Source organism: Ammospiza caudacuta, chromosome 11 (assembly GCF_027887145.1).
Source record: "Ammospiza caudacuta isolate bAmmCau1 chromosome 11, bAmmCau1.pri, whole genome shotgun sequence".
NCBI lineage: Eukaryota > Metazoa > Chordata > Aves > Passeriformes > Passerellidae > Ammospiza > Ammospiza caudacuta.
Genome location: NC_080603.1, coordinates 27,583,111 through 27,713,606, shown reverse-complemented (window position 1 = coordinate 27,713,606; position 130,496 = coordinate 27,583,111). Strand labels below are relative to the sequence as shown.

At 42.7% G+C, this 130,496-nt stretch overlaps 5 protein-coding genes across 10 annotated transcripts; 2 read left to right on the top strand and 3 right to left on the bottom strand.

Moving 5' to 3' along the window:
• The first annotated feature begins 20,714 nt into the window (after positions 1-20,714).
• Positions 20,715-27,153, top strand: TM4SF4 (transmembrane 4 L six family member 4). The gene is made up of 5 exons (XM_058812415.1): positions 20,715-21,062; positions 21,310-21,399; positions 23,828-23,961; positions 26,539-26,728; positions 26,954-27,153. Exons 1-5 carry the CDS (start codon positions 20,892-20,894, stop codon positions 26,969-26,971), a joined length of 603 nt encoding a protein of 200 aa, XP_058668398.1. The 5' UTR covers positions 20,715-20,891; the 3' UTR covers positions 26,972-27,153.
• A 2,582-nt stretch (positions 27,154-29,735) lies between these two features.
• Positions 29,736-73,434, bottom strand: WWTR1 (WW domain containing transcription regulator 1). Its single transcript, XM_058811965.1, has 6 exons — positions 73,046-73,434; positions 51,368-51,504; positions 39,815-40,002; positions 35,146-35,279; positions 34,493-34,605; positions 29,736-33,448 (listed from the first exon to the last, which is right to left on the bottom strand). Exons 1-6 carry the CDS (start codon positions 73,432-73,434, stop codon positions 33,264-33,266), a joined length of 1,146 nt encoding a protein of 381 aa, XP_058667948.1. The 3' UTR covers positions 29,736-33,263.
• Positions 73,435-74,648: 1,214 nt separating this feature from the next.
• COMMD2 (COMM domain containing 2) lies at positions 74,649-80,027 on the bottom strand. The gene is made up of 5 exons (XM_058812312.1): positions 79,905-80,027; positions 79,742-79,819; positions 78,792-78,874; positions 77,360-77,533; positions 74,649-76,865 (listed from the first exon to the last, which is right to left on the bottom strand). Exons 1-5 carry the CDS (start codon positions 79,969-79,971, stop codon positions 76,668-76,670), a joined length of 600 nt encoding a protein of 199 aa, XP_058668295.1. The 5' UTR covers positions 79,972-80,027; the 3' UTR covers positions 74,649-76,667.
• A 657-nt stretch (positions 80,028-80,684) lies between these two features.
• On the top strand, positions 80,685-100,481 carry RNF13 (ring finger protein 13). Of its 5 annotated transcripts, XM_058812597.1 has the most exons (11): positions 80,772-80,811; positions 81,276-81,322; positions 84,143-84,270; positions 86,345-86,425; positions 90,655-90,780; positions 92,693-92,780; positions 94,481-94,571; positions 95,072-95,177; positions 97,255-97,348; positions 97,703-97,783; positions 99,026-100,481. In XM_058812597.1, exons 3-11 carry the CDS (start codon positions 84,157-84,159, stop codon positions 99,388-99,390), a joined length of 1,146 nt encoding a protein of 381 aa, XP_058668580.1. In that variant the 5' UTR covers positions 80,772-80,811; positions 81,276-81,322; positions 84,143-84,156; the 3' UTR covers positions 99,391-100,481. The 5 variants fall into 5 exon arrangements, with proteins under 5 accessions (XP_058668579.1, XP_058668578.1, XP_058668582.1 ...); XM_058812596.1 differs by lacking the exon at positions 81,276-81,322 and having other exon boundaries at positions 80,685-80,780; XM_058812595.1 differs by lacking the exon at positions 81,276-81,322 and having other exon boundaries at positions 80,687-80,811.
• Positions 100,482-102,536: 2,055 nt separating this feature from the next.
• On the bottom strand, positions 102,537-107,811 carry PFN2 (profilin 2). Of its 2 annotated transcripts, none has more exons than XM_058811848.1 (3): positions 107,584-107,811; positions 106,412-106,604; positions 102,537-104,585 (listed from the first exon to the last, which is right to left on the bottom strand). In XM_058811848.1, exons 1-3 carry the CDS (start codon positions 107,713-107,715, stop codon positions 104,488-104,490), a joined length of 423 nt encoding a protein of 140 aa, XP_058667831.1. In that variant the 5' UTR covers positions 107,716-107,811; the 3' UTR covers positions 102,537-104,487. The 2 variants fall into 2 exon arrangements, with proteins under 2 accessions (XP_058667831.1, XP_058667832.1); XM_058811849.1 differs by having other exon boundaries at positions 102,537-104,271.
• Between the last annotated feature and the right edge of the window lie 22,685 nt (positions 107,812-130,496).

Sequence of the window (130,496 nt, the reverse complement as noted above, 5' to 3'; positions counted from 1 at the left end):
AGAGGAAACTGCTCCTCATGAAGCCCTTGGTACCTATGGTCTCCTGGCCACAGAGAGAAGAAAGTCTCCAGATTACTTTTATTAATTAGATCACAGCTCCTCAGATGAACTAATGAACTACTTATGAGCACAAGCAACTACCTACTGTTATGAGAGCAATTGCTGCTAACACAGCTGTAACACACATGCATGTGCTTGCTTGCTATCTCTGTCACCTCTTTGAGACAGAAATCTGATCTGAACCAGAGAAGTCAGCGTGGAGTGAGTGCTCACACCTCTATGTAACACCACACACTGACACATACAGAAAACGTTTCGTTTATTAGTAATAATGCTGACCTAAGAAGGAGTCAGCAACTATGCAACAAAAGTAGCTTTTCCATTTAGCCTACCAGTTTGGAGACTGAAAAGCTTACAATCAGGGCAGAGCTACCACTAAATGAGTGTACAGAAATCCCTCTCTTTAAAGAAGAACCCATAAACATTACTTAAGAACAGCTATTACTGACCCTGGACTTGCAATACCACAATCAAATTAACCACTTCAAACACTGTTTTCTGGTGACATACAAAAACCATGCTGTAGCCTGCATTCATTAATTCTTCCAACAATGTTATTATGATAAAAGTAGGACATGGGACAAACAAATCCTTTTTCTATTTCTGCAACAGCCTGTGGGTGAAACCTTGGCCTTGCAAAATGGCCACAAAAGTTTGTTTCACCTGGACTGTACTATTTACCCACAGGTTTGCATTTTAGATTTCTAGTCTATCCCTAAAAGTGTGATGTTCTTGCAAAAGTTAAACAAGCATGAGGCATTAGCATCACTGTACTATAAGCATCCTCTCTTCTACATTGTGTGTTTGTAATGACTGTATGGGTCAGAAAACTGACATCAGTTTGGCATGCAAAGTCTGCATAGCACAGTACAAGGAACAGACAGTCTTACAGATCGCAGTGTGTCACTGATGTCTCCCCTCTCCTGCAGCAACCACAAAAAACAGACATTGGAAACATGGAACAAAAATTACCAGTGTTATGTCTTTGGGTCTTGTGGTGCAAAAGTCAGTCATTAATTACCTTTGTGTTTTTCATAAAGTGATCCTGTTGGTAGTGAACTACTAATCCAGAAGAAAAAAACCAGACTACCTCTATCATACCAATTATTTTAGATCTGTAAGCTCAAAAAAAAATGAAAGAAAATGGAAAATTACAAAATTATTTGCCTGTTTTTTTTTCCTTAGCATATGCTTCATACAGTGATCATGCAGTCTTGCATCTGGAATTAGCCATTCGTAAGTTCATGTCAATTAAATGTTTTAATTATACTTGCTGAACAATCCCACAACTCTTGCTTTGGCTGGGAACAGTCTACATATTGATTCCACAGCAGCAGGATGGGAAATGAATGTTTAAATTTAACATGTCTTTCACATTAGCATGACTAACATTCCAGCATGTTGTCTTTACTTGCAATATCTTTCAGCATCAGTAGCAGTTGAATCAGACATCACAATCAGAAAAGCAAATCAGACATGATCACAAGACTCTTAAAAAATTAATTATTTCCTAAACTGCAATCCCATCCTTCCATCAATCTTTGCTATCATCATTCAAACTGGAATTCTGAAATCCATTTAACAAAATACACTCAGCACACAGAATCTTTGCTACAAGATGTTCCTTAAAATGGTGGTTAATGATAAAACCAACTATTTAACTCATGTTCCTCCAAGGGGTCTGAAAAATGTTATTCAAAAGTAGCACGCATTTTTAGTAGGATGGAATTTTTAGGAAAACTCCCAAAACATTATTTTAAAAATATTTTAAAAAAACAATTAAAAAGAACAAATTAAAAAACATTATTAAAAAACTAATTAGTCACAGAGGATTATTTTTCATCTAAGTAACATTTGAGGGACAAAAGCAGAAGAAAATAACATTTAATGCTGATTATGATTTAATTAATTCTTAGTATTTTTTTAAGGTAACATACTGGAACAACACAGCTGAGACTGTATGCTCTGTAAATCTACAAGACATGTCTACCAGGGGGTACTAGACACAGCACTCTACTGCATCTGCTCCATTCACAAGGGTTTTCAAATGCACAGATTATGGTGCCTTTCTAACGAACTGCAATTGGCTTGGAGGATGAGGAAATACTAATTTCCTGAATTAGGACTTTTCTATTCCTTTGTACTGTAATTACAGCTAAAAGTAGCTGTGTCATTTGCGTACAAAAGCATGGAATTTCGTGCTGCAGAAAGAGAGATGTGTTCATTGCGGAGCAGCACTGTGTCCTGCAGGCATCTCCTCCAGGAGTCAGATCCTGCCCGTGGCGCCTGTTGCCCGCGCTCCGAGGACAGACTGCCCCAGGGATTCCAGCAGCTCCCTCTGGTGCTCAGCAGGCTGTGACCGGACGGGTCCTGCTGGCTCCATTCAGGGCCTCGGCCTTCAGCGGCCTCCAGCTCTCCAGTCCCCCACAGCAGCACCTGAAATGCCGTCTTCAGGTGAGAGGCATCTGCCTTTGGTGGAACACAGCAATGCTCAGTAACAGCTCCTGGTGGCACAAGAGCCAGGCACAGGGCACTCCTACAGGAAGAGGAACTGAACTAAGGCACCATGCCCACCAAGTCACATCTTGAGGCTTTGGCAGGACAGGTGGGGTTTGGTTCAGGTGTTAGTTCCAAAAGAGAGTTCTTCCAAAATATATATATTATATATATATATAACTTAGAAATGTTAAGTTAAGAAAGAAAATAAACCAACTTTCTTCTTTTACAGAAAAGTAGTCCTGATCTCTGCTCTCCATAAGCACAAAGACAAAGGAAACAAAACAAACTGGAAGCTTCCTCTAAAGGTGAGGAGAAAAAAAATCCTCAAAAAATTAAAAACCACAGTCCTTCCCCAGTGCCTACACTGAATCAGATGGAACTTCCCTCCAAAAAGGCAGGCACTCTCAGGCAGAGGAAACTGCAACCATGTCAACATAGTACTTGCCTGTCAAGCAAAACATCCTGGGCTTTTATGTGTTATACTCCATTGACTCCCACGATTTTGATAAATTACACTCTGCTCTAAGATGAAGACATAGGGTTACTAAAGGAGCACTACTTAGAGACTTCAAAGGGCTCAAGGAAAATTAGGATGCGTCTGGTGAAATCATTACAATTACAAAGCCATTACAGCATCGTTCATATGCAGACTTTTAAAGTAGGTTGCTGATTAGTCCAGCCTATGATTAATGTGCAATGAATAAAAATATTATCCCAACAGAAATTAGTTTACAGTAAATTTTCATTTAAATTTATTATTATTATTTTTAATAATTAAACTCTTTATCTCAACCCATCGGTTTTCTCACTATTAACCCCCATCCCACCGAGGGCAGAGTCAGCAAGCAGCTCTGTGCTGGCTGGGTTAAACCATGACAAGTGTCTGAAAAGTACATGCCTAGTAATGTTAACAACAAGGTTCTATTAAATTTTACTGCTAGTAACTCAATCCTGATAACACTAGGATCATGAATGAATGAATGAATGAATGTTGCCAAGGCAGAATCTGGATTTTGTTTTTAATTATTTAAGATTATAAAACCGTAATCTTTAAAATAGAAGACATTTCTACTTTTCTGTCAAAATAAAATGAAGACCTAAAATTTACAAGCTCATCTTGCAACAATCTCATAGATCATCCTTAACGTTGTAAATTGTACTTAGAGGAAAAAGAAAAGTAATCATCATTGGTTAGAGGGTACACAGTTGTCAGGGCTATATAACTTTGCACTCTTAATAGAGTCATTTTACATTTTATCTTGATGATAAGGAGTCCCAGTACCTCAGAAGTCATGACAGACACTTCTGTCTTTCCTTGCCTTAAAGAAAAAAGGCTCAGGTACAGCTACAGCATTGCAAGACCAACTTCACCAACATTGCATTTGCGTAGTTCTGCATGGAACTTTGGCACAAGGTGGAACTCAGACTGTGAACTACAGACAAAAGGCCAACCTGCTGAGGCTAGTGAAGGTGTGCAACACCCATCAGACTCAGCCACCTCACATCCCACAGTCTCTCCTCTCCAGGAATTTCACATCTGCTCTGCAGAATGAGAAAACAGGCAGAAGAGGCTACAAGTCCATTCCTGTTCTTCTTTTGCATTAAGAAGGCGCTGTGTGAAACAAAAACAAGTTCCTTTAGTCAGGCAGAGCTTAACATCAATAGAAAATACATGTTTTTAAAAATTTGAGAATTAACTATCCTGTCATGTAAGAGTAGTATAGTTTGGACTCTCTGATCATCTTCTCAAACAGTCTTCACAGACACTAGAACATGCTTTATTGGTAAGTACTTTACCACTTGTGGTCCAAGTTCTTAGCTATCTGGAACCAGACCTGTTCCAAAGCCCATGCAGTTGTATTTGAATAGAGTGCAAGCCTCAAGGCATTAGTTTGAGGATCCACCACAGTAAAGTAATTCATCTCAATTCTAGTCGCAATACATTTTCAAAGCTAGATTTCCTACTGCCTGAAACACAGAAAATAAAACTTAGCAGACACAAAAGTTCTGTGTCAGTTAAAAATTAACTACTTTATACCTATAAGACAAAACTTAGCCCTGTATTGTGAACTGTCCTACTGGAACCAAAGGATATATTCAAACAGGCATACGACAAAATAGGATCCTAATCCATATTCACTTTCTTAAAGCAAAGGACTGTATTAGGCTAGATGTCTCACACTAGTACATCACTGGAGAACTTTAAGGAGAGCAATTCCATATTGGTAGTATAAGCCATAATGTGCCAGCCTCATGTTGTGCCAAGGGAGGTTTAGATGAGATGCTTGGAAAAATTTCTTAGCCTAAAGGTTTGACCAGCCCTAGGGTGGAGTCCCCATCCCCAGAGGGACTAAAAAGCTGTGTAGATGTGGCACTTGGGTGAAACAGTTAGGGTGGCCTTGGCAGTCCTGGAGGAATCATTGGACTCAACGGTCCCAGAGGGCTTTAATAAACTGATTCCATACTTCTGTGATAATCTGAAACAATCGAGACACACCAAGGTTTAGACAGACACTTGGAAATGATAGGTGTTATCATATGAAAGACAAAATACTACATGGAGCCAAGGTCGTCTAATAGTTTTATGGAGCCAAAGTCCACTAATAGCTATATAATGCCTATATCCATAGACATTTCAACTTTATAACTAATAATTGGTTAGGTTCAAATACAATCCTGACAATAAATTAAAGTAAACACATCTATCTAAAGTACACAAACCCAGACTAACACAGCCTGTTACTTACACACATGGTAATTTCTACCTCTGCATAAGTAATCACTGTGATCATGGATTTCCTTCGATTCCTTTTATAAAGCTGTCATTATGCAAAGCATTAAGATGATTTTTAGGTACAAGATCTTACTAAGCATGGATCCTATTGAATTTAACCTGACTACAAATCTCACCAGCCTCCAATATTTCATTTCTGCCCCTCAAACGCACTAATGAAACAAAACCCTTAAATAGAAAGATCACTGCTGACAGCCAGCTCGTTGGGAAGCAGAATGGCGTGGTGGGTGTTTGGGGAGCTTCACTCCAGGGTCCTTCCTCCAAGCTCTGCTCCACACACGCCTGTGCCACGCTGAGCTCTCACTGGGAACAGAAACTCTGCGCCTGGACAGTCCTGGGGGAAGCAGAGGAGCTTTGGGAGAGCTGCAGCTCTCTTTGTTTGCAGACAATCTCCCTCTTCTCCCCTTCACCCAAGGAAGAAAGGCTGGCTGGGCTCCTGCAGGCGCTGCGCGTGCTGCCCCATGTGACAGAGGCCAGCTGTGAACAGAGCAGCTGCCAGGAGGCACCAACACCTAAAGACACAGAGGCTTGGCAGCTCCAAGCTGTGCCGCAGCATTCATTTGCTTCTCTGATCGTGGTGACTGAGATCTAAGGTTTAAATCAACTCTTTTTCCTTTTTACTATTCTCTGACTGTCCAAGCAAAATTTTTTATGTTACTGTTAGGCAAGAGGAAAATATCATGCAGTCATTACACAGTAATTTTTTTAATTGAACACTTTCCAGCTTTTGCTTAAAATTAGATTAAAATATCAGTGCGTGTCTTTACTTTTTAGCTGATTTACAATCCACAGATTACTTGTTTCTAATAGGTATTTGCCGCTTTACTACTTTAACAATAGTTATTTTCTTTTTTCTAACTACTTTTAATTTTTTTTAAGTAGCACATGGACTAATGTTATAAAAATCCCAGGACTAATGTTATAAAAATGAACAACTTTTTTAGCTGAATTATTTAATGGTGACATGCTTCAAATACTTGTGAGGGAGGTCTGACAACCATTATATGCACAGACATGGTTAGAATCCCCAGAGACAGATTTCCTCCTCATACTACAGAGTATGCAAGGGAAGAGAAAATATCTCTAAAATAACCAGCTGAGAACACCCCTTAGCATCACATCTGGGCGGCTGTTTTCCCAGGTACCTTGTCTGTCAGCACAGACTGAGTGAAATGAAGCTGAGTTGCACAGCCTCAGCACCTGAGAGCAGCAGCAGCAAAGCTGCAATTGCAATAGATTTACCACACATTGCAACACAGCCCGTGCTACTGCACAGGAAAAAGCAGTAAAAAACACTGTGTATCCAGACATTATTCACATAGCTCAAGGTACTAATTTCATCATATTGCTCACAGCATCGTGCAGTTAGCAATGAGAAATTCTGAAAAGATATAGAGTTCTTTAAAAAAATCAGTTAAATCATTCTGGAAATTTTCTTTAAAGTTTATTTTGTAGCCTGAAAAACATAATATTTTCAACACAGAATTCAAAATGGTCTCATACTAATAACCTCTAATCCAATAAAATCACACTTCAATTAGAAGTAGAAAATTCATTGTACAGCTTACCTGATCTGGAGCCTTGCCTTTCACCTGTGTCAAGGAATACTTCTTTTGAACATTTTGAACATTTTTGAACAGTGCCTGAAAAATTTTATGGATTCATTCTTCTGTGTCTGAATCTTACTTTCAGAGTTGATCAGACTTGAAAAACAAATACATGCCTCTGAAATTTCTTACTGGATATAAAAGACATACCTTTAACATTAGAGCTCTCCAAAACGTTTACAGTCAAACCTATGATTCTTTCTTCATTTGGAGGCATTTCCCAAATGTTCACGCACTACAGGGAAGAAAAAAAGCTTTTTCTTCCTGCTTTAAACAAAACAAAACAAAACAAAAAGCATTATTAGAAATTCATATTAAAACCAGCAGAGTGAATGTATTTCTTCATAATACAAACTCCCAAAAGCAAGGTAGTCTTTTCCCACTTCTCTAAATCAATCTTAGAATAAGATACAAGCATTATGAATTAGCACAGTGTTCTGCAGTAGCGACCCAATTTGCCCAATCCAATGTAAGAAAGTCCTAAAACTGTCATTATTACTACATGAGGGGAAATCTTGTTCCTTCACACAGAATAGATTTCACTTGCAGATGAGTTACAGAAGGGTGGTTTTCATAACACGCTTGAAATTTGCTTACATGTAACAGTCAAAACAGTTTATAAGAAATATGTAAAGTTATGAAAAGCCCTTTTTTACCTTCAGCATATGATCTTGAAACAAAATAAAAAGCCTGGAGTGCCAGTCTGCCTGCTCACAAGAGGACATCAGTGGAAGCAAAGTGTCCTGTAAATCCTGCCAAATATATCCACACCTGAACTTTTACTTTGTGGGGAAAATGTTGCTCTAGTCCTGAGCTCCAGGACACAGCTCCCTGGGCTGCTGCTGCTCTGCTGTGCTGGGCGTCTCTCAAAGCCTTTCACTACTTGAGAAAGAAGGCAGCACAAGAAGGCAGCGCAGCCAGCCTGACCTGCCTACTGATAAGGTGTTTGACAAAAAGATGTGGTCTAGTAAGTCCCAAGGCTGAGGAAGGCCTGTGACTTTCCTCATGTTGAGGAGGAGTTTTAATGATCTGTTGTCAAGAATTGGGCATCCCAACTTTTCCTACATCTGTACTCTAAAAGCAGTGATGTTCACTCCACTTTTAAAATGTGCGTCTGCACACAATGATTTGCTCCAGCCTCCATAATATACCTCATTTCTTTACAGGATCAAGGCATGACTCACTCCTCCTGGCCAACAACAAACCCAAGCATCCAGCTAAATCCATCCCAATGGAAGGAATTCCCTCTCCCTGCCGCAAGGCTGACACAGTTATCCTCACACCTGCTGGAAATTAGTGTCAGTTCTGAGGTGCCTTTGCAGGTGTCACTACAAACCATGTCATGACAGATCAAGCACTTCTCTTCCAGCATACATCATCCTGACCTCAAGCTAACCCAAATTATCTTGCTAAGTCTACAAAAATCTTGTGAAGTTTTATGTTTGCTTTCAAAGATGCTGTGTACCTGGATGTTTGGGTTTTAGTTCTGCTCAGCACATGAACGTTCCTTCCTTGAAAATAGTTGATTCACTTGCCCAACAGGCAGCCCATTATGTTTGAGTCTGTCCTCTGTTGCTCAACCTGGACACAGATGTCATGGATGTAATTAAAAAGTTTTCTCAAGTAAAGGCTGCAAGCATGGGTGTGGATGTAGCCAGGTATTTCAAAATAGTCTCTGTGAGCCATGCTGTAGACTTCTGCTTCTTTCTAAAAATACTTCTTAATAGGCAATGTGTGTGCCACTGAAGGAATGACTAAGAACTTTTTCCTGTGGGCCCCAGATTAGATGGAATGCTCTCCCTTGGTGTTACAGGGTACTGCGTGTAAGAGGCAGGTGTGCAGAGTGTGCTGACCTGCCTGCTGAGAAAATGTAGCTCATAATTTCTAATAAAAGCCTTCCCTTTTCCTACACACTTTGCAACCCAACTATCATTATATAGTCTCACTATAAAACAGAAATGCACAAGTTTTCAGGAGTATTAGGGATATTAGGAAGAATAAGCAGGCAAAGCTGAAATATGTAATCAGAAATAAATATCTAATAAAAATTTAAAAATGCAACTCTGCTTTTCTAAGTATAGTACTTACGAGGCATACCTACACATTCAATCATACCTACACCTTTTGGGTAGAAGCATTCCAACTGAAAAATAACTTGGAAACAAACTCTCTGTGCATCAAATGCCCTAGAATATTATGTAGAACCAAACATATTGGTCATTATTTTTTGTAGGGTTTTTTCCTAATATTCTTATTATGTTGTAACATCTGCTATGCATTTAGCAGAAATGCCTGTTATCAGGGATAATTACTGGAACAGTCAAGAAAACAGAGATCACTTTTTAAAAAGCCTTTGCCTTAAAACTCCCATATTTGTTACTTTTAAAAGACTAACAGAAGTTCTGAAAACACCTGTTTCCACATCATTACAGATATGACCTAAATGCAGCACCACTAAGGAAGTGTCACTTCTACAGTCTACCAGACTATTCAGAAGACTTCCTGTTTTCAAGTGGAACAGGAGGAAAATACCCACTCAGCACACACCATCAGGTTCAGCGGCAGATTTCTCACCATTTAAATCTAAAGAGCACAGTGCATTCTTAGTGGCTGCCTCCAGAATAACATGGCTGAACAGGCATGGGAATTCCTCAGTGATTTCCCCACGCTCCACAAGGGAGAAGGCAGAGCAGACATATCTGCCATCTGTCGAGTCAAATCTTCAGACAGAAAATCACCACCTGAGCTTGTCCCAGAGAGCATCAGGCAAAAAGGGCAGAATGCTCCTGTGTGAGCAGCACAGCACAGGGACTGAGCAGAAACAGTGAAGGAGCACAGAGCCAAGTTTCTAACAGCACTAATTGCAGAGGAAGATCTCTGCATGAGAGCTACGTGTGTTTCCTGGAAAGACATACAGCTTGTACGTTCCTGCTGAATTGTTGTTCCTGCTGCAAATTGGTTGCAGTTTACGCACCAAATCCCAAGAGGATTTCAACTAGTGTATTGTGATTTTCAGCATCTTGAAATTCAGGTCGCTTACTCTGTTGCCTAAATAGAAGTCAGAAATAGAAAAGCCCATGTCCTTCAGTGATTTTCATTTAAAGACAGACAAAAACTAAGAAAAGCCAGGAGTTTTGACAAAATCAAAGTGCATTTCTGCTGTATCTGAGAGAAACTGGTTCTACCTGCAAGCATAAACATGGATCTGAAACAGCTATTCAGCCAGAGCTTCTTCTTCTCTTCAATGCTAGAGAAATGGCAATTTTATCCCATGCCAAAGAACATATAAAAGGCTATAAAAAGCTTAGCACTTTCAAAGCTGTTGTCAAATTCACAGGATGAGCTCTACATTGTAATTAGAGACTAATAAATCAGTAAAAACAGCAAAATACAAAGATGAAGCTAGGAATAAAGACCTCATTGTATTAAGATGACAATTCATGTAGCAAGTCAGGTAGTTTTAAGCTAGTATTGATATACATATTTCAAGAGTATACAATAGCTTTACTCAAAAAAGGCTAGGGTGTGACAAGAGGAGAAGCCCTTGCACAAGATCATACAGTAACTACCATCAGATGAGCCAAGGTGGATCTTGACAGGCCACTTAAGGGCAACCTGGAGTGGTACTATGACGCATAGTGGTGATGATCTAAAAGAACCTACTTTGCTACAACCAGGTTGTAAAGGTATACTAAGGTTTTGGAACATATTCACCAGTTAAAAAAAAATTTGGTCTCCACTCTAGAAAGGTAGTGTTATTTATTCCCAGCTCCTCTAAATGGTGTGAGAATTGGCTACCAAGAAGCTGACAAACAAATAGCAATATCCTGCACATTGAACTTGAAAACAAATGCTATTAAAACAGACGTTTAGTACCATACATGTAAGTTCATTCTGGAGTCCTAAAATCACTCCAGACTGCTAGAAGTCCAAGAGGGAAAATTGAAACAGACAGACACCTCAAAAAGAGTTTGATTAAACTATTTGCACTTAATCTAACCAGGGACTTCTCTTGTCAAAAACAGCTGCATGCAACCCAGCCCACCAGCGCAGCCCTCAACAGTAAACTGCCTGTATTCTTCTGAGATCCTGTTCACACTCATTCCCTGATATTGGCCCTAGCATTCCTGTGGTCTTAGACTGGATCAGAGAACTAACAAGCATGAAAACTAGCACAGTGGTGGAAATTAAAATTTTTCAAACCACTTGTGTTCAGCCAGATCAGCCCATCTGCAAAGGGCAGTGGCACCATGCCAGCACCATGCCTGCTCCTCTGGGTGCTGGTGGAAGCTCAGGTGGACACTGCTGACCCCCAGCCACCAGGAGGCCCAGCTCTGCCGCCCGCGCCAGGACAGGAGCCCTGCAGCCTGGAGCAGCCAAAGCGCTCCTCACTACCAAAAAGGTGCTTTCTGTGCTCTTGGTGAAGCACCAAACGCACAACAAGGGGAGCAAGGGAAGCAATTGGAGGGTCTTAACAAAGTGATAGAGAGGATGAGCCTGTATATTGTGGTGGTATCTTTTCAGATCCCTGTTTCTGTAGAACAGAGGCACCGGCTGCAATATTCCTGGCATCAGTGTCTCACTTGCAGAGGTGATGGTGCTGTGCCGGGGGACACGGGGGATGACCAGGACACAGCTGGGGAGGTAGAGCCATGGCCATGGGGAAGCGGCAGCAGAAGGCACCACATCTCAGGGGTGCAATTGATCTCTGGCCACGTGACAGGAGGAGATGGTACAAAAGATGGCTTAAGGGACAGACAGGAAAAGCAGAAAATGTGAACTCTAAGGTCTGCCACAGACCCGTGATCTCAGGCCAGCTTCAAATGCTCAGCATATTTTTCACTATGAAATACAGATAACTAACTAGAATGATCTCTTTTTAAAAAAAATCCAAATTATTCCTAATTTCTTGCTAATCACTGTAAGGCCAGAATTAGGCTCTTGGAATCTGAATGTTTGCACTGTTACGATCCATGGCAGCCCTTACATAAAGATAAACACAGCAGAAGCACTGCACTTTTGAGGTCATAGAGTACACTTCATCCCAGATCCCTGGTATAAATACAGGAGGTCCATTATCTGTCAAAACAATATGGGAGTGTTCTGAAAGGAACAGGGTACAGCCTGGTACCGTACCATTAAATATTAACACAAGTGATAACTAATCTATTCAAGGTGAGTCAACTCTGACCACAGTTTTAACCATTCACCAAAAAAAGGAAAGTTTAATAAATCAAGACTAAGCACATAAATTGTTGTAAAACATGCTACATTATAGTTTTGTGAGAAAACATATATGTGAAAAAGATCCAAATTTTATTTTGCTGCTTGAAAAAAAAATAAAAAGAAAAAAATTTGTAACCAAAAAAACCCTGAGTTTGCAGTTCTAAAAATTTCACAAAACCCAGTGATTTGCATTCAAACTGGATTACTTCTGACCCTTTAGAAAACAAAATAAACCATTAACCCCTACATGATAAATCTCAAAAATAAACAGCATTCTGGTAAATGTCTCTCTGGGTTTTCCAATTACATGGTAGCCAACACCAAATTTGATGCAGAAGCATCAAACTGAAACAGAAGCAAGAGGTTATTTTCCAGAATAGACTAATAGTTACCTGGCTCTATCACACTCCTAAACACATTAAAAATTCAAGAGAGAAAGCAAGAGAGAGAGAGGGGGAGAGAGAGAGAAAGAGAGAGACAGAGAGCGACCATTGCATTATGCTTCCTGCAGCTGAGATCCTGTATGAGCTTTTAGCCTGGATGAACCCGCATTATCAACAGGCTCGCTCTCAATTACCTGCTTATTTTTTGCTGACATTTGATTCTCATCAAACTGTAACATTGCATTTCCTACACAACAATCCGTTCGTGATATGGAAATTTATTGTAGTTGCCCACTTACAACTGCACAGAAAGGCCTATCTTCCTCTCTGTTCAGCCTTACTGACACAAAGTTGTCCACGAAGCAGAAAGAGTTGCCATGGAAATAAAACCAATTTAACAAAAGCTGCTGAAAGACCCTCATTTATTAAGCTATTATGGTAAAACAATTTTTCCTCTCAATAAGTGTAGCTGGTATTATCTCAGTGACGCAACAAGAAAAACTTGTTGTTCTCTTCTGTAGATTCCCTGCTTTAAGGAAAAAGGTTTCAGTAGACAGTCTTGCACCACTCATGGTAGAGTTTAAACTGAAGTGGTGGAAGGGAATTAATTATTTGTGTCAACTTTGAAAACCCAAGTGAAGGTCACCAAATATAACTTGTTCCTGACAATAAAGGTTTTTTACTTGTTTTGAAACAAAAAGATCTGATTTAAAATACCACTTGTTTCTAGTTTGTTTTCACTTCTGAAATCAAGACTGTCAAATTCTTTTGGAAACACACATCATGCCTGTCTTCACTATGTTGACAAAATGAAATGGTCCATGTAAGTCTCAGAAAAGAAAAGAAACTTTAAACTATAGACTATAATAAAAAACACATCTGTGAAGTAGTTAAGACATTCCAACTCTGCGTACGATATTCTACACCTAAAAACCATATGGGCTTTCAATGAGAGAGTAACAGCTAATTTGGTTTCAAGCTGGGACAAACTTGGTCTGCAAAGAAAAATAAAATAGGAAGGTGTAATCAAATGAAGGGAGAGCTAGAATGTCCTTTTGTTTAGTAACAACACAACAACAGAACCCGAAAAAGACACTACACAGTGGCAATGACAAGAATTATGCTGTAAGAAGGGACAGGGCATGCCCAGAGGCAAGATTTCCATTGCTAAGGTTCATTTGAAGCTTAATGTGGATACTGTGACCAGCAGTATAACTCTACTCCTAGCCTAGCAAATTTAATAGCAACTAATCCATAATCACCAGGCACAAGCAGCGCCTAGTACAAAACATTTGCCTTAGACCATCTGGATGTCTATTTACAGAGCAACCACTTTGTTGCTGTGCCTGCTGTAGATTTCATGATTGCAAAGGGATGAAGTGGAACATGCACCCCTCTCCCGTGAATTCTCCAGACACAGGGACAGGGCAAGCTTCTCAAAGCTGCAACAGCACAGAAAGAACTGAAGGGGCAAAGATGCTGGGAGAAGGTGTAGAGGTTGTCCCATCTTCCCTCTGAAACTCTAATTAAGAAATCCAAGTTTAAAAAAAAGCACTAATGGTCTGATAACAGGACTAGCATGGCACGTCTTTGCTCTGTGGGCTTTTCTTTGGAGAGTTGTCTTTGGGGCTGTCAGTAGACAGCGTGTCAGTAGACAGCATACAATTCACAAAACCCCCAAGTTTTCACACATTTTCAACCAGTTCATAAAAAGAACACAAACTTCCACAACATTTGTTGGAAATTAGACTTAACGTTGCATGGTCTGTCTCAGTTTTTAAATGCATTTGTTAACTGAGAAATCAGTGAATTACTACAACGGTGCAAAAGCAAATGCTCCACCTCAGATCTCCACTACTGCAGTGACTACTGCAGGCAAGGCCACAAGCATGTAGTCTCACATTGCCCTCCATGAGCCTGTGGAGCCTATTGCTGATAACCAGGAACTCCAAGGTCAAGCCACCAGCAACTTGAGCATATTGGGTAAAATAATAGCATTTAAATTGTGCATGAAGAAGGATTTGGGTAAGACAATTCCTCATTTCTTCTACAGCAAGGTTTCCCACAGAAGTTTGAGGGAGCGATGGATACATTCGAGGTATACAACTAGGTTCTTAATGTATTAAGTAAAAACTAAATGTTTTATTGATTTTGGAAAAGTGGAGTAAAAGTCACAGCTGTGAGTTCTAGGCATTCCACACATAAAAACCTAACAAGCTGCTTCCTCTAGAATTTCTTGATTCTTGCTATCAGAGCAGAGCAGCATAGGAGAACATACTATTCAGTCTTGAAAATCTTTCTGTAATAGAATTACAGCATGAGGATAATAAAGAAAACAACTGAAGAGGAAATAAGTTGTAAACCTGGACTATGACCCCACTCTTAACAAATGTCCGGGTGAAATCAGCACAGGAGGTGGACTAGCCAGCTGGAGGCATGTTTGTAGTTATGAGTAAGATAAATATGAGGCATTACACATCCCAGTCTCTCATCAGATGGATTAAAAAGAATGGTGTATATAGCATTCTTACTGTCAATCATAAGCGGTACAGAATTGCATCTAAGTACATGAGACATACAGTTTGGAATGACCTATAGCAATCCTTAGATTTGAATACACTCAAAACTATAACAGTCTTTCAGATTTGACCCAAAATGGAAACAGTTCTACTTCCACAGAACAGATAGTCTTCCTTCCTTTCGTTCTTCATTCTGCCTCCCTACACAAGCCTTAAGGCAGACATATCCCTTACAGAATTCTGGAGAAGCAAGAGAGCAAAGAGCCAATTAGCCACAATCATGCCATTTTCATGGAGTACGTGAACAATTCAGCTGAACAACACAAGTGGAGAATATGAAACAAAGCAGCAAGGATGAAACTTGACAGAGAGACTGGCTTTGACAGATGTGGAGCTCACATCTCCTCATCACCACAGGAACCAGCATATGGGAAAGCTGTTTATCATCACAAAGAAGCTGTAGAAAGAAAGAGCTGGTTCTCTTCTACTCCCATCTCCTCCAAGACTAGAAAGAAAGATGAGAGGTAAGTATTCTGTTCCAGGGTGAAAGCAAAGCAACTCCATGAAAGTTTGCGGCATTATTCCTGTTTTGCATTTGGGGCCACATAAGGTTCCTAGCTGAGTTAATGAATTCACGAAAGGATGTTCATCTCAATTACACTGGTATCTAGCAAGGGGTAAGAATGCGCAGGCTTTATCTCTGGCACCTACCTTCCCTTAAGGCTATGTGTACATTTGATGTTTGCAGCCCAGTAAAGACAGGAGCAATCTCCACCTGCACCAGCACTGGTGGTTTGCAAACAAGGAAGGCAGCACCCACAGCCTCAGCAGCCACAGCAGCACTCCTGGCATCCTGTCGGGTATTTATTTGCACCAGAAAGGCTGGTAAAACCCTGGGCTGTCTGTAAGGCCCCTTGAAAGGACAGTGGGAGGACTAAGCCAGCTGAATGGCTTTTGTCACACACTATAAGAATCTGAGTGCTTATAAAAGCAAAGAAGGAAATTCCAGGTCCAGGCATGTGATGTGAAAACTTAAAGATATTAGTTGTTGCAAAAGACAAAGAGATAGAATAATTTCAAAATATAGACATAAAAAGCCTATCAAAACCAAAAATACAAGAATTAAAATCTGCCCTCCCTGAATATGATGGGAACTATGTGTTTTGAGTTGTAGCCAAGATTTCACTCAAGCAACAGTAATTTCCATTTCTCATATTTTCAAAGATTTAGAGTCCTTGTACAAATATTTCTTACAACTGAAATTTTCTTGTGAAATATCAGGTACCCTGACTGCTAGAAAATGAAACTAGAAGCAGACCAAAGCAGGAAAAGCACTGGGTTTTTGTGAGGATAATACACATGGAGACACACTGTATATTGCTGCACTCTTCAGAAACACACTGAATCAGGATGAACACTGGGCTCTGAAGACATATAAGTGACTGACTAATAGTCACTTTGATACAGAAAACCAAGCCTAGTGATAGCAACCTGCGACACTTCCCTGCAAAGCAGGGAAAGAATAAATGCATCTGGTAAAAATAGGAGGCAGATTCATCCGTTTCTAAAATTTGAAGCAACTGGTATAATTTCCCAGGTGTCTACTGCTTGTTTGCTTGCTTTTGTAAAGTCAAGAGGAAGAAGAAAAACTAAATTACAGCAAGAGGATAATGGTACCTGATGGACAGTTGTGCACTTCAGCAGGCATACTGACAAGAAGAAAATATAACTGCAAATGCTGTATAACCGCTGTAAATAATAATTTGTGTGACTTGGCAAAAACTTGTAACAAGACAATAAAGAGCACACAGCCCCACAGAGAAATAAATAACAGGTAACCCTAAAGGAAACAATTCCTTTGTTTTCTCATTTTTAGAAATACCTTAGGTGGAATTTTTGTCCTCATTGTTAAAAGTACTTCAGTGGTGCTTAGATGGTCCACCACAATTCTGAAGCTCCTTTGTTTTCTCTTACAGACATTGTGGATTACAAAAAGGTCAATTTCATTAATACATAACAACACACTTTTCATATAAATGAACAAAAATAAATATCACAAGATTCAAGAAATGCAACAGTAGAAAAAGAGAGGTATTACATACATATAGTTATGTAATTTTTACTTACTTTAAAGTAATATAAATTAGAGAAGTATCAGAGATTGCTTAGAGCCCACATGCCCATTTGCTACTGGCTGACAGTTACTTTTGGATTCATGTTCAGAGTATGCCTCCAGGAGAAAGAAGGAATGGAATTTTATTAAAACCCTTACAGAACATGCCCCATGTCAAAAAGGGTATTTGTGGGAAAGTTGGTGAATGAGCAGTGGGGACATGTAAAACAGAACATGACAATGGAACAGTGAAGTACAAAGCTGAGTCACAGTACAGTTGAATACAGTAGTTCCAATGCGCCTTCCAGCCCACTTCTCCTAGACACTCGTCATCAGCATACTTGGCTTGTCTGTATTCACGGTGATGCAATGTCCATGTGTCACTGAGGACACCACCCAGTCCAAGCTGCGTTTTCCATAAGCTCTGAGCTTTGACAAAGGTCAAAAAGATATGAGGGAAATACTGTGTATATCAACAGACTGTCCTCAGAGCTTGGGAGAGTCCCGCAGCTGGGGCTGGGACAGGAAAAGCTGTCGAGAGGAAACCCGTGAGACTGAGCCTTTCCTTAGGCATCTTCCCCTCTCTGCTCTCAGGTGCCTCACACAACGCCAGCCCCCAGGTCTGACAGAGGAGCCTGGGCACAGGAGAGGGAATTAATTTCTCCCATGCCAAAGCTGTGTATATGGGTGCAATGGTGGCTTTTACTTTTGTACATAGCCCCGTTTTCAGCTTCTCCCTGACATGCATTGCATATCCATGCATTTCACAGGGAAGGAGTGCCTGACTCTCCAGCAAGAGGAGCAGGTTCTGCTTCCTCATTACATCCCACTGGATGTACCCCTTTACTACACAGCTGTCAGAGCTGGAGGGCTTTTTAGAGGTCTCCAAAGAACAGCTTGTGCTAACGTGATCCTTCACTGCAATGAAGATTTGGATCACAAGAAGGGACACATTTTTCAGTTCATTCTCCTTTGCACTCTCTTGAAAGAAAGAAATTTGGTGCACAGTTTAGCAGTCTCTCTCCAGCCCTCAATGGAGCTGCACAACACCAAGCATGCATTGTGTTACATGTGTTAAGAGCAATTTGATGCAGGAACATCCTTCAGTATTTCTTGCTTGACATCTATGTGTCATCATATATATTTTGTAAATTATTAAATATGTATATGTGTAAATGCATACACACAAGTTTACTAGCAACAGCAGAGGCTTGAGCAGACTTGTTTTCTACTAGGCTAGTGTAAATCCCATCCTACCTATGAATTTGTACCATCCCACTCCCTCCTGACTCAATTTAAGGGAGGGTCAGTACTTGTCACAAGGTTATCAAGCTCCAGGTACCAAAAATACATTTAGAATATGGAAGCAGCCACACAAATCACAAGAGCAAGGACTTATAACCTCAGGTCATAACTGTCTAATGAGTTCAGTAATTGACACAAAAAACTGACCAAGACAAACCTATCTACAATTCCAAATTACTAGATACATCAAAATACAAAATTTGAAAGGTATCAGCACTGCTTACATCCTCCTGAAACTACCAAAACTGCGTGGCCTGATATTCCTATAATTTTCCACAGGAAAATTTGTCATTTCTCTTTTCTACACAGCATGGACTTTGTATGACTCAGGAGATGAAGAGTGAAGGAAACACCTTCCTCGAGTACACCAGAAAGGAGTGCCTTCCATTATGATACTACAGTTTCTATATACATGCTGCTCAAGAGGACAGGATGACACAACATTCAAAACTGGTTCCACCCCAGTTACCAGAGTCTCCCGGATGAAGCATTTATTCCAGGACTAGAATTGTGCCTAATGTTTGACAATGGTTCACTCCTCCCAAATAGATGGCCAGAGGTGGAAAACATGGGTGGGAATGGAAGAAGAGCCTCTTTCAGAGCACCTGAGTGTGCAAGCTAGCCAGTTTTTCCCTGGGGAAAATGCTTCACTCAATCTGAGTGCTGTTTTCCAGATCAGGTTGGATGCCACTTCACTGCTAAAAATAATGTGCAGCTTAACTCCTCACATAAAAGCTGGCAATAGTTTAAAAACTCCATGCATAAATGAGTGTTGAACAGAGGGGTCTGGCTAGACTTCAGTGGCACCAGCAATGTTAGTGAGTGGAGGAAGGAAAAGTGCAGGAGTGCTGTGAACACCTGGCAACAACCTGATGGAAGCATCTGCCTTTGAACCACTTGCTGTGAAATAGGATGGCAGGGTGCTGGACGCAATAAAACTTAAAACTTTTTACCGCAAAGCCACGATTCACTGGCTGCAAAAAAAAAAAAGCCACATTGTAGTCAGATAGAGAAGGGGAGAAAGCCAACTAAGACTTATATTCCAGCTACAGGAAACATTTTCCCAGTACCTGTTACCAAGCCACTGTAAGTGGGAGACATGGGGATCTTCCAGTCCACCAGGAACAACCACTGTCACTGTCCAGGCTGTTCTGCTAGATCTGCACTTCATACCAAGAACCTGTTCACTTAATTCCTGTTGCATTATGTGCCAACTTGAGAAGCCACTCAAAAATTTGTCTTAATAAATACCTGAATAAAACATTTTACAAAGTAAACTAGCGTCATTTCCTCAGAAATCATGAGGCTGCTCAGCACTGCAGACACTCCAGTTCCCAGGACTGGTCCTCACAAAAAAATTATCCTCTGATCTTCCTAATATAATAACAAATACATATGATTGGCAGTAGTGACAATCATTTCTTGCCATTCTTTATTGAATAAGCTTAAGTGCTATTAAATATTCTCCTATGAAAGTAAAAAAATGTGTGAGTTATCATAAAACATGGCATATGCCATAATTTCAAAATAAAATCTATGTAAAATACTGTCAGGTTTTTGTTCATCTTCATCATATAACTTGATATTTGGTGAAGAGAGCTATTAAATATTAGAGCATTTCTAATTCAGTCTTTCCTGCAGTCTTCCATCATGCAGAGTATGAAATTACAGAATAAATATAAAATCAATCTTTTAATCCCCAAAATAGAGAAGAAATGCATGCCCTGAGGCATAGTCAAACTACCTAACTTCAATAAATAAGTGCTTTTCATCTTGCTGCAACCCAAGAGCTTTCTTGGGTCTCTGGATGTCTATCTTTACTGGTCTAAAATGGCTAATTTTTGCATTAGTTAGTTCTCTACTGTTTCAATTACAGAACTGTCTCACAACATGTAAAAACTTGGACTATGAATATGTTATTCATATCAGCTGACTCATTACACATTTTTTGTCAGTCCTTGCAAAGTAAGTGTTTTCTAGTATGAAGAAAGATCATATGTTGTAAAAATGATGATCCAGAGCTGAGACACATATCAACCTATGACCTGAGCCCAGATTATGAAATGTGTCAGCCACCTTAGTAAAATATTAACCGATTTTGTGGGTTGTCATAGTAAAATGAGAGGCTGCCCTGAACATAACTTCATTTAAGGACATTCAGAAAATTGACATCACAGCTGCAAGGACATATAAAGGACCAGCACAGTGCATTTTCAACTGACTGCAGGAACACTGACAGGAGCATTGTACAGGCTCAATTCCTCTAACAGCACAACAGAAACTGGATTTTGCAAAGTACACCCAGAAGCTTCTTTTTATAAATCAGTTCTGAGAACATCTGAGAGACTTTATCTTCAATTGTGTTTACAATTCCTTTAAAGAAGCATGTGCACAGGAGGCTGTGCCAAGTGCCTGGGAAGTACTCTCATCCCCCTGGCTGTGCTCTGCACCCTTGCTAACATTTTGTTGTTTTTCCCCGGAGGAAAAGTTGAAGAGAGTGCACACATTACAGATGAAGTTTGGTACTTTGGAGGGATCTTGGGATCGGGTGTATTGGTAAGTGTCTAAATTCAGATATTTATATTTTCCCCCATCCACAGCCATGACTTGCATTGTTGAATTTTCTCAGGACTGCAAATTCCTCTTGGATAAACAAATAAGTTATAAGCCATCCAAAGTTTTGGCAATAAGTAACTTAAACTAATGATAAGGAAAAAAAAACCAAACCCATAGAATTACTATATTTAAAAGAAGATGTAATTTGAATTCATCCCAGTTCAAACTATATTTCTATTATTCATAGATGATCTTCCCTGCCTTGGTATTTTTGGGCCTTCAGAATAATGATTGCTGTGGATGCTGTGGTAATCGGAGCTGTGGAAAGAGGTTTGCGGTAAGTGAAAGGAAACATGGCAAAAAAAGTAAAAGCTGAATTGTTACTGATATACGTATTTTCCTCTCACAGCCATTGCGAGTCTAGATAGAGGCTATCTTGAGCGTGGGACAAAAAGCCCTGCCATTTGTTTGAGTGCTGGGAAGTAGAAACAGCAGGCTGTAAAAATTGTATTATGCCTCTGATGTTTTACCTCCTGTACTAGAACAGTATAGCCTCATTGTTTTTTGCTATCAGGATAGCAAAAGGATATCAAGATACTTATAGTTACTATCACAATTAAAATTTATTGCTGAAAGATCTACATTTTGTTTTGCAGAGTACAACAGTCCTCTCCTTAACCATTTTTTGTTGGCAACTTTTAAAATCACTCTGGCAGTTAGGCACTACATTCCCAACTCACTGCAGGCCGACAAAATGAGATGTGTTTCATTAGATTCACAGGAAGATTTTCAGGAAGGAATAGACCTCAGGACATCACCTAATCCAACCTCCTACTTTAAGCAGTGTGGGTGAGGCTCCACTTTGAATTTATAGCTAACTGATTTTCACACTAGAAAAGCTTCCAAAGAATACTTTCAGACACTAACAAATACCTCAAGCATTTTAGTTTAAAAATTAAATTAGAAAAAAAATTATTTCTAGTAGGAAAAGATGTCTTTTTGAAATAAATTCTCTTGATCCAGTAGATCAGTATAGTTTTTAAATAAAGGAACAGATTTTCCACTGAGAATTAAAAAGAAAGAGAGAAAAACAAATAGGAAAAGATTCATGCCTATGAGGTTGACTGAAGAACTTTCCCTAAATTCTCTCTTTGATGCTGTCTTCACGCAATACCAACAAAACAGGTTGAACCTTGAGAAGGAGGAAATGGAGCCATCTGTTTGTCTTTACAACACTGCATGATCCATTTTCTGCAAGCAGTGAAGAGAAGCTGGTTGAGTTTTGCAGAGCACATACCGCTCCACAGGCAGCCAAGAACTGCGGTGCTGCTACTGCTCAGCCGGGAGTGACCAGGGCCACAGGAGGTGACCAGGGCCGGCCACACGCAGTGACCAGGGCCACAGGAGGTGACCAGGGCCGGCCACACGCAGTGACCAGGGCCACAGGAGGTGACCAGGGCCGGCCACACGCAGTGACCAGGGCCACAGGCAGTGACCAGGGCCGGCCACAGGCAGTGACCAGGGCCACAGGCAGTGACCAGGGCCGGCCACAGGCGGTGACCAGGGCCGGCCACAGGCGGTGACCAGAGGCCACACGCAGTGACCAGAGGCCACACGCAGTGACCAGGGCCTCCCTCCTGCCGTGACCAGGGCCACAGGCGGTGACCAGGGCTGGCACTCGCAGTGACCAGGGCCGGCCACAGGCAGTGACCAGGGCCAGCACTGGCTGCGTGGGGGCCAACCTGCAGGTGTGTGGTGCTGCTTGCAAAGCAGCCTGCCTTCCCTGCTGACAGCGTGCTGGAGTGCAGCTGACTGGCAGTATTGATAGTGTCCAGAGTGCCAGGTACACTCTACTCCAAGAGTCCTATGGACCTTATCAGCATCAGCGTGTCTGAGAACCAAATTTGGTATTTTAGCTGAAATCCATTATTATGATGTCTACTACAAAATCATAATTTTTAAGTTAGCCCTGACAGATATATCAACATAAAAATGCACGCTAGGACTCAAGACAAGACTCTTGCAATGAGGTCTGAACAAAAAATCACATTGTACTTGATTATATTAGAGGTAATCTCCAACCCAAATGATTCTGTGACATGAAAGTATTGGGTTTTTTTCTTCACCTGTATCACTTTATTCCTACAAAATACATAACCTTAACCTACAAATTGTTATGGCTACAAGTATTTCAGAATTCAAGCAGGGCATTAGTTCTTGCATGATTTACTTACATATTAGTATATATGGAAAATTCTAACAGAAACCAGAAAAATAAAGACATACTTTCCCATCCACTCCAATCGTAATACTAGAGCTTACACCTGTGAGGAGGTAAAGTATACTAATATGAAACCTAAAGGGAGACTTGGGAAGGAAAACTGTAATTATTTAGTCCAAATATAACCAAGATACCAAAGCCGACTTGTAAAGGATACTGAAGATTTTTTTAATGCCTTGAGTGGTCCAAGACTTTAGTCTTGCTTGCAGTGTCCTGAGATGAAGGTCTGGCCACAGAGGAGCAGGAGGCCCCAGAGGGGAGCAGTGCCATCTGCTGCCAGGCCCTGCCTTCTCCTCCTCAGGCACACAGGGCCAATGCTGCTAAAGCTTTAAAATACCAATACACATTTTCTATGCAATGAAAACTAATAGGCTTCAGCTGTTCAGGTGTTGACTATTTGACTATTAACAGCTGAATTTAGGGAACATTTCAGGGAACAGCTGAATTTAGGGAACCAAAATAACATTATTTTTCTCTTCATCAGATGTTTTCTTCTATAATATTTGCTGCCGTTGGAGTTGTGGGAGCTGGATACTGCTTTATTTTGTCAGCAGTAGCCCTAAACAAAGGCCCTAAATGTCAAAGTCAAGGAGGCTGGACCTACCCTTTTGAGGCTGGGTAAGACAAGGCAATCAGAAAAAAAGATATACATGTTTTAAGTTTGTGAGATGATTCAAATTCCAAATCCATTGTATAAAAATGAGAATGTTATTGCTTGTCTAAATTATACAAGCTCTTACAAGTGTTTGCAGCACACAGCAAGACTTCATAAGGTTCAAGAGCATGGATTTAAAGAAAAGCAAGTACAATGAAAACTACTGAGTTTCAAAGGGGCCTATAAAGAGAAAGGTTATTCTTGGGATGATAAGCAACATATGGGGATAAATTCCACTTTGATGAATAGCAATGACACATTGAGACATCTCTCAGAGTCTTGAAGGAATTGGCTGGTGTAATTGCTCCATATTTGAAAAGTCCCGGCAGCCAGGAGGAGCCCCAGGTGTCTGGAAAAGAGGAAACAATACACCCGTTCTTTTAAAAGGGTAGAAAGGAGGAGCCTGGGAACCATCAACCTGCCAGTCTGCCCTCTGTGCCTGGGAAGATCATGGATCAGCTCCTCGTAGCAGGTCTGATGATGCACATGGAGGACAGGGAAGTGATTTGTGTCAAGCAGAATGTCTTCACCAAAGGCAAGCCCTGCCTGACCAACCCAGGGGCCTTCTATGGTGGAGTGACTCCATCAATGGATAATGGAAGAACAGCAGAAGTCATTTATCTGGACACAATCCCCCACAATATCCTGCTCCCCAAATTGGAGAGAGATGGATTTGATGGGTGAACTGCTAGATGGAGAAGAAAGTGTTTGGATGGTTGCATCCGGAGGGTGGTGGTCAGTGGCTCAGGATCCTTGGACATTAGTGACAGGAGGTGTCCCTAAGGGACTGGTGTTATTTCATATTTTCACTAATGACACAGATGAAAGGGGCTACCAATGATGATCAGAGGGATGGAACACCTCTTCTATGAAGAAAGGCTGTGAGAATTGGGGTTTTTCAGCCTGGAGAAGAGAAGCTTCAGGGTGATTGTGGCTTTCCAGTACCTGATGGGAGCCTACAAGAAAGATGGAGAGGGACTTTTTATAAGAGCACGTAATGACAGGACAAGATAATGGCTTTAAACTAAGAGCAGGTTTAGATCAATTATTAGGAAAAAATTCTTCCCTATGAGGGTGGTGAGGCACTGGCACAGGCTGCCCAGAGAAGTTGTGGATGGCCCATCCCTGGCAGTGTTTGAGGCCAGGGCGGGCAGGGTGTGGAACAACCTGGGACGGTGGAACGGGTCCCTGACCTTGGCAGGGGGATCAGAATGAGATGATCTTTCAGACCCCTTCCAACCAAAACCATTCTGTGAGTCTATGATTATATTGAAATTTAATGGCATTCAAATAATTACATAATATAATATAATATAATATAATATAATATAATATAATATAATATAATATAATATATGTATAATTTTATTTTGGCTATGGCATTTCGAAGCTGCTTGCTCCTCATGCTGTGCAACTCAAAGATGTTCACTTTCATGTATATTTATCACTTAAACCCAGCTATCCCACTGCTGAGACTGAAGTCAAGACAAGTTCAACAAACAACAGGGCACAATGTGCTACTGAGGAGAGCAGGTGTGATCAGAACAGAATGGCAAGGGCTGCAGTAAACTCTCCATTACCTCAGAGCCTTTAATGTAGTCTGCCTCAGTCAAGAGTGACCTGGCAGCATTTCTTACATAATATACCAAAAAAAAAAAAAAATTACCTGAAAAAAAAAAAAAAGAAAGAGAAAAAAAAGAAAAAAGAAAAGAAAAAAAAAAAAAAAGAAAACAAGAAGTGTACAGGTAGAGGATTATTTGTTCATAGGCCACTGAGGGCCAGAAACCAACTCCCTTGGTCTCATTCTGAGTCTTTGGAAATATGCTCTGTTTCAAACATTGTTTTGATTGCAGTCCAGAAATCACTTGACAAAAACACAAGTCAGCACTAAGAATATGCAGATGAAATATAGCCAGTGGTTAAGCAGTTTACAGTTAAATCAAAATGTGAAGGTAAAAATTATGGAAGTTATTACCTTTACTTTAGATGAGGCATCTAGAACAGCAAAAGCTGTTATTTTCAGCTCAGTGGACAAGAGGTGACATGCCTGATTTCATGATTTGTTTTGATAATTCAGTTGTTTTGATTACAATGTACTCCCTTGTTCTCAACTCTACTTTGAGATACTGGATTACCTACCCTGATCACAGTCTCCCACCCACCCCCATACACAAAAAAATGCTGTAATCAAGTAAAAGCAGCAAAAATGCCCCTGACAAAACACTGTAACAGACAAAACCCATTTGGCACATGCTTGGCTAAGATCTTTTCTTTCCAAAACACTAAAAATGGTTCAATTGTATCAAACACATACTTGTCTCCAATTGCTCCCTTCTGATGTCTTGTTTTTTCCAAATCACTTGCTTCAGCTTACCTAGAAACTAAGCTGAAGTCAATTTCTAGACAAGTAGGACCAGTGTGGCAATGGAAATTCACCGAAGTGAGCAGAACCATGTCGCAGCAGTGACAGCCTCTCCGTGGTGAGAAACCCCTTTATGAGTTAATATGGTCTTCTTCCTAACTGTTTTGTTCTCATGTAGGGATTACCTTGGTGACCACGGATTGTGGATAAAGTGTACATCACCTGATAACATTGTCCCGTGGCACCTGACCCTCTTCTCCTTGCTGCTGGTGATGAGCGGGATCCAGGCAGTGCTCTGTGGCATTCAGGTGCTGAATGGCATCTTTGGAACCATCTGTGGGGACTGCAAATGCTGCGGATGTTGTGGGGTGAGCAACTGATGGCTCTCCTTTGTTATTCTGTGTACCGATGACTTACACACACACCTCTGGCTGACAGTCAGAAAAACTAAACTGCCCTTCCTCCAGCTCCGCGATCATGTTTTCTAACATACTGCCAAAACCATGCATTGCTGCCATTAGGAAATAATAAAAGCCTTTGAGAGTCACACCAATAGCAGCCAGGAAATTACCTCCATGTTTTTATTCTTCCAGGGAGAAGGAACTGTCTAATGAACAGGAATGTTGCAGACAACTCTCCTCATCCCGAGAGAATCCCTTCGGCAGCTACTCCACAAAGCAGCCCTCAGATGCACTGGCTCTGGCTGAGAATGAAGGGCTCCTCCTCCCACCAGTGTTATGAAGCCCTGACTCCCTTTCCAGCCTTCCTGAAATCTCTCATCATGGAATAAAATAAGTGAAATACAACTCTCACATTCATTTTATTTTTGTAAAAGAGCTTCCATTTAAAAAGAGGGTATTCTCAGGCAAAATACAAATTTGTGTTACTATTTCTATTCAGGTCAGTTAAGTAGCTTGTTAATCCCCAAAGTTTCCAATCGACACATGAGCACAAATGCTGTTTATTAATCTTTTTGTACAAGTTCAATTTAGCTGTATTTGGCACAATACTATGAAAGAGAGAGGAAAGACAATGACAGCTAGCTCAAAGGCAAAAATAACTTTTAGAAAGAACTTTTAAAACTTTAAAAGAAAAAGCTACTTCCAGAAGGAATCAAGGAGAAGATAGGAGGGATTTGAGACATTTGAGGGATTCAAATAAACTAATAAGCTTCTTTTAAAAATTCTGAAACAAATTTTCACATACCAGCTTGCCAGGTTGGATGTCTCAATGCTTCTCAATATTGGCCAAATCTGTTTTGAAAATTTTCCTTCTGAAATAATGATCCTGTGGTCTGTGCTTTCAGAAAATGCATGTCATGAACCGTGTATTTACACTAGGAGATATCTGAAGAATCTAGAAGTACTTGAAAGCACTGGAAGCTGTTGAGCAATATGCAGAAATGTTAAAAAGTTTGATATAGGTACTGAGAATTATGTTGTACAAGATGATAAATTACAAAAATTACAAAAAAAAACCTCTTCAGAAACAGCTCTCTATCCCACCTGTTCTACTGCATTGCCCAGGAACTTGAGAGTACCCTTTATTTCAACACAAACACACACTGTGCAACTATCTCACATCTATTCTTTCATCTGTGGTGAGCAGCTGTCCTGCACCTCATCTCACATTTGCCCTGTTCGATTTTTATGAAGCCTTTGGGAACAAGGAATGTTTCTCATCAGTGTTCAACAAGGGGATGGGTAGCTGCACTGAGTACAGCTTTGATATATCAATAAGCAGAGTACATAAATTTTTGTGGGAGATGGGGTAAGAAATAACAGGCAGCAGGCTATGATACCTAAAACCATAATCAATGAGCTACAGCTTCTAAGAGGCACCCAGCTACGTGATGGCTTTCTAATATGAGCTAATATAGAACTGATACACAAGGCACACACACTTCAACTTGTGATCCAGACTGCATTCACACCTTGGCCTTCAGGTGTACTGAAAAAGGGTAAATGAGCCAGAACCAGCAGCCCAGCTGAACCCACACTTTGGAGTACCACAATCATATTCCAAAATCTATTCAGTTAAACTAACACCTGAGGCTCTCCCTTAGCACTTAATTTCAAGCAAATCACACATCTGCAGTATCAATTCTGCAGTAACTGGAGATTGTTCTGTTTTTACTCAGCAAAGCATCCAGTAAAATGAAGGAGAGGGATTAATTCTAGAACCTCATAAAAGAGAATTATGTAAAAAGCCAGTGTTAATTATTGAAAAGAAGGCACAGATAAAGAGAGTGCAGCACTAGGAAGGGACAGAAAGATAGAGGTAAGAAAGAAGGCACAAACAAGGATAACTGAAAGGAACCCTGACCAACTTAAAGACCACACTGTGTTACAGTGTGTAGAATTATGAACATACACTGATACAGAAGTAAAAATAATAGTAGTCAAAAGAAAGAATATTAGTATGCTTTGTAAAAATCTCAGAAATATCCATGCTGGCTGAAGCTTCATTATTCACCCATCAAAACTGTCTGCTGGGTGAACAGGCTGCTGAGATCATGGCAACTTCAACACTGCATGGCACTGTTTTAGCTGAGAGCTGTCATAAAAGGATACACATTGGTTATCTAACAACTTGGATTACAACATGTGGAGCATGAGCATGTGATTTTGCGCCCATGCATTTCAGTAGGACAAAATTAAGGTTAAGCCCCTGCACAGCTGAACTATATACAGTTAGTCTTTTTTGACTGTCTTCAATAAACAGACTGCAAAAAATGATACATTAACCACAGGACAGGGTCATCTTTCAGGGAATGATGCATTAACTGGAGACTCTTTGCAAAAAGTTCATCTCTAAAGCAGGGAAGTAACATACACAATGTTGAAAAAATAGTTGCTCAGCCCAGAACAAGGGATGTTTTCTCACATCATTCCAGTCTTGAATGTTCATCACCTGTCTCCCGTTCAACTTTAACTCCCTCTTCGTGGATTGTACATCACTCATAGTATAACCAGTTGCAAGGCAAACAACGTAAAACCCTGGAGACATTCCAGCTGTCAGAGGTTGGGAAGGCTGGCTTCTTTCATTATCCTGACATGGGTGGGGTCTTTGCCCCCATATTTTAATTAAAATGTATATTGAATATATATATTGAATATGTATATACATATATGAATAATTGACTATACAATATAAAATTGAATATTTTAATTCAAAATGCATGCCTTTTTCACAGAATAGTATGTCCACACCTTTATTCTAAGAGGTGTTCTACAGTTCCCTGGAAGCCTATACTAAAACCCTCAAACCCACCCCTCCCCTAAAGAAATTATTTTAAAAAAACAATATGCATCCAAAATCTTTTAAGTTCATTTGTATTTTTTCATGTAAAAGATCAAAGGAATAATTAAAAAAAAAAAAAACAAAACAGAATCAAACACAGGATACAACAGTTTGATCTGATTGCCTCTAGTACAATCTATTGCAAGGTACTAAAAATTAAAAATAAATGCTCACACAAGTCATATAAAAATGAAAAAAGTAAATAAAATAGTTAAAGAACTAGCATATACATGGATGTATGTATTAGGAAACAAGTTTATTTGGATAACCACCTACATTTTTCTGTAATTAAAACAGAGATTTAAATCCTTCCTTTCCCCCAAACAGTATTTGTTGACAAAAAGTCAAACCCAATCCCTCACCAAGTTACATTCTAACAGTATTACCAGAATACAAACTGTAATTAACCATGTCCCATTACTTCTGTATCACCAAGACTTACATATGACCCCTCAGGGATGGTCACAGCAAAATTGTCTCCCTGGCACATTGGTTGTATTTATACTACAAGCAGACAGTGTACAATTTAGTACAGTAAATGCTCAAAACCTGAAATACTACAGTGAAATATTGTCAACAATAAATTTACTTTCATATTACATATGCTTTGAATACTGAAAAATTCTGCCATAAGCCTGTTTAAAGCCTGAAACTTTTTTAAAGATAACTTTGAAGAATAGATTTTATCGTCATTGCACTTCACTGGATACATTATCTCCGTAACAAAAATTAACAGCTGACAGTGTAAAGAATCACTTTTAATTTAACCAAGATTTGTTTCATGACTGAGTAAAGATCTAACCTAAGATTCTGGCAGCTCTTTCAGCCTGAAGTGCTGCTCCACTCAGTACCTTCCTGTTCCAGATCTACAGCTGGTTTACTATGGAAGTAACACAGAAACAGAGTTTATGATTGCTTTATCCTTTTAAGGGATTGCACCAAGACACTCAACCACCAGAAATACAAATAAAAAAGGAATCAAGCTTGCAGCTTCACAGTTATGATAAACACCCGATGTGATTTCACTAGAAAGCTGCATTCGTTTTCCCCACAGACAGAACAGCCTTTGGCTGACAGCAATGCATGTGGCTGGGCAGGAATCAGCACCAGCTACCCCACAGAGCCGCTAGCCAACCTGCTCAGAATATCTTCTCTTATGACAAGCTTACATGTTAAATGGTGCAGATTTGCCAGCAAAGGAACAAACTGCATTCTCTGAAGGTGACCTGCGCACAGGCTCTGCCACCTGGAGCACACCAGCGCGCAGGTCCAAGCTGCTGTGGGTCATTCCAGCACCTGCGGCTGTCGGCTCCTTATGCCAAAAGAGCAGTGCTGGTGACACGGCCTTCAAAGTTGGCCAGAAAATCTCCAATTCTTCACAAACATCAGTCATGGTACTAAATAACAAAGCCTTAGGACCATCTGTTTTTCATTTAGGCTGACAACCTGAAGAAATCCTTAAAAGAGAGAGATTAAAACTAATTACAGTAATATTGGTCAGCCCTGCCCGGTCCCTGTTTATTGAAAAGAAGTTTATGGTATCTCAACAGTTAGCAGAACTATCAAGAATAAAAAAAGAAAAACCCAACTAATAACCCCCAAAAGAATAAAAGAAACACAATGCCCATTCAGCGATTAATTTCTGTGCAGACACAACTCTGCTGTTACACTTCTTTTTCTGTTAAAAAAAAACCAAAATGAGAACATTTTAAAAAAGCTACCTTTTACTATGTCATAAAACCTCACAACTGTAGGTCTTTGCCTAATATCATTTTTTCAAAATTTTAGTGTGTGTTTTTTATTTTCCTTCCTGTGACCCCATGTAAACTTAGAAGCTTATCACAGACATGGTCATTTACTTTATTGAGTGCTTCTCTTACGTTTTTCACTGAACACCGGAGATTTATTTGCTATGCACCCCTGTCTGCAGCCATCCTTCCCAGCAGGGATCTACATTTACTAACTCATCATCCATCTTCCAAATCTACTCTGTATTCCCACCACTTCATCGCTGACCTTTTCACCTACCTTCACCCAACCAGATGGAAAAAAGGTCTTTAAGGGTCAATATTCTGATGCATCAGTAATATCTTGCTAAGTGTTATCAGACCTTGTAAAACACACATTTACACTTAGTGCTACATCCCTTCTTCTCTTTACATAGCCTGGATTAAGGTTAGAGAAAAGTTATAATGCCTTTCATAAAATTACCTATTCTTCAGTACAAAATGCTTATATCCATTAATTATAAATAAGATAATTTCAAAACATTTAAGAATATTCAGGGCTTCATTTGCATTTCAGCAGAACTGCAGACTTAATGCACTTGATGTCTTCTCAGTCCCAAACCTCTGATAAAGAAGTTTTGTAGGATATATAGCAGGCAAAACCACACAGCACATGCCTCGTGTCCTGCGCACCAGTTATGGTAAATGAAAGACATAAAAACTAAGCAGCTTGGCCAGGTGAGTCCCAGTGCTGCTTTAGCAGTGCCCTGATAAAGTCCCTGGTTCTTTTTCATGTATAGAACTACATGTATTTTTACATTGTCAGTTATAAATATCACTGAAAACAGTATGAGGAAGGTTTTTCTCCCCCTATGTATGACATTAACAAGTTGTGCCACATTTTCCAGAACTGATTTTAAAAGAATAGTTTTGCACTTAAGATACTTGCCACAGATTTTATACATATAAAAAATTGCTTGTTCATGTGTTAAGTTACAAAACTGTAGTGCTTAATATAATAAACTAAAAAACTAATAATTTTTTTAAAAATGCTTGTTTATAATACATTTCTTTGTTTTTAAAAGGCAACAGTCATAAACCCATAACAGTCAGTACCAGCCTGGTTTATTTTGTAACAATATTGTAGTGTAAAAATGTTGCTAAATAATTCTGGTATATTGAGACTAGACGCAATTATTTTCTGAAAACTATACAGTAATTTACTGAAAAAAAGAAACTGCTATAGTAGTGTTTGTGCCTTCACAAATATAAAATGGGAATTATTATGCTTGATTGGATCATATTTGAACTGTATTCTATACAGTACAGTTAGTCACTAAGAACTAAAAAAGCTTTTTAAGGCTTAAGTAATTTGATTTTAAAAAAGCTTCTGATAGTATTGTCATAAACATAATAATAAAACTGCTCTCATGTCCTGATCCTTTGCACTTTTTTTTGAACCAGGCAAGCTAGGAGTTAGCTTTTCTGACTCACAAAGGCTCTGTGATGTCAGTCAGTACCCAGGAGAGCAGTCAGGGATGTGTACAAACATCAGCCACTTTCTGTCCTAAAAGTGAAGTGTTTCCACCTGGTTTGAAAACATAAAAAAGTACACAGATGTGTAAAGTGGTATGGGGCTTTTTTAAAGAAATATATATCCATGTATGTATTTTTTATATATATATAAATGTATTTCATACTTAGATTAGTATCAATCAAATTCAGGCAGATATTAAACTGACCATAAAGACGATGTAACAAAAGTCAATACGGCAGTATGTTGTATCTCTTGAGGATATTCAGATATTCTATGCCTACGCCAAGAGGAAAAAGAAATTTGAATTGCACTGTAGGCCCAACAAGCATTGCCTGATTACAGCCAGGTGAGGAAGGGCTCGTTTTTGTTAAGCACTGACTCCACGTCGTTGAGAATCGGGATCAAGTCTTCTGACTCTAGAGTCCCAAGATCAACGTTCGTCCCCGGAAGGCAGTCGAGGAAATCGGGGAAACGTGTTTGCTGCGCATTTATGTTCATTGCTGTCTGTGCTAGAGTTTCTCCTAGGAACAGTAAAGAAGAACTTTTGAAGTACCAAAGTCTTATTGTGAGTAATTTAAAACAACAGAACTACATAAAAATGCATTCCCCCTTTCCCACAAGCACTCGGGAGCACTCCTACTCCACACAAATGGTTATCTCAAAACTGCATTTAGGTATAGGGTACATATCCCCCTACGAACACATTTCACACCCTTGCTTTGATCTCAGAAGCACAAAAAGCCCTTTCCAGCAGTGCTCAAAGCATCCAGCTCTGCTCTGCCACTTGGGAAGCACGACAGCTTCAAGTCTGAAGCAGCAAAGGGCCCTCATGCACACCTCCATCCTGTTCCCTGCACCAGGGGCAATGCTGTCCGCAGGAAATAACTGCAAAAAGTGCTTTACAGCAATTTAGATCTGTAATATTATACTTTTTTCCCCCATAAATTAATAAGAACAAGCATGAAAACCTTTAACATTTAAATCTTTCATTCTCTGCATAATACTGTACTTCTAATGACTTCAAAAGGAAGTTTAGGTGAGGAAGTGCTGAGAATTTCACTCTCTGAAAAAACCCTTGATTTCCTAGTAAATTATTTCATTATTTTAAACACCATGGACACTAACATAAAATAAATACGTATCAAAATGTAAGCTAGCTAAATACATTCTGTTTGAAGGCAAATGCAACTTTGCCAATGTAAGCAACTTACAAGCAAGACTGATTTCCCAGAGTTAGAAAATGTATTGATTTGTACATGTAACCCATAACAAGCTTTTTTGTCCCCCTACCACGGACAATAGTATGAAAACAGAAATTAAGGCTTGCATTTCCCAGGTTTTATTTATTCTGTTTAATATCAGTCTGAGGTAAAAGAGCAGAATCTGGATCTAAGTTAAAGCTGAGAACCTTATGGGCACTAAGCATCTTCAAGGCATTTTCTCCCACAATGTCAGTCTGTTCTCTTGATTAGGAAAGCTGCAGATTATCGTTCAGTCATGCAATCATAAAACATTACTAGCCATAATAGATGGATTGTACTTTAAGCTAAATCTGAGTATTCTACCTGTATCCATCTCATCTACGTTGCTGAGGAAATCTTCAGGTGTTGTTGGTATACTGTAGCATCCTAATCCCAAGCCACTGTCTGTACTCTGTTCCCTGGAGTGGTATGGCCCACTGCAAATTGAAATATGAAAAACACTCAGTAAAGATCCTCTGACAGACACAGTTCCTGAGCACAGTGTCAGAAGAGAACACAGAAATAGATCTGAGTCATTAAGCTTCATCCTGTAACTGTTGGCCACTGATCAGACAACATAATATTTGCATCACATCAGCCCAAATAACAAAGTAATTTAAGTGAGGTCACTCTTAAATTTTGAAATACACACATGCATATATAACTCTCTAGCTGAAATCAGTTCTGACAGCCTAAAAAGTTGCATGTATTTACACGTAGGTAACACACCTATTCTACCTAGTCTTCTACATACACTAACAATAGAATTAAAACCACCTGTTACAATTTATTGCTTTTTAAAAAGATTCCTTCTTGAAGCATAAACTGAAAGATTTTGGGCCAGCCACTCAGCCATCCCCTCTGTTTACAGTAAGTAAAAAAAAAGAAGATGATATAGGGATTATTTTAGAGAGACACCTGTAACAGCCTAGAGAAGGCAACAGAAGCAATTGCCTAATGAAGAAGAATGAACTTGCCTGTTCAAGAAAGGATCTGATCCATTATTTGTGATAGCCCTCATGTCCTGTGTCATGGCAGGGGTGTTCACAGCTGTCTGAACTGGGACCATGTTTTCTGGGTCCATAGGAAGTTGTCTGCAAAGAGCAGCCTCCTGAAAAGATAAATAAATACCAGGGAGGGGTTATTCCAAAACTCAGAAACACTGTAGTCTTGTAACAACATATAACGAACACATAACATATACGCTGAAGGAAAGTAATTCTGACTGATGCCACTATGAGCATTTGTTTACTCTGATATGAAGAAAACCATGACCGTGTCTTAAAGCACCACAGAATTTAGCTGTCAGTTCTACCATGTCTGGAAGCCAGGCCTGTAATTCATTCAGCTACCACAAAGTACTTAACATGTTACAAGAAAACCATTGGAACCAAGACTGCGATTCAATAACATTTAGAATGAACACTCTGCCTAATAATAAGCATTTGCTTAATGACCTGTCTCATGTCTATTATCTGCAGGATGACAAACAAGCAATCAGAGCCAAAGGAAACTTATTTTGCAACTCTTCCTGAAAGATAAATTCTTCCAGCATTATCTCTGTGAAACACATATGACATCTAGGGGTACAGAGTTCTATACAGAGGTTGTCTGACCCCAACTGGATGTTCCAAACAAAAATCCTAAGACCTTAAAATAATAAGGCTATATCTATTTTTACCATAATTAACTCCACTTACTTTTTTTTTAATGAAACAAGCAAAGTAAAATATTTAATTTAAATCCTAGTAGAAAACTTCTCTGACTCAATCATTCGTTCTCCCCAGCACAGAAAGGATTAACAGGTCTTCAAGGCTAGAATATGATGTTTTACTATGTTTTCAATTATTTGTTTCATTGAGGAGGAATGGTCTGGTCTCTTTGTGAATAAAGTAGCACATATTGGTGCCCATAAAAGAAATATTTCCTTTATAACAAAATTATCAATATATTCATTGATAAATTACAATTTACTTTAGATGGTGTCAGTATTTAGCAAGTGTTAAGAACAAACATTCTTAAGATTCTTAATAGCTTATGTATACTAGGTTTTTGATTAAATTTGTCAAGTGACAATTTTAATGGTGACATTTCTACTTAGAATTTAATCAGCTGGAGTCTGTGAAAATGTACAAACCTCTTAGAAGGAGAAGGTCATTTTTTTAGCTGTCTACAGGCAGATATTTTCAGAACTTTTTAAAAAATATAAGAATGACATTTACAGCCACACAAGATTTAGACAGGCCATCCAAAACAAAACATCTGTCAGCTGAAAAGCCTGCAGCACCACAAAGAAAAACTCCCACTATCAGTTACATAATCTAACTTCCTGTCTCCTCTTTGTTGCAAAAAACACCATATTTATTATAGAGCTACTTGACTGACTCTCCCTTGGGGAACGGCTCACCTCCCGTGTCTTTATTTCAACATATTGCCTGTTGCTTGTAATATGAACTCCATGTGTACTTTTAAAATGTGGAGGAACAGACTCTCGCACACCGGAGTCAGATTTGGCTGGGGAAGCAGACAGAGCACTGGCTCCACCATACATGACATATGTCCTTCAGCTGTAGGTCATTTGTTCAGAAGTCACATTGCAAGTTTATTACTACTACAGATGTCAGATTCCTTTGCTCCTCTGACATTATTACAGCAATGGAAATGGAGAAATTGATCAACCACACAATACCCAAAGCTTTATGATACCCTACTATGTCCTGTTCTCTATTCTAAGCATGACTACAAGGTTTTAAAGAAGAATATTTGTTTATCTTCTACCCTAGGATGAAAGTCTGGCAAAAAATGGCAGAGCTGTCTCGCAGCCCTGTGAGCAGCAGTATCAGTCTCAGCCACAGCAGCGAGCTCCCAGTCTCTGAGTGTAGGAGGCGCCTCCTCCTTGGCCAGCAGAGAATCGTTCATCTCTGGCATTCAGCTCACAAAGGAACAAGTGCCTTTAGTGAGCTGCTTGGCACTGTGACGCACATAAACCCAAAGAACACTTTCAAAATAACTAAAAAACCCCACAGAATTCTAATATCAAAAAGTCATGTCAAATGCTTCACGAGTGGTTATCTTCAAAACCTTTTAAAGCTTCACAGCATTACAGTGCGCTGAATGATTCACTGCCTCAGAAAACGTAAACCCTTTTTCAGCTGTATGCCTGACAAGCACAGAAATTTCTTGTCAAATTTCCTAGAACTCTTCTTGGCAGAACTGACCTGAGTTCCACCCTTAGTTGCCAAACTCTCATTTCCAGCTGGGGGAGATGAGTGAGAGCATTTTTACAGCGGGTTTACATTGCTGGTAGATGCAATTCCTCAGGGTGGAAAGCAAGAGATGTAGACATTGCCTGTGCCACCAGAAAATCACACCCTCGGCCAGTCTGTGCAGTGGGAGGAGCACAGCACAGGAGCACAGGGGCATTTTTCTCTTCAGGTCGTAGCAGGCCAGTAAAGGTCTATTCTGCGAGGACAAAACAGTGATAAATGTTCCTCTACATGTTGCTCCACTGCTTCTTCAGCCTCTTCTAAGCCTCTGTAACATTCTGTGGACAATTTCTGCAACAGGAGCCCTGGACCAGAAAGAAGCCTCTGAGAAGTATTGCCTTTTTGGGACTATTTGTACCCTCCAAATGTATGCACAAATACAGTGCATAATGGCCCTGGTGCACACAGAGAAATGCTGGGGCACCTTCTCTGCAGGACCTTTCAGAGATTTCTGACTGACATTACCTCTACCAACTTCCATTTCCAAGAAGCCCTTTAGTAGCAAGCAGATTCTCTCTTTTCCTTTGGAAAGCTGGCAAAACCACATTAGTGTGAAAGAACATTAACTCCTTATAGAATGATAAAACTGAGTAAGGAAACCTTTAAGTAGATGCTATCATACTGGTTTTCTGAAATGCTGCCCTTCTGGAATGCACTCAATCTAGAGTTCTAGAGTTTTAGCAACTCCAGGAAGAGGAGGACAAAGAAGGAAAGAAATTCCCTAAGCCCAGAGCTTCCAGAGCTACGACCCCTTCCAGGCTGGGCACGCTGCTCCACCCCAGCAGCTGCTGCAGGAATGGCTGCGGGGAGCAGCAGCTGCTGCTGGGCTGAAAGGTTTGTGACCCTCCAAAGAATCCTGTCCCTCGCTCAAATGCTCTGCAGCTCCTCACAGCTGCTGGCAGCAGCACACACCCTTACTCAGCATTTTCCCTTAGGCTACACTAGAAAAGCAAAAACAGCAAGGGAGGGTCAGGACAGGAGTAACTGTACTTGGACACTGATGATCCAAGAGGATAATTGCACCCTCAGCTGCCAGGATTCAGGATTCTGGAAGGAAGTTCACCACACTCTGTTAGGAAGAAGAGATTTTGCATCTTGCTTTCCTCTCTAAGAGTTACACCAGTTGTAAAACTTCAGTAATGCGAAGTGACGGTGTGCTGCTTCATGCAATGTGGAGCTTCAACAAACACTACAAGGGCAGGGTGGTACTGGGCTCAGTAAGTGGAAGTCTTGACTGAGTATGGCACAGCTGCAGAGTGCTGTGAATGTATTGGTTTCAAAGTCAGCAAAGCAGCAAAACCCTCCCTTGTGTTAATGGCACAACTGTTTTGAAGCCTAATTTGCTCACCTTGAAAAAATAATAGAGCCAAAGGGAGTCAAAATAACTAAACATGTTGTTAGCATGATGACAATCATGACTAAGCTCGTACCAAATACCCTCACTCTCTTCTCACATCCATCTCTGTCATGAGCTCTTCATGGGAAAGGAGAAGCCACACAAAAGACTTGAGAGCACTGCCCATGTCAGAGACTGCCATCTTAATCTTGTGAAAGTTGCTGCTTTGAAAGGTACTTAGAACTGGTAACTGCAGCATTTGCAAGGCCACAAATATCGATATGTTTCTTGATAAAGTATACTTCTTTCATGCTGTTTCTGAGAGAAACGGACTATCAATTTTTTCCATTAAGGAATCTGATTATTATGCCATACAAACACAACACCACTAGTGGACTTGACTGTAACAGGTGAAACACAATTCTTAAAACTTTGTTTTCTTAAGGCAGTATAAAGGAAATTACATATCTATTTTGTACAGAATGAGTCATTTTATAGAGCTGAAACTTAAGATATAGAACAATAAGCAAAACATCCACAAATAACCAACTCTGAAAAGTCTTTAGATCAGAGGTGTTCAGGTAAGATGTGAATGCGATTTTATTTGAACTAAAAGGCAAAGGGTGCAAATTAAGAGAGTACGGACTGGAGTCAAGAACAATTCCGTATGTTCTTCCTTTATCTTCAATGAAGTATGAGCATGGTCTCCTGAGCAAACCAAGTTAAACTGCACATGAATCAGTGTTGCCCTAGTTGCTTATGGACAGACACAGAACAGAATTTGGCCCTTACATGACTATTAAGAAAGACTGGTAAGAAAGATGGCAGGTCAGTAACTTCTGATGGATGGCCATCCTGTGTTCCGTTCAGTGCTAGTTTTGAGAAAAAAAATGAAATTATCTGTTTATATTAGTTTTTTGGTTACCCTTCTGTAAAACCATAGTTAGTCTTGGCATACAGTAACAGAGCTAGTAAGTGTACTTGTTAAGAATGATGCATTGAACTAAAAGCTCTTGAACAAAGTAAGACTATCTTTGGCGTTACCTGTCGCAGTAACTCCTCCTGGCGCATCCGAATCCGCTCCCTCTCCATCTGGATTCTCTGGAGCCGCAGTTTCTGCTGCTGCTGCTGCTGCTGCTGCGTGGCCAGCGCGCCGGGCAGGGTGAGCAGGGCCGGGGGGCGGCCGGGGGGCGGCAGGGCTGCGCCGGGGGGCAGCGGCGGCGCGCTCAGCACTGCAACGACAGGAGCCCGTGGGGCCGGCCGCAAGCACCGACAGAGCCCGTGGCACCGACGGAGCCCGTGGCACCGACAGAGCCTGTGGAACCGGTGGGAGCCCATGGCACTGATGGGAGCCCGTGGCACCGACAGAGCCCGTGGGGCCGGCTGCAAGCACCGACAGAGCCCATGGCACCGACGGAGCCCGTGGCACCGATGGGAGCCCGTGGGGCCTGCTGCAAGCACTGACAGAGCCCGTGGCACCGACAGAGCCCGTGGCACCGATGGGAGCCCATGGCACCGACAGAGCCCGTGGCACCGACAGAGCCCATGGCACCGACAGAGCCCGTGGCACCGATGGGAGCCCATGGCACCCACAGGAGCCCGTGGCACCGACAGAGCCCGTGGCACCGACAGAGCCCATGGCACCGATGGGAGCCCATGGCACCGACGGGAGTCCGTGGCACCCACAGGAGCCCGTGGAACTGACGGGAGCCCGTGGGGCCGGCTGCAAGCACCGACAGAGCCCGTGGCACCGACAGAGCCCGTGGCACCGACGGGAGCCCGTGGCACCGACAGAGCCCTTGGCACCGACAGAGCCCATGGCACCGATAGAGCCCGTGGCACCGACAGAGCCCATGGCACTGATGGGAGCCCGTGGCACTGACAGAGCCCGTGGCACCGACGGGAGCCCGTGGCACCGACGGGAGCCCGTGGCACCCACAGGAGCCCGTGGCACCGACGGGAGCCCGTGGCACCGACGGGAGCCCGTGGCACCCACAGGAGCCCGTGGCACCCACAGAGCCCGTGGCACCCACTGGAGCCCGTGGCACTGACAGAGCCCGTGGCGCCGACGGGAGCCCATGGCACCCACAGGAGCCCGTGGCACCGACAGAGCCCGTGGCACCGGCTGCAAGCGCTGACCCGCTGCACAGGGCCAGGACACACTGCTCTCTCACAGGAATGCATCCTTAGAATTGCTGCGCTTCAAATGACTGAGACAACTACTCCATCTGGCAAGATCTGCACTAGCAATTGCTTAATAAATGATTTTATATGTTCTGAGTGTATCAAACAGGAATACTTACAATATAATAATACTTATCCTGGTATGTTCAAATATTTACCTAATGAACTAGTAAATAACATTTTTTCAAATTGAAAATTCCTAGAAATGTGTGCCTATAATAGGCAGTAAGCTAGTAAAAATATTTCAATTTAACATTGTCTTTATTGACAGATTTAAATCAATTGTTACTGGAAGTAATTTCCAATTAACAACTGAAACCTTTTCTGCTAGAATATGACCCATCAGTCCCCCACCTTTGGTAGGATATTCTAAAGGTTGACAGGGGAAGAACATCATAGATGGCAGGGTTAGAAACAGGACCTTTAGTAAGCAAACCTGAGTTATACCCAGGTAAACCCCTTCACTTGCTGACAGAAGGCTGTTGCTGAACAAGTTAATACTGCTTAGATTGTTAATATTTCTTAAATCAGCATCATCTTTTCTGATCAAATTCAGAAACTATAAATCAGAGCAGAATTCTCTGTGAGACAGACATTTTTATTCACAGAACTGCTACGGAAGAAACTAAGTCTGTGTAGCTCTCTGTGTGTCACTCTGGTGCCAACATGTCACAAAGCTAATAGAATGCCCTGTCCCCTCAGACAGCAGGTATCCCTCCTAGCTTACCAAGAAAATTTCTTCCTGTTTATGGTGCTAAGAATAGCACCATAATCCAGCATTGAAATCCTCCAGACAAGTCAAGAGTGAAACACAGTGAATTTTCAACATTTTAACTCTATGGTTTGCTCAGGACCCAGGTTAGATTTATTACTGATGCAGATCAGAACTAGCTGCATGGACCAGGTGAGAATTAGTCCTGGGCTATCACAGGACCAGATGGATCTAAGGGCAGCTTTACTACCTGTAGGTGGTGCAAAGCCCACACTAAGAAATCCTTCTGGACATTGTGGAAAGCATGCAGGCAGATCTAAACCATCTTTGCAACCCGCTTCCAGAAGCAGGTGTTCTGGAGAGTACTGCACACTCCAGTGTGTCATCCCACGGGAGGTTTAGATTGGAGATTAGGAAAAATTTCTTTGCCAAAAGGTTTGTCCAGCTCCAGCACAGGCCGATCAGGACAGTGATCCATCCCTTGAGGAATTTAAAAGCTGTGTGGTTGTAGCACTCGAGGGCTTGGGTCAGTGGTGGCCTTGGTAGTGCTGGGTTAATGTCAGACTCAATTACCTCTGAGGGCTTTCCCAACCCAAATGATTAGTTGATTCCAATTCTATCAGATCTGGGCTAGATCTTAATGCAATTTCATATGCAACACTATAGGTAATGTCAGGTAGAGTCTGTCCTGCAACCCTACCTACCTGGGCAAGCCCCAGTACCCCCACAGAACACCGGCCTCCTCTAAAGAAGCGTGGCAAAGTGTGATGACAGTTATTACAGGACTAAGACTTCTTACTGCTTTACCAATTTTCACGGTGTCAGTTTTTCAAACAACAAGAAAAAAAACTGACTAAACTAAATTGCTTTTCTTAACGGTAGAGTTGCAATGATATGCATAGGAAAATGGAAAAATATTTTATGTGGAACACTTTTAAGCATATTTGATAGGTTTCATACTGTCTAGACTTCAAACTAATAGTGCATCTTTAAATACACTGGTAGAATAAAAAGAATCACAACAATGGGCAAATTACCCTTGTGGTATATACTTGAGCTTGGTTTGTGAAAAATATTTTACCTAAGTGCTTCTCCTAGGACTGCTCAACTGACCAGAACTGAACCCAGGCAGCAAAAGTGGGTTGGTATACAGCTGGTAACTTCTTGTCACTAACGGTCTGAACAAGGCCAGTGAAAGGAAAGTCTTGGGTCAGCCCTAGTGAGCAACTTAACAAACAAAGACATTCTGCAAATCTCCATTCCGTGTGATATAATCATATGGCACATCTGTTGTGATATTTATGAGGTTTTAGTAATTCCTGCTTTAATTTGTATTTCAGCTCTGAATTTGTATTTGGATGGTCTGAGGATCATAATGAAGTTTGGATTAAAAGAGAAAAACCTGCAGTTCCCATTCCAGCGGCCGACACAGCCCCGCCGTGACCCCACAGACACAGCAGGGACCCCACAGCCCCTCAGCCAGAGCTCTGCGGAGCCATCGGCTGCTTGGAGAGGGCAAAAAGTCACCAAATAAAAAACAACTGCTCTTCAGTGAGCTTCAATTCACTGAGCAGGGTCTGGCACTCCAATGTAACATCTCTAAAGTTCTGCAAAGAAAAATATATTCAAAAGCTCCAATTTACCACTCTGTGGTAAAGGAGACTGGGTCTAAAATGAGAGGAGAAAAGTATCACCACTACAGCAGACAGACTCAGGGTGGCCTTAAATTCAGTTCTCTTGGGGAAGACCTAATTATTTTGCAAAATTAAGTAAGTCTTTCAATAAACAGCCATTATGCAATTATCCAGCCCAAATGAAAGCAAGTAAAAACATGGAGCTAAGTTCCAAACCTGAACTATGCAACCACAGTTCCATTGCAGTTCATGAAATTGCAATTATTTTGTTTACATCAAGTTAGACCTATGTGATTTTCTTTTTCCAGTTAGAAGAAAAATAAAAGAATTCTTTTATTGCTTTTGTTTGCCTTTAAATTAATAGTGATATCCTAGTGAATTAGGTTTTCTGACATTGTAGGAGACCTTTCTGTGGATGACTTTACTGGATATATACTAGGCAAGGATTATTTTGTGGGAAGAGACATGCAAGTTGCAGAAGCCAAAACATGCAAGTGTCAATCATTTTTGACATATGCATTGAACTGATTGCACCTACTTTTATTATTAACATAATGACATTTTTATTATTTGTCAGAAGTGCAACTGTGGGTCTTTCTGCTCTGTTTATAGGCAGCCCAGACCCAAATTCAGATGAACTAGCCAAAGCCAGGTCTCATGCAACACAGTCTGATGAAAAACAAATGTCTACAAAGGTTAAAAAAAACCCCAAAAACTGAAAAACCAGCCATACTACAGTTCTGAGTTAGTTGTGACACTGTAAAGAAAAAAAGATTGGGCTCCCCTCCTTTTCTCACTCCACTTCAGCCAACAAAGAACTGCTTGTTTCATTTATTTCCCAGAAAGAAGCATTAGCCTTCTAACAAGGTCAGCAAAAAATGCTGCTTTTCAGTTCTGGTGCATTTTGTTCCAAAAATCTGTAAAGTATTAAAGCAAAAAGTTGCACTATCCCAGTGCACAGAAACTCCTTTATTCAGACTTCTGAGCTGAAAATAGCTATATAGAAATTTCTCATAGTTTTCAACTGTTAAGGCCTGTGACATCCATATTTAACTAATCTTTCCCATCTTCAATGATTTAAGATTTAAAAAAATCAATACAAACAACGTGCAGGTGCAACATCAAAGCTATGTTTTAGAAGGAAGTTATTTAAAAGATTGGAGATTTACTCTGCAAGCACTTTTAACAATGAATCACTAACAAAAAGTGATGATGGGAGCTGCTTGAGTGGACAGACAGCTTTAAGGCTAATGATTAATTACTGATGACTGTTAGATTTAAAATATTTAATAAATTATTTTTACTTTTGCTTCATGCAGTCTTCAGCTTTTACATTTCATTTCCTTTGAAACTATGTAAATGACCCTCCACTCTTGCACTGGTACTTGTTTGGATTACTGCCCTTGAGGGGAAATGCTTACACCAACAGGAACTTCTTTGTGTCAAAATTAAAAATTACTAGAATTTGAAAAAATGCCAATGTCTCTCTTGAACACATCAACCTTTAGCATTTCAGATTTACTAGATGGTCAGTTGCTGGTTTAAAAGTTTGATTTAATTTACCTGATACTGAAGTTACTTCCTATTAGACTCTGGACCTCTTAGCCACTGTCCTTAAACATAAATAAACTACTCCATTTGAGATCTGAGAAATCACTTGTTAGAGATTTTAATTGCAAACTACCAAAATCCCCTCATTCTTTTGAGAGCTGCATCACAAACCACTCATTCCCACAGATGAATGTGCAAGTCCTCTGTAATACTTTCAGGTCTCAGAAAGTAATCATCACAAGCAGGTGCCAAGATTATTCGCACTGACCACAAATGAATTGTTTGCTTCTTTCAGGATATCCAGTAATTAAAAATTATCTGGAACAGGAAGCCTTTCCACCACGCAGGTGGTATGAGGGTATGGACTACAGAGAGGGAAAAACATATTCCTCTCAGTGTCACACATTTCTAGCCAAGGCAAACCAAGACTTGAAAAATCCTGGACATTAGTGAACACACTTCATGGACATTAGGGAACACTAAAATACATATAATTTGGTTTTGAACACTTTGGGAGTTTCTGTGTTCTTATCTCCAGAGACTTCTTTGACATAGTTACCAAAACTGCCTTTTATCATCCCTAAACAATAGTAGCTACACCTCTTTTATCATGGCAGGATATGGAAACTTTGGTTCATGTGTTTATTGTTCCTAGACAGGATTTTGGCATTGTTTTATTGATTGGATTTCCTGGCTGGTTAAAAAAATTGAAAGCAGAGGCAAAGTGCTGTAACTCCCAGTTGTCCAGACCCATTTGAAATATCATTACCAATACAGCTGAAAGATAAATTTCTTAGATTCATGGATGATTTTCTATTAAACAACAAGCATCAGAGGCTCCTCACAATAAAAAATTCTAATCTGTAATACCCAATGTCCTATATCTTAGAGAACCAGTGAATTAATAGTGAAAGCCATCCTGCTTGTATCACTTGGGTCACACCTGCTTGTGGGTCTTGAAAGAGTACATTCTGAGGGTAAGGCTCTCTTCCTCAGAAAGGAAAACCAAAAATTAAATAGTTCTTCACCTGGAGTTTGATACAAGAAGTAAACGTGGTTGAATTCTCAGGATCAATGCATACAATGACCCTAAACAAATTAACATCAGGTTTTCCACTGTCTTCTGCCTGAACTGGTTGATTTATAAAGTTAAGATAAATATTACCAGCTTCTACCAGAGATGAGTCACGTTATTTTTCTTATAGTCAGTATTTACACATAATCTGCTCAGGTGAAAATGGAGATGTCAAGAATAAACTAAAGTACATGTGGCACCCTTCTCCCTCTGCCAGAAATTCTTCTCCATTCTTGAGTGTGTGCGTGCGTGGGTGTGGATGTGGATGTGGGACATGTTCTGACACTGCTCCACTCAGTGCTGATGACAGAATTTTCTTCATGGTGCCAGTCTCCTTCCTGAGGAACACGTGAGAACTGCACCAGGACCTTCTCCTCTGTCACAAAGGATTTCTACACCTGTGTGCACAAAGTCCCAAGCTTCTGCTCTGGTCCCAGCATTGACCCTGCTTTCAGCAGAGGCTGGGTTGGAGCCCTTGCAAGGCCCTTTCCCAGCTAAGCTATCCCACGAGGGACACAACCATAACTTGTGCAAGGCCTCAGCCGTGTGTGGAAACTCAGCCAGGAGAGAAGGCCTTACCTCAGAACAGGCATCTCCACCTTGGTGAGCTCACAACATTAACACTGATCACCCAGCAACCGTCCCTGCATACAGTACACCTGAATGAGTCCACTAATGAGGTTCTTATCAAATCTCCTTGAGGATGTGACTAGCAGACAGCTGATAAACCAGTAGCACAGAGACAAAGTAATACAATTTACTCCAGATATAGAGTACAGGAACACTGAAAATGTCAGGAACTGTAACACTATTTATGATTTTTTTCCCTGTAAATGTGCATATTAATGAATTCATTCTGGCAGAACCTAAGAGAATATATATTTATAAGTTGCTGTGTCAGTGTACAGAATTAAAAGTGATCCAGGTACATTTTCTGAAGGCAGCCTTATCTGGGCCAACAGACACTATACATCAACCATCACTGCAGAACAGCCTCAGTCAGCGGGGACCTTGAAAGACCATCTGGTACAAACTCACCTGGAAAACAAGACGTTGCAAGGGAGAAAACAGAGAGGCTAACAGAAGATGGCTCAGCTCTAAGCAGAAGATCCACACGAACACAGCTTGCTCCTGAGCTCCAGACTTGTCACTCCCTCCCTGACAGCCAGGCCATAAGTAACTACAGCATTTAAAACCCTTTCTGCCCATCAATCCCATCTCTGTGCACAGTCCAATGAATCACACAGGTTCTCTTTTGTACCAGAAGGAGTAAAACCAGGCACACCTGTCTGCAATTGCTGCTGCAGGAGTGTCCACTGTGAGGAAAGGCGAAAGGGACAGTGGTGGCCGTAGGGAGCATCAGGGACACCCCACCCGGCTGGACTTTGGCAGCTTGAGTTAGACCAAACACCACTTTTAACCACGGTTAGATAAACTGAAATCCCCCCTCTCCACACCCAAACAAACTCAGAGGCCTTTCACAAAGTGGCAGTGCCCAAATCTCTCAAACCAGCAAACTCTGGGCACCCCTTAACACACATTTCTGTCGCTCACACGGGACATAGAGTAACTGTGCCTGGCAGCCTGCAACTGCTATTTGCTCCAAGGCCCAAATCCCACACCCAGCTGTGCCACAGGGTGGGCAAGAAGTCTTCTGAGGTTTTTTGCAGATAGGATATTCTTTTTGTATGAGCTTTTTAAGGAACTCACATATAAATGCAAGCTAACTCATGCAGAAAATGTAAATACTATTAGAGGGGTTCATTATTTTATGGAAAAATAAGTTGCAAATTGTTAAATTTGGAAAATATTTAAATAAAGACCAGATTGTGTTTACCCACTGAATGAAGAGTACAATCACAAAAGAAATCTGTTTAAAACACTTTGAAAGGAGAAGGATGGAAATAACAATGGTTTTGAGTGTTGCCTAATGTAGAATAGAGAAAGACTACAAAACAAGTAGCATTTAATTAAAAAAATCTTGCAAAAGAAGCTCCTGTAAGGACCTATTTTTTCCTCTAAACGTGGCTACATGTGGTGGAAAGTCACCCTCCACCATCTGCGGAGAGCAGGGAGTGCCATGAAGGCAGCAGGGGTGGGGGGCTCAGGCTGAGGCAGCCTGAGGGTGACCCAGCCTGGGGGAAGGCAGCTGCCCTCGCCTTGCCCTCATCGCTCTCCTTGCTCAGGGAGCTCAGCCTGACAGCCAAAACAAGGATTTAGAGTAACCCCCACTTCCACAAACGGCCCCTGATTCTACTGCATTAACTGATTGGCAAGACATAGGTAATACCTCCTCAACCAGCTGGAAAAGACTGTTTTAGAAGGGACAGAAAATTAGGATCTCTGCAGAATCAGCATCACGGTAAATGAAGTTTCTGAAGATGCAAGAAATACACTTTTTCTGCTTGTCTTTAGTCTGACACTGATCACTTGCCCTTTGCTTCCAACAACAAAACATACACTGAAAACATTCCTATTAATGCTGTCCTTTCCTTACACCTACAAATATACATATACAAATCATCTTAGCACAACAATAATGGTAAAATGAATAAGTCTAAATATATGCTAACCCGCAAGAACATGTTTTCAATCTGTGTGACAAATATTCCTTTTCATTCATGAAATGTCACTGAATTTAGCCATGGTGTTTAAATGAGCACAGAAACCTGCCTAGCATATATTACTTTCCTGTAAATTCAACAAGATGCATCAAAGGAAAAAACACCCGATGCCTTTGTTCTATAATATTTAAAAGGCAGTGCTTTAAATGTTAGTGTGAAAACTAATGCTAATGAAGTGTACGCTTACAGCTCATAAATAAGCAACATAAAACCATAGTAAGAGAAAAGCTAGAAAAATACAGCAGATTTTTTGTAGTATGACTACTAACCTCAACCAACTTTCACTATATGCTTTTGTATGCCTCCAACACAGGCATACTATGATTTGGTATCACTTAGTCCCACTCTGTGCTTTGATAAAATGTTTGTAAGTGCCTTTGTACAATTCCCAGCAAATATTGCTGAAAGAAGTTTATAAACCAAAGCAACAAGCTTTACAAAACAAAACATATTTTCCTCCTCTTTATAAGAAGTACAAGGAAAACACATGTGTTAGCAATTGGAAGTGCAGACCAGTGTGCGGACATGAAATACTTAAATATTTTTCTTTTAAGTGGCACATCTTCAAAAGAAAAACTTTTAGTTCCTACAATACAAAAAAAAAAAAAAGCAAAGAAAAGCACTAAGGCAAAAGACAGAGGCACAGACTTCATTTGTGCAGCACACAGGCCCTGCCTTTTGGCCATGGCCATTTAAAAATAGAGGCATTCTGCTGCAGCACTGGAAACAACAGTCACAGGGATTTTAAACTGCCATGTCAAGTATTCAGGGGCTGCAGTGCTCTCTGCAGATTACTGCAATCTTTCTGTGTAATTCCTCTGTGTGTATTCACATGCATATACAGAGTTTCTAGATTAAATCTTGCAAGATATATTTCTTAATAAAATAGTGTCACATTTAGTGTGCCTTTGAAAACCATCAAAATGAGAAAAAGCTCACCAAGACATATTGATGGAACGTTTTCTGGACTAAATAAATATGTACACTGAACAGATTTTTACATACTATTTCTAGTGGGAAATTCAATCACACATCTGAACCACTACGCCAAGAACTGCATATAAACCTACACAAAAAGTAAAACCTCATATTTTACATATATAAATATAAATAAATAAATAAATAAATAAATAAATAAATAAATAAATATATATATATATATATATATATATATGTATATATATATATGAAGGGTACTGAATGAAATACAGACTGTATTTAATGGGACAGATTTTGAAGTCTGTGGAAATACCCTTATTGGGCACATGAAATATCTTCAGGAACAGACTTTTCATTAGGTATGGACTTTTATTTCTAATCCTTTGAATCTCAAGAAAGAACCTCCTCTAAAATTCAGTATACATGTGTTTTAGTCCAGGATTTGGCTTTCATTCACTTCCACTAATAAACTGAGGGGAAAAATGTTCTGTACACTGTCCTGATTTAGGGTACTGCTGTTTTTTAACTAGGGGCAATGCAACAGATGTTAACATAAGTGGAGGAGCTGGTATGAACAAAACCCCTGCTGTCCTGTTCTCACCTTTCAGCCATTCCAGCACTGCTATAAACAGCCTGACCCACGCGCAGCTGTGGTCTGAAGCCACAGCAGAGCAACTGTTGGCTTCACCATGTGCTGCCACGCTCCGCAGATACCCTAGCCCTTCAGATGTTTTTGAAATTTCCTCTGCAGATATCCACCCTCACATTAGGGTTTGCTACTGCCCACTGAATCTTGTAATGCAACCAACTCTTACTGCATATATGCAAGCAAAGCAGTTGATGAGACAAAGGCAGAAAAAAGAACTGAAGCTAATTACCTCAGAGGTCCTAGGTGTTTCTTATAAATTTAAGACCAAAGTAAATATTGCACTACTTCTATTGGTGATCATTAGCAGACAAATGTTCAGCGTTTTCTTGTCATGTGAAGACACAGCACTCATGAACCACGCTGCAAGTGGACAATCAAGAAATCATGAGATCAACTTACCAAAAATTAACCAGAACAAGAAACTGCCATGTGTTTTAAAGTGTCCCTTTTTGACATCTTGAGCCTGTAAGCTCATCTTCTTGAGCAGTAGAAAAGTTAAACTCCAGAATTGAAATATTAGGGATTATTTGTAATTCTCAATCATACGTGCAAATGTTTTCTTCCATTTACAAATTTTCTTTAAAATTTTTGAGTTTTAATGCCTTTATTTTCACTAAGTCTTAAATCTGGCAATATCAGATTTATGTAAGTTGACAATTAAATTTACACTTGAAGTGCTAAACAGAAACAGCAAGGGAACCACACCAGTTATAAGAATTTTGTGGGTAATTCATACTGCAAAGACTTTTTAGTAGTTTGCAAGTTGCTTACAGCGCAGAACCCCGCTATGCAAAGGCCCCAACATCATAAACAAACTGACAAGCAAACCAGCTACACCTTCTGACCTGAAGAAACGTAGGACTGACTGCGCACAAGGTCTCCAACAGCCTGGACATGATAGGGAGGGCTTGTGGGGGTTTTATACCACCTCAGAACAGAAAAGCACAGACAGAATTTATTTTTCTACGTCTAACACTATGCCAAAAAGCCACGGAGGCTCTAAAATAGATCACAAGATGTTAGAACTTCTCCTCAAACAGTACAAATTCACTTGCTGCCAACTCTACAGAGGGGAAAATTAAGTAAATGAAGGGGAGAACATACTGTTAGGTCAGACAGCAGAATCAGAACTACCTTCTTGAAGCAAAAATTACTTTGACAAACGAATCAGAAGGTGTGTCTCATATCTCTTTTGTGTTTTCACCAGAGAGATGCCATCCAGTACTCACTGAGATTTGGCTGGGACATTGCCATGCTCCTCTGTGGCGCCGGCGTGGACGTGGCTGCAGGATGGTGGCTGACGTGATTCACTGGCTGGTTCATCGGCTTTCGAGGATCTTGCCATGTTGTAATTTTTTCTATATGACTGAGAAAGAAAAGATACAAGCTTAACATAAAATATCTGGTATGCTATTTACACAGTTAAGCATAAGGTCATGAAAATCCTATTTGGTTTTCTTATTCCACATCTGCCCTTGTCATCTCACCCTCACCCACTTGAAATTATCTATCATCTGCTTGCTCACTTTTTCTTCTGATCTTCTGCCCCTCCTGTTCTAATTTCTTTTTGCTCTACCGCTGAATAATTACTTTTATTTGAACAACTGAAAAATTCTATTGTCGTACTGAAAATCTGTAGTACACACTCATCTTCAGATTATTTAATTGTCTGAAAGTTGTTTACTCTTGTCCTACCAGTGTTTTTCTAAATACACAATGTATGGCCATTCTTCACTCAGCAATGGTCATTTTCCTGAATATTGAAGAGACAAGTATTTGTCTTGCCAAATCCGACTGCTTTCTTGCTTTCCACATTATGAAAACTATGTCTCCAAGAGTACCAGCAAATATTCCCACTACCAAACCAGGCAGATTACAGTTTTATGACTCATGTGTAATCACCAATTTCTCTGTAAAGGCACTAAGAGTTTTTATTGCAGTGTAGTTAACAACATACCTACCATTTCAGTATGCAAACACTCATAGACATGCATTCTCCCGAAAACAGTGGAGTCATGCACAAATCCACATAAATTTTACAGTGAAGTAACAATAACAATGATCCCTGCAAAATATGTTTGGCCACAGAATTCAGTGGTAAAAGAACTATGGTTTAGTTGCAACTGAAAGTTTACACTGAAATGCATCTGTTTTGTAAGAAATTTAACAGGACAAGCATTTTCAGGATGAGCATGCAATTCTACTTGAAACAAGAAAAGAAAAAGGAAGTGTGTTGAAGCAATCAATAGCCTACTGTCCATCAGGGGATTGCCTGGCTTCAAGCCCAACCAGCTAACCAGGTTCTGTCTGCACTGGAGTGAGCTCTCCTCTATTAGCTCTTTTGTCACAAAGAGGTAAGTCTTTAAGAAGAACATGTCAAGAGGCATAAAAATTTAAACACTCTGTGTCTGGAAAACCGTTTTGATTCAACTTTCATAAAAGATCACCCTAAAATTTTTGCTGAGCTCCATCTTACACTTATCGTTGCTTTTGCAGAGCCCAGTGGCACGGCCACCACTGCTGTCACCACTCCACACCCAGCTCATCACCAGACCAATTCCACAACCAAGTTTCAGTCTATATTGAGATGCACATCTTGGGTATTACCAAAAATAGTGTGAATTACAGGAAGTTAAAAAGGAAAAGAACCTTGACCATTTTTTAAAGAACAGAAAAATGTGACATCTTCATGCAGTCTGTAGCCATTTTCTTCTCCTAATATTTTGCATTTAATGTACAATTCTCAAATGGAAGATCACACTTTTACATGACTGTTACTCAGCTTCAAACTGCTGAGTCAGTTCCTTTCTTCACAGCTTCTAGAGTATTTGTTATTATTCACAATGAAACCACTCACCATTGCTTCTCTCTAGGATTAAAACATTTAATACATTAAAATTTATTCTCCCGTCACTGTAAATTTTTATTACATTTTAGCTTTTATTCTCTTTACTCTTATATTTCAAGTATAAGAATTCTTGCAGCCAGTGCATGAAGTCACAGAGCCTCAAACTTTAACAATATCTTGCCTCATCTATAATATTGAAATGGAACTATGTAGATAATTAAAGAACTTCTACGACTTACCTCTATAACTTTTACAAGATTCTTATTTGAGGCATATTCCAACACATGACGAGGCAGCCCCAAAATCCATACTAAAGTTCTCACTTTCAAGTTTTTCATAAGCAATTTTTGCATCTCTTATTATTATAAATCCTAATATCAGAGCTGGCCATTTCTCAACAAGGTCTTCATTCATAAACAAGCAGAACAGAAAAGCAGAGATGTCCATTTTAGCTTCTGTTTCTGCATCACGAGTGAGACTGATGAGACTGTATGCAAACAAGAATTTTACATGTTCCAATAAAATCAGGGAAAGTTAAATATTTACAAACTCAATGATAAAAAAACCTCAAATGAGACACACAAGAATCTGACAAACAGGACAGAGAACATGCTGCCATAACAGCTTCTCCAGCCTGCTCAGATCATGGCATTCCCACCCATAAAGTCCTGCAGGGCTCCAATACAACAAAATTGTATCCCAACAGTCGACCCTCATTAAAGAAAAATTAAACCAAAGCTCAGATGTAAACAGCTGAGTATTTTACTCAGACTTCAGGATTCTGTTCCACCTGTTGCACCTTGGTCCTTTGTTAAATGCCGCCTGTTGGCTTGTCAGTCTCCTGCTTTGAAATGTCAGCGTTCCTCTGCATTTGTGCTGCTGCTTTGTCCTGCATTTGGTGACTGCAAGGCTCTAATCCCTGGCTCCCGCTGCAGCCTTGCCAAGACGTCTCAGTGAGTTTGAATCAGCGAGCAGCAGCACTGGGGACACCAATTCTCTTTCTGCTTCTGTGCACTCCAACAACCAATGCATCTCAGTGGGCTCTATTTTCAGACCTTTCTTGCGTAATTTTTTTGTTTTGTTTTGTTTTTTCTGGTATTAGGAAATTCAGAGCAGCTTATCTAAAAAGCTTGTAGGGGAGCTGAGAAAGACAAACCGATTATTCTGTAAGGGCACTATCATCGGAAGTAACGCAAACAAGGAGCTCGACCAACAGTGCGGAGCTTTTCGGGCACTTTACCAGGGCTCGAACGCGGGGACTGAGCGTGGGCTGTGCGAGCGAGCCACATCAGAGCGAAGCTCTGCTGAGTGGGAAGCAGCGACTCACCCAGCACGGCCCCGGCTCTGACTCGGAGCCCTGCAGGGACACGCCGCTCGCCCTGCCTTGCAGCGCCTCCACCACGCACAGCAAACGCTGGGAAATCTGTTTGCACCTCCTGCAGCGCAGCCACGGCACTGCCCAACCTTCTCTGTGTCCCTCTGCTCCCTGTCAACAAAAACAGCACACAAAGAAAGTGTACTGGAAGGCAGAGGGATGTGGAAGATACGCCTTTATACAGATGGGAAGTTTTTTAAATTTAAGAAAACTACCTCAGGGACACAACATTTGAGTCTATTGTCTGAGCTTGCTCAGGGTACTGCAGTGCAATTTCTGGTAAAACTACAACCAGAGCCAAGCCCCACACTATTCCAGTAATCACCACTATGCAGGATGCGGCAGCCAAAAGGGAACTGTGTACAAACTCACAGAATATTGGGCATCTGTAAAAGTCTAGTACCATCTACTTCTTAAAAAACTTACCTCTAGTATTCTTTTTTATGTGATCTTTTATTTCTTATAGTCACGGGTAAGGAAAATGCAAGATGTGAATGGGAATGATTTTTAGCTTTAGAAACAATTACCGTATGTGCACACATCCAATTCTCCCAGAAACTGATGGAATTTGTGAGTATACATGCCACTGCACTGTGAGACCAGCCTAAATGCTTACCAGCAGTAGTTACACTTATTGGGACATTTAGAGACCTCCAAAGCCGCTGCTCACCAGGGAACAGCTCCTCCCTAGGGATGGCAGAGCAGGGTGCCACTGTCGCACCCTCACGGGCCCTGCCTTTGGCTGGTGAGTTTGGCCAAGAGTAGGACCAGCAATCTCGGAAGGGGATCAAGAGGATCAAGAAAATGCTATAATTAGGTGGTACTTCACAGCAGCTCATGGCAGCTGTTGGGACTGGTGGGAGGACTGGCTGGGGACGCCAGAGCAACTGTGGCCAGAGCAAACACAGCCTGTCCCCCTCAGCACTGCCCCTGCCTGTCCCACCAAGGTCACCGTGTGCCAGCGCCTGCCAGCTCCGCAGACCTGGCCGTGCGCTTCTGTTACTGCCATCCTTCTCGTCCAAAAGCGGGAGGCATTTACTGTTCGCTAGAAATCAGTAGGTGAGAAACATTTCAGATTACCTCTTATAAAAACACCTGCACATATGCTATGTGTTTTCCTGGATATTGAAAGACAATTTGTGAACGAATGCCCTTGCTGGGAAAGGCAGGACGTGGTCCAACAACTGCATGAGAATGCAGTGTTCTGTCCTTAGATGCCTCCCTCTGCAACGCTGCTTTTCCCCTTCTCTCACCACAGACTGGAAAATTTCAAGAGCGAAGCTCTGCTCTCATTACAACATGAAAAGACTTCATGGAAAGTACAGCACCATGACCTAATGTTACTCATGCACCTGTACATTCGATAACTTTAACTCTTTAGGCAGACTGCAGCCATGCCTGTGATGTAGGAGCTACCTGCAAACACGGAAGAGACAGTCACTTCTCCTACAAGCGCCTGAAAATCCTACAATTTCAGTAGGTCAGCCTGATTTTTATACAGGCTTCTAACTCGTTTACAGCTCTTTTAAATTCAAACTTAAGTGGAAATGGGACCGAGTTAAATTATGATCTGAATCACATCCTGCTAAAGACAATGAGCTTCACGCTGGCATGAGCCCACACAGAAAACGTTTGGAGAAAATTCTTGGTTGGCATCAACAGTTTGCATGCCAGACTGTGCAGACAAAGCATCAATGTCATTAGGTTGGCACTTGTCTCAGACTTTTTTTCAGATTATATTCACATTACCCAAAAAATGTGACGTGGAAAGTTTAGCACAATGAACACAGCTAACTCAGTGCTAGCTTCTCTTCACTCCCTTGCAGTCATGCACTGTAAAACCACAGTTACTTATCTAATCACATGCTTTTTCTGGAGAGCACCTGTCTTACTCACTAAGTGCATTTCACTATTCAAAGGCTCTGTTTCTGATGCACTATGAAGTATTTTCTTAAACTAACATGCAGCTTCATCCCAAACCTACTGCCAAATTTTCAAACTCTGCTCTACTGACAAGTGTAATAAACTATCTCTAAAAGATAATGAGAAAATCCTCACAGTGAAACTTCATTAGGTTTTGCAAGGCTATCCCCATTCTACAGATCAGGGGTACAAGACATTTAACAGCATTCAGCACTTTCAGGGAGTACTTTGAAACATCTAGCCCCTGAATCTACAAAATACGTATTGCTTTTATGTTCAAAATCCTGCTGGTTGTTTCAGATACATCAACAGACTGATCTGCCTGAGCCTGCAGCCCCATGTGAAGAAAATGGAGAAAAATATTTGAAAAGAGGAGGACAGGGCCAGGCCACTGCTCCCAACAGTACCCTTTGGCCAGGACAGCATCAGCTGTGAAATGGCTGGGACAGTGTCAGCCAATTTCACAGTCAGCTCTGCTCCTGTGATTTTTGACAGAGAAGGAAAAAATGGGAGAGGTTAACAAAAACCTACAGCAGTATTTTCATTTTACACCAAAATCAGACATCAAAAGTCACACGCTGTACTAAGGTTTTAGTGCACCCAGTGTGTCCACAGCTGCTGCAAAGCACTCAAGATGCCCCCACAGACACCTCAAAACAACCAAGGCTCAGCCCAAACAGCTGCCTCAGCAATTTAATTATATGCCAACATTACTCACTGTTAATGAGGAATGGACAAAATTTTGCCTTATTCAAAGCCAAAATGTTAATAATATTTTGCAAAAATCACGTACCCAGTATATACATGTGAAACTGAAATAGCTATTAGGTGGAAGAGCTTAGAGATGCATGCTCCTGATTCCATTTCTGCTGTTCCACAGTTGGGAAGAATGAGAATATATCATTCCTTACATCACTAAAAGCACACAAATATAAAATCCAGTATTTCTCAATCACTTTCCTTTAGAGTGCAGAAATTAATAACATTCAATAGTTTGGCCACTTGTTACTGTGGGAGTTCAAGTGATGCTCTGCAGAACTCCAGCTCACAAGTTTGAGCTAATCCAATTCATGGCACTTGCTTTTTAGACACCAGTAATGTTTCATGAAAATTACATGAAGCTTTAACAAGGAGCTCCAATGTAATTATTAAACTGATTGAACCATGGACTTTGTTCTCCTGTTGTGTATTCATCCTCATCTCTGATCTTGAAGCAGGAACATTACATCTGTATTTGAATATTTATTACACTATGCTAAGTAACTCCTTCAGTGAAGAGAGTTGCTCTTTTCCTAAATTAGTTTCAGCATAATTTGCTGTGAAGAGAACTTCGAGAATGTCCCCTGTAACTGACTGATTCCATTGTTGGTGTACATGGAGGCCTTAAAAAACATTAAACTAGTTATACAAATGGAAACAAAACACCCTTTGAGTTCTATTGACAACTTAACATTTAGAATTTGGATGAAATCCCAATTCTTGAGAGAATGAAAAAAAAGGTATTGAATGAAGCTATTATATAGAACATTCTTAGGGTTTTTTAAAGTATACAGTATATAATAGCATTAATGCATTTGTTTACGTGATGAGTGCCTGTAGCAACTCATATTTAAAGAGACATATTATGATTTTATTAAAACCTTGTTTATTTTATTTAGGGGAATATGTAGCAATTTGAAGACAAAGCGTTCTTTTGTGAGCGATACATGACATTTTCAGATGCGTGCAGTTTTCGAAATTGTTGAACAGGTTATAAAATGCAAGGTTCTATCTGTCCTCTACTTGAGCTACAGGGCTATCACCAGGTCTTGCTGCGAATGTCTCACTTTACCAGTATTAAATCCACGTCAAAAGGGACCATATTTATGAACAATCAGGGTTTGCATACATAAAACATAAATTGGTGCTGTCTTGTAACAAGAATGGGAGAAGTGGCCCAACCTAATAAACACTCCTTGACTACCAAGGTGGCATTTCTAGACAAACTGTTATTATTTTAACATATTCTGCATTCTAGTAGAAATGAATGCAAAAACAAGAACTCCCCCTTCAACTACGCAGTGCCCTTAAAAGGACAGATTGAAAATCTTCCCCAGGCAAGAAAAGATATAGGATAGCAAAACAACCCAGAGCAAAACAGGACACAAAATACCTTTGAAGTTATAGAAAAAATACCTAACATTATATTCTACTGCACTGGCCAGAGGCAGAGAAATGCATGACTCCACAGAATTTAGTCTCAGAATTCTCCTCTGTAATCAAAATTTTTATTTCAGGTTTTGGTTTCTGAGTCTGTCAGAAAATCAATGTTAATGTTTCTGTTAATTGTGCATTTTGGCATGTTCATTAACATAAAAAAATTAAATTCACTAAAAAATAAAAAAAAATTAAAAGAGTTTTTTTTCTAGTACTGGTGCCTTTTTAATCAGAGAATTTAGGGGGTTGAATTAATTTTCATAATACCAATAAGACTCTATTTTGCTATTTAACTAACAACTATGCACTGGTTTTCCTTTGTAATTTGAATAATTACTTGCTAAGAGCTTCAGATCATTGCAATATATTCAAGTGCACGTCTGTAAAAGGTTTTTGTTGCAGAAATAAAACTATTTTCTACTCTGTAAGTTGGCCCATCTGCAATCCTGCCTACCTTCGGATTTTGAAATCATACAGAAAACAGCATTTCTTCAAAAGAAAACAAAATGCTGTTACCGCAGTCTCTAGCGTTACTTCCCACAAATGCACAGCAGTTGTTCCAACTTCTTCCTATGACAAGCTCCTGAACTGCTTGGTCAGGATTTCCAAACAATAACACAGACTGGTTTGAGGAATACCTTTGCCAAACAGACAATCCTCCATCACTAGAAACTGAACACTGGCTCAAAATACACACATTTGTGCAAAGCAGTTCCTGGTACTGCAGCTCTCGGTCAGAGATCATTCTCACAACCTCAGCCTTCAGGTCAGTACATTTATTAAGCTCCAAAAAGGCCAAAATAATTTCTGTTCACTGAACTTCACAGACAGCAATACTTATATTTTAATATGAATGCCAATAGCTACAGCACAACAGACATGCAGAGCCAAACTAGATACTATTTTTTTTTTTTTTCCTTCCATGACCCAAATCCCTTACTCTTCAGACCAAGATTTGTATCTTGTAAATAAGACCTTGGTCTGCCAAAGAGCAAATGCAAAACATAACCAACTAAACATAACCAACTAAACATATTGATTAGGCAACAAATTTAATTCAATATATCACTGACATAACTATTTAGATGAATAAAATTATTTTGAGTCTATATTTATCTGCCTCAATAGTGGTTATGAGGTAGATAGAATTATTTAAAATACCAAGCCGCTCAAATCTCTCAGTATTACAGAAAATAATTTCTAATTGAAATATCATCAGGAACAACTTTGTGACTGGTACCTGTAAACACTGAGGTTTTATTCACTTGCTCATGATTCACAACACTTCTATTTCCATCCAACCACAAATTGTGGTCTTGGTCCCTGCTATCCTTTTAAGTGCTATATGATGCAGATTAATCACAGAATCGTAAGAACCATTGTTTCAAACCCATGTGTTTAAAGTTAAATAAACACTACAGATTTCTTTTCCACATGCAGTATGTACACAGGACACGAACACATGGTTACTTGATGGAGTTGTTGTGCCCCAGCCTTTCTGCAAGGTCTGAAAAAGCTTCCCCTCAGGTCTCTGTGCCAGTGGCCCTGGTGACATCCTGACACCTGTCTATTGAACAGCCTGCACAGCTGCCTCCAGCCCAACCCTACACATCCAAAACCTTCAGATCTCATTCCTGGAGCAGAAAAAAGGCTCCAGACACCACGGGCACAGAAAGCAGCTATCAGGATGCCTCTGGCATTTCCTCTGCAAAATAAATTCAATAGGAAAAAATCTGCTTCACTTAACTGAATGCTGAGACAACCATGACCTTGAATGCATCAGGACTTAATCTTACTTCCTCCATTTGGGCCATTTAATCACTACTGAGAATACAGCAAGGAAAACAGAGGATTCAGGAGATACATAATTCTTAAACAGACAAAAGGTAGAAAAGAATGTTGCCCTCTTTGTAAGTCCTCAGAAGGTGAGGAAAAGGAAAGCAATCAACCAAACTCAGCTGGTGGAGCTAAGGGATGTGGAGCATGGCTCTTTCCCTACAAGATTAAGAAATCCATTAGGACTTCTGATACTCAAACACACCCCTCCACTTTCAGGCCTGAAGAAATGTCTGATGGATTCTATGCAAATAATGATAAAACCATGTCTTTTATCAACATCAGCATCTTCTCTACTGTTCCCTACTGCCCATTTAGAGGGTTCCCTCACAACATGGAAAAAATTCTATGGCTTCAATCTCCTACATGGCATATGCACATAAGAAAAATCCCATTGCTTCTTTCAGTGGAGTCACAAGAAACAAATTAAAACTGGTCAAAATTCTATAAACATCTGTTGGTTTATCTGTTTTTATTACCCTCTTAATTTTGAAGATCAGCTTAGAATATTAAAAAAAAAGGTCTAAAAGAAATGGTTCTTTTCACAGTCAGCATAGCTATCCACTTCTCTCTGTTCACACAGCTCGGAGTGATGTGCTGCAAGGGCCTCAGTGCCTCACTCTGAGAGACAAAAATGGGATCAGGTTATGAATAACTTTTTCAGAAGCTTCTTACAAAACTCTGACTCCAAACATATTGGTTCCAGCTGTTCAGAATTTTAGTATACAAAAGTCAGGAGATGTCCTACTTGGATTATTTTTTTAATTATGATTCATGGTGGAGGTGATTAGCTAGCAGATGAATTTTTCTTGGACGCTATTTCTACCTTCCATATGAGCTGATTAGTTCCCATGGAAGAAAAGGCAGGACAAATAACCACACTAATCGCCAGAGTTCAGAAAGTTGACCTTTTACTCAAATCTCAAAACTAATGTGTATCCAGGAAATCCTGCCAGACAGTCACTGCTTGCAAATGGTTGGGAAACGTGATCATTTGCCATGGAAAACAGACGAAAAGCAGGAGCTGGTTAAAAGACCAAGTCTTTTCTCAAACAAAACATTTCCAAAATAAAGAAACGATGTCTCAAAACTGACAGTTGACCTGAGCTTAGGAAGGGTGACAGTTCTGCACTGGTGTTCTCTGTACATGAGAATTTAAAAATGAGACCAGAATTTCAAATACGAGTTAGCTGAACATAAGAAATTTATGTAATTTCTGACACTGCAGTAATATTCCAATCAAACAGAGTCTATTTGAAAATAAATATTTTTAAGATTGAAAGGTTGACAAGCAAGGCTTCCCTTAAGCTCAGAAAAATGTGTAAAAATATCAGATGTTTAGCAATGTAGGTGCATCTTACTAATGGGGTGCAAGGAACACGTGCCTGAGGATTACTGGTATGAGAAGATGGGCACAGGTCACAGGAATGCGCTGTGCTGTACTCAAAGGGAATAATGCTGTGAAATGGAGGCAGCACAAATCCCACGTATTATTAGCAAGTCAAATGCAGTCCCTAAATCTATTTATTTAGGAATGCAAGAGAATGACTGATCAGGCAATGTTTAGCCTAGACATTTAACTGGGCTAACAAATACAATTTTGACTGGGGAGTAGTGTGGAGTGTGTGTGTGTATATGGAGTGGTTGGAGAAAAGTGTTAGCTACCCTCAGAAAAGGTGTGATTTTTTTTTTTAATACTAAAATGTTGTATCATAGCTGACACTGACTGAAAAATTGAATTTAAAAGGCAGTGTCCTGTAAAATTTCCCAATACACCTTTTAAAATCTGGTACCCAACATCTGGTTTTTAAAATCTAGTAGGAATGAAATATTTCAGACCAGCTTCTTACCTGAAAAAGTCTCCCCGTATTTCAACTGGACTTCTTATTAAATAAATGCAGAATTATTTAATAGAAACATATAATATCCTGAGCTGGAAAGGACCCATGAGGATTATCCAAAGGGGAAACTTAAAAGTTAAACCAGCTATCTGAGAGCCATCCAAACACTTTTTGACCAGCAATGGGCTCGGGGGCACTTCCTGGGGAGTTTGTTCCAGGGTCTGACGGTCCCCAGGGCAGAGCTTCAGGCTGGTGCCCAGTCTGAGCTTCCCCAACGCAGCTCCCACCAACCCTCGTGTCCTATCCCCAGTGCAGGGATTAAGCAGCAGGAGGTGTGTCGTTTATCAGCCCTGCATTTAAATTGGTAGTAGCCCTTTTCCTGGCACAGTTAACCCAGACATCTGAGGTTTGGCCTCATACAGAAAAACTATGTGAACTGAAGAACAATTATGCATGCCTCATCTATGTTTAAAGAGATCATCCTCTTGCTTTAGATTACTTTAAAGAATAAGCATGAAGTGAAAGTACACTTAAATATTTTCAAGATTTATTTAGGCCTAGCAGAGATGATCTGGCAGGTCAAGACTCTTGCATATGCCATCTAGAATTACACTATCAAAGGAATAGTTATTCCAATGTCTCAAAGAAATAATTCAATTGTAAACTGCAAACTCTCAGGAGCTAACATTAAATAATTTTTTTAAAAGCTGTGGTTTATGTAAAATGTCACATATAAATTAAATCTTAAAAACTGACATAGCTATGTCTCAAAGACCCTATGATGAAACACCTTTGCAACTTTTCTTTTTGATAAAAAAAACGGAATGACTAGAAAACATTTCCATTCTGCCAGTACCTGAGACGCAAGCCACAACAGGGACCTGCCCAACAGAGCCAGGAAAAATTCAGGTCTGTATCAGATGGAATTCTTGCAGTGATATGTTCTTTCCATATGCCCCCAAGAGGAATTTTAGTTCAGAATTTTCTTCTCTGCTGTTCCTAGTACAGTCATCAAGAAAAAAAACACCACTTCAAATAAGAGGGAAGCATTGCTGATGGCTTTGCACTGTGCAGGTGCTTTATAAATAGAGTCAAGATAATCTTTCCACACAGTATTTTACTTATCTGCAGACGCCAAAACTGAACTTCACATATTTTCAACAGAGCTGTTTCATTATAGCTCTGATGAAGTTCATCTCCTATTTGTCAGTGCACAAAATGTGAGAATAACAGAAGTCTTTTAGCTTGACTTTTCCTTAGGATGCATGCCTCTATCATGGGGGACACGAAGGACAAATCTTCAAATTTTCACAATGCTTGTGCTAAGGGAATAATTTTTCAATAATTTCTAATTTTTGTATTTACAGCAACAGTAAAGACTACAGCTCCCAGAGAGAAAAGAACAGTAGCAAAGGTCCAGGGATGGAGGACCAGATTATTCACAGCAAGGTCCAGCCTAGGACCAGGGATACAGCACAGCATCAACACCTCACCTCTGAGTTAATGCTTGGGAACCACGGTCCCACTGCAGACATTGCTGTGGTGTGGATTTGTAATGCTCCACTTCCCTTTCAACATGCAGTCATTTTGCTTTTTACAGGCGCAAAATGTCTGTGGATATTTCCAGCACCCAGGAAGGTCATAATAACAAATCTGCATGCAAATCTGAGAATAATCTGCCTCTAGGATCAATCATTTCTACAGTAAAAAAAAAAACAAAACAAAACGAAAAAACAACCAACCAAAAAAAAAAAAAAAAAAAAAAGAGCCACGCTTAGTAACCTGATTATGAATATGCAGGGCTTTTCAGTCTATTACAATTAATTGGAACATTTTATCCATTAATCATGTCATTCTATTTAAGAAATATCTCAACCTCATACATGACACAAAGAACTCCCAACTTCAATCTCCCCATCTGGTCTTTTCTCTTGCTTTGAAAAGTAGTTGTGCTGAAAATCTGTCAGACCCAGTGCAGCAATACTGAACAAGGGCACAGAGAACATCACTCACAAAAGTGCAGAGGCTGCTGCGCTGAAACTGCTTTCATCAGAAGTTTTCATAGGAGTGAGTGTTTTTTGGGTTTTGGGGTTTTTTTAACAAGATCATCTTAAATTGTTCTTCACATGAGTTCCGGATAGTAGGAGAAAAAACAGTGAAACTCTAATATCCCTCAGAATCTAACAAAGACTTACTTCCAGTTTGCTTTATACCTTTAGAAATTACATTTTAGGTAACAGCATGCATTTCTTTTCCAGTCTGTCTACTTCACAGCTTCCTGTTTTTTCTAGAAAAATGAATCAGGCATTTGTTTCTCTAAGATAAAAAAAGACCACTGAAAATATTGTTCTAGTAGAAGCCTCCTGACAGAAAAAGGAAATGTTCATGACACAATATCCTCAGTAGAAGGCATGCTTTCAGTAAAGTAAACCAGGCAGTACCACAAAATGACTCAAATAAATGCAAACATATGTCTGTATCTGCAGGAAAAGCAGCACAAAATGGAAACTGACAGTGCTTCTGTGTCTTAACTGCATCCCAGTTTGTTTTATCTGCAAACTTATGCTCTTTCACCCTTTATTGTCCTACTCTCAGTTACAAGAAAGATCTGTCATGATTGCTAAAAAAATACTGTGCAAAAACCTCGACATTTAGTGAATGTTTTGAGCAGCATTTGACCATAAATATACAGCGTAAACACCAGGATCATTCCAACACCTAAGTTTTAGCAATTATTTGAAAAGAGAATCAGCACAGGAGCTGCTTCCTGGAATGCCCAGCACCTGAAACCACTTCTGCTGCACCAGAGTGCTCCCTCATTTCCACCTGCAATACAAAACAGGGACCTGCAGGGCAGCACAGCCCCTCGCCAGATGTTGGGCAACGGAACATCGTGCCAAATTTCCCAAGTAATTCACAAGATATATATAACTAAACGGAGTATATGGAATCAAAGTTAGATCTTCCCTTTGTCTTCAAAGAAAGACTAACACAGAAAGAAAATAAACATAATAATGTGAATTATCCAGTCACTGCGGATGACCGTTTAAAATAAGATTTCTTCATATATTTGGTTAACACCAAGAGCTATTTTTTCATTTATGACTTATGGACTAAAATTGCTAAGGTTTTTATAAAGTTACAAATCTCAAACCAGGAGCTCTCCTAGCTTTGAAAAAGTATGTTTTGTAACATATATACCTTTACTGACTAGTGTCACTGCTAAATCTTTAACAAAACCTTAATTTCTTCTACATATCAATAATTTTCAGGAAGTTATAAACAGTCTCACTAGAAATCTCATTTACTCTAGTTATTAAATTTTACATTATCTGCTCCTTTGCAGTAGCATAATTTCATTGATTTTCCATTTCCACAAAGTCTTCCACTAACAGACAAAAAACAAAATGCAAACTATAGAACACAGAATAAAGAAGTAGAGCCCCGCACCACTTCTAATAAAAATTAAATTTTATCTAATATTATAACATACTATTGGTAATGTGAGGGCTGAGAGAGACGGTGATGGCAGCATCTGTGAAAACAACATTCCATGACTGAAAAAGTCTTTATCAAAGGAATGGCTGTCAAAGCATTATGCCTTATGTATATTATACATTATACCAGGTACATCCTCTGCAGAGTGAAGGGATGGCAAGAGTCCCTGGCATCACCCCTCCTGCTGGCAAGGCTGCCAGGTCAGTTAGAGCTGCAGTTTGCAGAGACAAACACCTATTCAAAATGAAAATGCGATCCACAATTTCCTCATAAACTTCACTCACATCAAACTTTCAGTTTTGATATGCCAATACAATTCAACCTGCTTTATATCTTTAGAAATTACATTTTAAGTAACAGTAGGCATTTCTTTTTATCATCTTTTCTTCATCATGCATTTTGCTTGATTTGCAAAAAATATTTTACCCAATCTCTGAAGCAAAAGCACTTATATTTCTGTTTAAACATATACAATAGAATGAGTAAAACATGAAATGGGAAATGCAGTATCAAAACCAAACGTGAAATCAAAAAAAAAACCTTCTGCGAAGAATTCCCCCACCAAATTCTGTCTGTCAGCTCCAAAAGGCAAACCTTCCTAACCTTTTCTACATTCCCCACAGAGCTGCACGATGATGCCCACACAGCACAGGTTTACTGCAGCACTCATTTACTGATGCAAAGCCTGCTTTGTTTGAGCCAGAGACACCCAACGCAGGATGGGCATCCCCAGGATGGAACTGCCTGTGTGCTCTGAGACAAACCACATGGAGCACATGCCAAAATAAAAAACGCTGCTTTTCTTCAAACAGTCTGACTAAGCAGACAATCCAAAGCCTTTCTCATATGGCACTCACTTCTATTCGTGGAGCATTTGAAAATACAGGATTTTAAGAAACTTCTAAAACAACTTTGCCATGTCCACCTTAAGATTACAAAAGGCTGCTTAGGCAAACAAACAAACGCCCAACAATTCAGTTTTGTTCTTTATTTTTCTTTCATTATTTTCTAAAAAAGGTGACTTACAGCCCATATTGGTTAGATGATTTTATCAGGTGAAGAGACCTTTGGAAATATGGTCTGAAAATCTAACAAACTCCAGCTGGGTAAGGTGCCTTCCTTGTACATACCTCTATGTGCTCTATCTCCAAAAGCCTTTGGGGAGTTGCTGCAGTTAGTACAAAATACAGCTAGCTTTTGCCAGTGGCAGAAGTGTATTCAAAGAGCAATCTGTATTCTTTTCAGGGATTTCGAACTCCTGTTGCTGGCAGCAATCAATCAGGAATCACCAGCAACTGCCTGTGATATTTTGGTGATAAAGTCTGCGCTGATCCATGGGAACACAAAAGGGTGTAAAAGCTTGCATGGTAAGAAACAACATCCATGAAGCAATATTTTATTACTGTACACTGCCTGCTTCAATACACAGAAGTTTTTCACGGCCAAGAACAGATGCTGAAACGAAGCCCAGAAAAGAAGGCCCAGAGAAACTTCGTGATTTCCGAAGAGCCGCGGTCGGCAGCACAACAGGAACCGCGTTTCCTCCAACCCAGGTCAGCTCCCAACGATTCCCGCTTCCTGCTGCGCTCAGGGGCCTCGCAGAGACAGTGAAAACTAGGAAAATACATCAGTCAAGAAGTTTTAAAAACTTCTTTAAAAGCCCCCACAAAATTTAAGGCTCACAGTTCAAGCGCTATCTTCAATAATTGCTTGACGAAGGACTATTACTGCATTTTGTAACGCTTACACCTTTTCTCACCAATCCACCACTGGAAAACAGGAATATAGAACATTTAATAAAAAACCCAGCACACAGACAAGGAAAATTGATCACAGGTAGGAAAAAATGATTACTTGAGGCACAAGAAAAAACTCAAAAGTACCATGGAAGCGTCCTGCTAGTCTCTAACCTGGAAGACTGTCAGAATAATGCATCCAAAAATTATCAGGGACAGAGCAACACCTAATAAAAAGGAACATTTTGATCATGCAAACAGAGAGGGGTCAGCAGACATGAGAGAAACAAGTCCCTGCAGGAAAAGCTGTGTCTGAACCTGCAGCTCTGCTGCTGCTGTGCTTGTGCTGTGACTGCTGATGCACATGCTGTGAACCTCGAGGACATGCCAGCAGCCAACTCCTCTTTCACATCTCCCTTTATACTGCATTATTTTCTGGTGACACTCTAAGCAATTATTTCAGTTTTAACACAATATATTCTGCTCAATTCTCTTAGCAAGTCTGTGTCTGTCTGCAGTGCAGCTTCCAACACATTTGCCTTTAAAACAGTCATAGGTAGGGAAAACTGCAGGTCAGTGCAGTGTTCCCAAGTTTTCCATTCTTGAAGAGTTCTCAAAGTCTGGACTTTGAGTTAAAGAAAATAAAAAGATCCACAAACAAACAAGCAAAGAAACAAATAACCCCCAAATATCTCCACCCTACATCATGCTGACTTCTCTCTCCCTAAATGAAGAGGGAAAATGCCACAAGTCTTTATGTTGAAATTCAGCCTACATGACATTTCCTTTGGATTTAATTGCTTTGATGCAATTTGTATCTGCCAATCAAGCAAGGCCCCGGAGCACCAAACACTGTGACAAAGAAGCTCTTGTCCTGTAATAGGCCCTGACATCAAAAAGACAGAATGCTCAACTTCAGCCAAAGCATCCCAAAGGAAACAAGCCAACACTATTGACTCTTCCAACACTATCTGAAGGAGTGAACAGCAAAAATCTTGAAAGTCAGACTTGACAGATTCTATATTGTCAAGCCTGTTTAAAATTGAACACATCCATAACCTTCAGAAGCAGACATTTCTCCACACTGTCATTTACTAATTATGGAGTAAAGATGGTCAGGCAGACCAGCTTTTAGATATTGACTATAGCAGCTCACAAACATGATAAAAATAAACCTACTATTCATTTTCTTTCTTTGCGCAACCCAAACCATTTGTAAAGACAAAACGCTTTCAGGTGGGATCAGAGAAAAGGTCTAGTTTTCATGGTAGCATTCGTAATTAACACCTGCATCAATTCTATAGATATCTTTCTAAGAATATGCTAATTGTTACTACTTCCTAATCATTAATGCATAAAGCGATTGTATTTCCAGCTCATCTAATAAGATTACTGTATGACAGTTATTATCCATTAATGCAAAAGTACTCAAGGACTTTGGGTTTAACACTATGCCTAAGGACTAACTTAAGACAAAATTCATTAAACCAATAATTCCATGCACACATTATTAATTCTTTATCTTAAAATTGTACATAAGTCCAATATATCAAATTCTACATGAACACAGTAGTTTGTACAGGACAGCTACCACTGATTCCTTAAATAATTTAGAAATGCATACAGCAAAATTCAAATTCTGCTTCTGGACAGCCCTTTACAAGAATTTTCTTAAATATTTCCTCAAAGGAAATTCTTGTAAATACTTCTAGGGTCAGTGCATTCTTGCTTAAAGATTTCTTCACTGATGTTTCACTGATACTTTAGGATACAAAATGTAGCTTGTATCCTAACTCAGAAAACTCAACAGGAGGGGGAACTGGATCACATCAAATGCATCCCTGAAGCAATTTTATTCCATATCTGCTTCAGTCCTCAGATTTTATTAAACTCCACATTAACCACCAAATCCTTTAAAGCAGCACTGATGACATGATTTTTAGATTCTGAAAAAACCAGTCTGTTCATCATGGAAAGACACCATCTTGGACCAGAAAATGAATAAATACCAGCCTTTGTCAGAAACTCTGTAGCTGGTTCTACTGCCAGATTCAGAGAGGAGCAGCTCATGGATCCCTGGTAGCTTTTAACTGGAACTCCAACATCATCAACATTAAATCAGCACTTGAGGAGCAATCAAACAGACCCCTACTGCTGTCAATTACAGGCTGAAAATTCAGTTTTGATGTGTGCATTCCAATCTCAGAACTTCTTAAGTATCTCTAAAATGAGTTATAAATGTGAGCTATGGTTGAATTTCTGACAATTAAACTTCAGTGGTGCATCACAGCTTCTTGCCTGTTAAGAACTCTTTAATGCACTCAATTTTGGATAAAAGCCATTGGCAGTAATACATCCTGGTACTGTCTAGCAGATTACAATTTATTTTTAATAAAGGAATAAAGGCAAGGGGAAGAGTTCAGGCTCCAAGCCCCACTGGAAACAGGGAACAAAAAACAAATCACTTAAGGTGTGGACTAAATGCTCCAAAAGCGCCATGAATGTGTGAAATGTCTCTCTCTGCTGCCAAGGCCAAAGCCAGCAGGGATGCACGGCCTCTTTCTCTATGACGAATGCTGTACAGGAACAAGCACAATGTAAATTACCAAAGTAAAATAACAACAGACTCTACAGAATTAACAGAAATGCTTTTCAAGGAAAGACCATATTAGAAAATCACTTCAGCAGTTCAGCTATCTTAGTACTATTTGTTTTGTCATTCTCAGGAAAAAAGTTTTTCATCGTACTTGTATCACTTTTTATAGTATTTATGTTACTCTTCTGCTGTCCTGCTGAACACACTTAGTGATATAAAACTGATTCTGTGTTAAATCAAGTTCTATTCCAACAGAAACCAGTAAGAAAAAATCTGAACATTTTGAGTAAATGAAATATTGTAAGTAATTAGCTTCCTTATCCCTGAGCAGAACTTTCTGACAAATATGCCCTGATATGGCAAATGTTTACTGTGACATAAATAACAGTGATAAAGATAACAGTGGCAAAAGTTTCACAAATCTGTTTATGAGAGTCTGACCAAGAAGATCTCTACACACATTGAGAAAATATGAAACCCTCAGTCTTCATTTGAAATATGAGGCTGCGCCACCTAAACTAAGTTGGTATAAAGTAATACTTGAAACATTCTTTTTACAGAATATGTATACATGGCCCAGCATGTAGTTCAACATGCAACTGACATTCCCTGCTCACGACCTAACAGCAGGCAGTAGGCCAGTCTCTACAGAAATGCTTTTTATCACAAATAAATCACACTTACATTTTTTTCCACACAGGCTCACACAGAAAAATGCTTCAGATAACATTGCTGCAAGTGTGCGTTCATTAGCCTGTTTTCCAGCCCCCACTTATGTGGTTTGGTATTTAATTACAGGGTGGAGTGGTCCCCAGGCTACTTATGTTTCTTCCAGTCACAGCCAGAAAATTTCTGCAGGAACTGACATGCAGGACTGCAACTGCTTCAAGTTGTAGCTGGCTCCCCATCAACAAGGTTAGCTCACTGTTCATTGAAACTCACACTAGTACTTCTGTCAAATAATTATTTAAAATATGTTTTAATACAACAAATTGCATTCTAAACTTCAACAGATAATAAAAGCTTTAATAGGACCTATTATGTCCATTTACTTTTAATTGGTTTCTCAATATTTATTTTGCTAATGCCAAGAAACAAATCTTTATCATTATGCTGGAAAGAAATGGCTTTTTTTTCCCTTGAGTATAGGGAAATGTAACTTTGTATGCCTAGTTTAATCAAATATGACTTTTAGCACATCACCTATTATTTTATTGCACACAGCTTTAAATGCTGCTTCCCATAATCAATCTTAAATTGTCTTTTCTCCTGAAGAATATTACACCATTTGTAAAATACTATCATTCACATGAGAGCATTTTATTGCTAAATATTACTCCCCAAAGCATTGGGGCATAACAAAATACATTAAAGGTACAAAGAAATGCATTATTCCAATTAATTTTTATATAAACGAGAGAAGTTCTATTGGACAGATAAAACTGGGGAAATAAAACAAATATTAACTTAGGTAAGAAATTACATGCACAATGCATATTATATTTTATATTTAAAAGGATGTTATTAATCAGAGTATTACTGTTGACAGGATTAGGAAAAAAAAATAAAACCACTTGGAGTCTTTTACCTATGCTTTCAATTTACTAAAGGCCTTTTATTTTTGGCCTAAGCAACAAGAATCCATTGACTTGGAAAACTTTGTCTCTAGGTCAGAAATGCATGACAGGAAGGTGAAACCACATGAGCTCATTTTGATATTAGTCAAAAGACACAGAGCATACAAAGATTATATTATGCAATTTTTAGCCAGAGGTATCTGAAAACACTCCCTAGCCAAACCCTAGCAAGAATTTATATTGAATAATTATTTATGAATGGTCTGTTACACTGTTCCTGTCAGTCAGCTACTTCTCTGTAGCTTGTTCTATTGACAAAAATACATGCAAAGTGCAGAGACATGAGGTCTTCTCATTTAGGTGATAAACCAGATTAATAACAAACTTCTAAGTTTGGACCCTGGGACATATGCACACAGTATCATAAACAACATACAGTGACATACAGAAAAGTATTTACATGCTTTGCTGTTAGCTCCGAGTGTGACAAAGGGCAAAAATTCTAAACTCTGCAGAGTTATTCAGAGACTGGGCTCTTGAGTAATCCGTTAGAGATTCCAAACCCACAAGGCAAAGAAATCATTATACAATCAAGTAATTTTTTTTTCACTTTTTTTAAACAGTTTTGTCTCTTCTTCCCCTTACACACTGTTTCTATGACATTTATGAGGGCTGAATACCCACACATGGGTGAACATATGTGAACTCAAGATTTTACTCTTCTGAACAAGAAGGCTGTTGTGAGCAAGTAAATGACGTCCTGGAGCCCCGGCAGTTTAACTCCCTCAATATCCTCAGGTAGATGCTTCATCAGTAAATGTTTTATTTCATTAGAAAACATTTTATCTTATTTACCAAGTTAATGCAGTATGACTTAGTTTGCAATGAATCTGTGGCTGACTTACAGAATCTACCAAAATAAGGCACTGCTGCCTTACCACTTACTACAGCTATGACATATTTTCAGGCCAATTAAACGGCTTTGAATCAAGCGTCAATTGTCACAGATAAAACGCTCTGGCGAAAATGACTGGCCAGAGGAGATATCGGCAGCTGTGTTACCACACTTCCCAAAGCGTGCCGCTGAACAAGGCGGCTCCTGCGCGTCCCCGCGGACGGGGATGCTTCAGACACAGCGGCCGGGGCCGGGCCGGGCAACTCCCACCCATGCACAGCCCCTTCCACCTCCGGCAGGCCACGGGCATGCAGAGCTCTGCTCCCACGTCCCAGAAACTCCCTGAAATAACTGGCATTCAACTTTTTCTCAAAAAAATTAAGTTTCAGAATCTCGGACGCGTGGCCAAGCAGGAAAGAAATTCGTTATCAACAAATACGGCAGGACATCTCCCTGCCTCTCTCCTCCCGCCGGGAAGGGATTTGCCCCCGGAACGCCGCACACAGCCCGGAGCCGGGGCCACCCCGCCGCCCTCCGGCGCAGCCCGCGCCCCGCGACGCCCCGGCCGCTTCCCCGCCGCACTCACTTGAGGAAGTAGCGCTGCCCGGTCTGCGTGAGCGCCATCTCCCAGCCCGGCGGCAGCGGCCGCTCGTCCGTGACATCGCAGGAGCGCTGCCGGAGGTGCCCGTGCTGCGGCGCCGCGCCCGCGCCGGGCAGCGAGGCGGGCGACGAGTGCGAGCGGACGTGCACGGGCGCCAGGCGCGGCGCGGGCCCGCCCGAGTCCGTGCTCGACTGCCGCGAGTGCGAGCCCGAGTCGGGCTCCCTGAAGAAGGACTCGGGCAGGATCTTCTTCCGCCAGGAGCTGGGCCTGGGGTTCATCACCGCGTTGAAAAGCGCCTCCAGCTCCGTGTCCAGGTCCTGCGTGACGTGGATGACCTGCTGGCCCGGCGGCGGGGCCGCGGCCGCGGGGTTCATCGTGCGCCCCTCTGCGCCGGCGGCGGGCGCGGCCGTCCCGGGACGGGCGGTGGCCGGGGCCGGCCCCGCTGCCGGGCCGCCGCCGAGGACGTGCCCTGTGGAGCGGGCGGGCTCGGCGGGCGGACGGAGCCTCTGCGCCCCCGCCAGCCGCGCCGGTGTCCCGGGCGGGCCGGGGCCGTGCCGGGCCGGGGCCGTGCCGGGACGGGGCAGTGCCGGCGGCTCCAGCCCGGCCCCCGCGCCGCCCCGCCCGCAGTTATGCAACCGCCGCGGAAACTTTGGGCACGGGCCGGCCCCGGAGGCCATCGCGGCCCGCCCCGCCCGCGCCCCCTCCCGCGTCGCGCTCGCCGTGCCGCTCGCCGCCGGGGCGTCCATCGGCTGCGCTCGGCCCTGGGCTGCGCTCGGCGCCGCCGCGACCCCGCCGGAGCGGCCGCTCCCGTCCGGCCCCAGCTCGCGGTGCCCGGGCAGCCTCCGGAGCGCTCTGTCTCTGCCCAGCTAAGGAGCTTTGCTCCAAAACCATTGTTCAGAAAGTTAATGGGCGATACTAATTTCTGAAAGCAAAATGATGCTTAAATTAGTTCACGTACAAGTTGAATTGCGCGATTTAGTGATGCTATAGCTATGGGGAGGAATTAAGCATTTGTAGTGACATACACAGCAACCATTTCGCTGTGATTTGGATAAGGTTTGGTCTTTTGCTGGCGAGTAGGAGTCCTGTGCAGAGCTGTATGTTACGTCCTTCCAGCTCACTGTCCACAGGGGTAGTTTCAAATGCAGGCATGATGCTTTGTGGGTCTGCTGACTGCCCGTTCAGTCATTTGTCTTTGATTTACCCTATACTAGACATGAGAGCTGTCATCAAAGTGCATACCTGAGGTTTTCTATTATTAATAAATACAATTGTTGTTTTAATCTTGTTTCATTCTTTGGAGCGTTTGGAATAACTTTTGCATAGCAATGTGACCGAAAATTGTTTAAATTCAGAAGCTGTGTATATAAAGAATAATATTGTTCACGTTCCAACACTTAAGTGTTGGTTTCTACAGAGGGAAGCATCCAGTGTTTTTATGACTACACACATAGAGATACCACACATTGGCTAAATGAACACAACTGTATTTTAGCAATGCATTTGTTATTTTATTTCTGTGTATTGGACAGACTCCAGGCTATGCTGATTGATAAGAATACACCCCCCTCAGTAATCAGAATCTACACTAGAAAAGTCTTAAGTAATGTTTTTCTGAACTTTATTCCTTATTTCTTTAAAATAAGCATAACTTCTCTAAAGTTGCATTTGGCTTCTCTAGTGGAAAATGTGGGCCTGACTGAACCATCCTTGTCCCTCAAATGAATGTTACATATAATGTTGGTTATGTAGATTCTCAGAGTTGGAGTTTAAACCTGTACACAAACCACAGCTAGGTCTGTGAAACAAATCCTGTGCATTTCCTGATGGCTTTGCTTCAACAAATATTCCTTGTCAGTTACATTTCGTCACATTTCCTGTTCATATTTCCATTGGCTTAGCAGATCTTCTTGAGATTTGTTTTATTGTTCTTTGTTTCTGTGGGGGTCTGGTGGTTTTGTTGTTTTGAGGGGTTTTGGGGTTTTTTTTTTTTTATTTTTCCTGACATCTGCTGTGCTTCTGGTCAGGAAACCCAGTACTCCTGAGACTTATGTTTCACTTCCCAAAGAATTTTTGTACCGTTCTTCTACAACTTCGTATTGGTTCCTTGCTGCAACAAGCTCAAAGACCAGTGCTAATCACAGTACCTGCTCCAGGTATATGCAGACATCACATATCATTTTTTCTTTCCTGCAATATTCTTATTTAAATCCTTTGCATATGAGATTCTGGGTATGTGTGCATGTGGTTATTGCACAGATAATGATCTGAACACGAGTGATTTTTCATACAGCCTTTAAAAGGGCTGTTTTTGCTTCCAGGGCTCTGTTTCTTTGAGTAAAGACAAACCACACACCTGTTCCATTCCTTCCCAGGTGACATGTCCATTCAAGGGAAGGCTTTGACAGCCTCATGCATGGGGCCATCTCATCTATGTTAATTAGACCACTTTCATAAGCATGGCCTCTCATGGGTGAGTACATACACATCTGTCCCAAACGTAAGCCACATTTATTACAGTCAGAACTGTCTCTTCAACAAGATGTGTTTCAGCTGCGCTTTTTACTGAATAATACAATTATCTGCTATTGTACCACTTGGTATAGGCTAAAGGATTTTTCTCCAATAATTTGAAAGTGATTAAAACTATAAGAATAACTTTTCATAGAATTGTTGTAATTAGTCTTTGTTTAGAAATACAAACTACCTTCTTTGGACAAAAAAATATGACCACCAGCTTTCAGGGCAAGTGACTCAATATGCTCAAGTCTGTGGAAGACAAGGACACTTCCATCACAATGGGGTTGGAGTAAGTGATAAAGGAACTAAATCATAAGTATGATGTAGAAAGCTCCTTATCATTATTTCTTTGTTCTCATTGCAAGACTTTACATTGTAAAAAAATAAGTCAATAACATTATTTTATCTCAATTTCACATGATGTTCAAATGTTTTTGAATAGTACAGAGATTTTGCGTTCATCTGAAGGATTTATTTTACTCAGAATCCCCAAGGAAAACCCTCCCCCTTCTCAGTTAGCACATGCTTCAGGATATGACCCATGTGTAGACTGCCAGCACTTACTGTGATGCCAATCAGCTCTAGAGCAGCTGGATTTTTTAAAATGTTTACAAGAGAAAAAGGCAAATGTGTTTAGATTCATCAGGCAATAGTGAGATGACACAAAAAGTTTCAAAGATCTCTATTTAAACCTTCTGCTTTGCTGCCCTGAGTTCCAGACTATGGCTGGAGTGAGGAGAGATAGAATGAGGGAAACCACTCACCTATGTATTGGCTAATCTTGTGTTTCACCTGAAAACAGAGATCAATTACATAAAAAATACCAGTCAAAAATCCCAAGCAGTAATATTTGATCACATTTAATTACCATGTACTATATATGAAGATGATTGTGTGAAAAAGGTCACCACATATAGACGTGCGAAGCTGGTGGCCAAGGATATTTGACCGGTATATACTGGCTCAAGGTCCTGGCACAGGAAAACAGTTCATCTGATCCAGATGTTTATTTTTCCTCAAAATGTATTTGTGAGCAGTGTTTTGAGTTGTTTTACAAACTGCTTAGCAAGACAGCAGAGAACCAAGGTTATTTCATGTTGCGCACTATTCTTCTGCAGTGGTTCATCTTCATCTCCCCCAACGCCTGCTCCAGCTGCTGGATAAGGTGAAGAAGGGTAGCAGGTTCAGTTTGCAACACCTGGGCAGTTTGATCTTCATTTTGATTAAGATGTAGCTTCATAGTCACAGCAGGCTTGATCTGTTGTCTCAAACTTCTGCTTGCAAGCTGCAGGAGGGGTTCAGTGGAACAGGAACACAAAAATGACCAATGGTTATCAAAGTTTGTTCTTAACAGTTCTCAAGAGCTTTGTAGAACCTGTTCACACTAATGTTCAGAAACCCTTTGCATCCACATTAAAGATACACACAAGCTACTATTGTGTTTTATAATTAATACTAACCCGCTTTAATCTATGCTTTCATAATATTTCTGAAAATAAGGTAATAATCTAGACCAAATATGTTTAGTATATGTTAATATTTTAAAAACATCTATAGAACCATGAATTCAATTTTCATCAGGCAACAAGTGCTTTGCATAATTACATATCCTGTTCATTTCACAGCTGTCCGTCTGTGGGACACTAACAAAGTCATGCCACTTTTAAATACATGAAGTACTGCTGCCTCAATTGTTTTTAGATTGTTTAGTAGGTTTTAATTATGGAAAAAAAAAATGTGAAGGAAAGGATGGAATACTAAAAACATCAGAGCAGTCACCTGTACATCCAGTCTCCACTCCAGACTGTGGTAGCTGGGAAGCCTTGGTGCCAGCTCTCCAAGAATGCTCCTGATCTCTTTCCTGTTGTCGAGGTACAGCTGGAGCAAGGATTTGTTCAATTCATCTGAGAATCCCAAAACATTAATGGAATCTTGGAAGTCAACCTCAGAAATCTGGAAATAGCAATTTAGGCCAAATAATCACCATTATTTCCTGAGAACCAAATAAAACTGTAACTAAACATCACTTATGCTATGGTGCAGTTATTTATTTATTTTCCTGCAGGTATGTCCAAGTACAATTCTACACCCTGGACAAAACAAATATCCAGGTTTTAAAGGATCTGCAAATGTTGATGTATTACTGCAGATTTGTATGAGATTCAGAAGCAGTTTTTTTTAAGAACATTCAACCCCATCACATGTAAGCCTTCATATCAAAGACCAAAACAGCGTGAGGGAGCACCTCAGTTGTGTCACAAGGCACGACATGCTGTGTGAATCCATTTGTGAGGGTGTTGCTGTGCCACTGATAACCAGAGTACAAATACCCAGCAGTGATCTGCACATGAGCAGCACACAGCACAGTGCTCAGGCTCCTGGCCCAAGGGCCCGAGAAGCTTCACAGGCCTTTGTGCTTACTGCAGCAGCCTGGCCCAGCACTGGGGAAGCTGTTAGTGAGTCCACAGAAAACACCACTGTACCTCTGCAATGCACCACCCCGCAATAACAGTCTGTAACCAGCCACATCCTACCACAGCACACTGTAACCTGCCACTCAAGACCCCTTGTTTCAAGGAAAGGCTCTGCACCATTTCCATTCCCTCCTCACCTACTCTTGGGAGCAACACTTGCCTGAGTTTCATCAGGCATTCCTTGTCTCTGCACTCCTTCTCCATGTAGTCATTGCTCAAATACTCTACTATATCAATAGTTACTAGTCTTTCTGATGGAAACAGTAATTGTCCAACTACTAATCATTTAGTAGTTAATTTGCTTATAGCCACTCAAACTTTTGGTGCCAAGAGCTGAAAAAGCTCTCAAACCCACCACACTGGATAAAGACAAGGAATGCTGAACAGGGGGCTAGTCTAGCCCACATCTTGTGCAGTAGCTGAACAACAAACTCTTCATTTGAGTTTTATTATTTAGAGTTTATCCTGAAGTAAGCTTCTCTATATGCAATAAATTACACTACTAAAACGTTGTTAAATTTTAGCGTCAGACACTGAATACAAATTCTAGAGTCATACATGTAGACACAATGTTTCAATAAGACAACAGCATGAGACACCTTTTTCTGAAATTAAAATAATACACGTCATTAAATTTTGAGCTATCTTTTCCCCATTCACCAGTATCTTTAGAGGCCGAAGTGTCCAGAAGACATCTCTAGAGTATCCCCAAATTCCTCATGAAAAAGTATACTTGCCATAAGCTTGGAACTCTCAGTAAGAAGATACGCTAGTCCTTCAACCCCGTGCTGAATGATGTCAACGCTAATGTTCAGCTTTCCTTTAAAGAAAGCACAAAGTGCTTTAACTTGCTAACTATCACAGCAGCGAGACTCAAAGCTGCAAAGTTATCAAATGCTTAATGTGCAAAATATGCTTAGAAAAAGAAGAGGGTGTCACGCCCTTCAAATAATAATGTACAGCATATTAGCACAAAAAACTAAGAAAAACACAAACCAATTTCTTACGGCATGGTACAGAGAACGGTTTGTGTCGGAAAAGGGGTGTCCGCAGCCCTCCCCATCCCGGGCACGAAGCACCGACCCCCGCGGCGCTGGAGCTCCATGCCGCCAGCCCTTTCCCTCGGCCCCTCTCCGCCGTGCCCCGGGGGCTTGGCAGTCCTTCGTGGCCGGCGCAGAGCCCACCGCCTTCCCGCCCTCCTGCCGCGAAATCACCACGGCCCGGCCGGTCCCCCCGCTCCCCGGCCGGTGACCCCGCTCCTCACGGCCCGGCCCACTTCCCCCGCTCCCCACGGCCCGGCCCGCTCCCCACGGCCCGGCCCGCTCCCCCGCTCCCCACGGCCCGGCCCGCTCCCCACGGCCCGGCCCGCTCCCCCGCTCCCCACGGCCCGGCCCGCTCCCCCGCTCCCCACGGCCCGGCCCGCTCCCCACGGCCCGGCCCGCTCCCCCGCTCCCCACGGCCCGGCCCGCTCCCCCGCTCCCCACGGCCCGGCCTGCTTCCCCCTCTCCCCCCGGCCGCGCTCCCAGTCCCAGTCCCAGTCCCCCCGGTCCCCGCGCTGCCCGGCCGGTCCCTCCGCTCCCCGGCCCGGTCCGCCGCCCCCGGGCCTGCTTTCGCGGCTCCCCCGCTGCCCCCTCCCCGGCCGGTCACCCCGCTCCCCGGCCCGGTCTCCCCGCGGCCCGGCTCTCACTGGCGGCGGACTCGCAGGCCCGCGGTGCCGCTCCCCGCCGCAGCTGCTCCAGCGCCAGGCGCCCCAGCTCGCCGACGGCTGTAAGGACAGAGAGAGAACAGACTCCGCTGCAGCCCCGGCCCGGCTCGGTTCCGCCCGCCCGCGGACCCGCCGCGGCCCCGACCTGCGCCGCCGGCCCGCGCCAAACAGCCCAGGTGAGCCCGGTGCTCCGCCGACAGCACCAGCAGCATCGCCGCGGCTCCGCCACAACCGGGAAGGGGCGGCGCCCCGCAGGCGCCTGCGCGGGGCCGGGGCCGCGGGGACAGCCTGGGACAGCCTGGGGCAACCGGGACACCCTGGGACCCGCTGGGACAGCCATGCCCCAGATGTGCCCCAGCCCATGCCCCACCCGTACACCAGATGTGCCCCAGCCGTGTCCCAGCCCGTGCCCTAGATGTGCCCTAGATGTGCCCCAGCCCGTGCCCCAGATGTGCCCCAGCCCGTGCCCCAGCCATGACCTAGATGTGCCCCAGCCCGTGCCGCAGCCGTACCCCAGATGTGCCCCAGCCGTGCCCTAGATGTGCCCCAGCCGTACCCCAGCCCGTGCCCCAGATATGCCCTAGATGTGCCCCAGCCCGTGCCCCAGATGTGCCCCAGCCCGTGCCCCAGCCATGACCTAGATGTGCCCCAGCCCGTGCCCCAGATATGCCCTAGATGTGCCCCAGCCCGTGCCCCAGATATGCCCTAGATGTGCCCCAGATATGCCCTAGATGTGCCCCAGCCCGTGCCCCAGATATGCGAGGCGCTCCCGGAGGCGCCGCTTTGGCCCCGGAGGCGCTGCGCGCCCCCTGGCGGCGGGGCGGGAGCCACCGCGTAGCCACGCCCCCGGCGGGGCCGGGCCCGCCCCGCCGCCACTGAGTGACAGCCCCCGTGGCCAATGGGCTCTCCCGGGCCACCGCCCGCGACGGAGCGGCGGCAGGCGGGACTTCCGGCGCGGGCGCCGATCGCACGGAACGCGCCATGGCGTCGGCCTAGGCCGCCCGGGGACCGCGGGCCGCAGGTGAGCGCGGGGCGGGTCCCCCGGGCCGCAGGTGAGCATTGGGGCGCGGCCGCTAGGCTCCCTGGGCGCTCCGACCGTGCGGCGGCCGAGCACTTTCGGGCCTGCTGCTCCATTGCGCAGTGCTTATTCGCCTCCACCTTTGGAGTGGCGGGGCGGGGCCCGGTTCCGTGGGCGGCTTAGGCCCTGCCGGGGCTGAGCCCGGCTGGAGCGGCCGCGGTCCCGGGACTGCGGGAACTGCCGGGAACTGCGGGAGGGAGATGAGCGACGCGGAGCGGAGGCCTCTGGAGCGCTCCCCGAGCGTCGCGCCTGGCCCGGTGGAAGCTCGACCCCTGGTCGCGCGTTCCGTCCCTTCCGGGTGTGTGGTATTGAGGCGGGCTGGGGCTGCTGGTTGGGCTTGTGGGATGATGAGTAGCGTCGAGTCTGACTAGCTGAAAGCCAAGTTCTTAGTAAAAACGTTAAAATTAATTGAGAGGAGTTCTTCCTGCATCTTAACAGGTGTGAATGCTGATCTTGCTTCCCGTGCGTCAGTGTCCAGTTTTGTGGTAGGTCTGAGATGGACATTTGTGTCAGTAATGATACGATGGCATCAAAATGCAAGAATTCAGATATGGGGAGATTAGAGAACGTGAATGAGAATTACTGTTATTAGTTGTCTAGTTTTTGTTAATCCTCTGCTTATGAAATTTTGGAAGGTTCAGCCCAGTCTACCAAAATATTTGGAATTTGTCACGAAGTTTCTGTATGTTTATATGTTTGTTTTTGTGATTACTGTAAGATTTACAATCACATTTGGCTTTAAAAGAATGGAATTTAAGTTTGTTTCATACAAATGTACAAGTTTTTTTTTTTCAGAAGTGGGAGGGAAAAGCTGTTTTATTGAGAGAGTTAAAATGTAAACATAACCATGTGAATATAGAATTGCTTTGTGTTATGCTCTGAAACAGATTTTGAGTTGATTGAGATACAAATATCTAAAAATTTCATATTTAGGTGTAGTTTGTGAAGCCTGACCTGTGAACATTTGCCAAAAGCTATGAAAATTCCTGTCTGTGTCTCTGAGTTGTGCAATACATTTGTGACCTTTATCTTATATGTGCTTGGTGTGTTTACTGCAGGGGCGTTTTGCTGCTCATAGCTGTGCTGGTCCAGCACACCCCATGTTTTCCCCTCCTCATTTCAGACCCATGACAGAGGGATGCAGCACCTCAGGCACAGTTCAGTTTGTGTGTTCTAGCATGGAGAGTGCAAAGAAATACTCAAAGTTATTTAAGGACAACTTTGTCTATACACACTGGTAAATCAAGTGTGAAGCGTGGAAGGTTACTGCAGAGTCAGGTTGAACTTGTTTTGTTTAGTTTACAGTAGAGCCCTTTTCCACACACCTGCCTTTCTGTGTGCTCTGAGCTGCCTCCCTCAGCTGAGAGGGGCATGCTTTCCAACGAGCCACGGAATTTCAGGAATTGTAAGGCTTTTTGGCTTGCGTCTGAGACGTCAGATCCTGAGCACAGAAGAATTTGTGTGCGTGTAAATTGATGGGGAAGAGTGCACTGTATATGCATTTTGTGTGTCTTGTGTTTTCTAAGCTTGCTTAATACTCTAGTGGTTTTCTCTGTGCTGGACTTACTGTGTTGGTTAAAGTGCTCTGGTAGCTTCAAGTGTATTGTTGTTTCTGTCATAGTAAAAATGGCTGTGTATTTGAAACAATGGTTCTTTTATCCTCCCAGTTTCACTGATGTTCTCTTTTTTAGGGCAGGCTGATGAGAGAATGCGATAAATCTTAATTTAGTAATAAAAGTTCATTAGTTGTGTAACTCACTACTATTTCTTTCCTGTGAATGTAACTTCATTTCTGTGAACCAGTTGAAAATTTCACAAAGCATTATATGTCTGATGGCCAAGTTGGAATCATGTTGTTAATTAACAACATTAAGAGTTGTTAATGTCATATCAGTTTTGGAGAACAGAGTGACAAAACTTTCAATACTACAGTTGAAAGTATCAGTATCAGTTGTTTCCTCCAAATACTACTAATAAGTTCTAATTAACTTCATGTTAGCTTAAATCAAGTTTATCTCTCTGGTATTTGCTTTAATTAATGTTGAGAGCCCCACATTATGGGAGAATGCTTTTTGATTGAAAAACCCATGAAGGGTAGGTCCGAAGGACAGGAATTCTTAGGTTTTTCTTGATTCTGAAAAAGAAAGTAGTAGTAGTAGTAGTAGTAGTAGTAGTGTTGGCTGTGATTTCTCAGTTAAGTCAATAGTTTTCAGAAGAAATAGCTACAGTCAAATTAAAACAAATTCACATGAAAGCAATTGTACAAGAAGCCACAGCTTGGAGGTTTTTGACAAAAAATTGTTTCAACTAACATTTTGTATGACTAAATAGGGTTTTTTGAGAAGTACTTTATTAATTACTCCAGTAAAAGAAGTTAGTGGAGATCCAGATGTTCAGATAATTACATTAAGTGCATACTGTGCACTTTTGCAACTTGTCTGTTAATTAATTTAATTCTTATAGCTATGTTGGACCCAGAAATGGACCCATTATTTTGTGTTACAGCTATTTTATGTAATTTTCAGTAATTTCTTATTTTGAGGTTGGAAGAATCTCTAGAGACATTCAGACAGCTGTGAACCCTACAATTCTCTTCCATTCAGAGTGAAAGTGGTTACATTTCCCGCTGAATGTAGCACTTCATTGGTGCTTGTTTTGTACTCTGAGTATGAGGTGTAGTGGAGCATGTTTATTTAAATTCTGAATGTGAGATTTTCTAGCTTGATCATGTTTTGGTGTGAGCTTTTGTAAAGGGAATAAGATACTTTGTGCTTTCTGTATTCTTAAGAGGTTGCTTGCCCACAGTCATGGTGTAGCTAAGCCTGAGAGAAATCTCAAGTTCCTTCAAGTTGGTATCACATTGCTTTTGTAAGTGTATTTTTGGAATCCATACTTTTAGTGGAATTTTTCAAGGTGCATCAGGAATTTTGCTGATTTGGATTTGTGCTAGAAGAAGGGAAGTTTAAAATGAAGTGTCTAAGGATGATTAATGTAATGTGAATGATCATCCCTTTGTACCCCTTGCATTGCTTTGTGGTGCCTGAAGCCTTTTCAAGTCTTGCTCTTACAGATTTTGTTGTTTAGCATGCTGTCACTCCCATGGAGGGACATGCTTCTAGCAAAAGGAACTTCTAAAATAATCATATAACTTCTAAAATAACCCTGTAACTTTAAGATTACTTGTTTCTCAAAGGTATACATTGAATAATATTTTGCATATGAAGAGTTTTAAGTGACCAAGAGTCCTGTAAAATGACACAGGAAAGTATTTGATGTGTGCCTTGACTCTGATTCTTTTCTTGCAGGTATTGAATAAAATATGCTGTTATCAATAGGAATGCTGATGTTGTCTGCCACTCAGATATACACTATTGTGACTGTGCAGTTGTTTGCCTTCCTGAATCTTTTACCTGTGGAGGCAGATATTTTAGCAGTAAGTATAATAATACTTTTCTACATGGGTGAAATATCTATGACATTGAATTCTCTTCAACTGTTCCATTAATTAATCAGTTGATACTATTCTGTAAAAACTTTTTGAAGAAAAAATACACAGAAACAATGCAGATAGATAATTGCTTTATCATGGCACTGACGTGATCATTTTATTGTGAAATTTTAAACTTTTTACTGTAAGCACAATTTCCCTTTCCCCTCTTTTCTCTGTCACCAAGTCTGAGCTTCCTCTTTTTATGAAAACCTAACTCATTCTTGCTTCTTCCTCTCTTAGAAAAGTTACTTAAAAGAAAACAACTCACTCAACCTCAAAAAAGAAAAAAAAAGAAAAACAGAGCACTTTGGAAATCTAGTTGGCATTCTTTTCCTATTTAAGCTTTGTGTGTAGTATTCTAAAACAATACTGTATAAAAATGAAGTGTGTTTTATTCTTAGATATTTGGAAGTTGCAGATTTATTCTGAGAATATCTTGAAGTAAGAAACTAAGAGATTAACTAGATACTAAACTGCTGTACAAAGGAGCCAGTGGAATGCTTAAAAGATGCTCAGAAGAGGGAATGTTTGCATTGTGTCACATGGAATTGCTGGTGCACAGATCACTTACAGTCTTGAGAGATTTCACCATTTAATGATTAACCATTTGTTAGCAAAGCTCTGGCCAAAGTTTTTGGTTCCTACCAAGGAAAGAAGTTCTTCTTTTCCCTTTACATTTAGGAATGGTCTTATGCTTCTATGTGCTCATATAGTTGCAGCCTCGAAGGATCATGTCTATGTGAAGTGCTGTTATGTGAGGATAAAACGGGGTAAAAAAAATAGGCTTGTGTCAAACTCCTGGCTTAAGCTGGGGCTTGTCAAGTGACTCAAGGGCAAACTGGCAGTAGCCTGAGCTCAGGACGTTCTGAAGAAGGTGAATGGAAGGTGGTGCACTGGTGCTCTCTGAACGAAGGTCAGGAGGAGAGATTGTGTGGGGCACATTGGTTACATAGAATAAAGAAACTTCTTTGAAATTTGGCTCCATTCCTACCTCTTTCCCCTCAAAGTCTGTGGGAAGAAAGCTCTTTCCAAACATTGCTCCTTTGGAAGACTTCAGCTAAATCATGGCAGTGTTTTTCTCTGAACTGTAGTTTGAACTCTCCTGTCCCAGCCTGGCTGGTAGGAAACATCCCTCTGAAACAAACAGGATCCTTACTTGGCTGTTCTGTGTGACAGTTAGATGATATGATGAATAGACAAACATTTCTGACTCACCAAACTGTTTAATAAAACAACTGATGCATGTTCAAGTCTGTTAACTGTAGAGTTCACCACTTTTGCAGGAAACTTTTTTTAATAAAAAAAATATGCCATAAATACACAGTATTTTTTTCTGTTTGAATTCTGTATTGGTGTGGCATGTTATACAGCCAGAGAAGATGAACTAAGAAAGGGGAAACAAAGCTTGCACGTATTTAGGGTCTTTTACAGTATTCCTCTATGTTAAAATTAAAACTCGTAGTTATTATAAAACAAAACTAGAGATACTTTTCAGCAACTATTCCGAATGTATAGCAGGGAATTGGGAAGGGCTGGCATATGGAGGCTACAGTAAAGCAACTCTTAAAAGTTTGCTTTCCCTGTATGCAGGTGAATTCAGGGCAAAAGACCCACCACTACCATCCAAAGAAAACTCCACATCCAAGTGTCCCCGCTCTTCAGATTTTTGCCTGCTTGGTTTGGTTGTAGTTTCTGTTGTGCACATATGATAGTATTTGAATTTTATACAGTAGAAAGAAAGATTTGCCATGTAAATAGTTCAACAAAATATCTATTACTTACTTTCTTGTTTTGACAGCTAGATAAGAAAAGAATGATGTTAACATGTGAGTAGAAGACAGGTGGAATCAGCAGTTTTGTGATTTCATTGACATGGTCACAAGATGTCCTATGTCTGATAAATCTAAAAAAATACTTTAATCTAAAAAAATACACAGTGATATTTGGTTTGTTTATACTTGTTAACTATTTGTCTTGTTGCAAACCTAATTTTTTTTTAACAAATTATTTCTCTTAGTATAACCTTGAAAATGGAACCCAGACATTTGATGATCTACCTGCTAGATTTGGCTACAGACTGCCAGCAGAAGGCTTGAAGGTAAAAAAAAAAACATATGTGTGTGTGTGTATATATATATATATATATATATATATATATATATATATAGTGCTTTTTTAAGCTGAGCTAAAGTTTATTTTCTTCCAGTGTCTGGTATGGAGCTGTGTTTTGGCTTTGTGCTGAACACAGGGCTGATTTTACAGAGGTGATTTTGTTACTCCTGGGCAGTGCCCCCACAGCCAAGGCCTTTTTGCTCCCACCTGCTGCCACGCTGGTGAGGAAGGTGGGAGTGCATGGCAGGCTGGGAGAAGGCACAGCCAGGACAGAGCACCCAAAATGATCAAAGGGGTATTGCAGACCCTGGGACATCATGCTCAGTATATGAACAGGGGACAAGGAAGAGAAAGGCCTTTTGAGTATGGTGTTTGTCTTCCCAAGTCACTGCTGTGTGCGATGGGCCCTGCAACACCTGCCTGCCTATGGAGGCAGCAAATTCGTTCTTTATTTTCCTTGGCTTGTGTGTGTGGCTTTTGCTTCTCTTATTACCCTGTCTCTGTTTGGACCCACAAGTTCTTTAGCTTCTACCCTTCCAATTCCCTCCCTGATGCTGTGGGTGGGGCAGTGAGTGAGTGAGTGAGCAGCTGCATGGGGCTTGAGGGCAGGGCTGGCTGGGGTAAAACCCCCACAATCCTTTTTGGCACTCAGTGTGAGGCACAAAGGGTTCGAGATAATGACAGATTTGATTGGGAAGTGCTAGATTGAATTTGAATATGTTTAAATATGTTTGAATATGTTGAATATGTTTAAAGAGAACTGTATCTGCTGAGCATTTCCTCTGCAAGCTAAAAAAGATAAAAATTAAAGGAATGTAGTGCCAAGGAAAAAAAAAGACAGAAATTATTAATCAACTGCTCAAACAAAACAAATATGCAAAGGATCTGATGCTGGCTGTGAAAAGGCAGATTCTTTTGCAAAGAAGTGAATTTTGGTAATTCACTTTGTCTACTTAAGGAGATTTTGCTGTAATTTTTATCAAATATATTAAAAATAGATAAATAATGGAAATCTTACTAAGAAGTTTGATAGACCACTGTTTTCTGTGTTTTGATGGCAATACTGATACATGATGTCAGTTACCTTGCACTGGAATCAGCAGAAGACAGACTAAATTTTGTGTGATACAGTTTTTTGAAAAATCTGTTTGGAAGATTCATTGTCTCCCTACAGTCCGACATTGGGAAGCCCCTTCACCCTGTGAAGGGGTGGCATGGCAAGATAGAGGCGTGTGGCCCTGGTTAATTATGCTGTATAAAGCAACTGTAGCTCAGTTTCTTGGGAAGTTACAGCTGCTGTCTGTTTGCTACTCCTGTTGCATTGCTGAAGCTCAGGGGCTGCAGCTCTGCAGTGGTGCCTGTGGGCTGTGCCCAGTGCTGGGGTCCAGGGCAGGGATTGTGGTTGATCCTGTGCCCTCTCCTTACATGGTTTCCCTTCAGTGAGAAGGTCTCCCCATTCTCCCAGTGCCCCTTAAGGCGTGGGTTACACTCATGCTCTTTTATTTTACTCTGTATCAATATTTGAGGAAAATGCAGATACACATATACATTTTTGTTACTTATCTGTTGGAGTGTCTTCTTGAAATAGCATCATGTTCGGTAGGGATGCTGGGCCATGACTTGAAAACTGGTCATAATAATATCAAGAGAAGGCACTAGGAAGTGCTGATCTATTGAATTAGCAGAAAATATGCAGGTGGCTTTTAATTATTTTTAAAATTTTTCTTAATCCCATTTTCATTGACATGGAAAAACGTATAAATATTATACCATATGGAATTGTAAAAGTCACCTAGTATTAGAGAAGACAGGAGTAAGATGTAAAGGTTTGCAAATGTTAGTGGAACTGGAAAGGGAAAAATTGTATTGACTTCATGTAAAATGATTAATATGCAAAAACTGTCCAAGATGGATATGGCCATGGGAATACAGGTTAGGCTTTATCAGTATTTTGTGCTGGATTAGAAATTCTGAAGACTTGATGTCTTCTGAAATACAGCCGCAAGAATGTCATTTACAGCAGGATAATTACTTTTCATGTCTTTAGTGTGGTCAGTACACTCACTTGGAAGACAGGAAGATCTGTAGGTGGACTGAGAGAAACTAACAGAAGAGAGATGAAGTTGAAAATAAAATGGGAAAGAACTATGAGAGGTTAAATAAATGCATCTTCCTTAGACAGCAGTGATAAAGCGCATTTTGCTCTTTCTGGGTTCTGCTGAGGTAGTAGCTGTCCAGACATACTGGTGACAGTAGTAACTGGTGTGAAGGCTTTTATTCATAACTTTTATCTCTGTAATATAAGATAGAGGAGGTAGAAACTAAATTATTTTAAAATAAATGTCCTATGGTGATGTTAATGCTGTGGACTGGTGTCACAGTTCTGTTGCTTAGAAAAGTACATAAAAGCCAGGTGAATATCCAGTTCAGTTCTAGTCTTCACATTCATGGAAGTAGTTGCTGAGATTATGCATTTTGGTGTGCTGTGCTGAGTTCAGCATCAAGGGGCAAGGTCTCTCTCTCTCTGGCTGCCTGACCTGAGGTGCTCTGCAGTGACAGGAACCGTTTGTTTCCTTTAGAGTCACGTTTGTACAAGTCAGTGTCAGTAAGTTTGTTCATTTTAAATAAAATGTATTTTCTGTTTCACTCTGGCAATTGAAACACTTGTGCATGAGAAAGGAGGTTGTGTCTGGTCATCCAGGCAATTTAGGGCTTGTGGAAAGTTCAGGCTTCTTTACTTTTTTTGCTGTGGCAGTGGCTACATGGAATCAGTCATGTGGCAGTGATTCATCTTGCTGTTCCCTTTGAACAATGTATGAGGGTTTATGACTGAGTTGTGTTTCCTTTTACAGCTTAGAATTTTAAACAAAAATTTAGGCAGACCACCTTCCAAGTTCTGGAGAAGAGGAGTTTGTATTGTATTAACCCCTTGGAGACCGTGAATAGCCCGTGTGGGCAGGAAGTTGTTTTATGTTTATTCTGTCTGTAAGCCTGTAGGGCCCCAAAAACTGCCTCTGCAACGTTGTTAATGTTGCAGTGTTGAACGTAACCCCTATGCAAGGGAAAAAAAAAGGAAAAAAAGCTGGTGATAAGGTGAGAGTGGACTGCTCTTTAATTCCATGTTGCCCTTTTAATCCCAAAGGGTAATAAAGTACTGCAAGAATTCCTGTAACTCAGGAATTTCTGTGCAATTTCCCTCAAGCAAGCTTCATTTCCATGCCCAGTGAGTGTTATCATGGGGAGAAGGTATGTTAAAGCTGTGTAGTTGTTTACTGACTATATTGGGAATCAGAGGGTGATTAAGTGACCCAAGTAGCGAGCCAATTTAATACACCAGAAATAGATATAAGGAGCTTTGATTCTGACCTTTTTAACTCTTAGACAGCCCTGTGTCTTAATTAAGACAGATGTCATCACATGTGTAGAAATGGAGTTTTAGAACTGAATATTATACTAAAACTTTCTCTTTGCATTAAGATTTTAATTACTTTTTAAAAATGCTATTATATTTGTTACAATAGGATGAAATACTCTTTCAGATGGTGTGATTAAGATTTATTAGTAAGCAGGTTGTAAAAAACTATTTGTCAGATTTTATAGTAAGTGGCAATAGACTGTTGACAGAAGGCCACCATCTCAGCCACCTAAAAACTCAAAGATTGCTTCAAAGTTGATATTTCCAGAGTTTCCTACTTCTTGAAGCTTTCAGCTATAGCTTATTGAGCGATCTGTGCTTACCATAGCAAACCAGCTGTTTCGTATGCTAGGTCAGTGCTGGGGTCATATAGACAGAATTTTGCTTGTGTTCTGTTGTTAATTGGCGAGTGCTGAGTTTGTGTTGGTGTTTCTTAGGCCATTGTATTTGTGGTTTCCTGTATTAGTCTCATATGTCCTAGAACAATAGTTACACTATGTTAATGTAGTGTATGCTGTCTTCTTTTTTCTTGAATTACACTGCAGAGTCTGAGTATGATGGGATTAGAAAAACTGTATTTTCTTCTAAACTTTCTAATTATTTACAGATAGAAAAATTCTGATAAATCAAAATATATAGTCAGGGAAGTAGCAGAAATCTTGCTATGGTATAGGACTGAGCTGATAATAACAATTTTTTTAGCTAGTGTATGAAAATGTGCCATTTTCTTTCCATATACTTGACTACTGACCCTTTTGTTAAAAAGAAATTAAACTTCTTTTTCTGCTCCTGTTTTCTAGGGATTTCTAATAAATTCCAAACCAGAGAATGCATGTGAACCTATAGCCCCACCTCCACTGAGAGACAACTCCTCTGGTGCTTTTATTGTGTTAATCCGAAGGCTGGAGTGCAACTTTGATGTCAAGGTAAGATGTGATTTTCCCCCCACCCTCTGTTTCAAAGAGTTTATTGGTGCTTCAGAAAAATTCTATAGCTAACAGTGGAATAGATATGGATATGAAGGGAAGGGAAAATTTTATTGTCTCCAGACAGATAAACCAGAGCTCACCAAGTCCAACCAATGGCTTACCTGTGACTAAACACTGCTATGTGAACTACACCAGAGCACTGAGTGCCATGCCCAGGCTTTTGTTAAACACCTCCAGGGATGGAGACTCTACCATCTCCAATGTTTTATCACTCTTTCTGTGAAGAAATTCTTCCTGATGTCCAGCCTGAATTTCCCTGGCACAGCTTTAGACTATGTCCCCTTGTCTTACTGATGGTTGCCTGGGACAAGAGCCCTATTCCCACCTGGCTGAACCTTCCTGTTGGAGCTGTAGAGAGTGAGAAGATCACCCGTGACCTCCTTTTCTCCAGGCTGAGCCCCCAAGCTCCTTCAGCCACTCCTTGTGCTTTAGACCCTGCCCCAGCTCTATTCCCTTCTCTGGACATGCTCCAGCCACTTGATTTTTAAGGTCACTTCCAACCCTTAACGTTCTCTGATTTTAAAAATGCAAAATTAGAATGATTTCTGTTTGGCTTTCTTGAAAATTAATCCGATACAATGAGGCAGCTAAGGACGTCTTAAAGTAAATAGGGATCTTCAGTTTGTTGTTGAGTTTCATGAACTAAAAGGAGATTTCAGCTGTGTTTGCTTTTGCTGCTGTGTGGTAGATTCAGTTATGTGGTGATTGAACCACATAAATTCTACCTAGACTGTAGCTTCCACCTGCAGAGGCAGGTTCACTGCATGTCATCCGCCTTCACATCAGACTTGGGAATGGCACATAGTCTGTCCTGGGAATCCTGCCACTGTGTGTGCATATGGCTCAGTGGGAAAAGAAGGGGGGCAAAAGTCCTCTACTTCTGTCTCATGTTGAAAATGACAAGTGTTACAAGTGCAGGTATAAATTATTTCTTGATTTATTTATGCATGCACTATGGATATTTTCTGTGGTGATGCAATATTGGCCAAATTCTCAACCATGCATGTATGTTAACATTTCTAAGTGGATTTGCTTTTTTTTTTCAATATTGGAATTTCTCAAGGTGTCTACATTCTGCATCTTCCAGTATCATTGTTCTGCTGTTTGAAATAGTCATTACCAATATGGGAAGAGAATTGGTGTTGTTGGGATGAAACCCAAAAGTTTCTCAAGGTGCTCTAAGTGCTTTTTGCAGCTTGTGCAGAGATTTTTATACTGTGATGGATGCAGTAAAAGCAGTATCCAAGATGAACAGTTGTAACTTAGCTATGTTTGTGTTGGTAATATCAGTAATTGTCATTTACATGGACCTTGGGTTTTCCTTGTATTGATGAAAAGATGAGTCTATATTAGAAATGTAATTGGTACACAGGATGTGAATAGTTTTGTACCTATAGTTATAATTTTGTAGTTTTCCATGAGAGAGCTTCTTATACCTGGGCTTTCAGGTGAGATATTCCACATCTCTAAAGCACAGAAAAGATACTACTCATCTGACTTGATGAACTCTCAAGTGGTGATATCTAGATTACCAAAGTGAGTTAGTGCCTTTATTTTCAATTATGATGAAATATTTTTAACTATTTGTAGAAAGTTTTTAATTCTATTTTTGATATATATATATATAGTCTGTGTGCAGACAATATTAAAATGGCTTTCTGAAGAAATTTTTACCTGAGTGTAAAAATTTTTATATGATTTTGCTTTGAAAGGTGACACATGTTTTATAGGGCCAAATTATGTCCATATTAATCACTTTGTGGGAGTGCACCTTATCTCAGAAAGCACAGGCAGGCTACTGTATTTGCAAGCAATAGTCTTTCCAGTAAGCATTTTGTGTGGCTTACAGGTGTTAAATGCCCAGAGAGCCGGATACAAGGCAGCTATAGTTCACAATGTTGATTCTGATGACCTCATAAGCATGGGATCCAACGACAGTAAGTACAGGTATCACTTCTTCTCTCCTGTTTGAATTTCATTTCACCCACTGGAAACAGCAGCACCACCAAAAAAGCCACAAGAGCATCAACAACGAAACCACCACCACAAACGAACCAAAACCAAACTAAACAAAAAACCCAGATAAATCCTCTTGCTTTTAAGATATAATAACAGGAAATTTTGTGTAAGAACAAATACATTGACTTGTGCCTTCTCTGAACATTTCTTTTGGTTTTCCTTCAAATTTCAGTTTAAGTGTTCTGGGCTAGATTTATATTACTTATATGGAAAATAGCTGATGTATTCTTAGTTAAGTGGAAAAGTAGAAAATGCACATTTTGAAGGAAAGCAAACTTTATAATATGACATTTTAGTATTTAGAATCATAGAACCATTTGGGTTGGAAAGGACTTTAGATCATGAAGTTCACCTGTCATAGTCATTCCAGTTTGTTGATGCACTGTTGGATGCATCTTCCCGTTCCTCTGGACAAATACATTCTAGCATATCACCTGCATTAATTTTCAGTTGGAAAGAGAGTATTTAGAGACCAGTGCACCATTTACCATTCTTGTGTTAGCTGTTCCAATTTTAACCTTCATGAAGTGGATATGTTTAGAACATCTTGAAATCTAGTCACAGTGCTAGGTTTGTTCTGTGGTATGTGCTTTGTGTTTCAAGCAGTTACTGTTTTCTTTGTGGCATTTCTTTATTTTGTTCAGTTTTCAACCTGTTCAATATGGAACAAGAAAATAAATAAGAGGAAAATAAATTCTTTTCCAGTGGAAATGCCATTGAGTAAACTAGGAGTGAACTTTGACAAGCTACATGGGAGCTGAGTAGTCTGGGCAGTTATGTGAAAGTGGGTTTAATGAATTCTCAACCCATGTGAATCTTACTTTCAGGTTTCACTGAGTAACCAAAATGTAGAACAAGTTCCCAACACACACAGACCTCATAGAGTGAGCTGACGTTCAGCCACGTGTGCTTTTGCCTTGGGGAACCTGACTGCTTTGAGATGGACTAAACTCAGGTTACTTTGAGCTTTAAATGTGAAGTATTAGGGGGCAAATCAATACAATGTGAAGCTGAGGAGAAGGTTTTCTAGAATATGTGACTTATCTTTTGATAACTTTTCCTTTATTTCTGCCTTCACTGGTAGACAGAGAAGACAACAATTCATCCAGTTTCTTGAGACTGAGATATGTGTTGATTTTCTTCTTTCTGACCTTATCTAGCCACAGTTGTTTCCACTATGTTTATTTATGTTTGGGGTGAAAAGGAGGGAAGACAGATTAATTAAAACTTATAGAACCAGTTCACAAAATCATGTAAGTTGCCCGAAATTCTGGAAATCAATGGAGCTATGTGACTTGCTTGAATCTCTTGAGTGAAGAATGGTATTCTAGTTAAAATTATGATCCTGTTTTGTCAACATATTTTGGTTTTAGGCTGCCTCTTTCCCATTAGGAATTTAAATTTTTCTACCAGGAATAAATTCCCTAGAAATTGTGTAGGAAAAATAATAGCACTTATATGAAGTAAAGCTGTAACATGCATGTGCGTTGAGCTGGATGTCACTGTGCTAAAATATCGTTCTGTTGTGATAGTCTCATAATGTTCAGGTCTTGTATCTTGAGTACCCATACATTGTCCATGTAATAATACTTTTACTTTCCTGCTTTTTTTTATGCAGTTGAGATTTTAAAGAAGATTGACATTCCTTCTGTCTTTATTGGTGAGACATCAGCTAATTCTCTTAAAGAGGAGTTTACTTACGAAAAAGGGTAAGTTAACTCACATGCAGCTGTGTTACTCCTTGCATTAGATTGTTGTCTCTTTGGAATATTTATGGCTTTAAAGTAGGATGCTGTGATGACAGAGGTTATAGGTGTTTCAGGTGAAGTCTTATGGCTGAGAGCAACCTGTAATACTTTAGTGAATATTAATTTTGCTGTATGTTTTGATAGTCATGTAACATTTTTTTCATTCTGCTGTCAAAGCAGCTATAAGGTGGTTTTCTTGGTTTCTCTAGGTTTCATTGAGGTCAGTAAATAGTTTTAACTCAAAAAATGTTCTAAGAAACAGTGTTTTATACTTTTATTTAATTATCTTTACATTGTGTGGGTATGGACTGAATTTTGTCTTGCTGTGCACAGGTAGGGTTCCTGTAGGGTTCCTGTGTCTCGTGTGACAATCTTTTTAAAAAAATTTTATTGTATTTGCTTGTCAGCTTGTTCAGTAAGTTCTCATTAATTTAGAAGGTGTTATCTCTTCCTCCCCACAGTGGCCACGTTGTGTTAATCCCAGAGTTCAGTCTTCCTTTGGAGTACTACTTAATCCCTTTCCTAATAATAGTAGGGATCTGTCTTATTCTCATCGTCATATTTATGGTAAGTTTCTTCTTTTAATAATACTTTTTTCTTTCAAATCATCAGGTAAGTTTCTTCTTTTAATAATACTTTTTTTCTTTCAAATCATAATAATACTTTTTTCTTTCATCTGTCACTGAAGATAAAGGAAGAGTCAAGCTGTGTGTACTGCATATATCTGTACCATGCTTACATGTGATCCTTCAGTTTATCAATAAAACAAACAGGTGCAGGATTTTGTCAAAGGGATATCAGAAGCCTTTTGGATGTTCTCCTTAGCGTGTAACTGCTTGTAGGAATTGTCCTCACTGCACTCTTAACTCCACAAGTGCTTGTTTTTTGGCCCCATTCAGAGTGACCTTGTGCTCTTGTACACTGAGAGCATATCCTGCCTTACCAAACTTAATACTCATTAGTCCCACTGCTCCTGGGTGCAGGGCTCACTGTTTTGTACTGCACTCAGGTGTAGCTATGGGTGTGTGAGCACAGGGCCTCACAGCACAGAGCTCTGGTCTCACCACATGCATTGCTGTAGGGGTTCTCAGCTGGGACATCTCTCCTTGAAATGGGAAGGTAGCATAGTTGCATATTTCGGGATACTCAGCATCCCATTTTTTTTTGTAATCTATGCCAAAATTATTATTTTACCTTCTAATAAAAAGCAAGTAAAGCATCAACTGTTGTATAAACACTTAAAATATTTTTCTGCATTAGTATTTTTTGCACTGGAAGTTACATATTTCATTGGCAATCCCGGGCATGTTTGGCACAATTGCAATTGTAGCAGCTCTGAAAACAAAGCAGAATGATCACCTAAAGATGAATTTCTTTTTAGCAAAGTTTTTGCTACTGTCTTTTACAGTGTCCTTCTGTGCAAAACCACCCCAGGAAAGCTAATTGTGTACACAGGACGGTGGGTGCACTGTGGGAAGGGTCAGGCTGAGGGAGTTGCAGCAAAGGGCGCACACCTGGCTGGTGGCTGGGCTGCAGTGGTGCTCATCAGGGCTCAGTTTTATGGCCAGTTCTCTGCTGTGTTGTTGTCAGCAACCGATACAGAGGAGTTGAATACACACTGAGTAAATATGCCAAGGATACTAAACTAGGAGATACTGATTCCCTTGCATATAGAGAGGTCTTCACAGAGACAGCTCAACAGACTAGAGCACTGGACAATTAATTGGTGCAGTGAAATTGATTTCAGGGAGGTTCCAAATTGGATTTGGTCCTCATTCTTTTCTGATTCTGTCCCTGCTTCTTTAAGACAATCTTGTTTTTAATTAGGAGATTTACATGAGACTCTGATTGCTACTAAGGATCTGCATTACAGCACAAAAACTGCAGTTTGTGCATACAGCTTATTTTTTAGTTGTGGTGAAAGAGCCTGAATGAACAGTTTAGATTCAAATATCCTTTGTTCATTTCTTTGCTTGTCATCATATTTGAAAAAATGTCATATCACAGGTGCTAAAATTAGAAATTGAACAGAAATAGCATCCGGGACTATGAAGAAAATGGAAACAAAATTTTTATTACAGTTATTTGGAGAGCTTTGTATTACTAGTTATTTAGTTGTTTTGTTTTTTTTTTTTTACTGAGTGATCTTAGTATGGCATAGTATAACATGGAACAATAACTCAAAGTAAACCCTTTACTCCTCAACCTACTCTTTTAGCTAATATTGAAACAGTTCTGATGAATGTGGGAATAATTCTCTAAAAGACCTGTAATAATCTAAATCTGTAAGGAAAACTGTTCAAACTTACTGAATTGTGTTTTGCTCTGCAGTATACTTCCTGCTTTTTACAGGCCTCAGTAGAGGATTGCAGCAATGGCCATTATTTTATGTAGGATACATACCTTTTTTTTTCTCTTTCCTCTCAAAAAACCTTTGTGTACTCTCAGTTCCAAGTGCCATGTTCATGGAGAACAGCCTTTAGGCTTGTTTGGCTTCATCCTTGTGTTCAGCCAAGGAAAGAAGTTATTTTGTGTTAGCTAGGGTTCCTTTTCGACCAACTTACTGCAAAGCTTCATAAATCAAAACTTCTATTGTTCTTTTATTGGTGTAACTTACTGTTCATGTTATCTTGTCTGTTTCCAGATAACAAAATTTGTTCAGGACAGACACAGAGCAAGAAGGAATCGGCTTAGGAAGGATCAGCTTAAGAAACTTCCTGTACATAAGTTTAAGAAAGGCAAGTGGATCATTCTTTGTCTAACTCACTGGATCATATTGTTTTTAACTCCAGAAACCTTGTAAATCAAAGGGGTATTAAGTTTCAGAGATAATTTTGAGTACACTTGAAATAGGTAAAAGAGTTTTGAGTGAAAGCATACAAAACGTTTATCTTGGCCCTGTTCTCACTGCAATAGAGGAGTTCTAACACTTCCTTAATGGGAGCAGAGAAGGCCGTGGCTGAGCATTAAAACATTGCTTAAAAAAAAAATCAGTGCAGAAATTGCATGCAAGTTCCCAAGCCCATGTGCATGTCAGGAGGGTCTGCTGCAAGGCCTTTAAAGTCAAACTAATTATCAATTGCATGGTGTAGGAGATGAATATGATGTGTGTGCCATTTGTCTGGATGAATATGAGGATGGAGACAAGCTCAGGATCCTTCCGTGCTCTCATGGTAAGCAACTGTGTTTTAAGTTTGAATTTAGATTAAAAAGAGCTTTCCAAAACACTGTCCAAAACCTACAGTGCATATGTTTAGTAAGTGATTTATAAATCCCATTTTGCTAATATGCAAGCTAAAAGGCTAGCATTCCCACTTTGGATTTTCCTTGGATATACACATAAAAGAAAATCGGTCCCCTAAATATCAATATTTATTGTAATACTTTTACATTTAAATAAATAGGCCTTCACTTTCCCCAAGACAAATAAATCACAAAACTTAACTGAGCTCTTGGTGACTTAGAGGTACAGCTGAAGGGATGGGTCTGTCCTGGAGTCTGCAGCCATGCACTCCACTGCCTGACTGCACTTGGAAGTCAGTTAGTGAAATATTTTCCCTGTCACAGTCTTTCTCGAGTCCAGCCCATTGCAGATGTGTTACAGCTTTCTATACACAGCCAGCACAGCAGGTGACAGGCTGAGCTTTTACAACCTCAGTCATAAAACCAATTTCAGACCAGGCTGACAAACAAGGATTTCTCAGAAGAGAAAGAACAAGTCCATGGTATCTCTCCACATGGGGGACTGCAGAGGTAACCTAACTTGAACACCACCAGCCCCCAGCACCAGTCGTGTGTAGAACATGTTTCCAGTGTGCTTGACCAGGTACTAAACATGGTGTTGCTGGCCCATGTAAACACAAGCTCTTTGCCAAGTAAAAGTCTCTCTTACCAAGAAGAGCTGAATTTTTAATACCATAAGTAAGACAAATACTTGTTTTTAAACACAGCCAGTCTAGTTGCAGTGCCAGTTACAGACCTAATTTAAGATCCACAAAATCACACAGTAATGTCTTGTAATAATGAAGTGTGTTGATACATGTTGATGTGGAGGTGAGAGGATGGTGTGGGGATGATGATGATGGGCATACCTGCTGCTAAGTGGATGGAATTGCTCAAAAATCTTTAAAGTTTGTCGTCAGATGTGGCCTGTTGTACTACTGCTCTCATTCACTCAGTAAAAAACACAGGTATTCATTGCATAAACCCAAGTGACTCAGATCCTAAGCCCCAAGTGACTCAGATCCTAAGCCGTCAGGTGTTTTGAACAGGCTACATGCCAACAAATTTGGCACTAGAATTCTGTGTGAGTTATGTTCTAAAATTCTCCAGTGTTACTGAACAGAAATGGTTTAGCAGATTTCCCTGTCCTTTTCACTATTATAATGATGTCCTTGTATTTTATTTTCTAACAGCATATCACTGCAAGTGTGTGGACCCGTGGCTGACAAAAACAAAAAAAACCTGTCCTGTGTGTAAGCAGAAAGTGGTCCCTTCCCAGGGGGACTCTGACTCGGAGACAGACAGCAGCCAGGAGGAGAATGAAGTGTCTGAGAACACTCCTCTGCTCAGGCCTTTGGCCTCGGTCAGCACACAGTCCTTCGGGGCTCTGTCAGAGTCCCATTCCCATCAGAACATGACCGAGTCCTCGGAGTATGAGGAGGATGACAATGACAATGTTGATAGCAGTGATGCGGAAAATGGGATGAATGAAGAAAGTGTAGTGGTTCAGCTGCAGCCCAGTGAGGACAGGGAGTACAGAGTGGCAAACACTGTCTGAGACTACTAATGACCCATAGGTGTATGAACAAAAGGGTTCTTGAGGCTATTTACAAACCTTTGCATAGGGAATCTCTTTTAATCTGTAATCCATTTGGTTTCTTTGATAGGAGCAGCAGTTCATGTAGTAGTACTCTGGTTAAATCATTACAGGTAGATTATTTTTGATTCAGGTATTCAGTCACACATTCTGTCTTCTCAAAACCAACAGTTAAACTGGACTTCACAATGCTAATGAATAATGTTAATAGTTTATATCAATTGAAATATCACAGAGACTGTCTCCTGTTGAAATGGGATTTCTCTGGAAGTACTTTTATTTCCATTTTGTAGCTACAACTGGGTCATCCTGAGAGCAATATTTATTATATGTAGATATGTGTTACCCCTTAGGCCCAACAAAAACTGTATTTGCATGTTTGTATAGTTTTCCTAAAAATTGTCACCACTGCTGAAAGGAAAAAGTAGAACAGACCAATATTCTATATGCTGGTATGTTAAAGCAGAAGAAATTCCTTTTTTATCTCAACGCAGTGATTCCAAATGATCCTTTGGAGTTTGCCATGGTAGCTGAGTTTAAGCAGTTCTATTGGGCAATTCCCAGGATGAGGAAACTTAGAGTATATGTTTAGTTTTGAGCAATTCACAAGGTCAGGTCCACCATAAGCACATTATTATCCCTCCTTGCTGCTACTACCTTGTGTGGTTTCCAGTGAGGAGGTGGGAGCTAGGAGATAACCAAGACAGAGGTTTTGTTCCACACAGAAAAAAAAGTTTAGGGTAAGTAATATATTGATCCTTGGCTCATATACCTCTTACTAAGAGCATTTTATGCTGCATTAGTCTGCTAAACTGTATATAAAACATTGTTCTTTTCAAATACCTGATTTGAAAACAAGTGCTTACACCAGTCTCACAGAACTCAGTACTTACCAGTGTATCACAAAAAAGGTAGATTCTATATAATACCTCTGTAACTATGTAGAAAGTAAAACCATGCATATACTCAAATGGAGATTTTTTTATATGGCCTTGACTAAGGAAAGCTTGAAAGAATGTTAATAAACATGTTTTCCACTTTAAATATCAAAAGGACTTTATTGAACTTTTGCATCACTTGAGGCCTTGAGTACTCACCTCCATTACTGAGGCTGAAGTGCTTTTGAAGATGTGTAACGTGGAACTATTGGGAGCCCAAGCAGATGTTTCCTGCATCATACTGTGAATCACAGTACAAGGGGTTGCACTGACCAGTGCTATGTGCAGGGGTCTTAGTTCTGCAGAAAACCTTCATTTTTGTTCACTTGTAGCTTGAGGAGGAGTTTGGACTGGCCAGAGTCTGTAGTTTGCCTGGGGGAGTGTGAAGGAGGACCAGGGTGCTCTGAACAATTCCTACCCAGCTGGCAGCACCTGCAGAACCACAGCCCAGTGCCAGAACCCTGGACAAGCGATGGCAGGTGAGGCTCCCAGATGGGGTTTCTGACCTTACTCTATGCAGCCACATACTCTGCAGTGCAGATCAGTTTTCTGGGCCTGGCTGAGAGCAGGGAAAGCTTATTTTGCACAATAAGGCACAGCAAAAGGATAATAACAAAAGGATGATTCATCTCCAAACCACTGCTGCCAGCAGCCATGGGGTAATGACAGCCAGTGTAGTGGTATATTTTCACAAGGCAAAATTCCCCTTCACCGTGCATGTGTCTAGGTGAGTCCAAATGGGAAAATGGTTTCTGAAAATGTAATTACTACACTGAAATATTTTTCTTAAAATAGGTCCCTGCTGTTGCTGTGAGTGCATATGATTATTCATTATTGTATTCCAGGAACGGTCCCCAAAATCTGAAGCGTTCCAGAACCACAAACTGACCTAAACTTTTTACTATGCTCTTATGTAATTCTAGTGCCTGCAGTCAGTTGCAGACAGTTATGCGAGGAAAATTTACCAACAAATGCATTTGAAAAAGTAATTTGAACAACACCTAATTCTTAACCAAGCAGAAGGAAACAGGTGACAAAGACCTCAAGAGAGGGAAATTGGTCAGAAAGGAACAATGTCACAGTAAGGAATGTGATGACAAGTGCCTGGTGTGTGCTGCCAGCAGCTGCTCTGCCTCTGGGGTGCTGCTATAGTCAATTCCATCCACTCTGGCCTTACCATAGAATCCGCTCTGGGAATACAATATCCTCATTCCTCCTAACTAGGGAGAAACGAGGTTCTGCCGTCAAAAGGTGAGTACAACTTTGTGTTCAGACACTGGGCACGGCTTCATGTGTGTTTTACGAGGGAAGCAGATTTGCCTCCTCTGTACCAGTTACTACTGAAAGGAATTTGCTCTGTGCTCTGAGTGCGTTGGTCTGCTCCAGCTTTGGCCCTGGGAGATCCAGTTCAGACACAGAACCACTTGGCAGTGGGAGAATATGAACACTATATATAGGAAGGTTTTAGTTAGACCCAGGTCTAGTGCCAAACAGAGGAGCAGGTGCAGCTGACACCAGTTATGAAGGTGTGGGGGGAGGAGGGGAGAACAAAGGTCCTGTCCAGAAGCACCTGAGTGGTTTGAGGGCCCAGGAAGGCAGATTCACCTCCCGTGATTTGGGTTCAGTGGTCCTCCCATCCCACAAGCTCCAGGGTTCACCATCACATCCCCTTGCGCATGTATTTGTAGGAGTTCTCAGCAGAAGTAAAAAATACAGATGCAATCCTTGAAGGTAAGGGAGACTTTACATCTGCCCCCTGTCTGGGTGAGGGGAGCACATTCCCACCCTGGCTGTACTGACCTGGGCAGGCCACCATGCTCCTGTGCCAGGTCCAATGTCACGCTGCCTTCAGCTTGTTTAGGAATGATGTATTGGGCATTCGGAGGGCAGGGGAGCCCCACACCAGAGAGCTGGATAAATGTGGAATTAAGAGATGAGAAATCATATCCTAATTTAAGATCTGCCCCAAAGACTGCCTGGCTTTTGACTAAAGTCATATTATCACACTACTTATCTTATTACCATATCATACTACTTATATTATCATACTGCTGCTGTCCTGCCAAACTTAAAACTGCACTTAGACTTCCTGCTAGTGGAGCCAGCCAAGCACTGAAGGGCCTCAGAGCATTTCCTGGGTGTGAGGCAGAAAAATTACCAACAGTCTGATTTTGTTTGGTTGGAATAAATTTATTTCATCTGTCTGTAAACAAGGTGTTTTTAATAGTTATGGCATTTTTTGAAATGCATATTAAATCAGATGAGTTAGACTGTATCCCAGATGTAACAAAGTGCAGGGAAAGAAATGGACAAATCAGCAACAAGAATTTGTTTAAATCTGTACATTATCCACAAGGCCCAACAATAGAAGCAAATACTAGAATGTCCCTAAGGTAGTGCCAGTCAAAAGAAACCCTCAGAGTCAGTTAAAATCCATCTCACAATAGCAACAGTTCATTTTTTTTTTTTTAACAATAGTATGGCACAGAATACATATTAAAAAATTCATCACAAGACAGCCAAGTCAGTTATTCCAACCACTACCATCTCCCATTTATTCTTTAGTATACAGAGTTCTGCAGTTCTTGCAATGGACATACAGGTCAGAACAGTGCCTGAACTGAGTTTGGTTACAGACATTTTCAGATGACTCGTGCACAAGGCAGCTCACTCCATCATTTCTGCAGCAAGGGTGTGACAGGCCAGATGAAGATTTTTAAATTTGAAATGGTATTTTGACAGTTTAGCTTACAAACTACCAACCTTCATCCAAACAGTGGCTTCAGAGCAGCCAAACTCTGCACCACTAAGTGATCTGGCAGAAAGACTGAAGCCAGTCATAGCTCCCAGGGTAGCTGAAGGTGGCAGTTTTCCACAATGACATTGCAGTTTCATATTAAAAAACAAAAACACCACCCCCCACCCCCCGACCCCCAAGCTGCAAATTAAAATTGGTCCTATGAGAAACTGAAACCAGACACACTCCAGCTGGTTATACCAGGCTAGCTAATGGCCACAGTGGCAGCCTTGCACAAGTCAACTACAGAACAGGAGCTGGCAAAAAAAAAAAAAAAAAAAAAAAGTGCCTGAGCTATTGTAATGATGGAATGTCTGGGGAGTCCTTAGGATGGTGGTTTAAGGTCATGGGAGGAAGTACATCTGTACCCTTTCATAGTTTTGTGATTGCACTTGTTAAGCAGTACAATCTTCAGACAACACCAAGAAAAAGTAAGAGAAGACTTAAGCCTACAGTGAAGTGCAATGACAAAACTAATGTGACATTAATAGCTTTTGAGTGGCAAATTGGTTAAACAAACCAGGCACTATAAAAATGGGTGTAAGCAAACACATGGGTTTAAAAAACAGAAACAAAGAGAGGGACAGAAATGAAGATATGCACACACTTTTTTCCTCCCAACCGTGCTCTGTGAAAGGAAGACTAGTGAGCTGTGACTTGCTCAAAGTGCTGAAGAGGCATTGATCAAATTAGATTGTACAATCGGCACCTTGTTTAGTATCTCAGTTGGTTTAGCTGTCAATATCATACTAATTGCTAAGACGAAGCAGAGCCTACACTTGGCATGTTCCCCTCCCAAGTTTCAAGTTATCATGCATATCATCATCGTGGTGGTGCCAGATGGGCTCGGTTACCTACAGTGGTTACAGAGATGAACAAGGGGGAACTGGAGTTATGACAGTAGGAAATGGGTAAATAAAAAAACACAAACTACCATCTACGGTCTGGTAGCACTGAGCACAAGCGGGTGGTGCTGCAGACAACTGCTAGGTGGATGGGGAGAGGCTGCTCAGACATCAGACCTCCTCAGGTATAAAGCCAGTTCATATGCTTTCTTGTCGAGTGTCCCACCATGGACACCTTCCTTTCCCATGACTATAACCAATGCTGGAGTACACAAGGAAACAAAACAGAAATGAAAAGAATTAAAGGGAAAAAAAAAATAACACCTTTCCCCACCAACAAAGGGATACAAAGGAGACACAGGTTCATACCCCATCACCCTGCATTGCTAGTAAAGTTTCCAGAATGTAAGGTTTAAAGCTCACCGCCAGGAAAATTTAATAGCAATCTTCCCCTAATACTTAACAGTCTGCCTAACAACTAGAACCCAGAGTCTCTCAAGTATTTTGCCATTGAGTATGCCTTCTTATTCAATCCGCCTCCATGGACCCCTTCTTTGCCCATTACAAAGACCAAGACTGAAAGAGAAAAGAAAAAAAAGTTTTAAAAAGAGTGTGTTAGACATGGAAATAATGCAACTTTTATTCAGTGCAATAAACACCCTCAAATTCAAGATTTAGTATTTGAGTATTAAGCTAATTTAACAGTTTTGTTAAAACACAGACGTAGAAAGGGCTGGGAGAAAGTACAAGCTACCCTCGGGGATTTTATCTAACTGTGGAAGCTTTAAGCCTGAGAAAAATGCCACCAGCTATCAAAACAGCATTACAATGCCTCTCACCATAACTCAGCACCCAGCAAGGAAATCCTGGCAGCAGTTTAAACACCTGTAGGAGCAGGGGTACAGTGCATGTGCAAGCGTGACTGGAGAGTGGCAAAAGAAAATTCCCATTATCTGGAACCAGAGTAATTGCCCTGATACTGGTAAAAAACCCCAAAGGGTGAGTTGGGCTGAGACTTTCCATGCAATAACACAGCTATAAACCACACTTTTTACATAAGACAAAACACAGGGACAATTGTCATACTGAGGCTCTCCCCACTCCCCCAATTCCAGCAAGGTGTTCCAGATTATCTGCTAAAAGGAACACTGGAGGCTCACCAGCAAGAGCCCCTGTGAGCTGCCATGAGATATCCCCCAGCAGGGAGGGGGCACAAGGAACACTGGGCTGCCACAGGCCAGGGACTGTTCACCAAGCTGGGAATGCTGCAGCCAGTCTACCTACACGTGATCGTACACTGGGGCCTCAGGTTGCGCCATGGAAGGTTTAGGTTGGACATTAGGAAAACTTCTTCACCAAAAGGGTTGCCCAGCCCTGGCACAGCTGCCCTGAGCAATGGTTGAGTCCCCACCCCGGAGGGATTTAAAAGCCATGTGGTTGTGGCACTTGAGGACATGGGTTAGTGGTGGCCTTGGCAGCACTGGGAGGACTCCATGATCTTGGAGGGCTTTTCCAACCTTAATGACTCTATGATTCTATCTCCATAGCAATTTGCTCATAAAAGCTTAAGACAGTTCTCATTGTCATTTCACAAGTCAGAACTCTGCTTGTTTCACTTCAGTGCTGCCAACCCTCTTCCTGCATGCCTGCCCTGGGCTTTAGCCTACAGACATCTGCTCTGCCTTTGGTTTTACACCTATTGGCAAAAGTCTTGTCACTCACGAACCTGTTCCACAGCCAGCCCAGGTGTTCCCAACATAAGGCACACCACTACTGGACATTATTTCATATCCCAGATGAGTGCCTGCCCCATAACAGATTTTACTGGAAGTTAAATGAAGAGCACAAAGGAGCAGGTGTCTGAGAATGAAGCACATTTCTCAGTGGTACCAAACTGGACAGGCTTTTTCTGCCTGGACGGCCTTTAGCAGGCTCAATAGGAAGTGCAAGAAAAGTTAATGTAGAACTTTTTAGTAGGAGCAGCTCATACATGAGATTCACATCTTTGCAGAATAAACTTTCCATCAAGCAATTTACAATGAGAAAGCTTACAGTCACTGCCTGTTATTAAGAGACCCCTTCTGAGCTTCAGGTATGAAGTGATGATGAAGGCTTAGCTGGAATACCAGCTAAGCCTGCTTGGAGCTGCAGCCTGCTTTTTCCTGCTTGTCACAGACCTGTGAACTACTGCACAGCCTGGTGCTGGGCTGGGATGCAGGTGGGAACAGGGATGAGTGTAATTCTCAGTCAGAACTCAGCTAGAGCACTGCCATCCACTCCCTTGCATCATTTCCCAAAATTAGCCATTAAATACAGGACTTTGGTTCTCCTAATAGCTGGAGTCTATACTTAGGGTCACATTCCTAATTTAGCTATCTGAAGGTAGAGAAAAGGGTGCTTACCTCGTCCAGCTCTGCCTACAGCAACATTATATGTCGGCTCACCACCTTGACTCTTTGTCCTGATGTCCATTGTGCAGTCACCATCGACATACAGGCTATCTCTGATCACAGAGCACTTCTTTGCACCAAGGGTCAGACCATTGGTGAAGAAACCCTCTCGGTCTTTTCCTACAACCATATCTATTTCTCCTGGCTGTCAAAGTAAAGAGCTCAGAGTTAGCACGGAAGGGTATATTGCTGTCATTTCTATTTAGAACCGGTCCCGTCTCGTGTGGAGAGGCCGAGGCCGTGATTTCCCCTCGCTACCCGCAGGAAGTGCTCCAGAACACAGGGCTTTGTTAGGCGCAGTCTGCGCTGCTCCGCGGTGGCTGCGCGCGGGGGAGCCTCAGCCTCAGCGATTCCGGGCCCGAGCCCGTCAAACGGCGCAGGGCGCCTGCCGGAGCCTGACCCCGGGCCGGCGCGGACTCTGTCCGCACCTGTCCCGGGAGATCAGCCCGGGGCCTGCCCGCGCCCGCGGCATCAGCCCGGCTGCGGCCCGCCCGCGGGGCCCGGGCCGCTCCCGCCGCCGCGGCCCCTCCGCCTGCCCTCGGGAAGGGCCCCGGGCCCGGAGCCTGGGGGTGCGGCGCGGGCCCGGCCGCACCGCGGCGGCCGCAAAGTGCAGCGTCACGGCGGGCCCGGCCCCCCGACCGCGGCCCAGGCGGCCCCGCTCCGCCTCGGCCGGGACCGGGCCCGCCGCGCCCGGGGCGGGGCCGCGTGGGCCCGGGGGAGCCGCGCCGGCGGCCGCGCACGGCCCTTCTCTCGGGGCGGCGGGGCCGCGGAGCCGGGCGGGCCGGGGGCGCGGGCGGGCAGGGCGGGGGAGCATCAATGGCAGAGCGCCATCTTGGCGGAGAAAACATGGAGCCGGCGGCGCGGCGGCGTCCGAGCCGCCTTCCTCCGCCGCCCGCCCCGCACCGGGCCCGCCGCCCGCACCCCCCGCCCCGGCCCCGCCGCCCGCACCCCCCGCCCCGGCCCCGCCGCCCCCGCCCGCGCGACCGGCCCCGCGCCGCTCCCGACGCGCACAAAAAGGCGGCGCGGGCGGCCGGGCCCGCGCCCCCCGCCCGCAAGGTGCCCCCGTCCCCCGGCCGCGGCCCGTGGGCGCCGCTCCCGGCCCCGCTCCCGCTGGCCCCGCTCACCGTGATGCTCTGGAAGATGCCGCCGGCCGTGGCTGCCCAGACGTACTTGGCGTCGCAGTAGCCCACAATGGCGGCCTCCTGGCAGCAGCCATCGCACATCAGGTTGTCCACGTAGCTCTGCCAGCCGGCCATGATCGCGGGGCGGCGGGCGAGGGCGAGCGGGCAGCGGGCGGGCCGGGGGCGCGGGGCGGGCGGCGGTCCCGGCGGTGCGGCGGCGGAGCGGACCGAGCGCTGCGGCGGCGGCGGCGCGGCCCAGCCCAGCCCTGCGCTGCCGCGCCGGGGGCGGGGGGAGGAGGGGCGCGGCCGGCACCGCCCCCGCGGCCGGGGGGAGCGGGCCGGGGGCCGGGGCGGGGCTGCGGCCGCGCCGGGACCGATGCCCGGTGCCCTGTGCCCGGCGCTCGGTGCTCGATGCCCGCGCCCGGGGCCGCTCGGCCGCTGGAGATCGGTGCGGGCAGTCCCGGCACTGCTGCGGGGGCCGGCCCAGCCCGGCTCGGCCCGGTGGAATTGCGGAGCGGGCGGTGCGGGCCCCTCCCCGCGCCCGGCCGGGACCGCGCGGGGCAGAGCCGCGGCGGGGCCGGAGATCCGTGCGGCCGCCGCGATGCCCGCACCGGAGGCCGGCAGCGGCCGGGATCGGTGAGTACCGGCGGTGGCGCCGTCCAGCCCGGCCCGGGACTGGCCGGGCGCCCCGGGGCTCAGGGAGAGGCGCTGCGCTGCGTGCCCGGCGGGCGAGCCCGGAGCGGGCACGGCCGCGGGGCAGAGCGGTGCCCGCTCCCGTGCACAGACGGAGCGTCCGGCGCCCCGTCCTGCCCGTGCCCGCCGTGCCCTCACGGCCCCTGGCAGTCGCTGCATTTGTGTTGTTTCTATAATCTCAGGTCTGCCTTCGCGCCCCTCGGAGAGGGCTTGAGCCCTGCCTGCCTCGCCCGTGCCCTTCATCCTCCCGGACCTCAGGGATGCGTCCCTGTCTCACACACCAGCATCTGCTACGTTTTTTTTCCACAAGGGGTTGTAACTGGTGATTTTATGGTTTATTGTTCCAGGTTCCACCAAGTCTCTATTGCAATAATTTAGTTCTACATTCTTTACAACACCCGAGGCTGATGCCATTGGTTTGGTGCACTGATACTGGGCCCTGGGCAGGAGGGCTTGGCTGCTCCAAGGCTGTCCTGGGTCGCAGGAGTGTTCACCAGCACCTTAAGGGTGTGTTTCGAGGCAATTGTTCTGTTTTTCATAACACTGAAACTGGTGGGGGCTCACCTTGCTTTTGAGCCGGGTGAGTTTGCTTTATTGGGTGACTGTTGTGATTCTTGGGGCAGTGCAGACTGGGGGGATGTGGCCTGGCTGTCCATGTCAGTAGCTTTGTGGCTATAATTCAAGAAGTTAAATCTCATAGCTGAATATGCCAAGGCATAGTATACAATAAATGAATCTGCCTTTTCCTGACCTTTCCTTTACCTTTCCCTTTACCCTTCTTTACCTTAAGTCCCCAGGTATTTATTATGGATACCCCTACAGCACACTTCAGGGTTTCATTGTCCTTTAACAACCTAGTTCCGTTGTCATTGGATTGAGTGTTGTTTAGTACTAATTGCCTGGATTACTAGATACTTGGAAAAGAGCTCCTTTGTATGTTTTACCTTAACTCCATAAGGGTTTCTTTTCTCTATTTTGTTTTCACAGTGCCTTTACCCCTCTGAATTTGGACAGCCATCGTCCATGTATCCCAGAAATATTTTCATGTCACTGTATCTACCAATGAGTTACAGTCCTTAAAGTTGCTTTTAGCTTTTAAAATAGCTAAAGCTTTTTGTGAAGTTTGACTTTTCTTCATCATCCTACCTCCAGAGATTCTTTCCATGGGAAGGAGAAAATGTTCTCTTCTGTCTGAAAGTGCCATTGAGGGTCGCTTCTCTGTTTACTCCTGGTCTGTAGGAGGTCCCAGTTAAACATTCTTACTAGCACAAAATGAAATGTATCCATCTGAAATTAGTGGGAAGCTGATGAGCCCATTATTTTAGAGTTCAACCAAAATATGTTTGATTTTTTTGTTGATTGTCTTCAAGTTGCAATAAGGATTCCAAATTGTGTTACTTTAATAAGTTGATTTAATGGATATAGAGACAGACATCTTGTGACCCAGGGGCAGGCCTTGAGGATTTTGGAGCTGCTTATTTGCTATGATTGTCCTTTATTAATCATCATTATCCTTTGATTGATAAGAGGTGGGCTTCTCTTGGACGGCAGGCTGCTTGGTACAAGCATGCAGGTATCTCACACAAGAACCTGTGGGTTTGCAGGACTTTAGCCAAAGGCCCTCTTGCCTGAAGGGATCTCAGCCTCCAACACATTTGTCCATCCCTTGTGCCCAGTGAGCACCTGTGCCCTGCTGAGCGCTTGCAGCCCAGCCTGCAGTGCTGCGTGACAGCGGCAGAGACCCGAGCCGGGCCAGGCTCTGGGGAGGAGCTGCTGCTCCCCCAGTGCAGAGCCACGCCAGGCTGCTGTGTGCTGCTCCAGGGCCGGCCTCTGTGACAGGTGTGTCACAGTCCAGAGCCACGCCAGGCTGCTGTGTGCTGCTCCAGGGCCGGCCTCTGTGACAGGTGTGTCACCTGCGTGTCACAGTCCAGAGCCACGCCAAGCTGCTGTGTGCTGCTCCAGGGCTTGGCCTCTGTGACAGGTGTGTCACCTGCGTGTCAGAGACCCGAGCTGGGCCAGGCTCTGGGGAGGAGCTGCTGCTCCCCACATCCAGAGCCACGCCAGGCTCATGTGTGCTGATCCAGCGCTTTGCCTCTGTGACAGGTGTGTCACCTGTGTCTCACAGTCCAGAGCCACGCCAGGCTCATGTGTGCTGATCCAGCGCTTTGCCTCTGTGACAGGTGTGTCACCTGCGTGTCACAGTGCAGGGAGGGCCAGGTAAGATTGCTCCTGCCTCACAGGCAATACTACCTTTTAATAGCTGCACAGACCAGGTGATCAGTGGTGTGAGGGCTGTTTTGGTGTGTGGATTGTGTTAGCCGTACAGGGAATACAGACATCTGTTTTGAATGATTTGAATTGGAAAGACCTGCATGGAAGTCTGGGATCTCCTTAACATAAATGGTTGGATCAGAGTAGAGGATTTCACGGCTTGGTAGCTCAGCTTCTAGTTGTGTTATTTGTGAACTAACTCTAGTAATATATTTAGAAAGTGAAGTCTAAATTGGGTTGCTATTATTTAATGTTTCAAAGCTACCAGGTAGGTTGTATAATTTGCAGATTCAGCAGTCACGAGTCATGTTTCTGAAAATCATGATTCTTTAATTTTATTTTCACTCTTAGGCACCTCTTTTGGTTGTGTGCTATATACAATTGTTACAATACTGTTTGTGTAGGCACTACTGCAGCAGCACCTTTGAGACTGCTGGGTTTAAGAAAATGAGGGTATGCTCTGTATGTTAAAGATTGTAAGAGCAGAGGCCTTCAGGGTTGTTGGAGTTGTTTTTTAGGTTTTTTTTTGCTATAAGAGTTAAGTGGAATTTGAGACATTTCTGAAACAAAATATTTATATATGTATAAAAATATCCTTGTTAAAATTGATTGCAGCTTGTAACAATTCCTGGTCTTTTACATCTGTTCAGAACTTTGTCTAAAATTGATGTTGGATCACATCTAAGAAAAAGAATAATTTGGAAGAATTCTAAAGTACTGGCTGTGCTTAACCAGAGTATACTCAGTATTTACAGCTTTGTGAGAAACTTGACTGCTTTTATATTGTTAACAGAAAAACTGAAATTGGCCAAAGACTTGGAGGAGGATTATATTTTGTGAGTAATGTAACTTGGGTTTTTCCATCAGGCCTTGTAGCTACCAGCACTGCTGCTGTGCTTGGAATGATGAGACAGCCAAAGGCAGGACTTCTCACAATAGGATTGTTTAGGTTGGGAAAGCTCTCTGGGATAATTGAGTCCAACCATTATGATGTCACAGGTCTAACTGTCTTTGACCAAATTACTGTTTTTCACCATTTGAGATGACTGTAACCAGCACTTATGTACAGACAGGAGGGCAGTCAAGCAGCAGCAGAGTGCAGCTGGGCTCCCTTGTGGAGAAAGCCTTGCCAGGGGCTGCAGGGCCGTGCCCTGTGTCTGTGCCCTGTGGCCGTGCCCTGTGGCCGTGCCCTGTGGCCGTGCCCTGTGTCTGTGCCCTGTGTCTGTGCCCTGTGTCTGTGCCCTGTGTCCGTGCCCTGTGTCCGTGCCCTGTGGCCGTGCCCTGTGTCTGTGCCCTGTGTCTGTGCCCTGTGTCTGTGCCCTGTGTCCGTGCCCTGTGGCCGTGCCCTGTGTCTGTGCCCTGTGTCTGTGCCCTGTGTCTGTGCTCTGTGGCCGTGCCCTGTGTCTGTGCCCTGTGTCTGTGCTCTGTGTCTGTGCTCTGTGGCCGTGCCCTGTGTCTGTGCCCTGTGTCTGTGCCCTGTGTCTGTGCTCTGTGTCTGTGCTCTGTGTCTGTGCCCTGTGTCTGTGCCCTGTGTCTGTGCCCTGTGTCCGTGCCCTGTGTCTGTGCCCTGTGTCCGTGCCCTGTGTCTGTGCCCTGTGGCCGTGCCCTGTGTCTGTGCCCTGTGTCTGTGCCCTGTGTCCGTGCCCTGTGTCTGTGCCCTGTGGCCGTGCCCTGTGGCCGTGCCCTGTGTCTGTGCCCTGTGTCTGTGCCCTGTGTCTGTGCCCTGTGTCCGTGCCCTGTATCTGTGCCCTGTGTCTGTGCCCTGTGTCTGTGCCCTGTGTCTGTGCCCTGTGTCTGTGCCCTGTGTCTGTGCCCTGTGTCCGTGCCCTGTGTCCGTGCCCTGTATCTGTGCCCTGTGTCTGTGCTCTGTGGCCGTGCCCTGTGTCTGTGCCCTGTGTCCGTGCCCTGTATCTGTGCCCTGTGTCTGTGCCCTGTGTCCGTGCCCTGTGTCTGTGCCCTGTGTCTGTGCTCTGTGGCCGGGCCCTGTGTCTGTGCCCTGTGTCTGTGCCCTGTGTCCGTGCCCTGTGTCCGTGCCCTGTGTCTGTGCTCTGTGGCCGTGCCCTGTGGCCGTGCCCTGTGTCTGTGCCCTGTGTCCGTGCCCTGTGTCCGTGCCCTGTATCTGTGCCCTGTGTCTGTGCTCTGTGGCCGGGCCCTGTGGCTGTGCCCATGCGGCGCTGCCCCGCTGCCTTCCCCTGCTGACCACGCCGGGCCCTGGCCTCTGTTCTGCACCACACGTGCTTGTGGAAGCGCAGAGGGAAACACCAATTCACAAGCGCTGCGAGCCTGCGGATTCACTGCTTCTGGCAACAGCCGGGTGCAGTGTGTGTCAGCCTGGTGAGGGCCAGGCTGGGCCGGGTCCTTCCATGGCTACCCAGGGAGGGGACTTGGCCGAAACCCCAGGAAGCCGCCAAAGACTGGGATGAGTGTTAGCTAGAAACAAGTTACGAAAATGACATATTAATGTGTGGAAAATGTGAAACTAGGTTTAAAAAATATGGTAATTCAAAATGCAACAATCATGAAGACCACAGTACAGGGTTTTATTGCACAGCTACTAGAGCTGTGCATGACGAAGGTCCTGTCCCATGACAGCACAACTGTGGCTGCACTGCAGACAGCCTTGTACAATGGCACTTAAACCATCCAGAAAGTTCTGAAAAAAAGGTGCTTTTCTGGTGTACCTTGCATTGTTTGGATGAATGGTTTAACTCCATGTTAACTCTCCATTATAAGAGTTTCATCTCCTTAGAGGATTTTGGCCTGGTATTGTTTTACCAATAAGATAGCTCAGCAAAACCTTTGTTTTCCTATGTAAGACAGTTATGTAAGCAGTTCTGAGAGGGTTCCCTTGCTTATTCTTTATTTAACCATCAAGTTCAAACAGAACAAACCCACAATGTAACTCTGAAAATCAGACGCAAGAGTAGGGATATGGCTATGTCATATAAGAACATGAAATTGCTTCTGTCTCAGTGGCTTCCAGAAGTACTTAAAATAGGAGGAAGGACATTTCCTTATGATTTACAGACCAGCCAAAGCACTAAAAAAGATGTCTAAAGTAATGGAACTTTGCTCAACTTTAGGATTTTTAAGGTGAATTTTTTATCTTGCTGGTGGTCAACAGAAAAGAAACCTTATTCCTAGAAATTAAAGTACATTGTATATAAATTCTTACTTGGAGAGGTAGTCTGTGGTTCATAGTGGTGTCTTTGGTGAGTCCCTATAGGAGTAACAAGTACAGAATTATGATACAGCTTTCTATGCCTCGCAGTTACCAAGCAGTCAGACTTCTCAGTGTGCTTAGATCCTGCAGTATTTTGTTTTGCTTAAAGTCAAGCAAACAGAACCCAAATAGGTGACTGCTAACTGTTCAGTTATGAAATAAAGGGTACAAAACTGTGAAATTCATTAAGTTTGTAGATAGCTTGATGCAGTCTTGAATAGGTGTAATCATACTCAGTCTAAGGTCTTTATGTTATTTTGCCCAAACTTGTGGTGACTCATCGCATGCCTCTGGCTGTTGCAGTGAGTGAAAGGCTGTGGGGAAGTTTATCTTAAAAGTCAAAACTGAGGCTAAGAAATGCAATAAGAGGGTTGGAGAAGCACAAAGTTAGAGGGAGAGAAAGCAGAAAAGTGGAAAATGAAGCACAGTAAGCACAGGCTCTTGACAGTCATTTTTAAATGGATATTTGTGCAGTGTGGTTTAACAGGGACAGTTAACAATCTTACTGTGGTGTAAAGTCTGAACCTGTGACCTCTGTGCACGCTTCACTGACCACAACAAGAAGTGATAGGAGATGAAAGAGAACATTTAACTTTTCATAGGCTTCATCTGCTTGGTTTTTTCTCTGTCACAGTTGACTGGTAGAACAAATCTATCATTTTCAGAGCTGGTCTGCATGTTTTCACTGTGCTAGCATGCACTAAGAAGAAAACCCAGTTCTGGCTGTTGTGCTGCGTTGTGATGCATGGCAGGAGCACGGAGACCCTGTCCCCTGGGACACCACGCCAGGCAGCAGCTTTGTCCTGCAGTGTCTTGGTGACAGCCCTGACAGACGGTTCTGTTTCTGTAGCTCACAGTTACTGTAGGTGATTGTTTCTGCACCGCTTTCTGCTGCACGTTCAGTCACCCACATGATGCAGCTGGGGAGCTCTGGAGCTTTGTTCAGGGCATTAGTTTCTTCATTCAACTTGCTTTCCCTGGTAAGATCTGTAAATGTGTTTGTCTGTGTGCGGTTTCCACCTCTGATCGCAAATGATTTTGCTGTTAATGCTTGTTACTTGTTAAAAATCCTAAGGATTTTTGAATCACAGATACATAAATTTATCTATGATACACAATTTCTACCTAATACATTCACTGTCTTCAAAAGCATTTAATAATAATTCTGAAGTCTAAAAAGCCATATCTTCCTAGCAAAATGATAGCAGTCTAACCTTATACTAAATTTTTCTTTAGTCACAAAAAACTGGATCCTAGCTATGAGCAGCAGTCAACTTGCTTGATGTTAGCTCATCAAAGAAGAGTCAGTGTATATTTAATATTTAGAATATTTTGGTGTGAATTTTTGGTAGTTGAAGTACTGCTTAGTTTCATCATGAAGAGAACTATTTTTGCCATAGGTGTAGTGCTTTTCTCTCATTTGCATCCACTCAAATAAATATCACATTTTTGGGGAACAATGTATATGAGAATTGTTCTGCTCAAAGTTGTCTTTGTAATCTTAGAAAAAGTGTATTCAGTCTGAAAGTGAAAGTCTAATACTGTGCAACTGTAGAGCAGCCACTCTGGTACGAGTGAAAGGAAACATGAAGAATATAAAAATGGGAGGAGTGGGGAAAAGTAGAAATGAAGAAAGGGGGAAATAGCCTAAGAATGATGCAGTTCCATTTAGAAGGTTTTATCTTCTTTCAAAATAGCTCTCAAGAGACAATAAGTCATTCTGTCTCTCAGCTGAAGTGTTCACTGTGGAAGGTGAGCGTGTGGCAGGCTTGAGGAGCAGAGTCACTGCCCTGGAGCTGGGGCAGCTCCTGCGGCCACACTCGTGAGGCATCCCCAGAGACCTGGGCGGGCTTCAGGAGCTCCTGATGTTGCTGTACCCCCGTGCCGTGGGTGGGCAGTGCCCCAGCAGCACTGCTGTGACCACACAGAGAGTGCCTGTGGAGGAAACGTTGGATCCTGGGCAGGGAGCTGTTTTGGAGCAGACAGACGAGTTACTGCTGTCAGCCTTTACACAGCTGTGAGCAGGGCCATGGTGGTGGTACTGTGAAGAAGAAGAGTCCAGTCATGTGCTGTGTAACTCTCCATCCTCAGCTGTGTGCCCTGCTGCCATCCTCATGCATCAGTGGTGCTGGCGTGCCTTGAGCCGCTCACCCGCGCGTTTGTTCCCGCCTGCTTTGCATGGGGCCGTTCCCAGTCTGGGCTCAGGTTATGTGAAGACAAATGTGGGACAGATGCATCTAATACAGTTTGTCCGTACTCTGTGTCCAGTTGGCATAGTACTTTTTAAAGCTTTATGACTCAGGTGGGTTGCATTTAACTAGGACAGTGAAAGGATTCCTTCCATTACAGTCTTCTTTGAAAGTCAAATATAAAATGCGCAATGAAGACCACTGTTCTTGAATGAAGAAACATGACTTCCACATGTAAAAAAACTTCCAACGTTACTGCTTTGACTGAACCATCTGAACAGCTGTCCTCTGCTACACAAACCTCCTCCTTGTTTTGGGTAAGAATAGTGTGTGCTTATAGGAGCTGGGACATGCAGCATGGCTTTGTTACAGAGCTAGAAACAGGTGCAGTTCTAGCACTTGCCATTGGGAAAAAACACAGAAGAAGAGAGGAAGGGAACATTAGCACCAGCTAGGCTATTCTGTGTGTTGGTGATAGACACCCATTTTATGTGCTACCATTAGTAGGTGTTTGTGGAGGAGATGGTGACTTGCCAACAAGGGCTCAGCCACGTATTAAACAGCAAGGGCATTTCACAACCATTGATGGCCTGATTTTGGATAGAGGTTAGCAGGGTGCTGGTTCCCTGGATCCAAAGAGAGGAGCCGTGTGGAAGGTGTTGGTGATGGAGCAGGGCCCCCTCTCCCCGCGGTGGGCTCGTGTTTGGGGTGCCGTGCCGTGCCCCTGCTCGGCCCAAGGTACCGCAGCTTTTAGGTGAAGCCTTTGTGTTTGGGGTGCCGTGCCGTGCCTCTGCTCGGCCCAAGGTGAAGCCTTTGTGTTTGGGGTGCCGTGCCGTGCCCCTGCTCGGCCCAAGGTACCGCAGCTTTTAGGTGAAGCCTTTGTGTTTGGGGTGCTGTGCCGTGCCCCTGCTCGGCCCAAGGTGAAGCCTTTGTGTTTGGGGTGCCGTGCCGTGCCTCTGCTCGGCCCAAGGTACCGCAGCTTTTAGGTGAAGCCTTTGTGTTTGGGGTGCCGTGCCGTGCCCCTGCTCGGCCCAAGGCACCGCAGCTTTTAGGTGAAGCCTTTGCACGCCCCAGGAGCCGCCCCGCAGGGTCCCTCCGGCCGGCCGGTGTGTGGCAGCGCTGGCGGGCCGGGCTGGCCGCTGCTCCTCGGCCGGTCCCCGAGAATGGCTGCTGGCTTTGCATTGAAAACCTCCCCGCAACTTCCTGGCCCCTGGCACTAGATGGAGCTTCAATCTACTTGCACTTGGAAGTCTGTTAAATTCAACGACAAGATAAAAATGGAGAAGAATACATGAAGATATTCATGCCTGCTGCTACACTTACAGCGCCTCTTTCCGTGTTTTTAGCAGAGCGGTATAAATCATATAATTTAAATTTAGTCTAAATGAAAATTAAAACGTTGCCACAGAATCTGCATGTTCTAGTGCGTGCATTATAATCATTAGCACCCTTTAATGTACTCTCAGGTTCACAGTGTAAGTTGCTGTGAGTATATTGGAACTGTGCTGCAGAATTAAGGTAATGCCTGGGCTGGGCTGCATAAAGGTAATACCTTTTCTGAACAAAGTACCTGGTTATATTTCAGGATGTAGTGAGGATGACCACCCTTTCTGTCTGCTGTGCTCATGCAAGAATACATTTGTATTTTCACTTTGTGCTACCAAAGCTAACATTTCAGAATCATCTGTTTGACATCACTTCATTTTTCCTCCATGTGTTACCCTTGAAAATATTGAACAAATAAAAACGAACAAAAATGAGCTTTGAAAATGTAGTGTTCATACTTTTCATTTAGCAAGCACCATTGTCTCACAGGCCACACACACATAGCAGAAATTCAGACCATCTTTTCCTTCCACAGGAGTAACTGGAAGTAGATTTAGTTTTGTCCTTGGGTGCCCATGATCTTATCAGCAAGAGACTGGTTTATTCAAAACTTTTGTCCAAGCACTGAAGTAGTCATAAAAGAAACTGAAGTTGGGAACCGAAATGGTGACACTCATAACAGATTTTGTCAGTAAAGCACTGAAGTATTGTTTTGGTGCTTCACTACAAAATCTGACTTTGAATTTCAGTCTTCTTCAGAGGCTTTGTGCCAACCAGCAGGAGGATAGGGACAGGTGGGGTGCCCAGAAGGCCTCAGGAGGGCAGGGAGCATTTGTGGGGTGCCTGGTATGTCCTGCAGAGATTGCATAGAAATTGTCATTGTGTTCTCCTAAAGAAAGCTTTGCTTGTTTTTTTTTTTAATAAATCTGTTATTTGCCTCAAGGATGCCTGTTATGCTTGGTCTGGGACATTAGAGGAAGGTCTTTTGAAATCTCACACCTAAACTTTAAAGAGCTATTCTGTTATTTGCCATTGCACTACGTCTGTCACTCTGTAGCCTTCCAGAGAAGTGGAGCTTCAATACTTAATAATTTACAAACTGTTCAACCATTTCGGTTCATTTTGATTTCTCTTCAGTGAACAAATGAGGATATGAGCCAAAATCTTTCATCCCTATCACAGCTGAATATTAGTAGGTGAGCAAACAGTCATTTTGTCATGTTGTTCCCCTCTGGCAGGGACAAAATCACTCCTTGAATACGTGAGACTGAAGCAGGACATGAGCACTGGACTGCCCTGCAGCAACAGGGCAGATGTGCTTCCCAGGGTGTTCAGAAGATCTTTTTATGGATCTCTGAAGACTGTAGTCGCAGAAACATGGGCACTTGGGAGTTGAGGCAGCTGGCAAACAGGAATGCTGGAGCTCCAAGTCCCTGGAGTGACCAGACCCTTCTGATGGCTGTTGTGAGGAAGAGGACATTTGCCAGAGCAGGAATTGGACTCAAGTGAGTCTGGTCCTGCAGCCTCTGATGGCTGTTTTCTTTGTTTTCCCAGGTCATAAACACCTGTGTTTGAGCTGGTTCCAGAATGACTGGCATGAGAACTGCTGCCAGGAGCATGGAAATCCTGTGCTGTGGGTAACTTCCAAGCTAGCGTTTTCAGGGAGCTGCCACAGGAGCTGCATGTGGGGCCATGGCGTTGCTGTTAGACACAGGTGATGAGTGGGGGAGCACAGCAGGTCTGCTCCAGTACCCAGGGATGTGCTCCCTTGGGCAGAGGCTGCTGCTGGGCCTGGGGGAGCTCTCTTGGGAAGAGGCTGGAGCCAGCAGTGTGGCTCTGTGCACTGCTGGTTCCTGTTCCTAGCCCGAGCAGAGCATGGGTTGGTGACCACGGCAGGAATTGAGGAGGCACCGTGCAGAGCCCAGGGGGTGGACAGGGCTCTGTGTGTGCCGAGTCCTGCGGCCACTGTCCTTTCCCTCCTCTTGGAGGGGCTCTGTCCTGGTGCACCCCCCTGGTGAGTCCCCAGGACAGAGCCATGGCAGCAGCAGCAGCAGCTGCCCAGTGCTGTGGCAGTGCCCTTGGAGTGCAGCAGCTCCTCAGAACGACAGGGACAGCCACGCTTCCATGAATAGCAAACCAAGTGACCTAATTCAGCTCTCATGGGCAGCCCTCAGCTGTTCCATGGCTGCTGCACTGGAGCTGACTCATCACTTCCAGAGTGGCACAGGTTGGAGCTTTCAGGCCCTAAGGATTTTGCTGGTTTGTTATTAATTTTAAATTGATTAAAATGAATTTTTAAAATACCAGGAGACACTTGCCTAAAGAAATGGTTATTAAAAAAATGAAGGAAATAGTTGGTCTGTGGGAGTTAACTGTGTGCTTAACAGCTGCTGGCTCCTGCAGCTGAGGACACCCGTTGCAGCTTGGAGGAGTCTTGTGTCAGCTGTTCTGTCCTGGCAGATTAGCAAGAACAGGATTAATCCATCATTATTATAAAAAACTGAGAACTAGACACTGTCCTTGCTTATACCCAGAGTGCTATTACAATATCACCTACACAGCTTTGCCCAGAACTCAAGATCTCCTGGGGATGTACATCCCTGCAGGGGCATCCCATTCCCTGCAGCTCCTCACATGGTGCCGAGACTCTGTGGGGTGGCTGTGGGCTGTCTGTACCAGAACAGGCTGTGTGTGCCCTGCTCGAGCTCCCGGGGAGGGTGCCATAGCCAGGCTGGGCAGGACAGATGGGTGGAGGATCCTTTTTACCACTGTCAGAGGGCAGCTCTAAATAAGCTTCTCCCCCGGGATGTTCTCAGCGCTGTGCCCGCCTCTGCCGCGCCAGGGGAACTGCCTTACCCTGTGGAGCAGGGACATTGCTCTCTTCAAAGATTTCCATCTGCTGCAGTGTCACTGCACAAGTCAGGCTTATGCAGAGAGATGAAGCTTTTCCCTTCTGCCTCTCCCCTTTTTCTCAGGTGGGGCAGTGGGTGCAGCCCACCAGCCAGCCAGCAGCCCAGGGCTGCCCACTGCCACCAAGGGTCCTTCTGTGCTATGGTGGGCTCCAGAGATGCAGGAACCCCTTCTTGGAGGCTACAGAAACAAGGTCAAAGCTCAAAGTCCATAGGGATTTCTCCCTGACAGTTCATCCTGAGGCCACCACCCCTCAGCATTCTTGCCACTGCTCTGGAGGGGCTGCATGGTCAGGATGCCACGCAAGGTCTGGCCTTGGTGCATTGGTAGGGATGGTGCTCTGTTCCAATGAAAGTCAGGGTGAGCTCACGCAGCATAAACAGATTAATTGATGCAGTTTTTTGGCCAGTAAATAATCATACACAAATGAAAAATAAAAGTAATGTGGGTGGGGAGGTGGAAGGCTCCATGGTACTTCAGAGAAGACAGGGCAGGAAGGCGAGAGGTGTGAAGGAGCAGAATATGGAATCCACCTGAAGGCAGTGAAGCAGCAGACATTGTCTGTCAGCCTCTTTTATGTCTGTCTTAAAAAAGAGAGCTTTTCTTTCAGTGAAACCAAAGAATGAAAATTAAAAAGCAAAACAATACAGAACAATAGAAGTCTTCTGCAAAAACAATTTGACACTTCCTATTGATTGAAGTAATGGAGCAGCAAGTTTTACCAACTTGTATAAAAGCACCTTTGGTGTGCTTTAAAAATCCTTGTAAAAGATACAGTGATGTCACTCCTGTGCTGTTCACCTGTCTGTTCTCACCTCCAGATGTCAAAAGCTGAAGTGGTCTAACTTGATGTGCCAAGCTGAGCCTGTTTCTCCTGCCTGTGCCCTGCACCCAGCCGCCGTGCTTGCCCGTGGTGCTGCACACACACGGCTGCTGCTGTGGCCATGGAACACCCACCTCGTGTCGCATGGCATGGCTGCAGAAGCCCGTCTCTCTCCTGCATCCTCTGAGACCAGGTAGGATGGGTTCCTCCTCGGGGCTGATGTCCCACCTCTGGCAGCAGAGCTCTGTCCTGGGTGGTTCTCACTTGCTGAGCTGTGCTTCCTTTGGCTTCGCCTCGGGACTGGTGACCAAAGAGCAGTTTGTGCTGTGTGGCATGTGGACAGATGCTCTGTCATAGAATGTGGAGGCTTTAACAGGTTTCAATTTCTTTCCAACCAAGCTACTTTCCAAATTAGTAAATTATATGAACAAATTCCTTTTTGTGCTCAGACAGAATCAGATTTAGTGTTTAACACAAATTAGAAAATTATGAAGTCGAGTAGGAAGAACACTGGATTACAAAATGTTCTTGCTTCATTCATTTTGCCAGTTATAATTTTAGTTTTAATTATTTATGGCACTCCAAAATGTACTAGTTAATTTATTGTAGCATATTTTGGTACAGTATTAAAATTAGTGACAGGAGAGTTATTGCAACACTTGCTGTTTACCATTTGGTGAGTAATGTACACATTGATTATGCATATATTAGAATGGCTTTAAAGTATGTGTAGCTTCAGCTGGAAGGTTAAGGTGTTTTAGACATGTTTGTTCTTCATATAGTTAAAAATAGTGTCCTCTAAGACCTTATCCTAAAGTAGTACATGAAATCAGTGCCTATTCATGGAAGGAAGGTTCTGGCAATGTGAAAATTCTTTCAGTCTTTGTAGGGCCAGGCCTCATCAAGCTGACATTAAAGAGCACTTCACTGTTCTAGGGGCAATATTCTTATATAAAGTTATTTTATTCCTATTTCTTTTTAAATGAAGGGGTCTAATAAGCCTGCCTTCTCAGTCTGTACAAGCTGCTGCAAAATCCGTTTAAGCACTGCTGCTGTTTATGAGAATACAGGTGTACGGGGTGGAAAAGTGCAGTCCTTGGGCACATGAAACATAACTTTGAGAAAACAAAATGCTGTCAGGTTCACAAGGAAAACAGACTTGAAAATAAAGCAAATATTTTTTCACACTTGTTTAAGTTTTATCACTCAGCTGTGCTATTTCTAGTAGTTGTAGACATAACATTTTGCAGAAACAAATTTGACAGATCTATTCAGCTGGCAGTACTAAGTTTCCCTGTACTGATACCACATCTTGCCAACAATCCTGTCCTGTGGTGAGAATTGTGTTTGGTTACCTACAAGACAACTGGCTGCCTTCATTATGCATTTCCATTTTTTTTAGCCAGAGAGAAGACATGCCCAACTAGACCAGAAATTAAAACAACCCAACACGTCCTTTCTTGTTTGGTGAAAATGTGGCTCATGTTCTTAGAGCAAAGCAATTATATTCTCTGTATTTTCACAGGTTCTGCTATTTAGTGGTAATAGCTGCTGAGCATCAAAAAACCCACAACAAACAAACCAAACCAAACCAAACCAAGGATACTCTGCCTAGCAAGTGTCCTACCATACTCCCTATTTTACTACTTTTAGCCCCAGGTACTGCTCCTGAAACAAGAGTGATTCACCCCTTGAGCTCTACCCACAGCCAGAGTGAGGGTTGAGTTTTCCTGCTCACCCATAATGTGCCTCCTTTCTGTCCCTCTGCCCTTGGAATCAAGCCCCTTGCCCCAAAAGCCCAGTGCCCATCGTGGGCATGGTGCTTCCCCACGGAGGCTTGAGAGAGACACAATATGCATTTCCTTAAGTTTCCACGGAATCCATGTGCAGGGTAACATTTGGCCCATGGTATGGTATGACACCAACTTGCAAATAATACTGCTTCTAAGCATAAAGGCTTGGGGAAATCAAAAGTTTTCCTGTTAAGGAGAAATCTGCAACACTGATTTGAGCAAACCCTTCACCATAAACTTAGGCAGGACTTGGTCAATCCAATTGGGAAGTGCAGAGTCCTGCAGTGGCTGTTGTTTTCTATATTTCTTAAAGAATTTTGTGTGTGTGTATATTGCAGAAAGGCAGAAAAATCACTAAAGGAATTGCTCTTTTTTTTTTCCTTTTTATTTGCTCATAACGAAATTGAAAGTAAGGAAATCTCACCAGGAGGAACACCCACATGCAGGTACCACATGCCTGCATGCACCTACATTCAATTGATGCAAATAAGCTGAATTTAAAATGTTGTAGAGAACAAAGTAGGGCCAGCTGGAGGATTTCCTGCTGGAGAAAGGAAAAGCCTGCGGAGGCAGTGGGTCGGAATGCTGAGCAGTGACACATTCCTGATGGCTGTAAATAGTGTATGGGAGGAGGGGAATGGGAATATCTTGATTTGGTTACTTGGATTAGTGAACTCTTCCAGTTAATGATTTTTTTCATTTAGCATTCAAAATGCTTGTGGGGTTTATATTTCTTTACGTCTATTGAAAAATTTACATATACATGTACATGTACATATACATATACATGTGCATGTACATATACATATATTTGGGATGAGTTTCAGTAATTATTCATTACAAGAGGCTCCAGAAGTGTCTCTTGAGCACAACAAAGCACCAGAACACACAGAAAAGGGTGTCAGGGTGGCTCTGAGCCAGGTGCCTGATGGCTGTGCAGGGTGTCAGTGTTCCACCTGAGCACACGGCTGCTGCTGCCATTCTCTTTTGACTCCGGCTCGCCCTGTTCTCTCATGCAGCACTGGAGGCAGGGGACAGTGACCAGAGAGGCACAGGGAGCCAGAGCCATGGCATCTGCCCCGTGTGGCTCCCGTGCTCTGCTGCCACTGGCTTTCCTACAGTGCTGACAATGGCAGGTGGCATTTGCTCCATGAAACACCATGTGGATTTGACTGTTGCACAGACTTTTAAAGTTTCTAGTATTTCATTTACCAGGGACTAATAAAAAAAGCTTGTTGGAGTCAAGTAAAAACACATTTAATTCAGTACTTCACTTGCAGTCTAAATCTCACCATACCTCTAATTTTAACTGTAGGCTGAATCATTTTCATCCTACAGCTTTAAAATCAGGGTTGTTCTGCTATGTTGGGAAGTACAATGCTTTTTTTCTCTCTTAGATCTGTCCTGCCAAGCTTCTATCGCTCGGTGTTCTTGGATGTAAAAATAACATACAGCCAAGGATGATTTGCACAGTTAGTTTTATTACTGTAAGCAAAATTGAAATGTAAAGGATGCCAGCATACATTATGCAGATTGATTTATAAAAAAATATTAAATGCAAAGTATTAGTCCTGGTGAAATATTTAACCTTGTTCTGACATAATTCCCCAGGGCAGAATCTGCATTGGGTGTGCAGTACAATCGTTCCTCAATACTTGTCTCTGGGTTTTGTTCCTCTTTGGCTTTGGCCAAACCTTCTGCTGAAGCTGCAGTGGCTAATGTTTGTCTAATTAAAGCACTGTCTTATTCCCTGTTCTTAAAGCTACCTGATTTGTTTTACACAAGTCCAAATACTTCCATTTGAGAGGGACTCTTGGCACGACAAATACAGGTGGAATAGTTGTAGCCTGGCAGTGCTATAAACCATGGAGACAGCAGTGAGGTGAAGCCCTGAAGCAGGTAGGGCTATTCCAAACACCGCATCTGCAGCACCCTTGTACCTGTGGGGAGAGAGAGCAGAAATACAAGGGGAACACCATGGTATGTGTGTGATTGTAGCTCATCAGAAACATTGCTTCCCTGGGTCCCTGGCTTAGGATGAGCATGGCAAGACTAGAAAAACACTAAAAGTGGCACGAATCCAAGACTGAGCAAACTTGGTCTGTTTATGTACAAGATCTGGGTTGATCTAATTTTGCATTTAGAGTTTGGCTTCTTCACATGAATTTGAATTGTAAAGCAGTGACTGGTACTTATTTATTTTTACTTTGAGTTAATTTGAATCTGCATCTCAGCAACGTGTGTCTTTGGACAGCACAGAAGACACTGTAGTGTTCACTTCTGTAACAGAAGTGTATAGAAATGCTCTACTGATGTAGAGCTGTTTCACCTCTCAGTATGGAGAAAGTCTCAGTGCTGCCGTTCCACCTGGAAGAAGAGCCCTCCTGCCCTGCCGTGGGGCCAGGCTGCCAGAGAGAGGGCACTGGAAGCAGGGAGAGGAGCCTGGCTCTCTGCTGGGCAGTGGCAATGTTCCTCCCAGGCTGGCCCATGTTCCACTTGCAAGCGTTATGTGTGGACTGTGGCCCATAACATCTTTCCTTGTGAAGCTTTGCTTCACTATCAAAAAGGCAGAACAGATTTCTGCTCACTTCCAAGTGTGAGTCAGTTTGCACAACCCCAACCCTCCAGTTTGCCAGGCTAGGTCTGGAGAGCCTCAGCAATAGTCCCTGCTTATGGAGACGGGCCAGCAGCTGTCAGCCCTGTGAGTGGGAACTACTGGTATTTTACATCAGAAAACATAACTTGGTTTTAGTTGGCTTTGTCTTTTCTACCTTTGAGTAGTTTCAACCCCAGTTTACCAGTCTGCTAGGGCAAAGTAAAGCACCTTTCAGTCAGGTGTATGCCCTGATCAGCCTGACATCAGCAGGACCAACAGCAGAGATCTGTGGTGATTATTTGTGCTTCCAGAGGCTGTGGGATCTCCCCAGAGATCAGCCCTGTGGGATGGAGCACTGGACAAACAAAGTAGGCATGTGGGCAACAGGAGGTGCATGGATGGTTTGTTCACTGACTGAATGCAAGGCTGTGCTGATCAGACTTGTCCTCCAGCAGCTGCATCATCTGGTTGTGCCTTTCTGTCATCAACAAGCAGGTGTTGGCCACAGAAACAGGCTATGCTTCATTGCCAGCTCCCTAAAAGCTGCCACCTGAAAAGCCAGTTGCGTATTTGTAGGCATAGACTTATCTGTTGTTGAAAAAACCATGTGTACAACTGTATCCCCACCCAGCTAGGCAGACACAAGTGTCTGCTGCCCTAGTGACTGCTGCTCTGTTGCATCCCATATTGCCCATGCAGCATTTCCAGCTCTTGCAAACGGACGGTGGTGGAGCATAGAGCAGCATTGACTAATGTCACTTTTCATGTGCTTCTGAAGGACAAGATGGGGCTCAGTGTTTGGAATACACTTCAAAGGATATCTTCACCTGAGTTCCTCTGAGGCTTCAGCACAACAGTAGAAACACCTTAGTAGAAGCATCTCTTCCTATATTGAAGATAAATTTATTAAGAAAAATGTAGACTACAATGAAGTAACACTTAAAAATATCAAAAAGAAAACAAAGATGGATTCAGTGAATAGTCTATGTCAGAGCAGGGCTTCAAATAGGAGTTCCCTTTGCGCACCACCTCAGTCTGGATGAGGTAGACAGTTTATCCAAATTGAGTTAATCAGGTAACTGATTTGTCACATTTGTCCAATAACAGGGACAACTGTGTGACCGATAAAGGGGTGAGATGAGAAGAGGTGTGGCTGTTCAGGGGCAGAGGGGAGAGTGAGTCACTGACATGTGCTCCGTGGTAAATGGAGAGCAAACACAAGTAAATATTGGCATTCAAAAGCAGTTAATCTGGTCACTTGGACAGTGCCAGTTTGCATCCTTGTCTTCTGAAGTGGTTCATTCTCCTATCTGTAAAATGATTGTGACAGTCCCTGCTCAGTAGCCTTGCTATATCATGTCTTAGCAGTCATGGCTAATGTCACTGTTTGAAGTGACTTGTGGCTGTTGCTTTCCTTGGAATTGCAGTATTTCTGCTCAGCAAAGGTACAGCTAACCTAGAATAAAGGAGTGAAATCAGCAAGTGTGAGATTATGTGGTGCACAGGAAGAGGAGGCAGCTCATTCCAATAAAGCATGCAGTGGCATGTTGAGGTGGAGCTGTGAATCCAGGCTGGAGGATGCAATCTAGGATCTGCCTGGGCTTTGAAACTGGATGTGGCAATCGGACGGCAGTCGTGTTCTCAGCTGTTGTGGCTGGCAGTATTTTGAAAAACAGCTTTGACACACACATGCATAACTGATGACAATGGCCTTGTGAATGTAGATACAAAACAACCAGCCCCGACCCCAGAACGCAGCAGGTGGTGACTGGTTTCTCCTTCGGGGAAACTCCCACTTATTGCAGCCTCTTCAGGGAGGCTGAGGCCGGTGTTCCAGGCAGAGCCGTCTTACAGACTCATAGAATTGTTTAGGTTGGAAAATATCTCTAGGATTAAATAGGCGGTTTCCAGGTGTGATTTGTGGTGTGTTCTGACTCTGAAGTATGGATGTGGGGGTAAGATGTGCAAATTGGAGCCTTCTGTCCAAAGCAATGAAATCCTGCTGTGGTGCAGCAGCAGAGCTAATGGCTTCCCGAAGTCACTCTTGGCTGCGGACAGCAGCCGAAGCACTGTGGGGGAGCCGGACAGAGCTGAGAGGGCGCGGGCCGTGGGTGCCTGCTGTCGGCGGGGAGGGAGCGGGCTGGCGGTGCCGCAGCCCCCATGCTCTGCCAGCAGAGCCAGGGAAGGCCTGGCCGCAGCTGCCCTGAGCACGGCCCGGACCCGCCGGGCCCGCCTGGCCGCAGCTGCCCTGAGCACCTGGCCGCGGCGTGCCCGGGGCAGAGGGGCCTGCGGGCGGCCCCGGGCGTGCCCGTGAGTGCCAGCTGTCCGGCACGGCCGAGATGGCCTCAGTGAAGCTCTGGTGCCTGGCAGCCCGGCTGCCGCCCCGCGGGGCCCCGCGCTCCGGGACGGCCTGGCGGGACTGTGGCAGCGCCGAGCTCCGGGCCGCTGCGGTGAGCGGGGATCAATCCTGCACGCCTGGGCTGTGTCCTGCGCTGTTACCGGGCGGAGCTGCGGTGAAACATCGCTCTGCACATCGCACATACTGCGACAGGGGCTGTCTTTAACTGTGGGAGTGTTCTGCTGTACACCAGCTCCAGACCAAACAGGGCTCAGCCTCCTCCTCCGCTCATGCAGGGATGTTGGGAGGATGAATCTCATCAGGTGTTGCAGCACCCAGACACCTCACAGGCGTTCGATTACAGTAGTATGTGCCTCGTTCAATGCCCAGAGGGATAAAATAACTAAGGAGATGCTACTCTTTTTTTTAACACTATCTCTCTTTTATTACATGGGTTAGAGTCTTTGTTCCAAACACAGTCCAAGCTGCCTTTGAAATCAGCAGCGTAACTGCATCCTCATGCACTGCATCATTTCCTTTCTTTTTCATAGAGTCTCGCTGCGTTTCTCCCTTCCCGAAAGCGAGAGCCTGCGGGCGTTGGCGGCGCCGCGGTCTGACAGGAGAGCGGGGAGCGGAGCCGTGCCGGGATTAAGTCACTCTCACAAGGTCACGCGGTGAATCGCTGCTGCTGCCAAGAATAGCGCCCCGAGTCTCTTGGCTCTCTCAAGCCCACCCGCAGCACTCCAGCCTCCTTTCCTCGGTGAGCATGATCTGATTCATAATGCAGAAGCTCTGCTGTGAGGCTGGCTACCTCTGTGATCCTGCTGCGGCTACAGAGAAAAACAGCCAGGCTCAGGCAGCAACAGAGATTTGCACATGCCTGTAGCAAAAAGTCTAAACCTCAGAAATGGTATTTAGCAGCTTATCTTATCTACAGATAAGCTCATAAAATGTACTGACTGGTTAAAAATAGGTTTTAAAGTTCTTGGCAAACATCTCGAGCTTTTTATTCTTTGTTTTTTGCTGCAGTACAAAAATACCATTTCAATTATTCTTATTAGCTTTTTCTGGTCTTTTTGGAAAAGTACCAAATTATTGATGGGTGTTTTTAGCTTTTAATTATGCCTCAAGTGCTAAACTTATTCCTGCTATTTGTTTGCAATATGTTTAGCCTATGTTTAGGCAAATGCAAATGTAAGTGGTTATTCAGTGCCTTTGGCACTGTGAACAGAATGTACTGAACTCCTGGGGCTTGGTACAAAGCCTCAGCCTCCAGCACTAACAAAGCCTGTGCAGGCAGCAGCTAAAAGAGGAGAACTACCTAGGCTTGACAGAAGGGGTTCAGAAGAGCTGAGAAGACCATGAATCATGCACCTAGCTTTTGTTCTATGGACTGGGTAAACGAAATAAGGGCATTTTTGCCTGTGTCCTGTTAGCTGAGGGTGAGCCTGCACTGCTGGGGCCTGTGGAGCCTTTGCAATGTGCAGCTCAGCAGCAAGGTTCCTCTGGGTGTCCTGACAGTCAGCGTCCCCTGGAGCATCGTGGAGGCTTTCCCTGGCCAGGTGGAAGTGAGCGAGCCTCGGTGCCGCTGCCTGCTGCGTGGGCACTGCCAGCAGCTCAGGATTTCTACACTTGTTTGCCTGTTACCCAATCTATTTCAAGCTGTGACGGAATAAGGATGGCGTTTGATTGCAGTACAGTGCACAACTGCTTGGCTTTTGTAACCCGTGTTTTAAATGGGAGGTTTTTCTATGTGTGCTTTTGTCTTCAAATAACTTCAGGCTCATAGGTTTAGGCTTGGTGCTCTCTGCTGGCCTTTGCTGTGGCCTGATGAGACAGCTCACGACTCTTGCTCCAGAGGGTGCTGGGTTACTGAAGTGAGAAGCCCTCAAAGGAAGAGGGTAGTGATGACTGTGGGGCATGTAGAACAGAGCCTCCATCCTGGTCTAGGTCTCATGATGGAAATAAGGATGTCTTTGTAACTCTTTTTTTTGGCTGGGCTTTATTTATGTGTGTCTGTGTCTACAGTGTGTCTGTGTCTCCTGATCTTATGATCCAGAGGTGGCATGCTCTGTAAAGACTTCAGTATCTGGTGCTACAGGATAAGTCTCTCCTGACATGGCATTGGTCAGCTGCTAATGCTGAGTCTAACACTGGTTTTTTGTGTTCATGTGCCTCTAACAGCAGAATGAGTGGCCTCCATCTAGCACATAACATCCACCTAAAACTGGTGTTCTGTTGTACCCCAAGTCTGAGACTTCTGCAAGCAGCCTGTCATGCAAACTTGGCCCCACAGTTTTCAGTGGATTAGGTACATTGGTGGTTATAGTGCAGCTTAGTCTCATGTCACTTGTTTCAGTGCTGTGGGGAGTGAGGCAGCAGGCTTGCTGCTTCCTGCAAGTGAGTGCAGACAGGAGATGGATGTTTGCCATCCGGAAGGAAAACCAGGACTGGCATAGCAGGTAGTCAGTCAGTCCTGAGAAAAGATTTTAAAAAGCACTTGGTGGAGAGGGGTATGAAGTACAGAGGGGCAGAGAGGCAGTGATCAGTCATAGATGTCTTTTGTCTCCTTACATCATAACCTGAGAAACTCTGGAAAGCAAATGACCAAAGCTGCTGCTTTAGGCTGTCTTTGGGTGAAAAGGAAAGCCATGGGCCATCCCTGCTTTATTCTGAGTGCCTTTCAAGGCCTATGTTGATAGCTGATATCCATAAAACAAACATGCATTGGTTGTCATTTGAAATTAGATTTCT

Coding starts and splice junctions, on each gene's coding strand:
- WWTR1 (XM_058811965.1), bottom strand. CDS start 73,434: ATGAACCCCGCGGCCGCGGCCCCGCCGCCGGGCCAGCAGGTCATCCAC. Junction 40,003..51,367: donor AATGTCCCAGCCAAATCTCA/GTGAGTACTGGA, acceptor CTGTCGTTGCAG/TGCTGAGCGCGCCGCCGCTG. Junction 35,280..39,814: donor AGGAGGAGTTACTGCGACAG/GTAACGCCAAAG, acceptor TTATCTTTTCAG/GAGGCTGCTCTTTGCAGACA.
- COMMD2 (XM_058812312.1), bottom strand. CDS start 79,971: ATGCTGCTGGTGCTGTCGGCGGAGCACCGGGCTCACCTGGGCTGTTTG. Junction 78,875..79,741: donor GGCCTGCGAGTCCGCCGCCA/GTGAGAGCCGGG, acceptor CTTTCTTTAAAG/GAAAGCTGAACATTAGCGTT. Junction 76,866..77,359: donor AGTGGAGACTGGATGTACAG/GTGACTGCTCTG, acceptor CCCCTCCTGCAG/CTTGCAAGCAGAAGTTTGAG.
- RNF13 (XM_058812596.1), top strand. CDS start 84,157: ATGCTGTTATCAATAGGAATGCTGATGTTGTCTGCCACTCAGATATAC. Junction 84,271..86,344: donor TGGAGGCAGATATTTTAGCA/GTAAGTATAATA, acceptor TATTTCTCTTAG/TATAACCTTGAAAATGGAAC. Junction 97,784..99,025: donor GATCCTTCCGTGCTCTCATG/GTAAGCAACTGT, acceptor ATTTTCTAACAG/CATATCACTGCAAGTGTGTG.
- TM4SF4 (XM_058812415.1), top strand. CDS start 20,892: ATGTGCACAGGAGGCTGTGCCAAGTGCCTGGGAAGTACTCTCATCCCC. Junction 21,400..23,827: donor GCTGTGGAAAGAGGTTTGCG/GTAAGTGAAAGG, acceptor TCTCTTCATCAG/ATGTTTTCTTCTATAATATT. Junction 23,962..26,538: donor ACCTACCCTTTTGAGGCTGG/GTAAGACAAGGC, acceptor GTTCTCATGTAG/GGATTACCTTGGTGACCACG.
- PFN2 (XM_058811848.1), bottom strand. CDS start 107,715: ATGGCCGGCTGGCAGAGCTACGTGGACAACCTGATGTGCGATGGCTGC. Junction 106,605..107,583: donor GCATCTTCCAGAGCATCACG/GTGAGCGGGGCC, acceptor TTACTTTGACAG/CCAGGAGAAATAGATATGGT. Junction 104,586..106,411: donor TGTAGGCAGAGCTGGACGAG/GTAAGCACCCTT, acceptor TTTCTCTTTCAG/TCTTGGTCTTTGTAATGGGC.